Source organism: Felis catus, chromosome X (assembly GCF_018350175.1).
Source record: "Felis catus isolate Fca126 chromosome X, F.catus_Fca126_mat1.0, whole genome shotgun sequence".
NCBI classification, from domain to species: domain Eukaryota; kingdom Metazoa; phylum Chordata; class Mammalia; order Carnivora; family Felidae; genus Felis; species Felis catus.
The window spans coordinates 380-140,736 of record NC_058386.1 but is presented as its reverse complement, the minus strand read 5'-3'; the positions used below and the strand labels follow the sequence as shown (position 1 = coordinate 140,736).

Genomic DNA, 140,357 nt, shown 5'->3' with positions numbered 1-140,357 from the left:
CGCGGGCTGTGTGTGTCGGCAGCCCCCACGCGGCCGGCAAACACGCCCGCAGGGGCGGCACGGCGCGACCCATGGCCCAGGTTGAAGCCCGCACCCCCAGGACCTCAGGACGGGACTGTGTGCCCCTGGGGTCGAATATCAGCGGATCAGGAAAATGAAGTCGCTAGAGGGAGCACTGGTTCCATACGACAGGGTCCTAATGAGAAGCCTGAACCAGCAAACGGACCTGCACAGAGCACGACCACCAGAGGGCAGAGGGAGGAGCGCACGTCCCACACCCAGGCGCGGGGATCAGGAGCACACAGCCTCAGCCCTGCATGGACCTCAAACCCCCAGCCTCCGACGAGGCTCAGGCCCCCAGACTCAGCCCTGCCTGGATCTCAGGCCCCCACCTCAGCCCTGCCTGCACCTCAAACCCCCAGGATCAACCCTACCTGGATCTCAAAACCCCAGCCTTGGCCAAGCCTCAAGCCCCCAGCCTCAGCCCTGCCTGGATGATCTCAGGCCCCCACCTGAGCCCTCCAGGACCTCCGACCCCCAGGATCAGCTCTGCCTGGATCTCAGGCCGCAGCCTCAGCCCTGACTGGACATCAGACCCCCAGCATCAGCCCTACCTGAATCTCAGGCCCGAGCCTCAGCCCTCCCTGGACCTCACAATCCCAGGATCAGCCGTGACTGTATCTCAGGCCCCCAGCCTTGGCCAACCCTGGACCTCAGACCCCCAGTCTCAGCCCCGCCTGGACCTCAGACTCATATCCTCAACCTTGCCTGGATTTCAGAGTCCCAGCCTCAGCACTGCATGGATCTCAGACCCCCAGTCTCAGCCCTGCCTGGACCTCAGACCCCCAGACCTGCATGTATCTCAGACTACCACCCTTAGCCCTGCCTGGATATCAGATTCCTGGCCCCACCCCTGCCTGGATCTCAGACTCCCAGCCTCGGCCCTGCCTGGATTCAGACCCCAAGCCTCAGCCCTGCCTGGACATCAGAATCCCAGCCTCGGCCCTGCCTGGATCTCAGACCCCCTGTTTCGGCCCAGCCTGGATCTCAAACTCCCAAACACGGCCCAACCAGGATCTCAGACTCCTGGCCTTGGCCCTGCCTAGAACTCAGACCCCCAGCCTTGGCCCTGCCGGACCTCAGACTCCCAGCCTCGGCCCTGCCTGGATCTCAGACTCCCAGCCTCGGCCCTGCCTGGATTTCAGACCCCCAGCCTCAGTACTGCGTGGACCTCACACTCCCAGCCTCAACCCGCCTGGGTCTCAACCTCCCAGTCTCCTCCCTCCTGGATCTCAGACCCCCAGCCACAGCACTTCCTGATTCTCAGAATCCCAGCCTCGGCCCTGCCTGAATGTCAAACTTCCAGCCTCACGCACCCCTAGACCTCACACTCCCCAACTAGGCCCTGCCTGGATCTCAGACCCCAGGCTCGGCCCAGCCAGGATCTCAGACTCCTGGCCGCACCCCTGCCTGGATCTCAGACTCCCAGCCCCTGCCCTGCCTGGACCTCAGACTCCCAACCTTAGCCCTGCATGGATCTCAGACCCCCAAGCTCAGCCCCTCCTAGGGGTGTCAGATTCCCAGACTGAGGCCCTCCTGGACCTCAGAGCTCCAGACTCAGCCCTGCCTGGACCTCAGACCCCCATCCTCAGCCCTGCCTGGACCTCAGACTCCCAGACTCAGCCCTGCCAGGATCTCAGACCCCCAGTCTCGGCCCTGCCTGGACCTCAGACTCCCAGCCTTGCCCCTGCCTTGATCTCAGGCCCCCACCTCAACCCTTCCTGGATCTCAGACCCCCAGCCTCAAACCTGCCTGGATCTCAGACTCCCAGCCTCATCCTGCCTGGATCTCAGACCCCCAACCTCAGCCCTGCCTGGATCTCACACCCCCAGCCTCGGCCTTGCCTGGACCTCAGACTCCCAGCCTCCAGACCTGCCTGGATCTCAGGCACCCAGACGCAGCCCTGCCTGAATCTCAGGCCCCCACCTCAGCCCTGCCTGCACCTCAAACCCCCAGCCTCAGCCCTGCCTGGATCTCAGACCCCCAGCCTCGGCTCTGCCTGGACCTCAGAGTCCCAGCCTCAGCCCTGCCTGGACCTCAGACTCCCAGGCTCCGCCGGTCCTGGATCTCAAAACCCCAACCTCCGCCAATCCTCAAGCCCCCAGCCTCAGCCCTGCCTGGATGATCTCAGGCCCCCACCTCAGCCCTGCCAGGACCTCCGACCCCCAGGATCAGCCCTGCCTGGATCTCAGGCCCCCACCTCCACCCTTCTGGATCTCAGACCCCCCGCCTCAAACCTGCCTGGATCTCAGACCCCCAACCTCAGCCCTGCCTGGATCTCACACCCCCAGCCTCAGACCTGCCTGGATCTCACACCCCCAGCCTCGCAGAGCCTCAGGCCCCCAGGCTCAGCCCTGCCTGGATCTCAGGCCCCCACCTCAGGCTTGCCTGGACCTCAGAGGGCTAGGATCAGCCGTGCCTGGATCTCACACCCCCCAGCCTCGTCCCTGCCTGGACCTCAGACCCCCAGGATCAACCCTGCCTGGATCTCAGGCCCCCACCTCAGCCTTGCCTGGACCTCAGAGAGCTAGGAACAGCCCTGCCTGGATCTCACACCCCCCAGCCTTGTCCCTGCCTGGACCTCAGACCCCCAGGATCAACCCTGCCTGGATCTCAGGCCCCCAGACACGGCTGAGCCTCAGGCCCCCAGCTTCAGCCCTGACTGGACATCAGACCCCCAACATCAGCCTGACCTGAATCTCAGGCCCGAGCCTCAGCCCTGCCTGAACCTCACAAGCCCAGGATCAGCCGTGCCTGGATCTCAGGCCCCCAGCCTTGGCCAACCCTAGATCTCAAGCCCCCGGTCTCAGCCCTGCCTGGACCTCAGACTCATGTCCTCAACCTTGCCTGGATTTCAGAGTCCCAGCCTCGGCACCACATGGATCTCAGACTCCCAGTCTCAGCCCTGCCTGGACCTCAGACCCCCAGACCTGCATGTATCTCAGACTCCCACCCTTAGCCCTGCCTGGATATCAGATTCCTGGCCCCACCCCTGCCTGGATCTCAGACTCCCAGCCTCGGTCCTGCCTGGAAGTCAGAACCCAGCCTCAGCCCTGCCTGGACATCAAAATCCCAGCCTCGGCCCTGCCTGGATCTAGACGCCCAGTTTCGGCCCAGCCTGGATCTCAAACTCCCAAACACGGCCCAACCAGGATCTCAGACTCCTGGCCTTGGCCCTGCCTAGAACTCAGACCCCCAGCCTTGGCCCTGCCGGACCTCAGACTCCCAGCCTCGGCCCTGCCTGGATCTCAGACTCCCAGCCTCGGCCCTGCCTGGATTTCAGACCCCCAGCCTCAGTACTGCGTGGACCTCACACTCCCAGCCTCAACCCGCCTGGGTCTCAACCTCCCAGTCTCCTCCCTCCTGGATCTCAGACCCCCAGCCACAGCACTTCCTGATTCTCAGAATCCCAGCCTCGGCCCTGCCTGAATGTCAAACTTCCAGCCTCACGCACCCCTAGACCTCACACTCCCCAACTAGGCCCTGCCTGGATCTCAGACCCCAGGCTCGGCCCAGCCAGGATCTCAGACTCCTGGCCGCACCCCTGCCTGGATCTCAGACTCCCAGCCCCTGCCCTGCCTGGACCTCAGACTCCCAACCTTAGCCCTGCATGGATCTCAGACCCCCAAGCTCAGCCCCTCCTAGGGGTGTCAGATTCCCAGACTGAGGCCCTCCTGGACCTCAGACCTCCAGACTCAGCCCTGCCTGGACTCAGCCCCCCATCCTCAGCCCTGCCTGGACCTCAGACTCCCAGACTCAGCCCTGCCAGGATCTCAGACCCCCAAGCTCAACCCTTCCTGGAACTCAACACCCAGAATCAGCCCTGCCTGGATCTCACACCCCCAGCCTCGGCCCTGCCTGGACCTCAGACTCCCAGCCTTGCCCCTGCCTTGATCTCAGGCCCCCACCTCAACCCTTCCTGGATCTCAGACCTCCAGCCTTAAACCTGCCTGGATCTCAGACTCCCAGCCTCATCCTGCCTGGATCTCAGACCCCCAACCTCAGCCCAGCCTGGAATTCAGACCCCCAGCGACAGCCCTGCCTGGATCTCAGACTTCCAGCATTGGCCCTGCCTGGATCTCAGACACCCATCCTCGGCCCAGTCGGGACCTCAGACTCCCAGCCTCCAAACCTGCCTGGATCTCAGCCTCCCAGCTTCGACTCCTCCTGCATCTCAGACTCCCAGCTTCTGCCCTGCCTGGACCTCAGACTCCCAACCTCAGCCCTGTCTGGATCTGACCCCCAGCCTCGGCCCCACCTAGATCTCAGTGTCCCAGCCTCAGCCCTACCTGGATGTCAGAGGCCTTGACTCAGGCCCTACTGGACCTCACTTTCAGCCTCAGCCCCTCCTGGATTTCAGACCCTAAGCTTCGGCACCTCCTGGAAATCAACCTCCCAGCCTCAGCCCAGCCTGGACTTGAGACCCCCAGCCTCGGCCCCACCTAGATCTCAGACTCCCAGCCTCAGCCCTGCCTGGATGTCAGAGTTCCTGACTCAGGCCCTACTGGGCCTCACACTTTCAGCCGCGGCCCTTCCTGGTTTTCAGACCCCAAGCCTCAGACCTGCCTGGATGTCAGCCTCCCAGCCTCAGCCCTGCCTGCATCTCAGACCCCCAGCTTCGGCCCTGCCTGGATCTCACACCCCCAGCCTCGGCCCTACCTGGACCTCAGACTCCCAGCCTCAGCCCAGCCTGGAATTCAGACCCCCAGCGACAGCCCTGCCTGGATCTCAGACCTCCAGCATTGGCCCTGCCTGGATCTCAGACACCCATCCTCGGCCCAGTCGGGACCTCAGACTCCCAGCCTCCAAACCTGCCTGGATCTCAGCCTCCCAGCTTCGACTCCTCCTGCATCTCAGACTCCCAGCTTCTGCCCTGCCTGGACCTCAGACTCCCAACCTCAGCCCTGTCTGGATCTGACCCCCAGCCTCGGCCCCACCTAGATCTCAGTGTCCCAGCCTCAGCCCTACCTGGATGTCAGAGGCCTTGACTCAGGCCCTACTGGACCTCACTTTCAGCCTCAGCCCCTCCTGGATTTCAGACCCTAAGCTTCGGCACCTCCTGGAAATCAACCTCCCAGCCTCAGCCCAGCCTGGACTTGAGACCCCCAGCCTCGGCCCCACCTAGATCTCAGACTCCCAGCCTCAGCCCTGCCTGGATGTCAGAGTTCCTGACTCAGGCCCTACTGGGCCTCACACTTTCAGCCGCGGCCCTTCCTGGTTTTCAGACCCCAAGCCTCAGACCTGCCTGGATGTCAGCCTCCCAGCCTCAGCCCTGCCTGCATCTCAGACCCCCAGCTTCGGCCCTGCCTGGATCTCAGACTCCCAGCCTTGGCCTCTCCTGGATTTCAGACCCCCAGCCTCAGCACTGCGTGGACCTCACACTCCCAGCCTCCAGACCTGCCTGGATTTCAGGCCCCCACCACAGCCCTGCCTGGACCTCAGACTGCTAGAATCAGCCCCGCCTGGATCTCAGACCCCCAGACTCAGCCCTGCCTGGATTTCAGGCCCCCACCTCAGACCCCCAGGATCAACCCTGCCTCCATCTCAAACCCCCAGGCTCGAGCGAGCTTCAGGCCCCCAGACTCAGTCATACCTGGATCTCATGCCCCACCTCAGCCCTGCCTGGACCTCAGACCCCCAGGCTCAGCCCCTCCTGCATGTCAGAGTCCCAGAGTCAGGCCCTCCTGGACCTCATACTTCCAGTCCGGGCCCTGCCTGGACCTCAGTCTCCCAGCTTCCAGCCCCGCCTGGACCTCAGCCTTCCCGCCTTGGCCCTGCCTGGACCTCAGACACTCAGCCGCGGCCCCTCCTGGATTTCAGACCCCAAGCTTTGACACCTCCTGGATCTCAACCTCCCAGTCTCTGCCCAGCCAGGATCTCAGAACCCCCACTCGGCCCTGCCTGGATGTCAGACCCCCAGCCTCCACCCTTCCTGGATCTCAAACTCCCAGCCTCTGCCCTTCCTGGATCTCACACCTCCAGCCTCTACCCCTCCTGGACCTCAGACCCCCAGCCTTGGCCCTGCCTGGATGTCAGAGTCCCTGAGTCAGGCCCTACTGGTCCTCAAACTTTCAGCCTCAGCCTTGCCTGGATCTCAACCTCCCAGTCTCTGCCCAGCCAGGATCTCAGACTCCCAGCCTGCAGCACTGGGAGAGATTGTTGCCACGTCATGTGGGGTATTTGTCCTGCCTCACATGCGGATTAATTTAGTGTCCACGCTTAACACAGCCTTGTGCATCTTTATTGTGTTTTTCAAAATGAATTTTAAAGCCCCATACCCAACCTGGGGCTGAAACTTAGGACTCCAAAGTCAACAGTTGTAGGCCCCATCAACGGGGCCAGCCAGGTGCCCCCGGAAGACGTGTCTCTTAAGCAGAGAAAATAAACATGCCCTGCACGGGTGGACTTAGCAACACGGCTTATTTCTGAACGACCTCTTCCAGCGTTGACATTACTACCCTCCTCAGTGAGTGACAGCACAACCCCCCTGATGGAGAGAAATGCCTCCCGACCGCCCAATCCCAAGTGCAGGGCATGCGGGCGACCTGTCCGCCCCCCACGTCTCTGTACGAAACCAAGTCCGTCCCTGAGGGATTGTTCCTGGACCTGAGCAGCACTTACAGAGCACACAGCCCGAAGCTGCACACAGGCCCTGGGCCACACACGCGCTACGCGGTGGGGCGAGGCTTCTCGTGACGACCCGGCCCCGGGCTGCGCCGCGTGGTCCCTGTAGGCCAGCAGAGCCCACGTCCGTCGGCCGCATTCAGGGACACCGCTGCTGGGGACGTTCTGGCAGCCCTTCCCTGGTGCACAGAAGAGGCTCCCGACGCCCGCCCTCCTGACGGCCGCTCACCCCACCCCATACAGAACGGGGGGGGGGGGGGCGGGGCAGAGGAGCGAAGCCTCGCTGTGCATCCCGGCTCCCCAGGTGCCAGGAAGCACCCCGGAGGCCACCGCCCGCCCGGAGCTGCGGTCACGGCCGCCCACAGCGCTCCCCCCCCCCCGGAGGACCTGCGCTGCCCACAACGCTGCCCTGCCCTGCCCGCCCTCCTCCCTCCGCACACGGGCTCTGTTGGCGGATGCCAAGCAGCCCCCGAGACCCCAGGAAAGTCACTGTATGGCTGCGTCTGCGCTAAGCCAGCTGCACTCAGGCAGCTGTGGAAAGCAGCCAGCCGCCACTCCAGACCAGCGTCCCTGTGCCCGCCAAGGGCAAACGCGAAGTCCCAGCCCCGCAGAAAAAACGTGCGTGGAGGCGGGGCCTCCGGGAGGCCATGCAGCCTTGAGGGCGGAGCCCCCACCATGGGATCACCGTGCTGGTCAACGACGCCCTAGACAGCTCCCTGACCCTCGCCTCCCCCACGTGGGGAAAACGGCCGGGGGAAGAGGTCCTCTCCAGACCCCGAGTCGGCCGGCCTTGACCTGGGGACATCCAGCCCCAGATGGGAGCCATGAACGCGTGTGGTTTACGAGTCCCGGCCGGTGGCGTTCCGTCGCGGTGGCCTGGGCACCAGCACAAGCTCCGGCGGACGAAGAAACGGTCCGGTGTCCCCGTCCTGCTCAGAGAACATGCCCCGTCTCCACTCTGGAACCCAGGGCCGGCCAGCACACGCGACCAGCCACCACCCTGCGATCCACGGCGTGCACACGCAAACGCGCCGTCTGTCCTCACAGCACGATAAACCATCAAGAGGTAAAACCCAGAGAACGCGGAACCTTACCTAGCGCCTCGCCTACAACCAGCGCGCAAGCAGTGAGCGCACCACGTGGAGATTCCCGTCCCTGCACACCTGCCCCCTTCCGGCAATGCCCGTGAGACAAGAGCCCCAGCTCAGGAGGAGGGAGGAGGAGGAGGAGGAGGGGGAGGAGGGAGGGGGATGGGCAGAGCGGGGGAGGGGGAGGAGACGGAATCAGGAGGAGGAAGGGAGGGAACAGAGAGGGGAGGAGGAGGGGGGAGGGATATGGGGAGGGGACGGGGAGGGAGGGAGAGGGGAGGAAGGGAAGGGGGAGGAGTGGGAGGGTTCAGTGGGAGGAGAAGGAGGTGGGGGAGAAGGAAGGGAGGAAGGAGGTGGGGGAAGAAGAGGGGAGAGGAGAAGGAGGAAGGAGAGGGGGAGAAGTCAGGAGGGGAGAAGGGGGAGGAGCCAGGAAGAGGAGGGGGATGAAGGAGGGGGGGAGGGGGAGGAGACGGAATCAGGAGGAGGAAGGGAGGGAAGAGAGAGGGGAGGAGGAGGGGGGAGGGATATGGGGAGGGGGAGAGGAGGGAGGGAGAGGGGAGGAAGGGAAGGGAGAGGAGTGGGAGGGTTCAGTGGGAGGAGAAGGAGGTGGGGGAGAAGGAAGGGAGGAAGGAGGTGGGGGAGGAAGAGGGGAGAGAAAGAGGTGGGGGAGGAAGAGGGGAGAGGAGAAGGAGGAAGGAGAGGGGGAGAAGTCAGGAGGGGAGAAAGGGGAGGAGCCAGGAAGAGGAGGGGGATGAAGGAGGGGGGAGGAGTCAGGAGGAAAGAGGAGGATGAAAGAGGAGGAGGGAGAGGGGAGGGAGGAGGGAGGGGAGGAGGAGAGAGGATGAGGGAGGGGAGGAATGACAGGGGAGGAGGAGGGGGGTGAAGGAGAGGGGAGGGAGGGGAGGAAGGAGGAGGGAGAGGAGGAAGGAGAGGGGGACAGAGAGAAGGAAGGAGAGGACGAAAGGGAGGAAGGAGAGGAGGAGGAAGGGAAGGAGAGGGGAGGGGGGAAGGAGAGGGGACGGGGGGAAGGAGAGGGGAGGGGAGGAAGGAGAGGGGAGGGGAGGAAGGAGAGGGGAGGGGAGGAAGGAGAGGGGAGGGGAGGAAGGAGAGGGGAGGGGAGGAAGGAGAGGTGAAGGACGGAGAGGAGAAAGTAGAAGAGGAGAAAGGAGAGGGGAAGAAAGGAAGAAGGAGGGGAAGAGGAGAGGGGGAGGAGCCAGGAAGAGGAGGGGGATGAGGAGGCAAGGGAGGAATGAAAGGGGAGGAGGAGGGGGATGAAGGAGGGGGGAGGGGGAAGGGGAGGAGGGAGGGGAGGAAGGAGAGGAGAAGGGACAGGAGGAAGGAGAGGAGGGAGGGGAGGAAGGAGAGGGGGAGGAAGGAGAGGGGGAGGAAGGAGAGGGGGAGGAGTCATGAAGAGGAGGGGGACGAGGAGGAGGGGGGAATCATGAGGAGGAGGGAAGAATGAGGGAAAGGAGGAGGAGGAGGGGGAAGGGGTACGAAAAGTAGGGAGAAGGGGAGAGGGGGAGGAGAGGAAGGAGAGAGAGAGAAGGAAGGGGGAGGAAGGGGAGGGGGAGGGGGAGGGGAGGATTCAGGGGGAGGATTCAGGGGGAGGAGTCAGGGGAAGGAATGGGAGGAAAAGGAGGTGGGGAGGAGGTAGCGGGAAAGGTAGTGGGGGGACGAAGGGGGAAAGGACATGTGGGAGGAGGGAAGGGGAATGAGAAGGGAGGAGGAGAGGGGGAGTAGGAGGGGAGGAGGAGGAGGGGAGAGGTGGAGGAGGAGGAGGGGAGAGGTGGAGGAGGAGGAGGGGAGAGGTGGAGGAGGAGGAGGGGAGAGGTGGAGGAGGAGGAGGGGAGAGGTGGAGGAGGAGGAGGGGAGAGGTGGAGGAGGAGGAGGGGAGAGGAGGAGGAGGAGGGGAGAGGAGGAGGAGGAGGAGGGGAGAGGAGGAGGAGGAGGAGGGGGGAGGAGGAGGAGGAGGGGAGAGGAGGAGGAGGAGGAGGGAAGAGGAGGAGGAGGAGGGGAGAGGAGGAGGAGGAGGAGGGGTGAGGAGGAGGAGGAGGAGGAGGGGAGGAGGGAGGAGCAGTCAAGAAGAGGATGGGGAGGAGTTGGGGGGAGACAAGGCCATCAGGCTCACAACCAGGAAACACAACGACGACGGGGGTCACGAACATTTCTTAGGGCTTCGTCTTGTTTACTTTTCACGAAGAAGGCCTCTATTTGGGAGAACAGACTTGTACTCGTTTCTGTCTGTCCCAGGGACCAGAAACCGCCCAATGTCAGTCGCAGCCGGCGACCGCCAGGCGGGCACGTTTGTTCTGGTGAGATCCGGACGCGCAGGGTCCAGAGCAGGTGTTCCCAAGCAGGCTCGTGTCTGAGGCTCCCTGTGCCCGGCAGGCCGAGGACCGTGCCCGTGGCCCCCACCCAGAGCTGGTGGCAGGGGGTGGGGCCGACCTCGAGCACGGTCCTGTGGGCGCGTGCAGCTGCTGGGCCGGTCCGCAATGTCAGTGAGGGGCCCAGACACACAACCCTGTGTCGCAGGACGGACCGAGGCAGGGCCACGTCCCCACTTCTCCAGGGGACCCGTGAGCCCCTGCGGCCCAGACCCCCTGCTGCAAAATCGCAGCTTGCCGGAAAGACTTCTCTGCACGGCGGGGCTCATGAGACACCGTGCAGGACACGCGTGCTCGCTCCGGGAACCGCCGGACAGGAACGCGGGCCTGGGGGCCTCCTCGGCGGAGGCGGCAGACCGGCGGCGCGCGGTACCTTGTCATACAGCATCCAGCCGATGTACTTCAAGTAGTTGTTGTCCAGGAAACAGGTCCGGGTAGAGCTTGATCCAGCATCCGAGCTCCGCCACGCAGATCACTCGGATGTCCGAGCTGATGTCGCTGCGAAAGCGAAGCCCGAGCGTCACTGGGACGGCCAGGCCGTGTCGCCACGCGGCAGGGTGCGCGTGTCGACGCGGGGCCTGAGCGAGGCCTGGTCACGGGGACAGGCGGGGAAGACGCGCGGCCCGAGGCCAAGCCTTACCGGTAGCGAGGCACGAACGTCCTCTTAAAGACGCGCGCAGATGATGTTGTCGATGGCCACGGGCTTGCTCTGGCGGAGCGGGAGAAGGCACGGGCGCGTCAGGCAGGAGAGGCGGGCTGCGGGCCTCTGCAGAGCTGCGGCCACCAGGCCCAACGCCGCCCGCTGCGGGGGCCGCCCCCACCAGGCATTAGCATCCTCTAAGCTGGTGGTTCTGCCCCGCTGGGACTGCACACCGGCCCGCCGGCCGTCTGCCGCCTGAGCCGCTGGGCGGCTCCGTGCACGCTGGCCTCACGCATGCGCACATATGGGGGCAGGGTGGGGGGTGGTGAAGGGGGGGGGTGAAGGGGTGACTGGGAGGGGTGGGGGGTGAAGGCTGGCGGGGAGTGAAGGGGTGAGTGGGGAGAGGTGTAGGGGTCCGTGGTACGGGTGAAGGGGCACCCATGAGGACAAACAGACGAAGGGGAGGGGTGAAGGGGTGAGGGGCAGTGCTGAGGGCAAGGCTGAGGAGTTGGGGGTGGTAAAGCAGCGTGAAGGAGGACAATGGGGTGAGGGGCTGGGGTAAGGGACAGGGGCCAAGCGGTAGGGGTGATGGGGGGGGGGGGTAGGGCAGGAGCAAAGGGGTGAGGGGCAGGGGCGAAGGGGTGGCAGGGTGAAGGGGATGGGGGCAGGGGCCAAGGGGTGACAGGCAGGGGTGACACAATGAAGGTGGGGGTATCGGGGGGCAGAGGCAAGGGGGTAAGGGGCACAGGGCAGGGGTGGGGGGGGGAGGAAGGGTCGAGGGGGTGAGGGGCACGGGGCACAGGTGGGGGGGCAGGGGCCCGGGTGAAGGACCCAGGGCCCTGGCGGAGGGGACAGCGGCGGAGACCCCACGCATGCCCAGCTATCTTCCTGGAGGGGCTCCTGTGCTCTGTGGGCTGTGGACACTGGGCAGCAAAGTGACCTCCCAGGTGCGCAGACCGAAGACTGCGGGGGCGCAGAGGTCGGAGGGACACACGGGCCTCACACGTGACGCAAGTGAACGCGGTTTGTGCGTAAAAGAATCCATAGGTGTCAAGCCCACAAATGATATCGAGAGACAGACATGTCACTGAGCCGTGACAGGGGATGGGGGTTCACCTGCGTGTCCCCGGGGAGCCAGGGCACACTCCCCCCCACGGGCGGCCAGCTGGAACCCGGAACCGGGACGTGGAAGGGGCTGGGGTCACCGCTATGGTTTCTGCACCCCCGCTCGCTGCCCTATTATAGAGACCCCAACCCAGGACGATGCTCACACGCCTAGGGGACCACATGCGGCCGCACGGACGCCCCAAGGGCGGAGGCGGAAACCACAGAGGTTGGGGATCAACCCGGCCCAGCCCCAGACCCCGGGCACACGCCTGCCTCCCTTCCTCACTGCCCCCTGCACCCGGCGAGGCCCTCACACCTGGGTGCCCTCCCCCCCCCCCCCCCCCCCCCCCCCCGCACACAGGCACATCCTCACACCTGGGTCCCCTCCCTCCCAGCACGGTGACATCCTCACACCTGGGTCCCCTACCTGCACACAGTGACGTCCTCACACCTGTGTGCCCCCCTCCTAGGTGGCCCCGACCCCCGCCGCTGGCGTCTTCTGCTGGCCCCGCCCTCCTTCCGTGGCCCCGCCCCCACTCCTGGCGTCTGCTGCTGGCCCCGCCCCCACATGGCGGCCCCGCCCCCTGCACCTGCTGTCTGCGCTGGTCCAGTACTTCCATGCAGTACTTGTGTTTGCCCTTGAGTTTGGCGATGTTCTCCACCTCGCACAGCCGCTGGGACCTGCGCCTGTTCGTGCAGATGCCCTGGTTCACGCTGGCCAGCGCTGTCAGCAGCTTCATGGCTGCCAAACAGAGCAGGGCTGTGACCCCGGGGCCGTGTCCACGGATCTGTGACCCCGGAGCCCAGCTCACCTCCCACAGGAGTGACCATTCGCAGCAGTACTAAGACAGGGCCTGGGGAGGCGGCGCTGGAGAAGATGTCCCGTACTGCCCTTGCTGGGTCACAAGTGTGCAGAGGGTCACCCCCAAACAGCAGCCGTGCACACTGACCCAAAACATGTCCGGGTCCCCGGGCACGGACACACCCCACGTCCTACCCAGCTGCAAGATCACATCAGTAGCCCACAGCCAGCACGACTCAACCATGACTCAGCATGCCTCGGAGGGCACACAAGGCCAGCAGACACAGGAACACCACATACCCATGTGGGCCAGCCCTGGGGACCCTCGTGGGGCCAGAGGGACAGGACGTGCCTGGGTGAGGCAGCCCTGGGAACTCTCGTGGGGACTGAGGCACAGCACGTGCCCAGGTGGGCCAGTCCTGGGGGACTCTCATGGGGACAGAGAGACAGCACATGCCCAGATGGGCCAGCCCTGGGGACTCTCATGAGGACAGAGGGACAGGACGTGCCTGGGTGGGCCAGTCCTAGGGGGACTCTCATGGGGACAGAGGGACAGCACGTGCCCAGGTAGGCCAGCACTGGGGACTCTCGTGGGGACTGAGGGACAGCACATGCCCAGGTGGGCCAGTCCTGGGGGACTCTCATGGGACAGAGGGACAGCACATGCCCAGATGGGCCAGCGCTGGGGACTCCCATGGGGACAGAGGGAGAGGACGTGCCCAGATGGGCCAGCGCTGGGGACTCTCATGAGGACAGAGGGACAGGACGTGCCTGGGTGGGCCAGTCCTAGGGGACTCTCATGGGGACAGAGGGACAGCACATGCCCAGATGGGCCAGCCCTGGGGACTCTCGTGGAGACAGAGGGACAGCACGTGCCCGGGTGGGCCAGTCCTGGGGGACTCTCATGGGGACAGAGGGAGAGGACATGCCTGGGTGGGCCAGTCCTAGGGGACTCTCATGGGGACAGAGGGATAGGACGTGCCTGGGTGGGCCAGCGCTGGGGACTCTCATGGAGACAGAGGGAGAGGACATACCTGGGTGGGCCAGTCCTGGGGGACTCTCGGGGGGACAGAGGGACAGGACATGCCCAGGTGGGTCAGCCCAGGGGACTCACATGGGGACAGAGGGACAGCACGTGCCCAGATGGGCCAGCGCTGGAGACTCTCGTGGGGACAGAGGGACAGCACATGCCTAGATGGGCCAGCACTGGGGACTCTCATGGGGACAGAGGGACAGCACGTGCCCGGGTGGGCCAGTCCTGGGGACTCTCATGGGGACAGAGGGAGAGGACATGCCTGGGTGGGCCAGTCCTAGGGGACTCTCGTGGGGACAGAGGGATAGGACGTGCCTGGGTGGGCCAGCGCTGGGGACTCTCATGGAGACAGAGGGAGAGGACATACCTGGGTGGGCCAGTCCTGGGGGACTCTCGGGGGGACAGAGGGACAGGACATGCCCAGGTGGGTCAGCCCAGGGGACTCACATGGGGACAGAGGGACAGCACGTGCCCAGATGGGCCAGCGCTGGAGACTCTCGTGGGGACAGAGGGACAGCACGTGCCTAGATGGGCCAGCACTGGGGACTCTCGTGGAGACAGAGGGGACAGGACATGCCCAGGTGGATCAGTCCTGGGGGACTTTCGTGGGGACTGAGGAACAGCACATGCCCAGATGGGCCAGCGCTGGGGACTCTCATGGGGACAGAGGGACAGCACATGCCCAGATGGGCCAGCGCTGGGGACTCTCATGGGGACAGAGGGACAGGACATGCCCGGGTGGGCCAGTCCTAGGGGACTCTCATGGGGACAGAGGGATAGGATGTCCCTGGGTGGGCCAGCGCTGGGGACTCTCATGAGGACAGAGGGACAGGACATGCCCAGATGGGCCAGCCCTGGGCACTCTCGTGGAGACAGAGGGACAGGACATACCTGGGTGGGCCAGTCCTGGGGACTCTCGTGGGGACAGAGGGACAGGACATGCCCAGGTGGGTCAGCCCGGGGGACTCACATGGGGACAGAGGGACAGCACGTGCCCAGATGGGCCAGCGCTGGGGACTCTCATGAGGACAGACGGACAGGACGTGCCTGGGGGGGCCAGCCCTGGGGACTCTCATGGGGACAGAGGGATAACACGTGCCCAGGTGGGCCAGTCCTAGGGGACTCTCATGGGGACAGAGGGACAGCACGTGCCCAGATGGGCCAGCGCTGGGGACTCTCGTGAGGACAGACGGAGGATGTGCCTGGGGGGGGCAACCCTGGGGACTCTCATGGGGACAGAGGGATAACACGTGCCCAGGTGGGCCAGTCCTAGGGGACTCTCATGGGGACAGAGGGACAGCACGTGCCCAGATGGGCCAGCGCTGGGGACTCTCGTGAGGACAGACGGACAGGATGTGCCTGGGTGGGCCAGTGCTGGGGACTCTCATGGGGACAGAGGGACAGGACGTGCCTGGGTGGGCCAGTGCTGGGGACTCTCATGAGGACAGAGGGACAGGACGTGCCTGGGTGGGCCAGTCCTAGGGGACTCTCATGGGGACAGAGGGACAGCACGTGCCCAGATGGGCCAGCGCTGGGGACTCTCATGAGGACAGATGGACAGGACGTGCCTGGGGGGGCCAGCCCTGGGGACTCTCATGGGGACAGAGGGATAACACGTGCCCAGGTGGGCCAGTCCTAGGGGACTCTCATGGGGACAGAGGGATAGGATGTGCCTGGGTGGGCCAGCGCTGGGGACTCTCATGGGGACAGAGGGACAGCACATGCCCAGATGGGCCAGTGCTAGGGACTCTCATGGGGACAGAGGGAGAGGACGTGCCCCGTGGGCCAACCCGGGGGTGTGCTCCTGTGTCCCCTGGCCTCTGCCTCTCTGTCCCCTGCCCCCGTCTCTCAAGTCCCACAGCCCCTGCCCCCATGTCACACGGCCCCGGCCCCCGAGTCAGCGGGAGCCCGGGCGCGCGGCCCTGTGCAGCGGCCCACCTGCCAGGGAGCTGGTGTGCCGCAGGCTGTGCACGGCCGAGTTGGTGAGGCCGCTAAGCATGCAGATGACCGTGTCCATGAGGTGTCCGTCACACAGCACCGAAGAGTGTGTCTGCTGCACCAGCAGCTCCGTGAACTCGCAGAAGTTGACCCTGAACCTTTTCCAGAAGGGCCCCGGGCCCACGATGGGGTAGAAGTCGTTTTGCTGGTTAAGGACACAACAAGGGACAGGGGTGAGGAGCTGTGCCTGTCCTGGCAGTCCCAGAATCACAACACAGACCTCTGCTCGCGGACAAGGGGCTCCAGGTCACATGAGCACACCCCGACTGGGCACTTGGGGGTCACACGCCCACCCTGACACGGGGTGACCCCAAGTCTCCCACACCCTGCCCTGGGGGTCACACACCCACCCTGACACAGGGTGACCACACCCTGCCCCTGGGGGTCACACGCCCACCCTGACACAGGGTGACCCCAAGTATCCCACACCTTGCGCTGGGGGTCACACGCCCACCCTGACACGGGGTGACCCCAAGTCTCCCACACCCTGCCCTGGGGGTCACACACCCACCCTGACACAGGGTGACCACACCCTGCCCCTGGGGGTCACACGCCCACGCTGACACAGGGTGACCCCAAGTCTCCTACGCCCTGCCCCTGGGGGGTCGCACACCCACCCTGACACAGGGTGACCCCAAGTCTCCCACACCCTGCCCCTGGGGGTCACACGCCCACCCTGACACGGGGTGACCCCAGGTCTCCCACACCCTACCCTGGGGGTCACACATCCACCCTGACACAGGGTGACCACACCCTGCCCCTGGGGGTCACACGCCCACCCTGACACAGGGTGACCCCAAGTATCCCACACCCTGCCCTGGGGGTCACACGCCCACCCTGACACGGGGTGACCCCAAGTCTCCCACACCCTGCCCCTGGGGGTCACACGCCCACCCTGACACAGGGTGACCCCAAGTCTCCTACACCCTGCCCCTGGGGGGTCGCACACCCACCCTGACACAGGGTGACCCCAAGTCTCCCACACCCTGCCCCTCGGGGTCACACACCTATCCTGACACAGGGTGACCCCAGGTCTCCCACACTCTGCCCCTGGGAGTCACACATCCACCTTGACACAGGATGACCCCAAGTCTCCCACATCCTGCCCTGGGGGTCACACATCCACACTGAGGGTGAGCACACTTCCCAGTGCTGCACCATGGACTCATATCCACACTCAGTAGAGTGACCCCCATTTTCCAAGACCCTGCGCCTGCGGGGGTTCAGATGTACCCCACCTTCCTGAGACCCAGAACCTGGGGGGGTCACATATCCACGGCCACCAGGGTCTCCCCACCTCTCCCACACCTGCACCTGAGTGGACTGTCCCACGTCCCCGTGGTCAAGTCAAGAGGCTGTGCTGGGGGGACCCCCACGCGTGGCACCTCGGGTGACCCTCGAGGGAAGCGTGCAGGCCCCTCTCCCAACGCGTGTCCCAGAGAAGCCGGCCCTCCCGCTCTCCGCTCTGCTTCCGCTTCCGGCCGATTTCAGGTGTTGCAAACAGGGAGTGCCGACCTGAGAGCTACTCCCTCGGCCCTCACGGGGGACTCAGCCCAACCCTGCTCGCGCTGAGGCCACACGCACCCCCCGAAACGGGGGGCTGAAGGAGGCGGCCGGTCCCCGACCCTGCGGGAGACGCGGCCGGACCAGGGAGACGTCTCCTCAGGAAGACACTGCAGGTGCGCTCCCAGACGTGGGCGGCACACTACCCGGAGCCAATCAGCCTACGGCCATGGTCCTTCCGCCTGCGGGCAATCAGGGCCTCGGGACCGCCTGCCCCCCCCCCCCGCCTCCCTCCACTAGGAAGGGGGGGTCCTCAGGACGCCCCGCCCCTAGCCTCGCCTTTCTCGTGTTGTACGAATTTGTCTAAATTATCTGCACAGGCTCCACGAGACCCCAAGGGAAGGTGGACCCTGAAGGGACGTCAAGGCTGTGGCCAGAACCCAGCAGGCCGGTGCAGAGCGGTGCCCGGCCCCAGAGCTCGAGGGGCTGGGGATGGACCAGGGACTGCCCCGACACTGTGCCCCTCGTGCACACACCCTCCCCACGCGGTCCCCCACGGCAGCCTTCACCCTGGGGCAACGCATCCACACCTCTGCTGGGTGTGGGCGGGGACGTGGTCACAGCTTCCGGCCTTGCTCTCATTCACACCTCCGTGCGCAGGGACCGCCCCTCCGTGCGCAGGGACCGCCCCCTCCGTGCGCAGGGACCGCCCCCTCGGTGCGCAGAGACCGCCCCCTCCGTGCGCAGGGACCGCCCCCTCGGTGCGCAGGGACCGCCCCCTCGGTGCGCAGGGACCGCCCCCTCCGTGCGCAGGGACCGCCCCCTCGGTGCGCAGGGACCGCCCCCTCCGTGCGCAGGGACCGCCCCCTCGGTGCGCAGGGACCGCCCCCTCGGTGCGCAGGGACCGCCCCCTCCGTGCGCAGGGACCGCCCCATGTCGCGTAGGACCCTTTCTTGTCCGCGCGCCGGTCCTATGCGCACAGCGTCCCACATGCTAGGGCCGCCGTGCGCTGCGTCGTCCAGCCTTCCCCAGTGCACTTTGCACTCAACCCTCCTCCTCGTTCTCCATGCTGGGACCCGGCGCCTCGCGCCTCTGCCCAGCGCTCCATGCAAACCGCCTCTCCTCACAGCACTCCCTCCGCCCTGCCCCACAGCCTGGCTTCCTCCACTCCCCCCCAACTGGCTGAGCGCCCCCCACCATTCACTCGGCTGTGAGGGGGAGGGGTGCCCTGCCAGGGATCGGGGGTCACACTGGGGTGCACAGCACAGTCGTTCACTCGAGCCAGCCTCGACCGCAGACCCCAGCGTCAGAACACCTGATGCCAGGGGGGCTCCCGTGCCACTCCCCAGTACGGAGGCTGGGGCACATCTCTAACAGGGTAATAAACGTGTCCACACCGAGGCCAGGCCAGGTCACTAACCGGGTCTGTGAGGTGGGTCCTCAGTCCCCAAACTCGGTGCACTTTGAGAGCGCACGTCCCCACGTGCTCACCGCTGAGCACAGTAACACACGTTACCTGTCTGCACACATGGGATGGTGGGGAATTAACCACATGAGGAACCCCAGGCGCGTCTTCCGCAGGGGCACCTGAAGCCGAGGGGCGACAGGCCGGCCACACGGTGCCCCCTACACCTCCCTGTTCAGCCACCCCGATGCTCGTGTCTACAGGGACACTTACTGGTCGGGTCATTCCAACTGTGACCAACGCAGTGGTGTCCAGACACTAAAGCACAGAGTACACAGAAGGCAGTCAGTTCTAAATATGCCAGTGTAGACGGAACACGGTCAGGTCTCCATGATACAATGTAGACGGAACACGGTCAGGTCTCCATGATACAGTATAGACAGAAGGCAGTCAGGTCTAAATATGCCAGTGTAGACGGAACACGGTCAGGTCTCCATGACACAGTGTAGATGAAACACAGTCAGGCCCCAATGTGCCAGTGTAGACAGACAATGGTCAGGCCTAAATGTCCCATGTAGATGGAACACAGCCACGTCTAAAGGTCCCAGTGTAGAGCACACAGTCAGTTCTCAATGTCCCAGGGTAGACAGAACACAGTCAGGTGTAAATAAATGTCCCAGTGTAAACAGAACACAGTCAAGCCCAAATGTCCCAGTGTAGACAGAACACTATCAGGTCTAAGTGTCACAGTGTAGACAGAACACAGTGAGGTTGTAATGTCCTGTGTAGGGGCACCTGGGTGGCTCAACTGGTCAAGCGTCCAACTCAGTTTTGGCTCAGGTCATGATCTCAGGGTCGTTTGTTGTGAGGTTGAACCCCTGCAGGTGCTTGGGATTCTCTCTCCCTCTGCCCCTCCTCCGCTCACACGCTCTCCCTCTCTCAAAGTAAATAAACTTTAAAAAATCCCCTGTAGACAGAACACCAATCTACATGACAGTGTAGACAGAACAGACTCAGGGCTAGATGTCGCGGTGTAGACGGAACTCGCTAAGTGAGGTCACTTCTGCAGAACATGTCAGGTCTAGGCGTCCATCACACCAGACACAGCCTGGCTTAAACGTTCTCATCTGAAGCAGAACGCGGTCGGGTGTGAGTGTAGACTGAGCACCCTCAGGTAACGCCCCCTCGTGGACAAGACTCAGATGCTCAGGAGGATCCAGTGTGGACAGGACAGGGTCAGGTCAGGCGGAGCCCCCGCTCGCCAGTCAGGACACAGGGTCAGTGTCAGCAGGACTCTGTGCGCTAGGCCCACGGTCCCCCGGGACCCATGCACGTGGACCCTCGCGTGCACCCAGGGAGCCCACCCTGCGTGCGGAAAGAAGTCGGGAGCCACGCGGACGCCCAACCGACTTGGGGCTCGCCGGGGAGCTGCACACAAACCCCCCATCTTCAAGCGCCGCCAAACGTGAGACGAAAGCTTTACCAGTTTCTCCGGCCACATGATGGTCAGGATCCAGGGGTACGCCAGAAACTTCTTGTAGTACAGCCCGGTCTCCTGAATGGACAGAGGACAGGTGGCTGTGAGGTGAAGCGTCCCCAGCTGCCACAAGCCCCGGGCACCCGGGGGAGCCCCGGCAGGGACCAGCCTGCGCAGCACAGGGCACTGGGGGCTGGCGTCCACCTACCCCGGGGGCCGGCCCGCGCGGGTGGGATGCTCGGGCAGCCCAGAGCAGGCACGCCCCGCCTCCGCGAGGGGGCTCCGCACCTAGCTTCGTGTCACTGTCCTCGGGACAGGTGGTGACAGACTGCTTCTGTGGCGCTCAGCCACTGTGTGTCCACGGGTCTGACACGCAGGGCATGCCTTGTGTCTGCTCTGGAGGCCGGGACGGGGAGAGGTCACGGCACACAGGCCGTTCTCAACAGAGAACCTGGGAGTGTTCGAGCTTCTCACGCCCACGTCTCCATGAGGCTCCTCCTGTGGCCGTGCCTGTCACCGTGCCCACGGGGGGCCCTGCACCCCGCGGCATTGCCCTATGGACACTTCCAGGGGCCTGCTGTGGAAAGTGCTGGGCGTCCCATGAGGGTGCCAGGCTGGGGGGCTGGAAAAGCCCCCACTGGCGCTTCTGACATGGGGGAGGGTGAACAGGGCCCGACCTGGCGACGTGGACCCTCTGAGGAAGCAGACCCAATCCGAGTAGCCATCTTGGGAGTGGTTCCGGCAGACACACGCAGCAACACACAAACACACACACGCATTCGCTCACTCACATGCACAGTGCACACGCGTGTGTACCTGCACGCACACGCATGCAGTAACACATGCATACATGTATGTGCATTTGCTCACTTGCGTGTACAGTGCACGCGCGTGCACACGCACATGCAGTGACACACTCATGTGTACATACATGTGCATTCGCTCACGTGCACAGTGCACACACGTGTGTACCCATGCACGCATACGTGCAGTAACACATTCACACATGCACACATACATGTGCATTTGCTCACTTGCGTGCACAGTGCACACACGTGTGTGCCTGCTCACTCACGCATGCAGTAACACATTCACATAAGCACACATACATGTGCATTTTCTCACTTGCGTACAGTGCACACACATGTGTATCTGCACACACATGTGCATTCTCTTGCTCACATGCACAGTGCACATGTGTATCTGTATGCAGACACATGTAGCAACACGCTCACATGCACACACATACATGTACATTCGCTCGCTCACGTGCACAGTGCACATGCATGAACATGTAGCAGCACACGCATGGGGCATAAAGTGAACGTGGCAGGGCGTGAATATGAGAATACAGGCAGTAACACACATGCACACAGACGTGTGCATTCGCTCGCTCACATGTACACTGTGCACACGTGTGTACCTGCACACACATGCATGCAGTAACACACTCACACATGCACACATGCATGTGCACTCGCTGACTCACGTGCACAGCACACATGCATGCACATGTAGCAGCACATGCATGGGGCATAAAGTGAACGTGGCGGGGCGTGAATTGCTAAACGCGGGCGAAATTCATGTATTCTCCCCTTTTTCTTAGGTTTGACTTTTTAAAACAAAACGTTAAAGAAAAAATTTAATGTTCACTGACTTGATGCACAGCACTTCTGAAAACACTTCATGAATATTTTAAGGTGTGACAAATTAATGTAGATATTACATCTGTCCCTAAATGGATGAGTCAATCAGTGAAGTGTAGTCCACGACAGAGTGGAATGTGCCTCGGCCTTGAAAATAAGGAAGGACGTTTTGTACCTGCCAATACGTGGACGGACCTTGGGGACATGATGCTCAGTGACATAAGCCACACAGAAGGGCAAATCGTGTGTGATTGCACATACATGGGGTCCCTAGAGGAGCCACATCCACAGAGACAGAGAGTAAATGGTGGGGCCAGGGGCTGGGGACGGGGACGGGCAGTCAGTGGTTCATGGGGACACAGCTTCAGTTTGAGGAGATGGAAAGTTCTGGAGATGATGGTGCAGATGGTTGCACAGCAACGTGAATGTGCTCAGTGCCACTGAGGTGTGTACCTAAAAGGGATTAAGGTGACGCATTTCATATTTTATGTATTTTACCACAATTTAAAAAACCTTTTTGGGCACCTGGGTGGCTCGGTTGGTTGAGCGCATGACTTCGGCTCAGGTCATGATCTCACAGTTCGTGAGTCGGAGCCCCGCGTCAGGCTCTGTGTGGACACCTCGGAGCCTGGAGCCTGCTTCACATTCTGTGTCTCCCTCTCTCTCTGCCCCTCCCCTGTTCACACTCTGTCTCTGTCTCTCTCAAAAATAAATAAACATCAAAAAATGTCTTAAGAAACCATTTTAAACGAGAATAGTGCTCGAATGCAAGAAGGTGGTCAGCCTCACTGATAATCCAGGAAACCGAAACCAGAAGTACCATGTGCGCACCTACCAGACTAGCAAAACCTAACCACATCGCATCACGCACTGGCTGGCAGGGAACAGGACCAAGGCGACGTCTCACACACAGGCAGAGGCTCCTGCTTGGGAATACACGTTGGTGCCACCGCGCACAGGAAAACGTGTGCATGCACAGGCCTAAGCTACAGAAACACGTGAAGACGCACAGCAGGACACACGGACAACAGACGTTTGCAGCCACGCGGAGACAAAGCGCGAAACCAACCCGAACGCCATCAGAGGCAGAGTGGAGACAGGAAGGACGCATAGGCGTGCGATGGAACATTCCACAGCCGTGCACCAGATGGCTTCACGCGATGACACTGGTCAGAATCATTCTGCCAAGCGTGTCTCCCGTGCAGAGACCTGGGCGCCAGGCAGAGCCAGGTGACATCATCTACAGATGCCCACGTGGGACGGATATGCCATGGCATGTTCTGGGCACCAAGTTCGGGGCATGGTTACGTCCCGGTGGGGAGGAGGTCAGGACGGGGGCAGGGCACGTCTGGGCACGTACTGGCCACGCTCTCTCTTCATCTGGACGATGGCCACGTGGTTACCGTTTTATAACGGTACTTTCCACGTACACAATGGAATCTCCAATAGTAACTAAAGGTCAAGTTTTCCTTTATAGAGAATCGTGGCCTCCCCAGTGGAAGAAGGGCCGCTTCTCCCAGGGACGTGAGGGCGGATGGCGTCCACCTGTGCCATCGTGACACCTGGGCTGCTTCAGCCTGCAAGCCTGATGGCGAACCCACGGGCTTGGGGGACACGGGGCAGCGGGGAAGACCCTGTGACCCCAGGCCCTGGGCTCACAGAGGGCACAGAGCCCGCCTCACCTGGTCAAACTTCTCGGTCATCTTGTGAACCACACTGTTGCCTTGGTTGGTCTGGTACAGCTCGGCCGTCACCATCCCTGGGAGAGAAAGAAGCACACTCAACATGGAAACGCGGTTTGCACCACTCCTCCTCCTTCTCCTGGGAGGGCGTGGGAGGTGGGCGGGGCCACGACACCTCATCCCTCAGAGGCCACGGCAAGGCCACAGGAGTAATCCGGCCTCGCTGCTCCCCAAAAAACCAAGATCTCCTCCCCAAACCAGCCTCTGGAGGAGGCCCCAGCCCGCCCAGTGTCTTAGGACCACAGGTGGCCAGGACGGTGAGGCCCAGCCGGCACGTGAGAGAGAGGCCCAGGACTGCCAGGAGCATGGCTCACCTTCACAGCCACAGCACTGGACGAAGAAGCTGATGAGGTCCAGCAGGGCCAGCTCCCTGTCCTCCTTGTAAGACTGGACCCACTCCTCGACGGCCGTCTGCAGGGGCAGCAGCACAGGTGAGCACATGTGTGATGACGCACATGTGACAGGCCAGCAGTGAGGACACAGGTGTGATGGTGTGTGTGTGATGGGCCAGCAATGACCACGTGTGTGTGATCAGGCGTGACGGGCGGCAGTGAGCACGTGTGTGTGCGATCAGGCCTGTGACGGGCGGTAGTGAGCATGTGTGTGTGATCAGGTGTGTGATGGGCGGTAGTGAGCACGCGTGTGTGTGATCAGGCATGTGACAGTTGGCAGGGCAGCTGTGAGCACATGTGTGTGTGATCAGGCATGTTAAGGGCAGCAGTGAGCACAAGTGTATGATCAGGCATGTGATGGGCAGCAGTGAGCACGTGTGTGTGATCAGGCGTGTGAGGGGCAGCAGTGAGCATGTGTGTGTGATCAGGCATGTGATGGGCAGTGGTGAACACATGAGTGTGTGATCAGGCATGTAACAGGTAGCAGTGAGCACGTGTGTGTGATCAGGCATGTGATGGGCAGTGGTGAGCACGTGTGTGTGATCAGGCGTGTGATGGGCAGTGGTGAGCATGTGTGTATGTGATCAGGCATGTGACAGGTGGTGGTGAGCACGTGTGGGTGATTAAGTGTGTGATGGGCGGTGGTGAGCATGTGAGACAGGCATGTGTGATGGGCAGTGGTGTGCACATGTGTGTGATTAGGCATGCAAAGGGCAGCAGTGAGCATATGTGTGTGTGATCAAGCGTGTGACAGGTGGCAGTGAGCACGTGTGTGTGATCAGGCGTGTGATAGGCGGTAGTGAGCACGTGTGTGTGATTAAGTGTGTGACGGGTAGCAGTGAGCATGTGTGTGTGAGATCAGGCATGTTAAGGGTGGCAGCGAGCACAAGTGTGTGATCAGGCGTGACGGGCGGCAGTGAGCACGTGTATGTGATCAGGTGTGTGATGGGCGGCAGTGAGCACATGTGTTTGTGATCAGGCATGTGATGGGCAGTGGTGAGCACATGAGTGTGCGATCAGGCATGTAACAGGTAGCAGTGAGCACGTGTGTGTGATCAGGCATGTGACGGGCGGTGGTGAGCATGTGTGTGTGATCAGGCATGTGATGGGCAGTGGTGAGCACGCGTGTGTGTGATCAGGCATGTGACAGTTGGCAGGGCAGCTGTGAGCACATGTGTGTGTGATCAGGCATGTTAAGGGCAGCAGTGAGCACAAGTGTATGATCAGGCATGTGATGGGCAGCGGTGAGCACGTGTGTGTGATCAGGCGTGTGAGGGGCAGCAGTGAGCATGTGTGTGTGATCAGGCATGTGATGGGCAATGGTGAGCACATGAGTGTGTGATCAGGCATGTAACAGGTAGCAGTGAGCATGTGTGTGTGATCAGGCATGTGATGGGCAGTGGTGAGCACGTGTGTGTGATCAGGCGTGTGATGGGCAGTGGTGAGCACGCATGTGTGTGATCAGGCATGTGACAGTTGGCAGGGCAGCTGTGAGCACATGTGTGTGTGATCAGGCATGTAACAGGTAGCAGTGAGCACGTGTGTGTGATCAGGCGTGTGACGGGCGGCAGTGAGCACGTGTGTGTGATCAGGTGTGTGATGGGCAGTGATGAGCAGGTGTGTGTGTGATCAGGTGTGTGACAGGCAGCGGCGTGCATGTGTGTGTGTGGTCAGGTGTGACAGGCAGCGGCGCGCATGTGTGTGTGTGGTCAGGCGTGTGATGGGAAGCTGTGAGGACGTGTGTGTGTGATCAAGCATGTTACAGGCGGCAGTGAGAGCATGTGTGTGATCACGTGTGTGACGGGCAGTGGTAAGCACGTGTGTGTGATGAGGCGTGTGATGGGCGGTGGTGAGCACGTGTGTGTGTGATCAGGTATGTGAAGGGTGGTGGTGAGCACGTGTGATGGGTGGCGGTGAGCATGTGTGTGATCAGGTGTGTGACAGGTGACAGTGAGCACATGTGTGTGTGATAAGGTGTGTGACGGGCGGCGTTGAGCATGTGTGTCTGTTCAGGCGTGTTATGGGTGGCGGTGAGCACGTGTGTGGGTGATCAAATGTGTGACAGGTGGCAGTGAGCACGTGTGTGTGATCAGGCGTGTGACGGGCGGCAGTGAGCACATGTGTGTGATGAGGTGTGTGAACAGTGGCGGTGTGTACGTGTGATTAGGCATGTGACAGGTGGTGATGAACACGTGTGACAGGCGGCGGTGAGCACATGTGTGATCAGGTGTGTGACGGGTGACGGTGAGCATGTGTGTCTGATCAGGTATGTGACGGGCAGCAGTGAGCACGTGTGTGTCATCAGGCATGTGACAGGTGGAGGTGAGCATGTGTGTGTGTGATCAGGCATGTGACGGGTGGCGGTGAGCATGTGTGTATGTGATCAGGCATGTGACAGGCAGTGGTGAGCACATGTGTGTGTCATCAGGCGTGTGAAGGATGGCAATGAGCACGTGTGTGTGATCAGGCATATGATGGGCGGTGGTGAGCACGTGTGTGTGTGATCAGGTGTGTGAAGGGTGGCAGTGAGCACGTGTGTGTGCTCAGATGTGTGACAGACGGTGATGAACACATGTGTGTGTCATCAGGCGTGTGACGGGCAGTGGTGAGCATGTGTGTGATCAGGCGTGTGACGGGAGGTGGTGAGCACGTCTGTGTGTGTGATCAGGTGTGTGAAGGGTGGCGGTGAGCACATGTGATAAGCGGCAGTGAGCACATGTGTGTGTCATCAGGTGTGTGACAGGCAACAGTGACCATGTGTATGATCAGGTGTGTGACAAGTGGTGGTGAACACATCTGTGTGTCATCAGGTGTGTGACAAGTGGCGGTGAGCACGTGTGTATGTGATTAGGCGTGTGACAGGTGGCAGTGAGCACATGTGTGTGTCATCAGGTGTGTGACAGGTGGTGGTGAGCATGTGTGTGTGTCATCAGGTGTGTGATAGGCAGCGGTGAGCACGTGTGTATGTGATTAGGTGTGTGATGGGTGGTGAGCACATATGTGTGTCATCAGGTGCGTGACGGGCAGCGGTGAGCACGTGTGTATGTGATTAGGCATGTGATGGGTGGCGGTGAGCACATGTGTGTGTCATCAGGTGTGTGACAGGCAGCGGTGAGCACGTGTGTATGTGATTAGGCGTGTGACGGGTGGTGAGCAGATGTGTGTGTCATCAGGTGTGTGACAGGCAGCGGTGAACACGTGTGTGTGTCATCAGGTGTGTGCTAGGCGGCGGTGAGCACGTGTGTGTGTGATCTGGTGTGTGACAGGCGGCAGTGAACACGTGTGATGGGCATATGTGGCCGGCACACCTGTCAGCTGGGCACACAGGGCAGCACAGAGCTGTGGCCGGTGCTGTCCTGACCCTGTGGGGACACTCAGCCCCTCATGGCCCCAGCAGCGTGTGTCGCACCCGCGTCCAGCCCACGTCCCCTGCGGTGGGTGGTACCTGCACAGAGTTCTTCCCCAGGGCAACCATCTCAAACAGGGTCACCTCTGCGGTGATGGCCACTTTCCTCTTGCGGTACTTCCGCGGGGGCCGCCCTCGCCGGCAGGTGCCCTGCCCACGGGCATCCTGGGCCCCCGAGGTTGCTCCCTGTGCCTGAAACCGAAGAGTGGGATTTGACGGGCTGCACCGCACATCCTGTGTCCCGGGCAGGTGAGGAGGGTGTAGCCCCCCCCCCCCCGGGGACGCAGGGGCGCACCGTGGTGGCCCTGGGCAGGAACGCTGGACCATCGGGAGCACACAGCTGTGAAGGACATTCAGGAGACAACTGGCCACACCCCCTGGGGGTGCCCACCTGTCACCATGTGCTCACACTTTCACACCAAATAGCTCTCAGCTCCTCATGGCCTGTCCTGTACCTGCTGCAAGGGGTCCATGTTCACCTGAGACCCTGGGCGGGGAGGGGGGCTTCAGGCACCTGGAACGGAGGGTGCAGGAGCGACCCCAGACCCCCAGGTGGGGGGATCAATGCCAGGGAGCAGGGAGGGTTTCCTCAGACCCCCAGGCAGGGGCATCGATGCCAGGGAGCAGCGAGGGGACACTGAGCCTGAAGAGGGGAGCAGGAGTCGTGGTGTCTGAGGACGGTCAGGGGGTGGGGACACTGTGTCCAAGGTCAGGGGATAGGATGCCATATCCATGGTTGGGGGAGGGGACACCGTGTCCAAGCATGGGGAGGGGACGCCGTGTCCATGGTCAGGGAGGGGACTCCGTGTGCATGGTCAGGGATGATGCTGTGTCCGAGGATGGGGGAGAGGACACCGTGTCCATGGTTGGGGGAGGGTACTCCATGTCCGTGGTTGGGGGAGGGGTCGCCGTGTCCAAGGACGAGGGAGGGGATGCTATGTCCGAGGATGGGGGAGGGAAGGAACACCCCATCTGTGGACACAGAAGAGGACACCACCTCCAAAGACCAACAGTGGAAGTGCGCTGGCCTGCAGGGCCCTGGTGGGCCTGGGGTTTGGTGGGCAGGCAGTACAGAGAGAAGCCTCCAGGACCCAGTCCTCAAGCTGGCAGCACCTGGCCCGGCACAGGGGAGCACAGCACCACCCAGCCCGCCCAGCCCTCCCCACAGTGGTCAATACCAGTATGGAGCCCCTCCTTCTGGACATCACCTCAAAGAAGGTCACCATGGAGATGAACTGGCCAGCCTCGTTCCTGTACCTCCTGCGTGTGGCCCGCCCACGCCGTCGGAATCCAATCCCACTGACATCCCGGATCCCCGAGGGTCCTTCCTGCACCTACAGCCAGAGAGCAGGATGTGAAGGGCCAGGAAATGGTACTAAGTGGAGGCCAGCTTAATGAGAGGACCCCTTAACTCCAGGACCCAGGGGGCAAGAAGTGTCCACTAGAACTGCCCATCACCGCCAGGGGCCCCCGGGAGAGGAGGGTGGCCACCCCATGTCACCCACCGCTGCTGCAGGACAGAGGTCTCGGCCAGGGTCTCTGACTGTCGTCACGCCCTCAGCTGGGTGCTCAGACACAAGCCTCCGCTGCCACAAACCACCAGTGTCCTGGGGATAGCAAGCCATCTTAAACCCAATCCTGAGGACTGTCTCTCAGGGATATGGGGTTCCCATCACCCCACTGGTCACAGCCCCAGATGGAGATGGGGAGCTCAGGCCAGTGACCAGCAAGGCTGGGGGAGGTAAGACCCATGATATGAGCCAGCTCTCCCTGTCCTTCTGGGAGGGGTGGGCCCAGTGGCCCAGCAGAAGCAGGACTGAGACCACCACAGCCTCAAGGGGCACAGGGAGAGTAACCCGGAACCAAGAGTCACATGTGCAGACAGCAGAACTTGGGCGTCACTCCTGGGCACACCTGCCCAATAGAGCATGGCCTTCCCTAGTGGGATGCTACTACTGCATGGGGACCAGCGTGGATGCAGTGAAAGAACCACGGCCATGCCTGTCCTGACTCGATGCTCCCCTGCCCACTAGTGTCCCACCCACCAGGGGCTCACAGATGCCATGAGCCCATAAGGGCCATCCTGGGGCACAGACGGTCTTCAGGACAAGTGTGCCCACTTGTGGGTGCCCCACACCCCTGCATCCCTACACTGTGGGCCTCTGTGACACCACCACATGACAGTCTTCCACAAACGAGAATATCTGAGGGCTGTAGTACCAGGCTGGCTGGCCCACTGATAACCTCACCACAACACACATCTGGTTCTGCTTGTAGGAACCCCACACTGATATGTGTGCACACTGAAGGCTGTGCCTCAGCAACACACTGGATTTAGATTCGTATGTCCTCAAACTTAAAAGTGAATTTAGCAAGGCCAATTCAAGGTCAGTTTAATAAAATCAATCATATTTCTAAAAACAAGCAATGAAAACCTGGATACTGAAATAAAAAAAAAAAAACAGTAGCTATTACAACAGCTCCCCCAAAATGGAATACTTACATATCAACCTAACAAAATAGGTGTAGGATCTGTGTATTGAAAACTACAAGATTTTGATGAAAAAAATCAAATAAGGCTTTCAGAAATAGTGAGCTATACCATGTTCATGGAATGGAATGGAGAAATGGATCATTCTGCAACAGCTGGAGATTCAATACTGAACTCTTAAGAATGGACAGAACAACCAGACAGAAGACCAGTGAGGACAAACAAGACTTAACAAACCAACTAGATCTAAGACACGTATACTGAACCCTCCACCCAGAAACAGCACACACCTTCTGCTCATGTGTTCTTAGCACATTCCCCAGAATACACTACATGTTAGACCACCAATGAAGTCTTATTCGATTTCAAAAGACAGATAACATACAAAGTATCTTCTCTGACCACAACAGTATGAAGTAGAAATCAATAACAGAAGGAGAACTGGAAAATTCACAAAACTATGAAAGTACAAGTGGTTGAGAGAAGAAATCACAAGGGAAATTAGAAACTATCTAGGGACAGGGACTTCAAGCTGTATCACAAAGCTGTAATCATCAAGACTATGGTACTGGCACAAAAACAGACACTCAATCAATGGAACAGAGTAGAGAACCCAGAAATGGACCCACAAACGTATGGCCAACTAATCTTTGACAAAGCAGGAAAGAACATCCGATGGAATAAAGACAGTCTCTTCAGCAAGTGGTGCTGGGAAAACTGGACAGCAACATGCAGAAAAATGAACCTGGACCACTTTCTTACACCAGACACAAAAATAAACTCAAAATAGATGAAAGACCTAAGTGTGAGACAGGAAGCCATCAAAATCCTCAAGGAGAAAGCAGGCAAAAACCTCTTTGATCTTGGCCGCAGCAACTTCTTACTCAACACATCTCCGGAGGCAAGGGAAACAAAAGCAAAAATGAACTACTGGGACCTCATCAAAATAAAAAGCTTTTGCACAGCAAAGGAAACAATCAGCAAAACTAAAAGGCAACCGACAGAATGGGAGAAGATATTTGCAAATGACATATCAGATAAAGGGCTAGTATCCAAAATCTATAAAGAACTTATCAAACTCAACACCCAAAACACAAATCATCCAATGAAGAAATGGGCAAAAGACATGAATAGACACTTCTCTAAAGAAGACATCCAGATGACCAACCGACACAGGAAAAATGCTCAACCTCACTCATCATCAGGGAAATACAAATCCAAACCACAATGGGATACCACCTTACACCTGTCAGAATGGCTAACACTAACAACTCAGGCAACAACAGATGTTGGCGAGGATGCAGAGAAAGAGGATCTCTTTTGCATTGTTGGTGGGAATGCAAGCTGGTGCAGTCTCTCTGGAAAACATTATGGAGGTTCCTCCAAAAAACTAAAAATAGAACTACCCTAGGACCCAGCAAATGCACTACTAGGCATTTATCCAAGGGATACAGGTGTGCTGTTTCAAAGGGACATGTGCACCCCCATGTTTATAGCAGCACTATCAACAATAGCCAAAGTATGGAAAGAGCCCAAATGTCCATCAATGGATGAATGGATAAAGAAGATGTGGTTTCTATATATACAATGGAGTATTACTCATCAATCAAAAAGAATGAAATCTTGGATGGGACTAGAGGGTATTATGCTAAGTGAAATTAGTCAGAGAAAGACAAATATCATATGACTTCCCTCATATGAGGACTTTAAGATATAAAACAGATGAACACAAGGGAAGGGAAGCAAAAATAATATAAAAAACAGGCAGGGGGACAAAACGTAAGAGACTCTTAAATATGGAAAACAAACAGAGGGTTACTGGAGGTGTTGTGGGAGGGGGGATGGGCTAAATGGGTAAGTGGCATTAAGGAATCTACTCCTGAAATCATTGTTGCACTATATGCTAACTAACTTGGGTGTAAATTTAAAAAATAAAAAATAAATAAATTTTTAAAAAAAGAAAAGGAAAAGAAAATATTTAGGGACAAATGCAAATGAAAATCAACATAACTAAAACTTTTGGAATGGTGGGAAAGTGGTGCTCATGGGAAATTTACAGCTGTAAATGTTGGCACCGAAAACCAAGAAAGATCTTAGATCAACAACGCAACTTTACAACTTGAGGAATGAGAAAAAGAACATCAAGTTAAATCCAAAGGTAGTAGAAGGAAGGACCTAACAAAGAATTAAAACGGAGATAAACACAATAGGTAATGGAAAAACAATAGAGAAGAACCAATGAAACCAAAAGCTGGTTCTTCAAAAAGATAACAGATTTGGGGTGCCTGGCTGGCTCAGTTGGAAGAGCATGCAATTCTTAACCTTGGGGTTGTGAGTTCAAGCCCCACATTCGGTGTAGAGATTACTTAAATAAATAAAACTTAAAAAAGATAACAGTTAACAAACCTTTAGCTTAGATGGGCTAAGGGCAAAAGAGTAAAGATTCAAATTATGAAAATCGGGACTGAAAGTGGGGGCATTATTACAGATTCCACAGAAACAGGTTTATAAGATCACAGCAGCAAACGGGATGACGTATATGAAATAGACAAATTCCTAGAAACACAAAACCTAGTAAGACTAAGTCACACAGAAATAGAAAATCTGCAAAGGAAAGCTTTTAACCTGAAGACTTCACTGAGGAATTCTACCAAAGGATTTTAGGAAAACTAACACCAATCCTTCTTGAACTTTTCCAAACATTGAAGAGGGGGGGAGCACTTGCCAACTCATTCCAGAAAGCCAGCATTCCTCGGATTCCAAAGCCAGACAGACACTACAAGGAAACCACACGGACATCCCTCATGAACACTGATGTAAAAATCCTCAACAAGATACCAGCGAACAGAACTCAGGGGACTATACAGCATGACCAAGCGGGACTTATTCCTAGAATAGAAGGTTGGTCTGACATACAAAAACTGATCATTGTAAGGCAGCACATCAACAGGATTAAGGAAAAATATCACATGATCAACTCAACAGGTTCAGAAAAAGTATCGGACAGAGTTCAACACCCTTTCATAATAAAAACATTTAAAAAATAAAATTAAGAATAGAAGGAAAGTATCGCAATGTAATCAAAGCCATCTAGAGCTTTGTAAATATTTATGCCCCCAACTTGGAACACCTAAGTATATAAATCAATTAATAACAAACATAAAGAAACCCATTGATAACATTTCAATAGTAGTAGGCGACTTTGACAATAGCATCAAAAAGAATAAAATACTTAAGTATTACCCGAGATAGTGAAAGATTTGTACAATGAGAAGTACAAAACATTGCCGGAAGAAATTAAAGATGTACAGAAATGGAAATGCATCCCACCTTCATGGACTGAAAGACTTCAGAGGATCAGAGTGTGAACGTGACCCAAAGTGATCTCGATTCGGTGCACTCCCAATCAACATCTCAGCCTACGTTTCTCTAGACATTAGTAAGCTGATTCTAAAATTTATAGAAAGAAAAAGGAACTAGAACAGCCAAAGTAACTTTCAAAAACAACAACATTGCAAATGTTGAAACTCATTTCAAACGTTAGTATAAAGCCACAATCAAGACTGTGTGGTAGTCGGCAAAAGGATATCCCATAGATCAGTGGAACAGGACAGGGTCCAGAAGCAGAACCACACAAATATGGTCAACTGGCCTTTTCTGAAATTGCTAAGGCAACTCAACCGAAAGAAGATAATCTGCTTAAAAATATGGTACCGAACAGGGGCTCTTGGGGGGCTCAGTCGGTTAAGCTTCCGACTTGGGCTCAGGTCATGATCTCACGGTTCGTGGGTTCGAGCCCCGCGTCGGGCTCTGTGCTGACAGCTCGGAGCCTGGAGCCTGCTTCGGACTCTGTGTCTCCCACTCTCTGCCCCTCCCCTGGTCCACATTCTCTCTCTCTCTGCCCCTCCCCGTGCTCATGCTCTCTCTTTCCCTCTCTCAAAAACAAACATTTAAAAAAAAAACCTCTCAAAACAATTAAGTTCATTAAAAAAGAACTCTCAAAACTCAACAACAAACCACTCAATAGAGGAGAGTCACAAACGATTTTAACAGAGTCCTCGCCTGAAGATACCCACAGATGGGGCCCTTAGTGGACGACGCTCTCGTCATTAGGCACTAGGGAAGGGGAGCTGCAAACCCACCGCCATTAGAACGGCTAAGCTGATACAAGCTGACAGGTGCTGGCGAGGACGTGCAGCCACAGGCGCCCTCCTGCCTGCCGGCGGGAACGTAAGACGATACCAGCACTTTGGAAAACAGTTTGGCGGTTTCGCAAAACGTGAAATGTGTGCCTACCAGTCACCGTGCCGCTGGCATGTACCCGAGAGAAACAGAGGCATCTTTCCGCACGAGGGCTTGTGCCCAAATGTTGCCGGCAGCTTTATCAGGGATAAGGAAACCTCCCAACAACCCAAATGTCCCGTCCACAGTAAACGGATGCACAGACGGTGGTCGGTCCACACGTGCAGCAACCACTCTGTAATAAAAGGAACGAACCGGGGCGCCTGGGGGCCTCGGGCAGTTAAGCCTGTGACTCTTGGTTTCGGTGGGGGTCGTGATCTCCTGGTTCACGACATCGAGGCTTGCATCGGGCTCTGCCCTGATGCTGCCTGGGATTCTCTGTCCCCCCACTCCCACCCCGTCCCTCCCCTGCCCACAGTCTCTCTTTCTCAAAATAAATAAACTTTTAAAAAGTAAATAATAAAGAAAATACAGGAATGAACTACTGACCCATTCCAATATGGTTGAATGCGAACATACTTAATTATGCTGAATGAATGACGCCCGAGCACCAAGAAACAGAAATCGTAGTGTGTGAGTCCCTGTATATAACCCTCTAGGAAGTGCACACAGTGTCAAGGTCAGGGACAGGGCAGACTGGAGTGGGTGTGGAGAGGTGTTGGGTCTGCCACTGCGAAGGCTTACAAGATCTGGAGGGGGGAGGAGGGGTGGAGATAGTCATCATCCTGATTGCCGTGATGCCCAGAAGGTGTCCACGCGTGTTAAACCACGCACTTTCAATACGTGTTTATTTCATACCAAGTGTTTGAAAACAATTTTTTTAATGTTTATTTATTTTTGAGAGAGAAAGAGAGAGACAGAGCGTGAGCAGGGGAGGGGCAGAGAGAGAGGGAGACACGGAATCCGAAGCGGGCTCCGAGCCGTCAGCACAGAGCCCCACTTGGGGCTCAGACTCAACGAGCCGTGAGATCATGACGTGAGCCGAGTCGGATGCTTCACCGACTAAGCCACCCGGGTGCCCCTCACACCAAGCGTCTGAAACAAAAACGAGCTTGACTCTCCAGGACCAGCACGAATAAATTAAAAACGGCATGTATTTTGGTCGTGGGGAGGGGGACACAGCAGGATCAGGGGAGGAGACCACCGAGTGGAGCCCCAGAAGCACAGTGTGTGGCCTGTAAACAGCCAACCGCAGTGCTACTAATGCATCCTGGGGACACAGCCCTGGGGGGCTTTGCACGTGCCCAGCCCTGCACGCACCCAGACACGCATGACCCCTGACGTCGCTCCGGCTCAAAGCCACGGGGACCTCAGTCTAACCCGCCCGTCCGCGTGCTCCTGAACCAACTCTGCAGACTCGCACGCACATTCGAGGCCACGATGACCAACCCTCACCATCTCAGGTCCCGAGCAGCCACATGACAAGCCCGGTTAACGTGAGGGGTTATTAACTAAACTGCTACATGGCCGGCAGACCACCCTGTGGTCTGTCATTGCTGTCTACACAGCAGTGCAAACTCACTCCAAGGATACTCAGGAGACAGGTGAGACTTACAAATCTTGTTTCCTATTTTGTTTGTTTCTGCTTTTTTTTTTTTTTTAGTAGGTTCTACACCCAACATGGGACTCGAACTCACAGCCCTGAGATCGAGTTGCATGCTCGGGGTGGGGCGCCTGGGTGGCTCCATCGGTTGAGCGTCGGACTCTGGCTCGGGTCCTGATCTCACGGTTCGTGGGTTCGAGCCCCAAGTCGAGCTCTGTGCTGACGGCTGGGAGCCTGGAGCCCGCTTCGGATTCTGTGTCTCCCTCTCTCTCTGCCCCTCCCCTGCCTGCACTCTGTGTCTGTCTGTCTGTCTCTCTCTCTCTCAAATCTCTCAACAATAAATAAAATTAAACAAATAACAACAAAAACAGAAGAGTTGCATGGTGTGGCAACTGATCCAGCCAGGCACATCCTTAAGCCTAAAATTTCATAAGATAAAAAAAGAAATTATAAAACAATATATACAATTTGAACTCATTTTTTATTAAATTTTAGGATATATATATGCACATGCGTGCAGACAGATATGCAAATACACACATGCGTGTGTGTGTGTGTGTACGTGCATAAAAAGCCTGGAAGAGGGACACGTGGCTGGTACACAGCGCTTGCTGTCACGTTGTGAGTTCGAGTCCCAGTTTGGACAGAGATGGCTTTAAAAAAAAAAAAGAAAACTAGAAGAATATACAGGGAAATCTTTTTTTTAATTTCTTTAATGTTTAACTTATTTTCGAGAGAGACAGAGAGCGACAGAGCGTGAGCAGGGCAGAGGCAGAGAGAGAGGGAGACACGGAATCTGAAGCAGGATCCAGGCTCCGAGCCGTCAGCACAGAGCCCGACGCGGGGCTCGAACTCACGCGAGATCACGCGAGATCACGCGAGATCATGACCTGAGCCCAAGCCGGGGGGCTCAACCGACCGAGCCACGCAGGTGCCCCTGTAGCAAAACCTTACTAGTGACCGCTGTTGGGACAGATTAGAAGGGATCCGTGTTTCCTCCCGCGTTCCTGTCTACACCTTGCCATCTGCATGAGCGTGTCACTTCCCCCCCCCCTCCCCCGAGGGAAACACGCATCTTAGGCCCACGTAACAAGCGTGTATCAGCGTGGCCACGGATTCCGTCAGCACGGGCACTTACCGACACAGTGTCCTGGCCACCGCCATCGCACACGGGCATCAGGTTCCCCTCCTCTTGGCCAGACCTTTCGCTGAGACACGAGAAAAGTCAGATTGCTGCGTGGAGCCCTTGAGGCTGCAAGCCACGTAATGACACAGCCACCCCCCCACTCGCTCGGTGAGTCTTTCCCGAGCTACAGGCAGTTGCACACGCCGGGGCTTTTCAGCACACGCTCTTAAAATTCGACGTTTTTACATTGTTGTCAGCAGAGGAAAGAAAGCCCCCAAAGTCAGACAATGCCAAGAAATGGGGAGTGGCTCGGCTCACAGAGGGGACAAAACAGTCCGTCTCTGAATGCTTGGGAAGGGGGTTAAATGACCGGCGGCCCCTGATTCTAACTGCGCCCGGTTCGGGGCTCCTGACACATCAGGACACATCTCCCCATCCAACCCACGATGTATCTTAACAACCACGGGTGTCCGAGAATCGGGGAAATGGAATACTTTCAACACGAAGGCAAAACACGAGCGGTTTTTCCACACGGCTGTGCGAGCCCCCTCCCACCGTGTTGTGTTCACAGCGCCACGACCCCAGGCGACTGGCACCTGTCTCCTCTCTCCCCTACTTCTTCCTACAGCCTCCACACCATTTTCACGCCAACATCTACGCCGTTTATCACACACACTAGACGTTTCGAGGGCTGTCTGCTGAATCAAGTCTGCAGACAGCTTTGGGTTTGCACGGAGCTGAGGTTGTAGGATGAACTTACTTAGCAGGAAACCGTCTACCACCCCCCTCAGCAGCCTCAGGGCATAGTGTCAATAGTAAAGGAGTAAAAAAAATGCGTTACCTCATTATCAAGTGTTAATCCTCACCGTCGTCCCTCCCCGAGCCACCCCCAGAAACCGCCGGGCAGGCAGGCTCCAGGGGACAGCGCTGGCGATGCGGCCCGGACGGCGACGGGAACCGAGGAAGCGAGAGGTCTGAGTGCGGCTAAGAACCTGGCGCCCCGCGCAGCCCTGGAAACGCGAGCTCCGGTAGGTCTGCTCCCCCAAGTAAGACTGCACTCCGTCTACAGGAGGCAGGGCTTGGAGGAGGGGACCTGCCCGAATCTTACGCCAGGGGGCGTCACAGGACCACAGCGAGCTCCTGTGCGATCGCCAGCCGGCCTCCCGCTGCAGAGAAGCTTCGCCCCAGGATCTCAGAGCAAGGCCCCGCAGAGACACCCTCCCCGGGACACAAGGCCCCGTGCTTTCTCCGCGGACTCACTGAAGCCCGTGCCCGGTGCTGGCGGTCGGAAGCCGTGTGACAGGGCGGAGGGCTGGGGGACCGGCCCCGGAACGATATACGCCATCAGCACACACACTTGTGCCTTCGTTACTGTAGGTTCTAATCCACACTCTGATTCCATCAGCAAGGAAATGGCACCCGGGACTCACGGCCCGTGGGGGCGTCACTGGCGACACCGGGTCGAGATCCCAAGCTCGCCCATTTTCTTTAAGACAGACGCACGACAGCTCAACTCAATTCCAACCGTGCCCAACGTGGTCACACTGGCTCCGGGGGTGCATAGGACAGTTCCTGCCAGTACAGTAACACCACCTCAAACGTTCCTTTCAATCCCCCACCCCCGTTCCGACACAGCAACCAGGCCTCTCCTGCCTCTTCGGGCTACGTGTCCCTACGTGTCCCCTCCTTCGTTGTGCATGTTAGAATGACGAGCGTCACCATCATCGAAATATCGGAAAGGCCGTGGCTTTCTGCAGACACTTAAAAAGGAACATTTCCATTAAACCTGCTCTTCTGTGAAAACAAGAACCCCCTAGTGACAGCTGGGATCCATGTGACCCTTTCGACACCACGCATTCTGAATTTCTCCTGGAGAATATACAGATAACAGTCTGAACAGGAGGGGCCCTCCCTTCCAACAGCCCACCTCTCACCCTCCCGGGCCCACTGGCCTCTGCATTCATTTCCCACACCACATTCGCCAGCCAGCTTCTGATCCCCAAGCAGGTCCTGGGACCCCCAGGGACACACCCAGGCTAGCAGCACAGACTTCGAATCCCCATCCGCCCCCGGCCGTCACCAGGCCAAATTCAGACCCCCAAGCAGCACTGGGGAAGAAGCCCAAAGTCAGCATCACGTGCCCAAGGCAGAGTATGGGACCCACGCGACTGAACATGAACCCCCGTAGCAGTGTACAACCTGAGATCACGGACTCAGACATGCCAGGCAAAGTTTGAGTCTCCTCCGAACTGGCGATGACTCCCAACGCAGCATCTGAGGCCCCTGAGGCCGAGTTGCAGACCCCCAGAGATGGGATGACACTCTCAAAGCTCCGCTTGGACCCCCAAGGCAGGATGTGGAGCCCCGGAATGGGCTTGAACCCCAAGGCAGGATGTGGGACCCCCAGGATGGGCCCGGACCCCCAGGGCAGGATGTGGGACCCTCGGAATGGGCCCAGACCCCCAGGGCAGGATGCGGGACCCCTGGGATGGGCTTGGACCCCCAAGGCAAGATGTGGGACTTCCAGGGTGGGCTTGGACCCCCAAGGCAGGATGTGGGACCCCCAGGATGAGCTCGGACCCCCAAGGCAGGATGTGGGACTCCCGGGGTGGGCTTGGACCCCCAAGGCAGGATGTGGAACCCCCAGATGGGCTTGGACCCCCAGGGAAGGATGCAGGACCCCCGGAATGGGCCCAGACCCCAAAGGCAGGGTGTGGGACCCCCGAGATGGGCTTGGATCCCCAAGGCAGGATGTGGGACCCCAGGGAAGCTCTCGGATCCCCAAGGCAGGATTGGGACTCCCATGGCCACACTCGAACTCCCAAGGAAGGATGTGGGATGCCTAGGGGAGCACTTCGACCCCCAAGGCAGGATGTGGGAACCCCCCTGGAGGAGGACTCAGACCATCAAGTCATGCTGTGGGACCCCCCGAGGGAACTCCAACCCGCAAGGCAGGATTGCGTTCCCTGCAGCTGCATTTAGACCCCCAAGGCAGGATGTGGGACCCCCTTCCGGGGAGCACTCAGACCCCCAAGACAGGATGTAAGACCCTCTAGGGCAGTACTAGACCTGCAAGGCAGAGTTCAGGCCCCCTGAGACGGGCTCAGACCCTCAAGGCAGGATGTGGGACCCCTGGGATGGGCTCAGACATCCACAGCAGGATGTTAGGACCCCTGAGATGGGCTCGAACTCCCAAGGCAGGATGTGGGACCCCGAGGACACGCCTGGACCCCAAGGCAGGATGTGGGACCCCCGGGATGGGCTCAGACATCCATGGCAGGATGTTAGGACTCCTGAGATGGGCTCGAACCCCCAAGGCAGGATGTGGGACCCTGAGGACACACTTGGACCCCAAGGCAGGATGTAGGACCCCCAGGATGGGGGTCCTACATACCCCCAGGATGTAGGACCCCTGGGGGAACACTTGGACCCCAAGGCAGGATGTGGAAGCCCCAAGGGAGCACTCTGACCCCTAAGTCATGACGTGGGACCCCCAAGGGAGCACTCCGCCCGCAGGCAGGATGGTGAGACCCCCACCACCCCAAGGCAGGATGTGGGACCCTGGGGGAGCGCTCAGACCCCAAGGCAGGATTGGGACCCCCGTGGCCACATTCAAACCCCAAGGCAGGATGTGGGGACACACCCCCCCCCCCCCCCCCGTGGAGGATTCAGAGAGTCAGGTCATGACGTGGGACTCCCAAGGGAGCACTCTGACCCACAAGGCAGGATGGGGACCCATACGGCTGCACTTAGACCCCCAAGACAGGATATGGGACCCTGGGGGAGCACTTTGACCCCCAAGACTGGATGTGGGACCCCCAAGGCAGGATGTGGGGCCCTGGGGGAGCACTTGGACCCCAAAGGCAGGATGTGGGACCCCTGAGGGAGGACTTCGACCCCCAAGGCTGTAAGTGGAACCCCCCCAGGGGCAGCATTCAGACCCCCAAAGCAGGATTGGGACCCCCATGGCTGCACTCGGACCCCCAAGACTGGATGTGGGACCCCCCCCCCGGGCAGCACTCAGACCCCCAAGGCAGAATGTGGGACCCTGTGGGAGCACTTAGACCCCCAAGGCAGGATGTGGGACCCCCTTCTGGGGCAGCACTAAGACCCCCAAGGCACGATGTGGGACCCCCATGGGGAAGCACTCAGACCCCAGGACAGAATGTGGGGCCCCTGAGGGAGCAGTCTGACCCCCAAGTCATAATGTGGGACCCCCGAGGGACCACTCTGACCCGCAAGGCAGGATTGGGACCCACACGGCTGCACTTAGACCCCCATGACAGGATGTGGGAACCTGGGGAGCACTCAGACCCCAAGGCACGATGTGGGACCCTAGGGTCGGGTTTGGACCCACAAGACAGGATGTATGACCCCCTAGGGCAGTACTAGACCTGCAAGGCAGAGTTCAGGCCCCCTGAGACGGGCTCAGACCCACAAGGCAGGATGTGGGACCCCCGAGATGGGCTCAGACCCCCAAGGCGGGATGTAGGACCCCCGGGATGGGCTCAGACTCCCAAGGCAGGATGTGGGACCCCCCTCCAGGGCAGTACTAGACCTGCAAGGCAGAATTCCGGACCCCCGAAAAGGTCTCAGACCCCCAAGGCAAGATGTGGGAAACCTGGAGGAGCACTCGAACCCCCAGGGCAGGATGTGGGACCCCCCCCAGGGGAAGCCCTCACACCCCTAAGGCAGGGTGTGGGAACCCTGGGGGCGCACTCAGAGCCCCAAGTCATGATGTGGGACCCCTGCGGCCTCACTCGGACCCCCAAAGCAGGATGTGGGACCCCCGAGGGAGCACTCCTATCCCCAAGGCTGGATGTGGACCCCCGAGGCGGCATTCGGACCCCCAAGGCAGGATGTGGGACCCCCGCGGCCTCACTCAGACCCCCAAGGCAGGATGTGGAGGCACCCCCACCCCCGGTGCAGCCTCGGGCCCCCTCGCAGGATGTGGGACCTCTGCGGGGGCACTCAGGCCCCCAGGACCAGACCACTCGGATCTGAGGGAAGATCCCACTCGGAAGCCGGAGAGAGACGGGTGTGGGGAAGCGCCCGCCCAGGATCGGATGCCTGCGCCTGCCCCGCTGGCGGCACTACCCGGCGCGGGCATCCGCCCCGGGCAGTCTCCGCCGAAGCGAAGCTAGCCCCCGGCGGCGTAGTCCCAAGCTTTGCCAGCCCGGGACCGCTCGCGCCAATCAAGCGACGGCGAGCACGTGACGTCCGGGGGCCAATGGGGAGTTCGCATGGGAACACGCCCCCCCCCCGAGGCCCCGCCCCATAGCGTGCCGGCCAGCGCAGGATGTGGGCCCTGCGGGCCGCCATCCGCCCGGCGGCCTGGCTGTCTCGCGTAGTTCTCGGCCGCCGGGCTCCGAGACCCGCGCCGCCGCTGCTGGTCTGCCCCGAGCGCGCGTTCGCCGCCTTCCACCCCGGGGACCTCAAGGGGCGAGGGGGCGGAGGACGGGGCCCACCGACTGACGACCCGAGAAGCCGAACGGGAGAGGTGGAGGAACCGGAAGATGCCGAGGACGAGGAAGAAGAGGAGGAGGAGCTGCTGAGGAGGGACCCTTTGCTGCCGGTGGGGACCCAGCGCGTGTGCCTGGTTCACCCTGAGGTCAAGTGGGGACCCGGGAAGCTGCAGCTGACCCGAGGTGCGCAGGAACTGCGCCGCGGGCGGGGCCGGGGACTCTGAGAGGCGGGGCTCCCAGGGGGCGGAGCCTCGGGAGAATCGGGCCGGAGCTCGGTGGGGGGGCGTGGCTGTAGGCACTTGAACTCGGGAGTGGAGACTAGGGGGGCGGGGTTTTCGGGACTGGGGGCGGAGATTGGGATGGGCGGAGCTTCCAAGTCCAGAACTCAGGGCTGGCGCTCTGGGGGCGGAGATTGGGAGGGGCGGGGCGTCGGGGGCGGAGACTCGGAGGACTGGGGCTGAGGGGGCGGGGCGCCAAGCGCAGCACGGAAACGCCCCCACCCATCTCCCTAAACCTGCTGGAGGCAGCCCCAGCCCCCTGCTGCCTGGCCCTGTCCCCTCTCTGCCTGCTCCCTGGTTAAGCCCTCCTCTCCCCTGCAGCGTGTGTTGTGTCCTACCCGTTCTTTCCTGTAAAGAATCTAGCAAAAGTCTAGAGCCAGCGTGCCCCGTCTGTGTGTGTTCGTGTGTGTGTGAGACGGATCCTTAAGTACCTTACTGTGCAGCATTTTCATTTATGTAACCACTGAATACTAAAGATTGCGCAAGAAGATGGTCATCGTGCATGCACTTTATACCCGGAACCGCAAACCCTTGTCTGCCTGCCCTCTCGAGGGCAGCTGCCTGGCACCGCCATCGTTCCCCCCAGTCACTAACAGCTGGTTAGCTGGAGGCTCGGGGCACAGCACGCACTCACGGCAGAAAGCCACCTCCTGGGCCCACGTGCTGCGGGTGGGCGAGATGTGGTTCGAGGGTCTCAGCAGAGTGGTCCTGGATGGCCTGGGAAGACCAGAGCCCACAGCGGGAAGGGGCAGGCACAGAGGTGTGAGGACAGTCTCCAGAGAGGGGTCCTCCAGGGAGCACGGCCTGCGACCCTCGGCAGGCTAGCTGGGTGGCTGTGGGGAGGTGGGGGCCGCAGAAGGAGGCCCTGTCCCCTTAATACCAGCCACTTTGCATCGCATCCCTATCCCGTCCCTCACAGCCACGAATCTGCTCTCTGTTCCTGTGAATTTTCCTGTTCAAGAACATTCCATCTCAGTGCTATGTTCCTTGTTTTCTCTTTTAAAGCCTTTTAGAGTAGTGTTAGTTGCACAGGAAACTTGAGAAGACAGTACAGAGGGTTCCCCGTACCTCCTGTCCCACCTGGTTAGCCTCGTGTGTTACCAGCATCCACACCAGAGCAGGACACGTGTTACGATCCAGGAACCTACGTGAACACGGAATCACCCAGAGTCCGCGGTTTACAGTATGATTCACTCTCGGTGTTTCACGCTCTGTGGGTCTGGACCATGTACAACATCACGGATCCATCATTACAGGATTCTGCAGAGGGTTTCACTGCCCCTCCTGTTCATGCTTCACCCCACCCCCTTCCTGGCAACTGCAGATGTTTTTACTATGTGCCTCGTTCTGCCTTTTCCAGAACATCATAGGGTTAGAACCATCCACTACGCAGCCTTTTCAGACCGGCTCCCGTCACTCAATCACATGCATCTAAGGCTCCTGCGTGAGTTTCTGTGGCCATACAGCTCATTTGTTTCTGGTGGTGCTAAGACCCTATTGTCTGGATGGCCCCCAGTGTATTTATCCGTCCACCTGCGGAGGGACGTCAAGGTTGCTTCCAAGCTGCTGTAAACATCCACGTGCAGCTTTGTGTGGACCCAAGTTTCTGTTCACTTGGGTAAATATCAGGGAGCATTCTGCTGGACCCTCTGGTAAGAGCACATTTGGTTTTATAAGAAAGCACCAAACTGCTTTGCCAGCGGCTGCACCACTTTGGGTTCCCATCAGCGACGAAGGAGGGTTCTTGCTGCACCCGTGTCACCAGTGTCAGGTGTTGTCCGCGTTCTGCGTCTGGGCCAGCCTCACAGGTGTGCGTGGCTCTCGAGGTAACGTGCATTCATTTCCCCGACCACATATGGTGTAGAGCGTCTCTCCCCAGCTTCTGTGGTCAGGTGTGTGTTAGGTCTTCGGCCCAGCTTTTGTTTTTTTTATATTTTTATTATGAAACTTTTTAATGTTTATTTCTCAGAGAGCGTGAGCGGGAGAGGTGAAGAGAGAGGGGGCAGAGGGTCCCAAGCCAGCTCCCACTGACAGCCCCGTGCAGAGCTCGATGTCACAAACCGTAAGATTGTGACCTGAGCCGAAGTCAGACCCTCAACCGACCGAGCCACTGAGGCGTCCCGTTTGGCCCAGTTCTTTTTTTTAAATTTTTTTTTAAACGTTTGTTCATCTTTGAGAGACGGAGAGAGACAGAGCATGAGCGGCAAAGGGGCAGAGAGAGAGAGACACAGAATCCAAAGCAGATTCCGGGCTCTAAGCTGTCGGTGCAGAGCCCGACATGGGGCTCGAACTCACGAACCTCTAGATCATGACCTGAGCCGAAGTCGGACGCTCGACCGACTGAGCTCCCAGGCGCCCCTCAAGTTCTTCTATTACTGCTAAGTTTTAAGAGTTCTTCTGGATAACAGCCCTTTCTCAGATGTTTTTTACAAATATTTTCTTCTAGTCTGTGGCTTGACTTCTCAGCTTCTCTACGTCGTTCACAGTCGGAATGTCTTCATCACGACTCTTGTCCTGTCTTCAAGCTTAGAGATTCATTCCTTGGCCTTGTCCGGCCCACTCATAAGCCTATTAGCGGATTCTTCCTTTCCGTTGGAGTGTTTGTGACAGCCAGCATTTCTGTTTGGCTCTTTCTTCAGATTTCCATCTGTCTGCTTACGTTGCCCATCTGTCCTTGCGTGCCGGCTCCTTTATCTGTCAGAGCCCTTAGCATATGACTCATAGTTGTTGTAAGTTCCTGGTCCGATAATCCCAGCATTCCTGCCATATTCCCTGGCTCTGACGCTGCTCTGTGTCTTTACATCACGTTTGTCACCTGTCAGTATACCCTGTAATTTTCTCCTAATGGCCGGATGTGATAGATGGGGAACAAGGAAGTGGTGCCAACTGGTCTTCAATGGTGTGGTGCCGAGGTGTGAGGCAGGGGAGGGGAGGTGTGGGGTGGGGGCTGAGGAGGTGTGGGGTGGGAGAGGGGAGGTGTGGGGCAGGGGTGGGGAGGTGTGGAGTGAAGAGGTATGCGGCAGGGGTGGGGAGGTATGGGAAGGGGAGGGGGAGGGGAGGGGAAGTGTGGGGAGGGGGTAGCAAGGTATGGGGAGGGGAGGTGTGGGGCGGGGAGGGGAGGTGTGGGGCAGGGGTGGGGAGGTGTGGGGCAGGGGTCGGGAGGTGAGGGGTGGGGGAAGCTTCCGTAGTGCTGCGAGCAGGGTCCAGTTGTGAGTGAGCCCACGCATGTGAACTGTGAATACACAAGTGTCCTCAGGTTTCATTGCCGATGCCCCACGTGTGACGGTTAAGGAGTCGATCGGGGACCCACCCAGAGGGGCGAGGTGAGGAGGACCAGCGAGGTCCCTCAGGGGAACCTGAGGACACTGTGCTCCAAGGCGGCCGCCGGGAGAGGGCAGACCGCACTGGGGCACAGCGGGCGCTTAGTACAAGTGTCACAGGGGTGGGACCCAGCACGCTGGCCTCCGTGTCACAGAGCTCCGAGCCCCCCTCTGCCCTGTCGGCAGCAGTCAGGACTCCAAGCCCCAGGACCCACTGGCACCAGCGCCCCACTCCCTGCCTAAGCGGGGGCTCACAGCCCACCCTGCAGGCAATGAATGTAGCCAGTTCCTGGGCTCCGTCACGAGACCCGCTGTCCTCTGGGTCACGACAGACCGCGGGGGCCTCACCCAGCCCACGTCCCGTTATCTGCCCAGCCCCCGGCATCCAGCGTGAGCGGAGGCTGCAACGGTCTGGGCCTGGAGGCACACAGCTGTGTTTCGGACCAGGTGCCTACCTGGGTGCTGCGTCCGGACCTCTGTGCCGCCGTGCTGCAGCATCCGAGCTGGGGAGCACGGGGCCCCGGGGCCGACCTCGCAAGGGTGTGTCCCTCACCCTGGCCCTGTGTCTCCCCGAAGCTGACCGGCAGGTGGCGGAGGCGGAATCTCTGGTCCACACGCTGGACCGCTGGTCGGTGGTGGAAAGGATGGTGGTGCCCGCCAGAACACCCGACGGGAAGGTCGCGTTCGGCAGAGGGACCCTGCGGCACCTGACAGGTGGGCCCTGCTCCTTGGCTCTCTTCCTCCTGGAGCAGGAACGGTGGGGCTCTCGCCGTCTGGGCCGAGTAGAGGCGTCCTCACGGGAACTTGGATCGGACGTCCAAAACGCCTCCGTGCCCCGATCGCAACCTGAACTGTGCCCAGTGGGGCCGTCGGGGCAATTCAGAGTCCGGTGGAAACCGGCCCCGGGACCCCAGCCCAGCCCTCCCCGCAGACAGGGTGCTGTGTGTGAACCCTGCCTTCCAGGGACCCCCTGGGGTGTCACACTTCAGAGCGGCGAGCCCTGCGGATACGCTGAGGGGGTGCTCACCGCTCGGCTCTGTCACCGCAGGTCATGGAGCCATTCAGACCCCGTGGGGTCGTGTCACCTGCGTGTGCAAGACCCACGACCCCCAAAGGGACCCCGGTCCTCCCCTCCCCTGCCTCACACACCCGACTTCCCAAATACACACTCAGGGAGTCGAGGGGTACCCGGTGACCACAGCCAGCCTGAGCCCAGGGTCGGCCCCACGACAGACCCCATGGAGCCCTGACGTCCGACCGAACCTTCTCTTTTCCGCAGAGAAAATCAGAGCGTTGCCAGAAATCACCGCGGTCTTTCTGAATGTGGAGAGGATGGCCCCGCCCACCAAGGTACGCGGGAGTCTCAGGGGTCGGACGGAGGAGGCCCCGGGATCAATCGCGGACGCCATCTCGGCGGCCCCCTTCACCCGAGACACCGCTGCAGATGCCCTCACTCCCTCCCTCCGTTTCCAGAAAGAACTGGAGGCCGCCTGGGGCGTGCAGGTGTTTGACCGATTCACCGTCGTTCTTTCCATTTTCCGCTGCAACGCCCGGACGAAGGAGGCCCGGCTGCAGGTCGCGCTGGCTGAGCTCCCCCTTCTCAGGTTCGGGGCACGCCCCAGCTCTCGCGGCTCGCCTAGTCGCGTGTCCGACCCGTGGCCTGGGGTGCGGTGAAGACGGAAGGCAGGGCTGGCCGTGCCCTCCCGGACGAGGCCTGTCAGGCTCCTGTCCAAGCAGCGTGCCTCCCCGGACAGGTCACCCCGCTGTGGGGGCCCCCCCCTTCCGTGACGGTGAAGATCCAGGCAGGAGGAAAGACCCCCTGCCTCGCTCTCTCCACCCAGAGTTCTCATCTCACCCTCACGTCTGTGTCCTGTCACCTGGTGCGCTCCCCCTAGATGGGCACGGACGTCTCACCCTGTCTACTGAGACGCCCCCTTTCCACGGCAGGGCCCACCTGAGCAGCACCGCCCGCCTGGATGGACGGGGAGGAGGCTCACGCTACATCATGGGGTCAGGTAACGTGAGGTCTTGTCACCGCGTGCTCAGAAGGGGGTATGTCACGGCAGCCACCCTTAGGGAGGGGACAGCAGCGCTGAAAGATCCCAGTGGGGCTGCATGTGACCTCGTGCATGGTCCCATTCACACAAACTAGGATATCTACGTGGTCTGCTGGGGTGGCTGCAATGAAGGACCACAAGCCAGAGCCTTAAAACCTCAGGAATCTACTCTCTCAGTTCTGGAGACCAGAAGTCTGAGATCTGGGGGGTGGGGTGGGGGCAGGGCCGCTGAGATCGGGTCAGGGGGCTGGGCAGGGCTGTGCTCCCTCCAGAGGCTGCAGGGGAGGGTCCTTCCTGCCTCTTGCAGCTTCTGGGGCTCCAGGCGTCCCTGGGCTCGTGGCTGCGTCCCTCCCACATGGGTCTTCACATCTTCACACGGCTTCTCCTCTGTCTTCTCTTATGTTATGCAGACATTTGTCTTTGGATTTAGGGCCACACTGATCCGGGATGACCCCTCAGATCCCTCACCAGTTATATGCGCCCAGACCATATTCCGAAATGAGTTCCCGTTCACAGGTCCCAGGGGTCAGGATGTAGATGTGTCTTTGGGGCACCGCTCAGGGGCTCTGGATATCATGGGGGCTGTCCTTCTGAGGCTCTCCCTTACTCCCAAATAAAGGGGAGCCCAGGTGACCTCAGAGGGCGGAAGTCCGGAGGCGAGCCCACCCTCCACTGGGTGAAGCCATCTGTCAGACAGGAAGGTGCTGGGGCAGTATAGAAGAGCAGACCGGCGGGGCGGGGGGCGGGTCCCAGGGGCAGAATGCCTGTCCACAGCGCACACAGGGACCCGCGTGGCTCACTCTGCTCTCACGTCTTTGTGAGTGTGCTCACCGACTCGCCGTGTTGGGTGTTTGTAGGAGAATCGCCCGTGCAGGTGCAACGGCGCCTGCTGAAGGACAAGGAGCTGAATATTCGGAAGGCCCTGGACAGACTTCGGGAGAAAAGGCGTCTCCTGGGAAGGCAGCGCAGACGGCGGGAGTTTCCTGTGGTCTCCATGGTGGGATACACAAACTGCGGTGAGAGAAGTTCTGGGGGCTCCTGGGGGGTCCACCGTCCCCCCACCACCCTGCTAGTGCATTTGGGGAGAGACCGCTCGCCAACGCAACAAGGCCCTGGGATTCAGAGGGCCGACGGATGATGAGAACAGGTGGAAAGCGTGGCTCATGTCCCCGGGGCATTTGCAGGGCCCGCGGCGGGTGCCCCGTCAGGTCAGCAGCGTGGTCATCGAGTGCTGGACAGCGGACTGCACTCCCCTCTCTTACAGGTGTGTTGAGACTCAGAGAGAGACAGAAGGGTGACGGTGTTAAGACCGTTCATGGTGGGCAGGCCCCTAGAAGGATAAAAGCGGTTCAGACTGTGCGCAGTAGGACCTCACCACAGGGCTCGTGGTTTAGCTTAACGTGTGCGCTCAGCGCGATCGTCTGCAGGACACGGAACCTCGGGTCCCCTTCGTCCCGAAGCCCTGAGCTCACGGCTGTGCTCGGTAAAGGGAGACAACGGCAGGTGCGACTTCCTCACCGTCGGGGTCCGGTCCGCCAGCGGGTGCCGGGCTGCGCGAGGTCCACTCCCCTGCCAGCGTGAGGTCCCCACCAGCCTCACGCCACCGGCTCCCTGTCCTCAAGGAGGCAGGGAACTTCCCACAAAACCTGGAACAGAAAGTGCGGGGGCACCGCAGCTGCAGAGAATCCCGCTTGGGTAGATACAGGCTCTCACCCTGTGGGAAACGGCGAGTGCGTCCGCACGGCGGCGTCAGCACCGAGCTTCTGGAGCTCCGCCGAGGCTACCGAACTCAGTACTACTAGGTTATGCCCACGGCCCGTGGCTCACCAGCACAGAGGAGTCTGTGCCCCGGGACCTGTGTGGTGAGGGCACCTGTGTGTCCAGGTGGGGCCGCCCTACCGGGTCATCTCCTCATTCACCTGTGGGGCGGGCTGAAGCCAGTGGCCACCAGTAATGTCCACGAGCTGGCGTGGCCCCGAACACGGGGGCCAGGCGCACACACGGGCGCATTCTTGCAGGAAGGCGGAGTGGAGGGGACGTCCTCTGGGGCCATTCCAGACACATACAGCTCCTGCCTGTCTACACCGCCACACTCCATTAACGTTGTCACCCCCGTCCACCCCACACACACACACACCGATTTCACCACCACCCCGTCTACACAGACGCCCAGCCTACGTCACACACACTGTACCCGCCCCACTCCATCATCACTCCGTCTACACCAACATCCGGTCCGCCTTATACACATACCTCAACTCCACCACCAGCACTCTGTCTACACAGGCACCCAGCCCACCTCGCAGACAACACACATGCCCCATAGGCACCACGGCCCCTGTCTACACCATCACCTTTCTGCCACGCAGATACCTACTGCATCTCAGACACGCGGAGAACCTGCCTCGTGTACGTAGATGCCAATCACGTGTCCCCCACACGTGCACAAACGTGACCGCCGGGTCTGTACTATCCTCGTGTGCACGGGTGCCCTCACCCCCTCGGCCGTCACCACCCCGTCCACACCACCGCCGTCCTGCATACAGGCACTCGTACCCTGGGCCCTGGCCCTCTGGGCCGCAAGCGTGACGGAGAACGGCAGGTTCTCTGACCACACAGGGCGGAGACTAGGAGCTCAGAGACCTCACAACGTGTGGCCGCCGCCTCGGCCAGATGCACGTGGGTTCGACTGCTGCCGAGGTGGGACACGTGTGGTGAGGGGGCCTCTCACACAGCGCGTCCCCTGTGACCCACCTTCCAGGAAAAACCACGCTGATCAAGGCCCTGACGGGTGACGACGCCGTCCGGCCCCAGGATCGGCTGTTTGCGACACTGGACGTCACAGCCCACGCGGGGTGGCTGCCCTCCCGCGTGGCCGTCATCTACATGGACACCGTCGGCTTCCTCTCCCAGCTGCCCCACAGCCTGATCGAGTCCTTCTCCGCCACCCTGGAAGACGTGGCTCATTCAGTGAGTGTGGGATGATCCCAGAGGCCAAATTACCTAAAACAGCTGTGTAACCTGGGGCCCGGTCCCTTCACACGACACAGCCTTGGGGACCGGGTCCCCTCACACGTGACACAACATAGGGATCTGGGACCTTCACACACGATGTAACCCTGGGTAGCAGGTCCCCTCATACATGACACAACTTGGGGGCAGGATTCCCTCTTGCACAATACAAAGTGGGGGCGAAGTCCCTCAAACGTGACACAGCTTGGGGGCCAGATCCACTCATGTGTGACACCACCTTGGGACCGGGTCCCCTCACACACAACACAGCCTTGGGGACCGGGTCCCCTCACACACAACACAGCGTGGGGGCCAGATCCACTCACGTGTGACACCACCTTGGGACCAGGTCCCCTCACACACGACACAGCCTTGGGGACCGGGTCTCCTCACAACACAGCCTTGGGGACCGGGTCCCCTCATACATGACACAGCGTGGGGGCCGGGTCCCCTCACACACGACACAGCATGGGGGCCGGGTCGCCTCACACACGACACAGCGTGGGGTCCGGGTCCCCTCACACACGACACAGCATGGGGGCCAGGTCCCCTCACAACAAAACCCAGGGACCGGGTCCCCTCACACGACACAACCCGGGGGCCAGGTCTCCGGAGACACACCCCCTCAGGAAGGTGGCACCTAAGCCACCCTGAGACTGAGCCCTGTCCGGTGACCCCTTTGAAGACTAATTCACAGGAGGTGGAGCCGCTGTCCAGGGCGACCAGGCGCCTGCCCCTCAGCCCTCAGGTCACCTGGGTGCGCAGCTGTGGCCGCGGGGACTCAGGGCACACTCTCTGTGGTCTTGCCCCCAAACCCCGAACCGTGGTGTGAACAGGAGAATGAACCAGGCCGACCTCAGCTACAGGGCGTCCCACAAAATGCCCGCCCGGTGCTCAACGTGGTCGGGGCTCAGAGGGGCCAAGGACAGGTGTCCGGCAATGTGACAAGTGTCCTGTGTGGTGTCCAGGACGGAAAAGGAGAGGCCAGTGACTCGGGACAGAGCCTGGAGGGTCGTCACAAGTGCGCCCCGGGGTCACCCTGGCTTGTGGCACACGCCATGACTAACGTTGGCTGCGGCAGCAAGGTGAGGGCCAAGTGCCCCCTCTGCCATATTTCCAGAAAATCTGGAACGTTTCTGAAGTAAAACATTTTTTTTTGTTGTTTAATTTTAAGCGCATCTAAAACCCGGAAGTGAACATTCTGGAATGTGGGCGGTGCCTGTTCCCAGGGGCAGAATTACAGGCAGCTCTTTCTTCTTGCTGCATTTTCCAAATTCTTTTTCATGTATCTTGGGAGAGAGGGAGAGAGAGGATCCCAAGCGGGCTCCACGCTGTGGGCCCGAGCCCAAGGTGGGGCTTGAACCCACCAACCGTGAGGTCATGACCCCAGCCGAAACGGCTGCACCAGTCAAATGCCCGCGTTTTCCCAATTGTGCATGGGTCACCTACCTGTAAAGATACTTAAGCGTAGGAAGAGGCGTCCTTTAAAATTTGGAGTCATGCGGACTCAGGGTTCGGCGGATGATGAACAAGGCACCCGGTGGGGGTCGGGGGCCTACCTGAGCCCGAAGGTGCGTGCCTGCTGCCTTTGGTGCGGGAGCCGCCCAGGGCCCCCGGCCACGTGGAGGGCGGCGGACCCTGGCCGGGGCTGGACCCCCGAGCAGGGGGCACTGGGTGGGCCCCGGGCCAGCTCTGGTCTCGGGGAGCCTCCCACCGCCGCGACCGGGGCAGGGGACCGCCAGGGGCAAGGGCCGGCTCCCGCTCCCGCTCCCACCCCCACCCCACCGTGCGGTGCCCGTGAGAGCCCCCGGCCGGCGCGGGTCCTCCGGTGTGCCCCCCGGAACCCCGTCCCCAGCACGGGGCCCGTCTGCTCCCCAGGATCTGGTCGTGCACGTGAGAGACGTGAGCCACCCCGAGACGGAGCTGCAGAAAGCCACCGTCCTGGCCGCCCTGCGGGGCCTGCGCCTGCCCGCCCCGCTGCTGGACTCCGTGCTGGAAGTTCATAACAAGGTCGACCTGGTGCCCGGGTGAGTGGACCCCGGCCTGCCCCCCTCCCCCCGGACCTCATTCCCGCACGTACTGGTACTGGTGACGCGGCCCGGTGACCGACCTGTGGCCGCCCCTCGCCGCCTGCCCCACGGTTTTCCGCGGAGCGCCCCCTGCTGGTCCCGGGAGGGAAAGGGGCGGTCCCAGCGCCCTTGTCCCGGATGTGTCACCGCAGCCGTGTTCTGGGGTTGCATGTTCTGAACCCCTTACCCCCACAGGCCCCCCCCCCCCCGTGTCACCGCAGCCTTATGGTTTTCTCCGTCCCTGTGTCCCTGTCCAGCGGGGCCGCGTCCTCTCCTGGGACCGTCTGACACAGTCACAGTTCAGGCCCCGGGGGCGGGATGGGGGGGGTGCTTCTTGGGGACCCTCGCTCGGTGTTCCCCGGGCTGAGTGGGGTCTGCCCGCCGCCCCGACGCAGGTACAGCCCGTCAGGATCCCAGGCCGTGGCCGTGTCCGCCCTCCTGGGACACGGGCTCCCGGAGCTGAGGGCCCGGCTGGAGGACGCCGTCCTGAGAGCCACAGGGAGACAGGTCCTCACGCTCCGAGTCCGGCTGGCGGGGGCACAGCTGAGGTGCGTGGGGCTGGCCAAGCAGGTGTAGGAAGGGCCGGGCAGTGCACCAGCACACGGGGCAGGTGTCTGACGCGTCTACAGCGAATCTGGGTTAATGACTTGGCCTGCGGGGCAAGTGGCCTCCTTGAGCTGACAGGCATGCGGCTGGGCGGGGGAGTTCGTTGCCAGTAGGTCCCCCACCAGTGACAGCAAGGCGGTGTGCGCTTAGGGGACAGGGCTCTGCGGGGACGGGACTCTTCGGGGACTGGGGACGGGGCTCCAGGGGTAGCGTTCTGTGGGACGGCGCTCTGCCTGGGACTAGTTCCTGGGAACATAGCCCTTTGGGGTCCTCGCCCGCCTCAGAGAACGTGTCCCTTGCTCACTTCCTCAGCTGGCTGCACCAGGAGGCGACGGTGCTGGACGTGGACGTGATCCCCGAGGCCGGGGCTGCTGACGTCAGGGTCGTCATCAGCAGCTCTGCCTACAGCAAGTTCCGGAAGCTCTTCCCGGAGTCAGCCAGCCAGTGAGGGAGCGGAGGCTGTGTGGCCTCAGCACCGCCTCGGGGCGTCCTGCCCGCCCCCTCGGGCGCCTTGCTCCCTGCTGGGCCCGAAAGGCTGGTGGCCGCCCCCCTGCGGCCGGAAGTCAAAGGTCAGGTCTCAGGGTGACTCCGCGGGGACGTGCCTGTGACCTGAGCGTGGGTTGCCTTCCACGCTGTTCCAGCTACAGGATATTAAAAGCTCTGCTCTTGTGTCTGTAAACCAGCCTTGCTGAGTCTTCCGAGGGCCGGCCGCCAAGCACACGGTCCTGCCAGTGTGGCAGGGGTGGGAGGAGCCACTTGGGGCTTCCCGGGTGCTGGTCCCCATAAACTCAGGGCTGCCAGACCTCCCTGTTCCCCACCGCAGTGTCCCGGCAATGAGGACTGTCTCCCGACGACCCTGAGGCCTCTGCGGGCACACACAGGTCAAGGAGAAACAAGGGGACGGGGCAGAGGTGTGGACAGAGCAGCCCAGCCCAGCCTGAAGCCAGGAGACTGGCCAACCCCGAAGAGACCGAAGAGACCGCAGTGGGCAGGGGAGTGTGCTGCGCGGGCCGCCCCCAGCCCCCAAGGTCCCGCCCGGTCTGCCCGCCCCCGGTGTGTGCCCACTCTTCCCTGAGGCCCCGCAGCCTGGCTCTCTGCCTGGGACCCACACCAGGGCCGCCCCCTTCCAGCCCCCGACTCTGTTCTCACCACCGCAGCACCTCCCCGTGCAGGAGACACAAGGAGGGGGTGTGGCTGGGTCAGACCTCTGGTCCCTCACTCTCCTCCTCACAGCCACCCACCCCAGGGTCCACACCCCAGTGTCCCAGAGGCCCCACCCCAAGGCCCAGAGCCACAGCGTCCTGACGCCCAACTGAATGCTTACAAGCATGATGAGGAGGTGGCTGGCACTCAGGGGGGGGCCTGTGAGAGAGGCTTGGGGGGGGTGGCTCAGGGGCCTGCATGGGGGGGTTGGGGGAGGGGCTCGGGGGCCCAGGAGGGAAGATCAGGGACATGGGGGGAAGGGACCACGGACAGAGGGCGTCGGTCTTCCCACCGAGGGGACCAGGTACAAGACCGCCCCCCCTGCCCCACGAGCACCCAGGCTTCCCCAGGACCCCTCTGTCCACGGACGGGCCTCTCCCCTCCCAAGGCCCGGTCCACTGTGCCGCGAGCAGCCGGGCCCTGAGAACACGCCCATGTGCTGGGAGGCAGGCGCTCACCCCAAGAAGGGGGCCCGGGCACGGCCGACCCCCGAGGTGCCCACACCCCGATTCTGACAGGGGAAGGGCCAAGTACGGGTTTGAGTGACCCAGAGACACCGTCACCTGATGGTACTTCACTCCGCCAACGTTTATTCAGCAGCCACAGGGCAGTGCACACACCGGAACCACACAGCCTCCTTTCCCGTGGGCTCGTGGTCCACACACACAGCCACCACAGCACCTGCCAGGCACATCCTTCTGACAGAGTGCGTCCCTCAAATACACAAGGCTCAGACACCCATCTTTGGGTATGGGCGGGGGACGGCTCCGTGGCTCAGTCACGTATCCGACTTCGGCTCAGGTCATGATCTCACGACTCGTGGGTTCGAGCCCCAGATCAGCTCTGCTGACAGCTCGGAGCCTGGAGCCTGCTTTGGATAAATAAGCATTTTTATTTTTTATTTTTACTTAAAAAAATTTTTTTTTTAAACGTTTATTTATTTTTGAGACAGAGAGAGATAGAGCATGAATTGGGGAGGGTCAGAGAGAGAGGGAGACACAGAATCTGAAACAGGCTCCAGGCTCTGAGCTGTCAGCACAGAGCCCAATGCAGGGCTCGAACCCACGAACTGCGAGATCGTGACCTGAGCTGAAGTCGGACGCTTAACCGACTGAGCCACCCAGGCGCCCCTTTTGTTTGTTATTTATAGAGACCCACCAGCTTTCTTTGGGTTTTATTTTCTATTTACTTTCAGCCTTCTGTCTTTCTCTCTCTCTTTCTTTTTTTTCTTCTCTCTCTCTTTCTTTTTTCTCTCTCTCTCTCTCTTTCTTCATATCTTTCTGGGAGAGAGAGAGGGAGAGAGAGAGAGGGAGAACACAAGCCAGGGAGGGGGCAGAGAGAGAATCCCAAGCAGGGTCCACTCTCTGTGCAGAGACCAACACAAGGTCAGTCCCACAATCCTGGGATCATGACCTGAGCTAAAATCAAAAGTCTGATGCTTAACTGAGCCACCCAGGAGCCCCAAAATAACATCTTAAAAAATAAATAAAGTATGAGGGGCGCCTGGGTGGCTTAGTCTGTTGAGTGTCCGACTTCGGCTCAGGTCATGATCTCATGGTTCCTGAGTTGGAGCCCCTCATCAGGTTCTGTGCTGACAGCTCTCGGAGCCTGGAGCCTGCTTGGGATTCTGTGTCTCCCTCTCTCTCTGCCTCTCCCCCACTCACGCTCTGTCTCTCTCTCTGTCTGTCTCTCAAAAATAAATAAATGTAAAGAAACAAATTTTTTAAAAGACTATAGAACAAAATAAATAAAATAAAAAATAACAAAATGAAGTAAAATAAAATGAAGTTAAATTAAATTAAAAGTAAATAGGGATGCCTGGGTGGCTCAGTCGGTTAAGCAGCTGACTTTGGCTGGGGTCATGATCTCACGGTTTGTGGGTTCGAGCCCCACGTCGGGCTCTGTGCTGACAGCTCGGAGCCTGGAGCCTGCTTCGGATTCTGTCTCCCTCTCTCTCTGCGTCTCCCCTGCTCACGCTCTCTCTGTCTCTCAAAAATAAATAAATGTAAAGAAACAAATTTTTTAAAAGACTGTAGAACAAAATAAATAAAATAAAAAATAACAAAATGAAGTAAAATAAAATTAAATGAAGTTAAATTAAATTAAATTAAAATTAAATAGGGACGCCTGGGTGGCTCAGTCGGTTAAGCAGCTGACTTTGGCTGGGGTCATGATCTCACGGTTCATGGGTTCAAGCCCCACATCGGGCTCTGTACTGACAGCTCGGAGCCTGGAGTCTGCTTCGGATTCTGTGTCTCCCCCCGCCTCTCTCTGCCCCTCCTCTGCTCACACTCTGTCTTCTCTCTCTCAAAAATAAATAAACATTAAAAAAATGAATAAAGTACAGAACCTTTGCTTCATGTCCACATGAAGAGACTTAAAATACCAGAAAACTGAAAGGTTTGACCCAGGATTTTAAGTTATAAAGCAACAATAAGTGCGGCCCAGCGAGCAGGTGAAGAAACCTCCCCGTGACCCAGGGAACCTGCTCCTTCAACACCGGGCCCTCCACACCGTGTTGCCCAGATGTGTCTGTCACTTGAATGACAGAAACAGAAATCCACGAACGAGGCGGATTTCGTGGAATTGAACAGTTGTGAGGAGCGTTCCGGACACAAACGGAAGGTACTCGTGGGCCGGATGTGGCCAGGATCTACGGCCACGGGGCGTTCCGAGGACGCAGCATCACGTCCAGCGCCGTCCCCTGCGGGCTTCGAGCTTCCAGTTCCTGGGCCTCTGGCCGCTCCTGGAATGATGGCATCCGCATACCGAAAACACAAGCGGATGTTCTGGAAAATGACCCCTTGCACCTGAAGAGACCACACTCCCACACGGAGGAAAGCGTCGTCTTCAAGACTACCCTGAGAAAGCCTAATGTCCTCCTCCATCGGAGGCAGAATGCTCCAGAACACGAGACACACAGGAACCCCAGGGAGCCCTTGGTAGGGGAGAGGAACACCCACACACCATCGGGGTTCACCGTTGGGCTGAGAAGCTGAAAGGGCCAGAACCGTCAAGGTCGTGTGAGCAACGCGGGGCTTGTGACGTTGCGTCCCCGTGGCTGGATCCCCGGGTACCGGGGAAGTGAAGCAATGCTGTCCTGCCCCTCACGGGGAGCACGGCCTCATGTACACCCTCGGGGTTTTCACTCCCGGACAGGAGAATTTACTAAGTATGTTGCCCCAGGGGGTGGGGTGTGCTGCCCCTGGGCCGCAAGGAAAACCCGTTTGGGGCAGAAATTTGCATGTGGCAAGGCAGACGCGACAGCGGGGCACCGGCGCCCCCCCCCCCCCCCGTGGTTCTTCCTAGACATCGCATGTTGCACAAACCTAAAGTGCCCTGCCAGGCTGCCGGCCCCACTTTTCCAACCACATCCCCTCACTTCCTGTGTCTGCGCCCCAGGTTGGTCATTCTCGCCGTGTTTCCCACGTTTTCGTTATGACCGTGTCTGTTAAGGTGATCTCTGCCCGGTAGCGGGGACTCACCGACAGCTCAGGAGATGGTTAGCATTTTTTTTTTTTTTTTTTTTTGAGCAATACGGTATGTTTCAGTGAAGGCACGAGCACTGTTTTTCTGGACACCACGCGATTGGTGCGTGGTTAATAGACTACTTCGTCAACACACAACTTTTGTATGTCCCGGGAAACCAAACAATTCGTCTGACGCACTTTATTGCAGTTTCGCTGGACGAAACCCACAGTATCTCCAGCGCGTGCCCGTGTCGGCTCAGGGGTCAGCTCGAAGCCCATGCATGTGGGCTTGGCGAGCGCGGGCTGGATGATGGCGTTGCTTTGCTCGCATATAGCGTGTGCTCCCGAGCCCGTGGTTGCCGTCTCTGATTAGGAATCCGCTAGCCCTGAGGGGGGGAGCCGCAAGGCCCCCAGACGCCAGAGCACCACGAACAGAGAAAAGAACAAAATAGAGTTCGCATCTTGGGCAAATAGAGACAGACAGACGGACAGACCCTAAGAAACCACAGAACAAGGATGTTGGAAAACTGACCACTGCCCAACGTGGTCCTGGGAGAAGAGTGGCACGTGTGCCAGAGAGGGGAAACCACAGCACCGCTTGGCCTAATTTCCGGGGATGCCTGAAGGTGGCCTCCCGGCGGGCCCCCGGGTGCCACGGCAGCGCCCAGGGTGGGCACCCAGCTGCCCGTCACGCGTGCGGGCCCACACTGGCTCGAAGAGAGCGCCAGGGAGGCGTCTGGAAAGTGAGGGAGTGAGTGCCAAACACCTCCTTCGAGGGCCCTCTGCTCCTCCCATCCCTGTCGGAAAAGCCAGAGTAGAAGCAGCCCCAGGAACCGTGGCCTGGGGACAAGCAAACGTGCGGTGGTTTCATCGGAAACCACAGTATCTCTTTCCCGTTTTAGTGGTTTTCTCCGTGGATCGGACATGCCCGGTCCTACTCCACAGACGCGGTACTTTTGGGCTTTATGCAGCTCTGGGAAAGTGTCATACGTCATCCTGCTGCTGCCACAGCCCCAGGCGAGGGGATGCCCCACGGCAGCCACGGCACCCGCCCACAGCAGCCACGGCACCCATCCACGGAAGCCACGGCTGCAGCGAAACCTGAAGCAGCAGATCCCAGGTTCCGGGTCCTTCTTCCTCTGAGGATTCGACCACACGTCTCGGCTGATCACCAGTGTGTGCTTTCCACTCCCGCCCCCAGGAGCCGTGAGGCTGGGTGTCACCCGCGGGGGGCGCTCCGTGGATGGGGGAAGGTGGACCCTGCCCCGCGTTCCACACCCCCCCTCCCCGCGCTCCGTGTCAGCATCGCAGCAGCTTGTCGTTGAGCCTGATGACGTCGCTGACAAACGTGTCCGCCCCGATGAAGTCCCCCGCGATGATGTTGGTGCACCGCACGCCCGGCCCAGGGCACTGCTCACGCACCCACGCGCGCAGGTACGGCAGGTTGGGGAGCGTCATCTTCTCCAAGGACTCGGACGGGTGCGCCAGGATGTACGTCAGGTTCTCCGTGAGGTTGATGCCCGCCACGAACAGCCCGCCTGGAACAGGAAGGAGAGGAAGCTGGTGCCACGGCCGTCAGGCTCCCCCGCCCTCGTGTCCACACGCTTCTGAGCAGACTCTCAGAGCCGCGTGCAGATCAGGGTTCCGACGGCGGGGACACACGTGTCCACATCAGTGCCAGACTCCTGCCACCCAGCATGGGGACAGATAAGGTCCGCAGGGACGTGCATGTCTTAATTCCCATGAGGTGGACGGAATAATGTCCCCAGAGATGACCATGCCCCGACCCCCCACATGACGGACACACTGATGTCCCCACAGACGTCCACCCCTTGACCCTGAGCGGCGGACACACGAATGTCCCCAGAGATGTCCCATGTGCTGGACGGAATAATGTCCCCAGCGACGTGTATGTCCCACTCCTGTGTGGTGGACACAGTAACCACTATTTGTCACAGCGGCAAATGGACACTCACGCACCGCGTGTCAGCCAGTGGATTTCAGGGAGGGGGGGTGGCCCAGAATCCTCAGACACATCGCAGAATCTCCGGGAGGGGCTCAGCACCTGTGTGGGTGGGAACCCCTGGACAAAGGTCTGAGAGGCCCCCACCCCCACCACAGGCGAGTTGGCAGGCGGCCACGGTCAGACTTTTGGTGTCTCCCCGACGGTTTTCCTTCTAACCCTCAGAGTGCACGCTTGTCAACCGGAGAAACACGAGAGCGCGAGATACCACGTCACAACCTGCTTCTCGGGTGGCCTTGGGGCCGGGCCTTATGTCCGTCTCTCGGGTTACAACATGGCTTCTGAAACAGGTTTGTGAGCACACAGAGGCGTGACAGGGCGAGCAGGAGGCATGCTCGGAGCGCGTGTGGGTGTGTGTGGAGCCTGTGTGTGTGTAGAGCGCGTGTGGGTGCGTGTAGACGTGTGGGTGCGTCTAGAGCGTCTGTGGGTGTGTGTAGAGGACATGTGGGTGTGTGTGAAGCGCGTGTAGGTGCGTGTGGAGAGCGTGTGGGTGCATTTAGACGTGTGGGTACGTGTAGACTGCGTGTGGAGCGCATGGGTGCGTCTAGAGCGTGTGTGGGTGCGTGTAGGCCTCGTGGGGTGCACGTAGAGCGTGTGAGTGCGTGTGGATGCTTGTGGAGCGCATGTGGGTCGGGCACCGCCCGCGTGGGCGCGTGTGCAGCACGCGTGGGAGTCTGTACCGCGCGTGTGGGCGCGAGCACAGCACACTGCCCACGATGCGTGTCGCACAGTTGCAGCGCAGAGCTGGGGCAGGCTGTAGACCCGAGTCTCCGCACCTCGCTAGCGATACCACAGGTCCGTGTCCACGTACGTACACACACGTAGATGTCTCGTGGATGTGCGTACGTGCGTCGTGCGTGTGTACGTGACGCGGGGAATTAAAGCAAAAAGGAAACGCAGACACAATGGAATTTCTTACAAGCTGCAGCCCACTGACGATCACTGGACAGCGCTCGCGAGTCCGCGATTTCTCCGGGAACGTCCTCTGTCCTAACGTTCAGGCTTCGCTAGAGGGAAAAACACCGGCAGCCTGACGCCAGCCAGGCCTCCAGGATCCCTGAGGATCCCTGATCTTCCTTAGCATACGAAGGTCCTTCTGGGCGCTTCCCTTGACCTCACCGCCCCCAGCTCACACGAGTGTGTAACCAGCCTCTCCTCCATCCCAGAGCAGCACTTCCGGCCAACGGCCCGGTCCCTGCGCTTTGATAAAGCCACCTGTTGCACCAAAAACGTCTCGAGAATGCTTGCTGGGCTGCCGGCTCCGAACCCCAACATTTTCCACATCAGCCCGGACCTAAGCGGCTCTGGCAGGATGTGTCTGGCCCAGGCCAGCAAACTCCCTTGCGATAATTATGTAGACAGGCGTCCTCCCGATGGCACCCAGGCCGTCCTAGCAAAGGGGACGCTGACCCTGTCTGCTCCTCGTCAAATAGATGCAGGGGCTTCTCCCGAAGTCATTTCCCGGGCTAACGGCCGCGATCATCGGAGCCAGCTGTGGTTAGTCTGCCTCGGGACGGGGACTTTCTGGAATGTTCCCAAGCAGCTGTGAAAACAGCACGCGTCCACTGTGGTGGAAAACCCCACGGTGTCTGCTCATCTGTCTGAGCCTACGAGGCTTAGAATCCATCGGGAAGCCCTTTCTCTGCCTTCTGGGGCGTCTCTCCTCTTTTGCCTCTCCCCCTTAGTTTGCACCACCTTGGGTGGTCCAGTTCCTGCCCACCACCGGTTCCTGGCCCAGTTCCTGGCCCAGCTCGGAGCCCGGGCTCCCCCTCCCCTCCCGCAAGGAGCAAACACCAGCCCCAGACTCAGAGCGCCCACTTCAGAGATCCCTGCCCGCATCCCCGAAAAACTGACAGTGGGGAACAAGCTGACTGACTTTCAAATGGACACAAACGGAATATAATTCGGTATTTAAGCTAATTTAAATTTGTCGGTTTACTTAAGATGCACCTGTCTTTTTAGACTCACGAGCCTTAAATACCACGCTGCTATTCTATTCGGGCTCACTAAAGGTGAGGTCAGGTCGAGTTCTCTCTGTCGCAACTGGTCAGCAAAAAGACGACCTAAAATGATGCTTGATTTCTGTCTCAGTTTCCACGCGTGCTTGTTAAGATAGCTTTCAAAGTCTGTAGTGACCTGAGACCTTTAAAGCTTTGCTGTGATGACAAATTGGACTGAATTCCTTGGGCATCCAGACCTTTCCCTAATAGGACGTGGCCCTGAAGCATGGATTGATTACTGAACGTAGGTTTGTGGTTTTTCGGCTTCTTACTGCAGAGAAGCTCAGGGCATTTAAATCTCCTGGAAAACATGCTTTGTGCTTAAATGTTTTCATTTAATTTGTGCTTTAAATTTTAGATTCATAAATCTGCCATCTAGAGACTTCTGGCTGAACAGTTTACAATTGGTTACCAGTTAATTTCCACTGGAGACTAAGGTTTCTAACACGAAAAATTCTGCTAAATGGGGCACCCGGGTGGCTCAGTCGGTTAAGCGTCTGGCTTCGGCTCGGGTCATGATCGCGCGGTTCGTGGGTTCAAGCCCCACATCGGGCTCACGGCTCTCAGCACAGAGGCTGGAGCCGGCTTCACATCCTCTGTCTTCCTCTCTCTCTGTCCCTCCCCCCACTCACAGTCCTTCTCAAAAATAAATAAACATTTTTGAAAATGCTGCTAAATGTAATTAACCCTGATGGAAATAAGGGAAACAACACTGGATGAAAAAAAAGGTGTAGAGGGTTTAAGAAGGGAAATCTTTGGAAAGGAATTTTGTGTGTGGTCAGGACTAAAGTTGAAATGCATGGATTTTTTTATGTTTATCTATTTTGAGAGAGAGAGAGAGAGAGAGAGAGAGACGCTCCACACTGTCAGCACAGAGCCCCATGTGGGGCTCAAACTCACAAACTGTGAGATCATGACGTGCATTGAAACCAAGAGTTGGATTCTCAACCAACTGAGCCACCCAGGCGCCCCATAATGAGGGGGTTTTAAAAGTACACTGGTATAAGTTGGAAATTCTGATTTCTCTGTTATAAAAAAGGACTTTTGGGGCGCCTGGGTGGCTCGGTCGGTTAAGCGTCCGACTTCGGCTCAGGTCATGATCTCACGGTCCATGAGTTCGAGCCCCACGTCGGGCTCTGTGCTGACAGCTCAGAGCCTGGAGCCTGTTTCCGATTCTGTGTCTCCCTCTCTCTCTGCCCCTCCCCTGTTCATGCTCTGTCTCTCCCTGTCTCAAAAATAAATAAACGTTAAAAAAAATTTTAAAAATAAAATAAAATAAAAAAATAAAAAAGGACTTTTTTTGGATTGTTAGCCTGCTTTTGATAAGAACATGTAAACAAAGGGTTTTTTTTTGTGTTACCTGCCAAGCAAGCCAGTTTCTACATTTTCTGTTTATCAGGTCTTTGATTACTTAAACCTCAGTGTTAAAAGAGCTAAGTTTTGCTAATAACTGTATAACCCTACACACTTGCCTTTGGAATCTTTTTTTTTTTTTAATTTTTTTTTCAACGTTTATTTATTTTTGGGACAGAGAGAGATAGAGCATGAATTGGGGAGGGTCAGAGAGAGAGGGAGACACAGAATCGGAAACAGGCTCCAGCCTCTGAGCCATCAGCCCAGAGCCCGACGCAGGGCTCGAAATCACGGACCGCAGGCGCTCGAAATCACGGACCGTGAGATCGTGACCTGGCTGAAGTCGGATGCTTAACCGACTGCGCCACCCAGGCGCCCCGCCTTTGGAATCTTTTATTCCCTCCTTGGTTAAATAAATAACTTTGTGATGGTAGGTAATCCTATTAAGGCGTGTGCTTTGTAACTTCTTTAAGGCTTTTTAAACAAACTTCCCCAAGATTTAAATTGTAAATAAAGTCTTTTTGACCAATTAGATTTGCTTCTTTGGTACGTTAGGTGACTCAGGAAGCATCATTAAATAAATAATAGGTCTTAGGGCAAATGCTAGAACTATTCTGGAGACTATGCAATTCCTAAAGTGTTTTTTTTTTAAGTTTATTTTCTTTTTGCACCAGTGAGCTTGAGCAGTGGAGGGTCGAAATCAAGAGTCGACACTCATCCGACCGAAATGACTTAGCCACCCAGGTGCCCCGAAATTCCTGAAGTTTCCAGAATGTCCTATTTGCGAGTGACCTGTGTAGACTCACATATGACCAGACAGCTCTAAGGAACTAAGGCTGACTTTACGAAACACGGAGCCATCGAGCCCCTTGGAAACGTTGGCCAGGTACAGCAGGCAGGTCTGACGGAAGTACTTGGCTTGGCTTCTGGCCTGGAGAGGCTACGCTTGGCTCAGTTGAGAGATTCCTTATGAAATTTGCAAAGCAAATTTTGAAAAATCTGTATGGCTTATCACTATTCCTGCTGAGGTGATGTAAATAATTAGGCCGAGTTTATTAGCACTGGATTCGGTTTACAAACAGATGAGTGTTGACTTGGCTACTTCTCCAAATGAGGGTAATTGCAGGGAAAAATTATGTTTCAACAACACGTCTTTGTAAATACTAATTTTTTTTTTTTTAGTTTTTTGGTTTTGTTTATTTCTATTTTTACCTCTAGATTGAGAGAGAGAGTTGCGAGGAGGGGGCACAGGGAGAGAGACTGAGAATCCCCTCAGCCCGTGAGTTCGAGCCCCGCGTCGGGCTCTGTGCTGTGCCGACAGCTCAGAGCCTGGAGCCTGTTTTGGATTCTGTGTCTCCCTCCCTCTGACCCCCATTCATGCTCTGTCTCTCTCTGTCTCAAAAATAAATAAATGTTTTAAAAAAAGAAAACCCGGGGCACCTGGGTGGCGCAGTCGGTTAAGCGTCCGACTTCAGCCAGGTCACGATCTCGCGGTCCGTGAGTTCGAGCCCCGCGTCAGGCTCTGGGCTGACAGCTCAGAGCCTGGAGCCTGCTTCCGATTCTGTGTCTCCCTCTCCCTCTGACCCTCCCCCATTCATGCTCTGTCTCTCTCGGTCTCAAAAATAAATGAACGTTTTAAAAAAAAAAAAACCCAAAGATCTAAGAGTCAACATTGTTCAGGGGGGAAAGATGTGGGAAACAAAGGCAGAGATGCGGATTAAATGTCCTTATAACCTGCGGCCATTGGCGAACTCTTGACACCCTCAGAGTGAAACATGTCTCCAGCAACTCCCTACCCTCTTAAAGTTCATGCGTTGCTAGAGGGGAAATGACCTTAGCTTGACAATAGCCAGGACTCCAGCCTCCGGAGTCCTCGTTAGCATATGAAATCCTTCTGGAACTTCCGTCCCTTCACCTCCCCCACCTCCCAAGTATCAGTCAACCCTCACAACCCCGTTCCGCCCACAGTCCTGTCCCCCCCCCCCCCCCCCCGCTGTAATAAAAGCACCTGTTTGCACCCAAGACAGCGCAACAATCCTTTCTTTCTTGGCCGTCGGCTCAGAACCCCAACACTTCAAACCGCGTCGTGTGTATGGACTTATCTGTACCTCTGTGCATCCGTGCACACATGTACACGTACCCACGTAAGACACGTGCGCACACAGCCACACACGTGTCCATACATGTTACGCGCGCACACACACACACGCTACACGACTTCTAAAGTTCTTCCCTAAGAGCCGAAAGCAAACCTGTGAGCGATAACGTGTGTGTGAGCCCTGCAGGTGCCACGTGTGACCGACCCACACCGCTCACCTGGGCGGCCACACCTCTTCATGTGCTCCAGGTAGTGGATGAGCTCCTGGGGTTTCACCTGGTCCCCCCACCAGTAGGGGATCCCAGGCCACAGCTCCCTGTGCCGGCTCACGACACTCGCCTCCTCGTAGGACAGAATGACCTGCTGGCCGCGTGTCCACAGCTGGTTCAATGTCGGCACCTCCTGGAGAGGAAGGAGGAGTAGCGGGTACCTGAGAGAGACTGGTCGGGGAGTGTGAGAGACTGATGGTGGAGGATGGGGGTGAGAGACTGACAGTGGAGGATGAGGGTGTCTGAGAGAGAGTGATGGTGGAGAGAGGGTGAGAAAGACTGATGGTGGAAGATGGGGATGAGAGACTGATGGTGGAGGATTGGGGAGTGAAACAGACTGATGGTGGAGGATGAGGGTGTCTGAGAGAGACTGATGGTGGAGAGAGGGTGAGAAAGACTGATGGTGGAAGATGGGGGTGAGAGACTGATGGTGGAGGATCGGGTCTGAGAGAGACTGATGGTGGAGAGAGGGTGAGAAAGACTGATGGTGGAAGATGGGGGTGAGAGACTGATGGTGGAGGATTGGGGAGGGAAACAGACTGATGGTGGAGGATGAGGGTGTCTGAGAGAGACTGATGGTGGAGGATGGGGGAGTGAAACAGACTGGTGGTGGAGAACAGGGTGGGAGAGACTGATGGTGGAGGATCGGGGTGAGAGACTGATGGTGGAGGATGAGGGTGAGAGACTGATGGTGGAGGATGAGGCTGAGACTGATGGTGGAGGATGGGGGTGAGAGACTGATGGTGGAGGATTGGGGAGTGAAACAGACTGGTGGTGGAGGATGAGGGTGTCTGAGAGAGACTGATGGTGGAGAGAGGGTGAGGAGACTGATGGTGGAAGATGGGGTTGAGAGACTGATGGTGGAGGATGGGGGAGTGAAACAGACTGGTGGTGGAGAACAGGGTGGGAGAGACTGATGGTGGAGGATCGGGGTGAGAGACTGATGGTGGAGGATCGGTTGTCTGAGAGAGACTGATGGTGGAGGGTCGGGTGAGAGACTGATGGTGGAGGATCAAGGTGTATAAGAGACTCATGGTGGAGACCGGGGTAAGAGAGATTGATGGTGGAGGATGAAGGTGAGAAACTGATGGTGGAGGATCGGGTGTCTGAGAGAGACTGATGGTGGAGGATCGGGTGTATGAGAGAGACTAATGGTGGAGAACAGGGTGAGAGAGACTGATGGTGGAGGATTGGGGTGAGAGACTGATGGTGGAGTATCGGGGAGTGTGAAGGACTCATGGTGGAGAGCAGGGTGAGAGAGACTGATGGTGGAGGATCGGGGTGTCTGAGAGCAACGGTGGTCGGTTATCAGGGTGTCTGAGAGACGCAGGGATGTGGCATCATTGGGGTGCCTGTAGTAGGGACATGGGGGGTGGCAGGCAGCATCTACAACTGCTCCTTGGCATCTGAAATGTCTGTGACCCAGACAGAAGTGTTACCAACAGCACCCTGAGCTCACGCTGACCCCCCAGAGGCCCTGCTCGTCGAATAGCCAGGTGTGTCAGGAAGGTCAAGCACATGTTACTACAAGGACCAGTGCTCGAAGGACCGGTGATTTTGTACGTGGACCTCCCACCCTCTTCCGTCTCCCCTCTGTGATGTTCCCTCTGGAGACTCAGCCTGGCCGTCTGTCCCCTAACAGCTGCTCCTGCCACCTTCCCCCAGAAGCCCCGAGCACCTGGGTGCCCTGGGTCACAGCAGCCCCACTGTCTTGTTTTGGCCTCAGACCAGGCTCATAGGACGAACTTGGAGAAATGCCCCAACAAAGTGATGTAAAATGGACCCCAAATGATATGGAGTTAACTTTTCAGCTTCCCGGAGACCCAGGGAGGGTCACTCCAGCCGTCGCCAGCAAATGGCACCAATTATCTGGATCACAAAGACCAGGTGTGTTGTGGGCTCAACTGTGTCCCCTCTGAATTCTTAAGTTGAAGTCCTCACCCCGATACCTCAGAACGTGACTGTATTTGGAGGTGGGGTCTTGAAGTAGATAACGGAGGTACAATCAGATCATTAGGATGAGCCCTGATCCAATAGGACTGGAGAAGGGTGGATAAAGACACAGACATGCACAGAGGGATGACCACGTGAGGACACAGGGGGAAGACGGGTCTACACGCCCAGGAGACAGGCCTCGGCCCTGCCTGGACCTCAGACTCCCAGCCTCGTCCCCGCCTGGACCTCGCACTCCCAGGTTGTGTATGTGGCACAGTGGTGCCAGGGCACACTGTGGGCGGGGGTGGGCAGTGGTCTTTCTCCCTGGGCACATCACAGAGAGCACTCCAGCAGCGCCCCCACCCCCAGCACCGGAATTATCTCACCATCATGCACAGCAGAACCAAGCAGGCAGGGGAGTCTATGATCATACTCCTGCCCCCCACCTGCGCCAAAGGGGCCCTTCCTACCCCTCAGGGACACAGCGTGTCCCCAAGGATGCTGTTGATGAATCGTACTCCTGCCCCCCACCTGCGCCAAAGGGGCCCTTCCTACCCCTCGGGGACACAGCATGTCCCCAAAGATGTTGTTGATACAGGCCACTAGGTACTCATGCAGGTTGTCTGTCAGGCCATCGAAGTCCCTGCAGGCCAGGATGACCACCTCCTGGGGGTGGCTCTCCAGCCACTCTGAGATCTCCGTGAGGGTGTCCTGCACAAGAGAGAGAGGGGCTCAGTCGGACCGTCCCGAGGGGGGACAGGAAGCTGAGGACACTCCCACAGGCCCAAGGGCCTTCCGCAAACAGAACCCACTGGGCAAACGGGCCTGGGTCCTGGGCCAACAAATAGCCAGCCAATGCAGCCTCACCAACGACCGCTGGGCCGCCAGCCATTATGCTCGGGGAGAAGCATACGCCTGTGTGTGCGTGTGGCCACGTGTGTGCACTCTCACTGCACAGGGAGGGGTGTGTGTGTGGCCACGTGTGTGCACGCTCACTGCACAGGGCACCGTGTGTGCAAAGGTGTGAAGTCTGCAAGTGCAGGGAACACGCAAAGCCCGGCAAGTGGCATGTGGAGTGAGGTCGCCGGAGTGGTGTCACCCGGCCCCAGGCGTCCTGGATGGCAGGGGGGAGTCAGGCTGAGCGGGACAGTGACTTGTCCTATTCGGACTTCAGAACCACTCAGGTTGTGTCGGAGGAGACAGTGCAAGACGCCCCAGGCCCCAACCAAAGGCAGGAAGACAAGCGGCCCCAGGTTTGCAAAACCCAGGAGGTCAAGAGTCGTAACCTCTGGACGGCTGGACCCCACAAGGGTGCGCATCACCGCGTGCAGGCCTCCCCCCTGCAGCCGTCCAGCACCCCAGCCCCTCCCTGCGCCAGCCGCCCTGCCCCCACTCTGCGACCTCGCACTCCTCCCCTCCCCCCTTCCCCCACACCCCCCCTCCTCAACCCCGTGACCCCCTGCACCCCTCACACCTCCACCAGCGCAGTGGAGTACACCATCCCCCTCCCCCGCCCCCCCCCCCCGCTCTCCCGCCCCCCCTCCCCTCCCACTCTACCCCCCCCCCGCACCTTCCCCTCCCCCTCTGCCCCCCCGCACCTCCCCCAGCGCAGTCGTGTGTACCATCCCCCTCCCCCGCCCCCCCGCGCGCCCCCCTCCCCTTGCCCCTCCCCCCGCCCCCCTCCCCCTGCCCCTCCCCCCGTCCCCCCCCCGCGCCCCCCATCCCCTGCCCCTCCCCCCACACCTCCACCAGCGCAGTGGAGTACACCATCCCCCTCCCCCGCCCCCCCCCCCCCCGCTCTCCCGCCCCCCCTCCCCTCCCACTCTACCCCCCCCCCCCCGCACCTTCCCCTCCCCCTCTGCCTCCCCCGCACCTCCCCCAGCGCAGTCGTGTATACCATCCCCCTCCCCCGCCCCCCCCCGCGCCCCCATCCCCCCTGCCCCTCCCCCCGCGCCCCCCATCCCCTGCCCCTCCCCCCGCACCTCCACCAGCGCAGTCGAGTACACCATGTGCACGAAGTGCAGGTTGTTCTCCGAACCCTCCGGCATGTGCGCGACCCGCAGGTCCAGGTACCGCACCCCGGCGTCCAGCTGCTCCGTGACACCCAGCACCTGTGGACAGAGCTCCGTCGTCGCTGCTGGGGGCCGTGGGGCTCCCGCCTCGGCTCACTGCCCCCCCGGTCCAGGGCTCACGGTCCGGCCGGAGATGCCCCTCTCTGGGCCACGCTGTCTGAGGTCGAATCAAGAGCTGTTCTAGGTGCCGGCTGCGGTCCGGACGCCGCGCACGCTGGCACTCGGGCACATGCTTTCGGGTGACACTGGCCACGGTGAGCCACAGACGGAGCCTGGGGAGGCCCTGTCCTGCCGTCCACGCCCCCTCGGCGCTGCCCTGCAGGGTCCCGCCTCCCCCTCGCCCGGGGCGGGCACCGGGAAGGAACGCTCTCTGGGCCTCAGCAGCCCTGAGCCAGGCCCCCAGGGCCGCACCTGCACCCTTGGCGGTCAGGACGCGCGGAGGAGGGTCAGCGGAGGTGGGCACCGTCCCCGCGCCACAAACAGCAGGAGGACAGGCAGGAAGGAATCCAATCCAGAGAGGGTAAAGGGGGGAAAGGCCGCACCCTCCCACACAAGGTGACAATGGAAAAAGCGAGAGTTAACGTGAAAGTAATTTGTACATCCTTGCGGCCCTGCAGGGAGCCAGGGTCCCTCCTGTGAGCCCCCCTGTGGAAACATGCAGCACTCGGGCTCAGGAGGCTACCTAGAGGCTTTCGTGTCCCCTACTGTGTGTGGGGGGGGCGAGGTCCAGCCACGTGCGCCCCCCTCTCCCCCCACCATGCAGAACCACCTGCGAGGGGCCTTGACGCCCAGGTCGGCCCTCGCTCAGGGACCCCAAGCTCTCTGCAGGAGCGGACTCCGGGGAGAGGAAAGCACCCAGCTGGCTACTCCCCGGGGCACAGGCTTGTGCCTCAGGTGGGCTGAGGTCGTGGACGGACAGGACTGAGAAGTGCACATTTTCTCCCGTAAAACACTCCTTCACACGCGTATGGTGTCTTTTCAGAACGTAAACTAGGTGCTCGCGGTGTCAGTATTAGTAAAGCTGCGGGGTCACAGGACACACGCGCGGTCTGACCGCCCAGGGTGGATCCCTGCCTACACCTGGGGACGCAACAGGGGGGCTGCGGCCGAGAACCTCCCTAGAGCTGGATGGGGCGTTCCTGCCCCTTCCCCTCGGTGTGTGAGCTACAAACTTAACATGATGCCCTCCCCGGTGCTTCTTCCCCCAACGGTGTGCATTAGCGATGGCACCGTGTGGCCTGGGGCGTTCTGCAGAAACTCAGGGTGTGCACACCTTCCCGGCTGTGGACGCACCCCAGATGCTTTCCTGTGGCCGGTGCTTATGAACCAGCGGTTCTGCTTATTTCCTCAGCCGATTCCCTGGAGGCACCCAGACTTTACAACAGCATACCCCCACCCAGACCTCCTCATGGCCCCCAGCACCATGAGACCCCAGCACCACGGGGACCCAGCACCACGAGACCCCAGCACTGTAGGGCCCAGCACAAGGAGACCCCAGCACTGAGAGACCCAGCACTGCGGGGACCCAGCACCGTCCAGGACCCCAGCACTGCGGGGACCCAGCACTGTCCAGGACCCCAGCACCGCTGGGACCAATCACCACTCAGGACCCTAGCACCACGGGACCCCACCACCATGTAGGACCCAGCTCTGTGGGGACCCAGCACCATGAAACCCCAGCACTGTAAGGCCTAGCACAAGGAGACCCCAGCACTGACAGACCCAGCACTGTGGGGACCCAGCACCGTCCAGGACCCCAGCACTGCTGGGACCCATCGCCACTCAGGACCCCAGCATCACAGGCCCCCAGCATCATGGGACCCAGCACCACGAGACCCCAGCACTATAGGGCCCAGCACAAGGAGACCCCAGCACTGAGAGACCCAGCCCTGTGGGGACCCAGCACTGTCCAGGACCCCAGCACTGCTGGGACCCATCACCACTCAGGACCCTAGCACCACGGGACCCCACCACCACGTAGGACCCAACACCATGGGGACCCAGGACCATGAGACTCCAGCACTGAGAGACCCAACACTGTGGGGACCCCAGAACCGTGGGACATGGCACTGTGGGGACCCAGCACCCAGGATGCTAGCACTGTGGGGACCCAGCACCCAGGACCCCAGCACTGCATGCCCCCAGCACCGTGGGACCCCAGCACCGTCCAGGACCCCAGCATGCTGGGACCCATCACCACTCAGGACCCCAGCATCACAGGCCCCCAGCACCATGGGACCCAGAACCACCCAGGACCCCAGCACCGCGGGGACCCAGCTCGGTGGGACCCCAGCATCTTGGGACCCCAGCACCGCGGGACCCCATCTCCAGGACGGCAGCGAACCCGCTGGCCCCTCCCGCAGGGCTCTGTGGTGACATTTCAGGCTGGCCAGTGCAAACACCTCACACAAGTAGGGAATCTGGTTTCTCCACATTCCAGACAGGCAGGTCCCCAGAGGGATTCCTGCTGCCCTCGTGACTTGAATTCCTGCTGCGCAGAGATTACAAAGCACCAGAACCCGGGACTGGGGCCTCCGGGAACCCGGAGTTTCCAATGCACACGTCCAGGGAGCAGAGAATTCGGACCCCTGAGCCCCCCACAAGCGGCGGTGGGGGGCTGGGCTGCTCCCCAGGTGGGTCCTGCGTTGCTGCCAGAACCTGGAACCATCACGTGCCTCTCCTCCCTTACTGACACTGTGCAGTGACGGCCATACGGCCAGCTGCCTGCCCTTCCCCCACCGGGATGCCCCAGGTCACCCTGGGTCTGCTCTCCCCATTCCCCACCAGGACGCCACGGGTCACCCTGGGTCTGCTCTCCCCACCCCACCCCCCGGGACCCTCCGGGTCACCGCACCCCCCACCAGGATGCCCTGGGTCTCCCTGAGTCTGCTCTCCCCGCCCCCCACCAGGACACCCCGGGTCACCCTGGGTCTGGTCTCCCCACCTCCGACCAGGACACCCTGGGTCACCCTGGGTCTGCTCTCCCCACCCCCCACCGGGACCCTCCGGGTCACCCCACCCCCCACCAGGATGCCCTGGGTCTCCCTGAGTCTGCTCTCCCCACCCCCCACCAGGATGCCACGGGTCACCCTGGGTCTGCTCTCCCCACCCTCCACCGGGTCCCTGTGGGTCACCCCACCCCCCACCGGGATGCCCCAGGTCACCCTCAGACTGCACGTCACCCGGACCTTCCTCTCCATGTACACCCTACCCCAGGACGACCCCCCCACCCCAGTGCTCACAATGCCCTCAGACCCCCAGGAGCAGAGGCCTGCAGGGAGTTTGAGCAAACCCCAATCAGACAGGAGACTGACCCCTCCCAGGATGTGGGGACCCAGCCCCTCCCTGTCCCTCCCTGAGCATTCAGGGCAGAAACCTGTCATTGTGGGTTCTTTCTCCTCCTTTTCAAACGTGTGCCCATCTCTAAACAGGCCTCTGGACAACGGCACGGCCCAGAGGAGGTTCCCCAGGACTGGGGGCTCTGAAGTGGGATCCCATGAGGGCCTGCCTCCAGCCAGCAAAACACCTCACAAAGACACGGGGACGTGCGTTGTTTGTGGCTGCTGGGCTGGGTTGGCCGGACGTCTGTTTTCAACAGTGTTTGCCCTGCCAGGGAGGGCACCCACCCAGCAGATGGCACTGATCGGCCAGCCCCAGGGCCCCGCACCCCTCACCTGGGTGGTGGACCACTTGAGCACGATGGGGCGTGTGATGCAGGGAAGGACCTTGCCCAGCAGCTGCAGCAGCCGGGACTGGCTCTGTGCAATGGGCGACTTCTTGTCCAAGCAGTACGTCATGGTGTCGTGACTCCCTGCAAGCAAACCCGAGAGGACTTTGCACCCAGGAGCCCCCTCTGCCAGGCACCCTGTGAGCCCCCTCCACCAGGCGCCCCGTGCCCGGCGGTGGGTACTGCCCCAAACTCATGCCCACCGTGCCGATGGGACAGGGTCGTCCAGGACCAGGGTGGCCCTAAACCTGGGTGTCCTTTTAAGGGACACAAGAGGAGAGACACAGACACAGAGGAGATGCCACATGACACCACGCGGTTCCTCGCGGGGAACACCGCCCCTGGTTTCGGGGACCTTCCCGTGCCAAGTGATCCTCATCCAGCAGAGCCACCAACGTGCCCCCCTGACCTGGAGAAACACCCCCATGTCCGTCCGCACTGACGTCCGTGAAGGTTTTCCAGAAACTCTTGAAGAAGAAAGGGGCACGTTTACTGGGTGCGAACGTTCTCATGTTGTACAGGGACATCCGTGTAAATAAGCACAAATACGTATGAATAAGCGAAGCTGCCGGAATCGCTGAGACCCGGTGCTGCCGATTCCGCAGATCAACGCATCAGAGCACGGACATCAAAGACGGACGCAGTTTTGCGCATCTAAGGTGTTATAACGGGGGCGATCTGCTCGCTGGACACAATCAGTGAGCACCCAGATCGGGAGAGGTTCCTGGGCCCTGTGTCCCATCTGGCGGAACCCACGATGTTTACAGGCTTAGCTGGAAAAACGAAGCCGTCCTGCTCTGTCGCAATGTGCCAGGAAATCTTTCTGAGGACAATCCCGAACGCAAACGTATGAAAGGAGAAGACGGAGGCTGGAGGCAGCAGAGAAAAGAGAAAGGGATTCCCCCTGGGGCTTCCAGAAGGAGCCGGGCCTGTGGGCACTGAAAGGTCACATCCGTGCAGATTTCTGGCCCCAGAGCTGTGAGTTCACACAGCTGTTTGGAACCACACAGATTGTGGCCCTTTGTTACAGCGGCCCCAGGACACTTTCACAGCCACCTGGATACGGCGCCTTGGGGACTAGGGGCCCTTTCCCCTGTGGTGCTGGGGCGCCCCCTACTGCCCACAGCTGCCCCCACTTCCCGGATCTGACCTCTAAGGGAGCTAAACTCCCACACGCTCCCCAGAGGCCACCTGCTTCTGCGGGGCATGGAGGGGAGGGGACGGGCCTGAAGAAGGGCATGCCCTGGGCCCTTGGTGGCTGTTCGTCCCAGAAGAGTTCCCTGCAGATCTCCTGGAACCACCCGGAAACCGCCTCCCACAAGGAAAATGGCCCCAGGGCAAACTGGAAACCCTGTGATGTGATCACCAGGGAGTGAGAGAACGGTGACACCTCTCTCCTCGAGCACGTGGGTGTGGCCAGGGGTTCCTGACACCGATGACGGGGGCGTGGCCATAGGGCATGACATGAAGGCAGAGGGCAGTGGGAGGGCTCCCCTGCCACCACCTGGTCAAGAGTCCAAGACTCAGGATGCGCCTGGAGAAGCTTGCGATGGGGAAGTGGACGGTCCCCACGCCCAGTGACAGTCCTCACTTACATACAGTCCTATACGAATGTCAGCGGAGGGCACACAGCCAGTAAGACGATACTGCGGCTCCATATTTGCTGATACAGAAAATGCAGACAATATTATGCTAAGTGAAAACGTAGATCAAAAGTTGTACAGTTGGGCCTTCTTTTCGTTTATAGTATATATCTTTATATATAAAAATGGATTACCCCTATATGTAAACGGATTCACATATATATTATAATATAGAACTATAAACTGCAGGCAAATCTATATACGTCACAGAGAATGTAATTTTTTTTAACTTACACGTTTGCATTTGTCTGCAATTATTATGTATTGGCTCTATGAGTTTTTTTTGTGGCTCCCTTAACAAAGTGGGAGGCTTCAAAGAACAAAAATGAATTGTATCCCAGCTCTGGCGGCCAGAAGTCTGATATCCAGGCAGGGCAGGACCACTGAGATCCAAGGGGGCGGGACCAAAGTCCCTCCAGAGGCTCCAGCAGACGGTCCTTCCTGCCTCTTCCAGCTTCTGGGGCTCCAGGGGTCCCTGGGCTGGTGGGCCCGTCCTCCTCACCTCTGCCTCTGTCTTCACGTGGCTTCTCCTCTGTGTCTGTGTCTCCCCTTCTGTCTCCTACAAGGACAGCTGCCATTGGAGTCAGGGCCACCCTGACCCAGGATGGGCTCATCTCAGATCCTTCACTTACTCACATCGGCAAACACCCTATTTCCACATAAGGCCCCGTTCTGAGGCTATGCGGGACGTGAATTTGTAGGCACTGGTCAGTGCCTAGAATCGGGTTTGTGTGGTCACCCCTCGGGCCCAGCGGGGACACAGCCTGACCCCCGGGGACTCTCTCTCGTCTGTGAAGTCATTCGGGTGTTGGGACTCGGGCCACTGTGGGAGTCCAGCTGACAAACCAGACTGGGTCCTGCCCCATCAAGAGAAACTGCATTCGAATCAAGGGTTTAAACGTTTTTGAGAAGTCTTCGTAAAATCCCCAAGGAAAGCGCTAGGACAGGGTGAAAACGTGGCTCAATCTGAAAACTACAAAAATGCACCCAGGTGAGAAACCTGCTTATTTTTGAGGGAGGATCTCCAGATACCGCACGTGCACGGACGTGGAGACACGGAGTGGGTCCACTACAGCCCTTCGTTTTTGCAAGAACAAAAGGCTGGTAATGCCCACATGCTCATCAGTGGGGAGCGGCGGCCACTGGTCCTGGGGCCACTGGAGCCGCAAGGGCCCAGACGGAGCCCGTCAGGACTCAGGGCCACCAGGTCGTGCCCCGTGCAGGCCTGGCAGGCATCCCGGAGAGAGGGGTTCTGTCCCCAGGAGGGGGGTTCTGTCCCCAGAGAGGAGGGGTTCTTTTCCCAGAGGGGGGGTTCTGTTCCCAGACGGGGGGGGGCTCTGTCCCCAGAGGGGGGATTCTGTTCTCAGAAGGGAGGGTTCTGTCCCCAGAGGGGGGGTTCTGTCCCCAGAGGGGTGGTTCTGTCCCCAGAGGGAGGGTTCTGTTCCTAAAGGGGAGGGTTCTGTCCCCAGGGAGGGGGTTCTGTCCCCAGAGAGGGGGGGTTCTTTTCCCAGAGGGGGGGTTCTGTTCCCAGACGGGGGGGGGCTCTGTCCCCAGAGGGGGGATTCTGTTCTCAGAAGGGAGGGTTCTGTCCCCAGAGGGGGGGTTCTGTCCCCAGAGGGGGGGCTCTGTCCCCAGAGGGGGGTTCTGTTCCCAGAGGGGTGGTTCTGTCCCCAGAGGGAGGGTTCTGTTCCTAAAGGGGAGGGTTCTGTCCCCAGGGAGGGGGTTCTGTCCCCAGAGAGGAGGGGTTCTTTTCCCAGAGGGGGGGTTCTGTCCCCAGAGGGAGGGTTCTGTTCCTAAAGGGGAGGGTTCTGTCCCCAGGGAGGGGGTTCTGTCCCCAGAGAGGAGGGGTTCTTTTCCCAGAGGGGGGGTTCTGTTCCCAGAGGGGGGGGCTCTGTCCCCAGAGGGGGGGTTCTGTCCCCAGAGGGAGGGTTCTGTTCCTAAAGGGGAGGGTTCTGTCCCCAGGGAGGGGGTTCTGTCCCCAGAGAGGGGATTCTGTTCTCAGAGGGGAGGGTTCTGTCCCCAGAGGGGGGGTTCTGTCTCTGCTGCTCCTCTGCCCTCAGCCCCTCTCTCCCTCCCCTGCACTCCCAGCCCTCCTCGACTGGGCCTGACCTGCCAGCCAGCTGCTCTGGCCGCACCATAACTAGGGTCCCACAGGTCCTGTGATAGGGATGGCTCACGGCCAGCTGGCGGCTCGAGGTGCCCCACAGGAATGCAGTGCTCGGTCCTTACAGCTGAAGGGCTAGCGGGTTCTCTACACAGAGGGACAGACTGGCGGGGGAGCAGTACCCCAAATCCCTATGCCATCACATCTCCCCTCAGCCACACTCCCTGGGACTGTGCACGTGCCTGCTGGGCCACATCAGAATGAAGGAGACGGAGAAGGGAAGACGGTCATTTGGTGCATGTGTGTGCATGTGGTGTGTGTGTGCCGGTGTGTCTGTGTGTACATGTGTGTGCATGCGTATGTGTGCCTGTATCAGGTGTACATGTGTCTGTATCGCATCCATGCGTGTGTGTGCCTGTATTGTGTGCATGTGTGTGTATATGTGTGACTGCATTGTGTGCATGTGTGCACATATGTGTGTCTGTATTGTGTGCGTGTGTGCCTATATTGTGTGCACGTGTGTGCCTGTATTGTGTGCATGCATGTGTGTCCATATTGTGCACATGTGTGTGCCTGTACTGTGTGCATGCATGTGTACACATGCGTGTCTGTCTTATGTGCATGTGTGTGCACGCATGTGTGTCTGTATCGTGTTCCCGCATGCATGTGCCTGTATTGTCTGCGTGTGTGTGCATGCATGTGTGTCCGTATTGTGTGCATGCATGCGTGTCTGTGTACATGTGTGTGCATGTGTGCACACGCGTGCCTGTTTCTGTGTGCTGTATTGTGTGCACGTGTGTGTCTGTATTGTGTGCATGCATGTGTCCATATTGTGTGCATATGTGTGTGCCTGTACTGTGTGCATGCATGTGTACACATGCGTGTCTGTCTTATGTGCATGTGTGTGCACGCATGTGTGTCTGTATCGTGTTCCCGCATGCATGTGCCTGTATTGTCTGCGTGTGTGTGCATGCATGTGTGTCCGTATTGTGTGCATGCGTGCGTGTCTGTGTACATGTGTGTGCATGTGTGCACACGTGTGCCTGTTTCTGTGTGCATGTCTGTCTTGTGTCCATACGTGTGTGCGTGCATGTGTGCATGTGTATGTGTGCTGTATTGTGTGCATGCGTGTGTGCCTGTACTATGTGTATGTGTGTGCACGCATGAGTGTCTGTGTTGTGTGCGTGTGTGTGTGTGCCTACATTGCGTGCATGCGTGCATGGTTCCTGCGGTTTCCGTGCACTCAGGCCCCACCCCATGGCCGGCTGCGCCCCTGGGGGATGCAGAAGCCCTCACCTGGGATGGACAGGTGGTGCAGAGGCACATCCCAGAGCAGGGGGCACAGCGCCGACATCCAGTCTGCATTTGTGCCGCAGCCCTGGAAGTTGCCAGAAGCGCTTACCTGTCCGCCCATCAGGGGCCACTCGGCGTGACCTGAGGAAGGAAACAAAGTTTTGCTGACATAAACCAAAGGGCCCAGAGCCACTCTCCTGGGGGGGCGCTGGCAAAGCGTGCATCCTACCCCCTGCTGGTGCCCCCTGCTCCAGTCTTGCGCTAATCCCTCCACCCCGCCACCCCCGCCGCGCAGAGGGGCTCATACGCCAGTCGGCCAGGTCTGTGGCTGCAGGGCTTCAATCCTGGGGGTGGTGGTGCCTTGGGGGCCCAGGTCAGCACCCTGCCCTCTGCCTCCCTGGGTTGGGGTGCTGGGCTGTGGTTCAGGGAATCTGAGATCTGTTCCCACAGAAGCCAGCGCTCCCTTAGAAGCAATGGGGAGACGCCTGGGGCTAGGGGAGAGGAGGGGGTGTCTCCTGGTCCTTAACCTATGGCCCTGGCCACTGTCTTCCCAGCATCTGCCAGGTGATGAACACGCATGGGGTGTAATTTACTCTCAGGATAAGCCGACGAGGTGGGCACAGGACATCGCCTGCCCAGAAAAGGAACCCCAAAGACAGGAGCCCATCCTGGGTTGAGCTGTGACCCGCCACCAGATTCCCACGTGGCCTCTTCCCCCAGCACGTCCCCAGCCGTGGAAGCTCTGTACACACAGTGAGGGGGTCAGACTTGGCTTCCCTGGAAATAAGCCACTTCCCCTAAGGGTTATTTTGAGCGGAAGAAGACTGAAGAAAAGCAGAAACAAGAAAAACTCTCCTCCCTCCTCGTCTAACCCTAACCCTAACCCTAACCCTAACCCTAACCTTCACCTGCAAGCAGGCATAAATTTTCCTCTGTGTAGCCGTCCCCTTCCATCCCCTGTACCCGGAAGAGGTAGGGCACCCCCCTAGGTCTGCACAGTAACACTGACCCTGCCCTTAGCCTCCCCCAGCCGGCTACCTTCTTGGGATTAGGGTCCCTACAACCCCCAGCCCTTTCACTCTGGCTTGTCAATTCCACACAAATTCATCAACCTTTGGTGAAATGGCAGATAAGGCCTAACGTCCAACTGTCTCCCTGGGTCCACTCCTCTTCTGGGAAGGCCTCTACAAACATCCAGAATAAACCCTGTCCCCCGTCCATCTGTCTTCTGTGATTTCATTTATTTATTTGTTTGTTTGTTTGTTTGTTTATTTATTTATAACATAAGCTGTGCACCCGGCATGGGGCTTGAACCAACGACTCTGGCTCCACTGACTGAGCCAGCCAGATGCTCCCCTCTGTGGTCATCTTATCTAATTCCATTTTTAAGTTTATATAATTTATTTATTTTGAGAGAGAGAGAGACAGAGACAGAGACAGAGAGAGAATCACAAGCAGGATTCACACTGTTAGCGCAGAGCCTGATGCAAGGCTCAAACTCACAAACCAGGAAATTGTGACATTAGCTGATGCTTAATCAACTGAGCCACACAGGGGCCCCTCTTTGTCATTTTAATTTGCAGGTCTTGGTCCCAGAATCTAAGAGGTTAGAAAAAATTTGTTCCTTGTCTACACTGTGTCGAGTGCACCAACAGCCAACAGTACAGTATTGATTCTCATTCTGCCTCAGCAGACAAACGCCTGATCCCTAACCCTAACCCTACCCCCGTCCATAAGAGGGTCCTAGAGCTAGCACCCCTGCCATCCATCTTCCCTCATGGTGGGTCCCAGGGCTCTCCCAGCTCACACCCAGTCCATCAGTGTCCCTGCAGGAGTGAGTGTGGGACCCCGGCCCTCCCGCGGGGGGCGGCAAGCATCCAGGTGGTCTGGGGCTGGCCTATGCACACAGGAGACATTCCTCAAGGCACTGTGCCATCCAGGAGCAGATGGGCCACCGCCTGCCCTCCGGCCATGCAGGTGTCTGGAAAGTGGGCAGACCGGGGACCGTGTAGCCCCAGCCTCAGGCCCCCCTATATGTGTCGGCTGGACCTCATCTGGGAGTGTGGTCAGCCCCAGTTAGGACACACAGAGCAGGGGCTGTGGCTATGCCTCTCCCAGCTGCCGCCCAGGGGGCCTTGTCCCGCCCAACTGAGCCCTCCCCAGTCCCATCCCAGCAGGGCCCACGTCTCAATGGCCCCAGGAAGAGGCGCCTTGGGTGAACCCTGAGATCTGCCAGGGGCTCACCAATTTGCTTCCAAGGAAAACCACTCTGTGAGTTTCAGCTGACAGGTAACGAAACACCCCCCCCCCCCCAGAATGTGCCTTTGGGGCATTAGGGTTCCTACCAGCTGGAGGGAGCAACAGACCCCAGAGAAACTGCCCAACGGGGCACTAGTTTGTTGCATGAAGGTAGTTTCCACGTAGACGTGAAACGTCCACCTGACGAGATGCCTCTGCCCCCCGCACCTGGGAAAACTCCTCGGCGCCCCAGCCCCCCAAGTCCCCTCCTCTGAGCCCAGCCCCTGGGGAAGGTCGTGGGAGCACCAGCACCCCGAGTCCTCTCTGGAGCCCAGCCCCAGGGGAAGGTCCTGGGAGCACCAGCACTCCCAGTCCCCTCCGCCAAGCCTAGCCCCTGCGAGAGGTCCTGGGAGCACCAGCACCCTGAGCCCCCTCCGCTAAGCCCAGCCCCTGAGAGACATCCTGGGAACCCCAGCACCCCGAGTCCCCTCCACCGACCCCAGCCCCTGGGAGAAGTCTGGGAGCATCAGCACCCCAAGTCCCCTCCGCCGAGCCCAGCCCCTGGGGAAGGTCCTGGGAGCACCAGCACCCCGAGTCCCCTCTGTCGACCCCAGCCCCTGGGAGACATCCTGGGCACCCGGCACCCCGAGTCCTCTCCAAAGCCCAGCCCCTGGGAGAGGTCTGGGATCCCCAGCACCCCGAGCCCCTCCGCTGAGCCCAGCCCCTGGGAAGGTCCTGGGAGCACCAGCACCCCGAGTCCCCTCTGCTGAGCCCAGCCCCTGGGAGAGGTCTGGGATCCCCAGCACCCCAAGTCCCCTCAGCTGAGCCCAGCCCCTGGGAAGGTCCTGGGAGCACCAGCACTCTGAGGCCCCTCAGCCGAGCCCAGTCCCTGGGAAGGTCCTGGGCACACCAGCACCCCGAATCCTCTCTGCTGAGCCCAGCCCCTGGGAGAGGTCTGGGATCCCCAGCACCCCAAGTCCCCTCAGCTGAGCCCAGCCCCTGGGAAGGTCCTGGGAGCACCAGCACTCTGAGGCCCCTCAGCCGAGCCCAGTCCCTGGGAAGGTCCTGGGCACACCAGCACCCCGAATCCTCTCTGCTGAGCCCAGCCCCTGGGAGAGTTCTGAGATCCCCAGCACCCCAAGTCCCCTCCGCTGAGCCCAGCCCCTGGGAAGGTCCTGGGAGCACCAGCACCCCGAGTCCCCTCTGCTGAGCCCAGCCCCTGGGAGAGGTCTGGGATCCCCAGCACCCCAAGTCCCCTCAGCTGAGCCCAGCCCCTGGGAAGGTCCTGGGAGCACCAGCACCCCGAGTCCCCTCTGCTGAGCCCAGCCCCTGGGAAAGGTCTGGGATCCCCAGCACCCCAAGTCCCCTCAGCTGAGCCCAGCCCCTGGGAAGGTCCTGGGCACCCCAGCACCCCGAGTCCCCTCAGCTGAGCCCAGCCCCTGGGAGAGGTCTGGGATCCCCCACACCCTGAGTCCCTTCCAGTGAGCCCAGCCCCTGCGAGAGCTCCTGGGCGCCCCAGCACCCCATGTCCTCTCCGGAGCCCAGCCCCTCGACAGCTGGACAGCCTCCACCCTCTCTGATCACATCGAGGCAGGGCTCGGGCGCGCCCTGGGAAGGAGGGGGTTGATTGCACAAAACCGGGTGAGGGCAGGTTTGCAGGCTCCCGGCCCAAGCAGGTGAGACACAGCAGCCTCCCACTCGTGAGCCTTCGGGGAGGTGGCTCCGTGTCCACGCGGCGCATCCGGAGGTGGGGGCTGGCGACAGTCGCACTCAGGAAATAGCTCTTAGGTGAATAAAAGGACGGACGTGCCGCCGGCAAACCCGCGTGACATTATGTCCCGTTCACGGTCCCCAACGCTCCCCGGCCCGCCTGCGCGCACGCAGGCTTTGCTCCAGCCCCAAGGACCCGCGATTACACCTGGGGCGCTAAGTCCTGCGCCAGCGGCATAGCAGGGTCCGCGGACGCACCGGCACCTGCCGCCCTCACCACCCCGGAGCAGGTCAGCGCTGACCACGGCGAGTTCCCGCAGCCGCGGAGCCCGGAGTCGAGCCTGTGGCGGCCCCTCTTGCTAACCCTTCCCATCCGGTCCGGAGGACGTGCCGTGCCCCTCCCCCGCCCCAGGCCGCCCCCCCCCCCCCCCGCTGTCCCCACCTGTCCCCACTGTCTCCGCAGGGACCCGTGACCCGCCCGGAGGCGCTCACCGCGCGCCTCAGACTCGCCAGCGGACTTTCCGGCGAGGCCTGAGTACAAGACGCGCCCCGCCCGAGCCCCAGGCCGGGACCCCCCGTCCCGGTCCCCACCTGTCCCCACTGTCCCCGCAGGGACCCGCCACCCGCCCGGAGGCACTCACCGCGCCGCAGACTCGCCAGCGGACTTTCCGGCGAGGCGCCTTCCCCCAGCAGCCGAGTCAAGCACTTCCTAAAATGCTCTGGCCTCGCCATTGGACGCCGGCAACCCCCGCCCCCGCGAGGAGGAGGGGCCGCCTCCAGACAGTCACGCCCAACCCCACACAGGCCCCAGGCTGCACCCCCCACGTCCTAGCAGGACCCGAGCGGGGAGAGCAGGGCGCGGTGGGAGGGGGGCGTGCCCCATACGTCCCGGGCAGCCCCACCTGCAGGGACCAGACCCTCCCAGAGGACGGGAAGGTGTCCTGAGGGGACCCGCGGGGTCAGCGGTCAGTGGTCAGGGACAGGAGGGTGTCCTGAGTGTGACCACGGGGTCAGGGGCAGGGGACAGGGACAGGAGGGTGTCCTGAGTGTGACCACGGGGTCAGCGTCAGGGGACAGGGACAGGAGGGTGTCCTGAGTGTGACCACGGGGTCAGCGTCAGGGGACAGGGACAGGAGGGTGTCCTGAGTGTGACCACGGGGTCAGGGTCAGGGGACAGGATGGGAGGACATCCTGAGAGCCTGGCCGTGCTTTGGCTGCGGTCCGTTCCGGTCACTCTGGACCCCAGGCCCAGAGCAAACAGGACTTTCATCAGAGCTCAGTTGGCCTCATGTCCTCGGCGCCTGTGATCTCTGAGGACATTGGTCTGCAATCCGACCGCGGCCTTTACTGAAGTGTGTGGCCCTCTGGCCTGAGTGGCTCTTGTCCTGGTCCCAGCCGGGCCAGGGCGTGTGGCCTCCGTCCGCGTGGGCGGAGGCGCATTCCAGGGCACGTGCACACCTGCACACCCACCCACCCTGACGCTGACCCCGGTGACCCGGAGCCTCGTCCCGTCGGCTCCTGGGCGCGGGGCGCTCCGCACATGCGCCTGGTGCGGGCTCTGCCCTGCCTGCCCGAGGCCAGCAGGGACCCAGAGCGCGCACAGGACAGCCCAACGTGTGCGGCGGAACCCCGCGCGACTGCCCCCTGTGCCCTCCGGCCGCAGCGCAGTCCGGCTACTGGGGCCTGGGGGGGGGGGGTGCCGGGCGCTGCCTCAGGGGCTCCCCGCCCAGCAGCCCCGCGGCGCCTCTTCCCGCGCCCGCGGTCCCTGCTCCTCCTCCTGCCCCCCTCCCCCTTCTTTCCCCTCCTCCCTCCGCCCTCTCTTCTCCCCTCCCCTCCCTCCCCCTCCCTCCCTTCGCCTCCCTCATCTTCCCCTCCCCCCTCCTCTCTCTCTTCCCCCCTCCCCCTCCTTCTCGTCCCTCCTCCTTTCTTCCCCCCTTCCCCCTCTCCCTCCTCTCCCCTCCCCCTCCCTTCCCCTCCTCCACTTTCTCCCTTCCTCCCTCCTTGGAGACCCAGCTCCTGGCCAGCAGCTCCCTGACTGGCCCCCTGTGCCCCGCCCTCCACAGCCCGGGGCCCCACGTACCGCCTGTGAAATGGGGCTCTGAGCTCCTGGGGCCTGGGCAGCGCGGCCGCCACTGGGGTCCCCCGCTGCCTGCGGAACAGACCCTCCCTCCCCGTCTGTCTGTCCGGGCTTCCTGAGGCTGGCCTCCACGCGCCTTCCTGCCTCACGTGGGGAGACCCAGGGCCCCGAAGTTGTCCAGATCCCCAGAACCTGTGACTGTCAGGCTCCACTGCGGACGGGACTCCAGGTCGCTGCACAGCTGAGCGCAAAGCAGGGGGCGGGTGTGCCTGCAGTCCCAGGGGCTGTGCTGGGCCCGGGGGCCCAGGACTGGGCGGGACCCTCGACAAGCACTCCAGCCTGGCTGGCTTTGCCGGAGTTGGCGGGGGGGAGTGCGCAAGGGAACCCAACACCGGTGCATTCGCACCCCAGTGTGGACGTGCCTACTATCTGAGCCTGGACCCCACTGTGGACGTCCCTGCGTCCCGGTCCCGAGTCCCCCCCCCCAATCCCCGACCCCACTTGGACGTCCCTGCACCCGGGTCCCCCCCCACCCCACTGTGGACGTCCCTGCACCCTGATGTCCTATAGCCAGACAGGCCAGGGGGACATTCATCACTGGAATAGGCGCCCCCCTCCCCACGTCCCTATGTCCAAAAAAGATCCCTTCCACAGACTCTGGGGGTCAGGACACGGCCACGTCTCTGTGGGGACACTGCCAGCAAGAGGCGTACTAGGGGAGGGTGTGCTCGCAACACAGGAGCAGAGGTGAGTGATGCTGGGCTGGGTCTCAGCCAACACTATGGGTAGATGCACCAAGGCCCCTTGGAGGGGACACAGGCAGGGCCACCCCACGAGTGCTGCCCATTGGGGATGCAGCACCTTGTGCTCTGTCAAGTTGGGGTCACCCCCTCCCCCAGAGGCCACCCCCACCCTCACACCTGTGCTCAGCCAGGTTGGGGTCACCCCCTCCCCCAGAGGCCACTACCCCACACACACCTGTGCTCAGCCAGGTTGGGGTCACCCCTCCCCCAGAGGCCACTACCCCACACACACCTGTGCTCAGCCAGGTTGGGGTCACCCCCTCCCCCAGAGGCCACCCCACACACACACCTGTGCTCAGCCAGGTTGGGGTCACCCCTCCCCCAGAGGCCACCCCCCCCCCACACCGGTGCTCAGCCAGGTTGGGGTCACCCCCTCCCCCAGAGGCCACCCCTCACACACACCTGTGCTCAGCCAGGTTGGGGTCACCCCTCCCCCAGAGGCCACTACCCCACACACACCTGTGCTCAGCCAGGTTGGGGTCACCCCTCCCCGAGAGGCCACCCCCCACACACACCTGTGCTCAGCCAGGTTGGGGTCACCCCCTCCCTCAGAGGCCACCCCTCACACACACCTGTGCTCAGCCAGGTTGGGGTCACCCCCTCCCCCAGAGGCCACCCCCAGCCTCACACCTGTGCTCAGCCAGGACCCGCAGTCCCCGTCCCCTGTGTCTGCACCCTCCCTAAGACCCTCAAACAATGTGTGGGACCCACACCTGCCGTGAGGTGAAGAACAGACTATGTGCTGGGGCAGCTGCTGTGGGCTGGTGGCCACAGGTTCCTTGTGTGCAGCCCCGTCCACCTCCAGACGCAGAGGACGGCAGCGTGGGGCACACCCCGTGTCTACAGTGGCCGTGTGTGCATGGCGGGGGGGGGGGGGGGCTCAGGTGTTCCCTGTGGGGAGCTCCTGCTGTTCAGCCTCCGGGGCACCAGCACCTCTGGGACCACCTGTCCCCACAGGAAACACCAGGACACCTGAAAGGGACAGTATCAGAACCTGTCCGGACTCCCTTCTCCCACTGTTGTGCACACACTCGTGTTCACATGCGCGTGTGCACACACATGCGTTCACGCCCATTTCAGTTTCTACCTCCTTTTGACCAGAACTGGAAGTTCCACACGGTTAGCAAAATACACACAACCTAAAATTGACCACCAGTGACATTTACACATTCACTGTTGTGCAGTGTCCACCTGTGCATTCCAGAACGTTCTCAGTCACCAGAGGACACGCCACGCATCAGTGTCCCTGCCCATCTCCCCAGTTTCGTGATCCCCCAGCCCTGTGACCCCCAGCCCTTTGTGACCCAGCCCTGTGACACCCACCCTGTGACCCCGAGCCCATGACATCACCCCCAGCCCCGTGACACCCACCCTGTGACTCCCAGCCCATGACATCCACCAAGTGACCTCTACCCCCTAACCCCCACTGAATGACCCCCAGCCTCATGACACTCCCAGCCCTGTGCCCTGACCTTGTGACATCCCCCCCAGCCCTGTGCCCCCCACCTTGTAATATCACCTCCATACTGAGACCCTCACCCAGTGACCCCCACCCCATGACATCACCCCCAGCCCCGTGACACCCACTATGTGACCTCTACCCTGTGATCCCCAGCCCTTTGACCCAGTCCTGTGACACCCACCCTGTGACCCCCAGCCCATGACATCACCCCAAACCCCGTGACACCCACCATACAACCTCCACCCTGTGATCCCCAGCCCTTTGTGACCCAACCCTGTGACACCTACTCTGTGACCCCCGCCCATGTCACCATGTGACCTCTACCCCTAACCCCCACTGAATGACCCCCAGCCTCATGACACTCCCAGCCCTGTGCCCTGACCTTGTGACATGCCCCCCAGCCCTGTGCCCCCCACCTTGTAATATCACCTCCATACTGAGACCCTCACCCAGTGACCCCACCCCATGACATCACCCCCAGCCCCATGACATTCACCATGTGACCTCTGCCCCATAACCCCCACTCAATGACCCCCAGCCTCATGATACCCCCGGCCTGATGCGCCCCATCGTGGGACATCTCCCCCTATCCCGAGACCCCAGCCCCCAGCGCTGTAACCCCTCTCCCCCTCCGTCTGCTCTGTGTGTAGGATTTTCATAAAGACCATGTTGTGCACACAGCCGACCCTCCCAGGGGTTAAACCCGTGGATATAAGACGCGTCTCTGGCGCCAGGTCACCGTGATCTTTTTCCTCGGGTACTTTTCCTGACGCGCACACACTTTCTAGCAAGAACATACGGTAGAGACACAAGTTACCACACTTGTAACCGGTGTTTGCTCATTTGACAGATTTCTCGGCATTCTTCCGTACGGATCCTTCAGGTAACAACTTATTCTTGAATCCCTGCAAACGACACTCACGGGCTGGGTTCCAGGACATCCGCCCAATGGCAGGGGCCCCGTTCCCAGTATTCCAGGAATTCCACACTGTCCACCGGGAGGTACAGGAAGTTCCTCATGACCTCCTCACCCTGCCTCCTGTCCCCTGTCCCCCACCCCCACTGCTCTCTGGGGTCTGTCCCCTGTCCTCCCCGCTCTGGGATTTGTCCCTGTGCCCCTCTCTCTGGGGTCTGTCCCCCGACCCCCCTCTCTTTGGGGTCTGTCCCCTGTCCTCCCAGCTCTGGGGTCTGTCCCTGTCCCCCTATCTTTGGGGTCTGTCCCTGTCCCCCTCTCTTTGGGGTCTGTCCCCTGTCCTCCCCGCTCTGGGGTCTGTCCCTGTCCCCCTATCTTTGGGGTCTGTCCCTGTCCCCCTCTCTTTGAGGTCTGTCCCCTGTCCTCCCAGCTCTGGGGTCTGTCCCTGTGCCCCTCTCTCTGGGGTCTGTCCCCCGACCCCCCTCTCTTTGGGGTCTGTCCCCTGTCCTCCCCACTCTGGGGTCTGTCCCTGTCCCCCTATCTTTGGGGTCTGTCCCTGTGCCCCTCTCTCTGGGGTCTGTCCCCTGGTCCCCCTCTCTTTGGGGTCTGTCCCCTGTCTTCCCCCCTATGGGGTCTGTCCCCTGGCCCCCATCTCTTTAGGGTATGTCCCCTGTCCTCCCCATTCTGGGGTCTGTCCCTGTCCCCCTCTCTCCGAGGTCTGTCCCCTGTGCCCCTCTCTCCAGGCTCTGTCCCCTGTCCTCCCCCCTATGGGGTCTGTCCCTGTCCCCCTCTGTCTGGGGTCTGTCCCCGGGCCCTCCTGTGTCTCCTAGTCACTGTCCCATATTGCTACCTTTCCTCCACACCTTTTCAGGGTGTCGTCTGTCATACTAAAGGCTCCTGCTCAGGTCACTTCTTCCGGCCGTCAACGTCCTTCGTCTGCCCGTGCGGTGAGAACTTCAGCCACCCTGTGTTTGTGCTCCTGTCCTGGGTCTGGGTCCTCATCTGTTTGTGTCTTGGGCTCAGCAGAGACACCGAGAGGCCGACAGCTGAGTCCTCTAGGAGCCTGATGAGAGACTGTGAGTATCAGTGTCCATCCTGGGGCTCACTGTGGTTGTTGTTCTCCCATGTGTGGATCTCACACGGCGACCCCCAACCAGCGCTGCTGGGGCCAGGCTGCTGTGGTTCCCACACCTGGACGGGCTCCCCTGTTCTGGACAAAGAACAGTGAGATCAGTTTGCTTGGTTTCGAAATGGCCTCGTGCAAAATATCTGAGATCCAAACATTATTTTATTGTTTTAATATTTATTTTTTACTTTTGAGAGAGACAGAGAGGGAGAGAGAATGAGTGGGGGAGGGGCAGAGAGAGAAGGAGACACAGAATCCAAAGCAGGCTTCAGGCTCCGAGCTGTCAGCACAGAGCCCCACGCGGGGCTCGAACCCATGAACCGCGAGATCATGCCCCGAGCCAAAGTCAGACGTTTGACCGACTGAGCCACCCAGGCGCCCCGTTTATTTGTTTGTTTGTTTGTTTTCATCATTTTTTTTAAGAGAGAGAGAGAGAGGTCGTGAGTGGGGGAGGGACAGAGAGAGAGAATTCCAAACAGGCTCCACAGTGAGCACAAAGCCTGCACTCATGAACCTTGAGATTATGACTTGAGCAGAAATCAAGAGTCAGACACTTAACCCATTGAGCAATGCAGGTGCCCCAGTATTTTTTATTTTTTTTAGAAACCAATTAGTTTATTTATTTTTTTTTAATTTTTTTTTTCAACGTTTATTTATTTTTGGGACAGAGAGAGACAGAGCATGAATGTGGGAGAGGCAGAGGGAGAGGGAGACACAGAATCGGAAACAGGCTCCAGGCTCTGAGCCATCAGCCCAGAGCCTGACGCGGGGCTCGAACTCCCGACCGCGAGATCGTGACCTGGTTGAAGTCAGACGCCTAACTGACTGCGCCACCCAGGCGCCCTTAGTTTATTTTTTAAAAACTTTTTAATGTTTGTTTCTTTTTGAGAGAGACAGAGCGTGAGCGGGGGAGGGGCAGAGAGCGAGGGAGATGCAGAATCCGAAGCAGGCTCCGGGCTCCGAGCTGTCAGCACAGAGCCTGATGCAGGGGTTGACCCCACGAACCTTGAGATCGTGACTGGAACTGAAGTCGGACACTCCAGTGGCTGAGTCCCCAGGCGCCCCGAGACCAGTTACTTTAACCCCTCCTCACAGAGCATGTGGGGGCTCCAGGTATGCATATTTCAGACTCTGCAGCACAACCTTGTCTCCCCTTGTGCTCGAGACCGGTCCAACTCCAGCCACCTGCCCCAGGAATTGCCCTCCCTGAGGGCAGAGCCTGCCTCATCCTGTCTCCTCACTGTCCGGATGGATGGGTGCCCACAGGTCCCTCCCTGTTGGTGTCTGTCTCTGTCTCTCTTCTCTCTGTGTGTCTCTGTCTCATCTGTATCTCTCTGTCTCTGGCACATGCTCCTACAGGTGCACAACCAGGAACAGGACTCACACCCCATCCCCCACTCCTGGGTCATGATCCCCGGTCTTCAGATCCAGACGGACCCCAGTGTGCAGGGATGGCAGTCCTCCCACACCACCTGTGATCCAAACCCAGAACTCTGGGACTGCAAGAGTTGAGCAGAGAGGGAACAGGCTTGGGGCAGAAGCCACGAGCACCCCAGCAGTGTGGGATGTCACCTCAGCCTGTGCTCCTGGGAAACCACAGTGATTAAACAAATCTGCAGATGAAAGACCTGAATGGAGACAGGAAACCATCCAAACCCTAGAGGAGAACGCAGGAAAAAACCTCTTTGACCTCAGCTGCAGCAATTTCTTACTCGACACATCTCCAAAGGCAAGGGAATTAAAAGCAAAAATGAACTATTGGGACCTCATGAAGAGAAAAAGCTTCTGCACTGCAAAGGAAACAATCAACAAAACTAAAAGGCAACCAATGGAATGGGAAAAGATATTTGCAAATGACATCGGACAAAGGGCTAGTATCCAAAATCTATAAAGAGCTCACCAAACGCCACACCCAAAAACGGTGAAGAAATGGGCAGAAAACATAAATAGACACTTCTCTAAAGAAGACATCCAGATGGCCAACAGGCACATGAAAAGATGCTCAGTGTCGCTCCTCATCAGGGAAATACAAATCAAAACCACACTGAGGTACCACCTCATGCCAGTCAGAGTGGCCAAAATGAACAAATCAGGAGACTATAGATGCTGGTGAGAATGTGGAGAAACGGGAACCCTCTTGCACTGTTGGTGGGAATGCAAATTGGTGCAGCCGCTCTGGAAAACAGTGTGGAGGTTCCTCCAAAAATTAAAAATAGATCTACCCTATGACCCAGCAATAGCACTGCTAGGAATTTACCCAAGGGATACAGGAGTGCTGATGCATAGGGGCACTTGTACCCCAACGTTTACAGCAGCACTTTCAACAACAGCCAAATTATGGAAAGAGCCTAAATGTCCATCAACTGACGAATGGATAAAGAAATTGTGGTTTATATACACAATGGGAATACTATGTGGCAATGAGAAAGAATGAAATATGGCCTTTTGTAGCAACGTGGATGGAACTGGAGAGTGTTATGCTAAGTGAAATAAGTCATCCAGAGAAAAGACAGATACCATATGGTTTCACTCTTATGTGGATCCTGAGAAATTTACCAGAAGACCATGGGGGAGGGGAAGAAAAAAAAAGGTAGAGAGGGAGGGAGCCAAACCATAAGAGACTCTTAAAGACTGAGGATAAATTGAGGGTTGATGGGGGGTTAGAGGAGAGGGTAGGTGATGGGCATGGAAGAGGGCACCTGCTGGGATGAGCCCTGGGTGTTGTATGGAAACCAAGTTGACAATAAATTATATTCATAAAATTAAAAAAAAAAAGGAATCTCCAGAAAACATCTTTACTGTGGGTGGAAAGGACGCTGGAGTCTGAAAACCCAGGACTTTGCACTGTGACCTTACGTGGAGACAGGGTCTGAGCAGAGGCAATCACGTGAAGTGAGGTCATTAGGTTGGACATAATTCAACAGCACTGGTGTCCCTGTAGAAAGGGGGAATTCGCACGCACACACACACTCAGACACACGTAGAACGTCGTGTGAAGATTTGACTGAACCCACAGCAGTGAAGTTGTCTCCCCGAAGGGAGGACACCCATGACTGGAGTTGCCACAAGCCAAGGTCCAGAAGCTGGGACAGATGCCTGGAGCCAACCGTTCAAAGGGGACCCAGACTTGCAACCCCAGAACAGGCCACCACTTGGGCATAAGTTCTCCGCCCTCCTACTCTGCCTAAAAGCAGGATACACGTTTCCCTTTGTGAGGTTGGCGTGGACGTCCGCACCCTGTCCTGTGCTGGGACGAGGAGAGAGACCCTTATCACACAGAGGGGCCACTGACACCGAGAGGACACTGCATAAAGGGACCTCACTAGAATAACGTGTACCTGCCATTGAGTTCCCCATTTCCTAGTCACGTGCCCACAGTCTATCTCTCCTTAAAGCCCAAACCCTGTTTTCTTTGTTAAAAGGATACATAAACCCCTGAGTGTAACTACTTCTTTGAGTATCGGTTCTCGTCTGTGGAGACCTCTCTGCATTTCAGTATTCTTTCAAATTACGTTATTTTTTTCCTCTTAATCTATTTTTTTTTACTTTAATTCACAGGCCTCCATGACAGCACATAACAGGGCAGAAGGAAAGTCTTTCCTCTCCAATATGTCCACAAAGCGTTGAGAGGGAGTCAGGCCCTGCCGACGACTTGATGTGGGAATCCTGGTCCCCGGAACTGAGGGACGACAGACACATTTCTGATGTTTCAGCTACCTGTTTGTGTTTATTAATTTTGGCAGCCTCAGTGAAGTCATGCTACTGTCCTCAAAGACTCAGATGAGACCCCTGAAGACACTGTTTCCTCGGACAACGTTGCTGGGCCCTCCGCTTCTCTCCTCCATCCCATCGGTGGCCCGCTGAAGTGTCTGTCCCCAGTGATCCTTCAGGATAAGTGCTAGTTAGCTTGCCTCCTGTCATTGGGCCTGTGGACTTTGCCTGCATCCACCTGAGCCCCCAGACGGCCCTCCTGTGGGCCCATCTGGAGAGCCGGCTATAGGCAAGGGCAGATGTTCCCTGGCCGGCTGTCGGGCACACGGCACACTCTCCCCACCCAGGCGGTCCAGCCCTTTTGCTCCTAACGCTGGAGATGCCTGCAGACCAGTGGCCCCAGCGTGCTGCCTGTCCCTCCGTTCTGCGTGTACTGGATGGACCTTCACACGTCAAACCTCACCTCACTGATCTCATCCCTGTGTCATCCATTCAAACACCCAGGAAATCACAGCGAGGCTCTGTGGCTCGTTCTGAGGCACTACGGGCGCACAGTCAGATGGTCACCCGCTTGGGTCACGTCACCCGCCTGGATCACGTCACCCACCTGGATCATGGTCACTCACCTGGAACTTAATCCCATCTGCAAAGACCCTTTTCCAAATAAGGTCCTGAACCACAGCTTCCAGAATTAGCAGGTGCACACATATTTCGGGGTGTGGGGTCACTGTTCAAGACACTTCAACACCTAAAAAGGTGTGTATTTTACTTTTTGCAACTTGTGAAAGGATTTACGGTTTATGTAATCTTTTGGAACTTACTTTTCCCTTGAAGTTGCCTTCCTAAAATTCATCCTTTTTTTTTTTTAAGTTTATTTATTTATTTTGAGAGAGAGAGCGAGCAAGGAGGGGAGGGGCAGAGAGAGAGGGAGGCAGAGAATCCCAAGCAGACTCCACACTGTCAGCATGGAGCTCGACGAAGGGCTTGATTGCACGAACTGTGAGATCATGACCTGACTCGAAATCAAGAGTCAAATGCTTAACCAGCCGAGCCCCCCAGGTGCCCCCTCAGATTCGTCCTTCTTGTGAGGCATCAGCAGGGCATTTGCTCTGGCTGGGGCACACTTGCCATGCGACCTGTCTGCCAGGTCTCCACATTACAAAAAAAAAAAAAAAAAAAAAAAAATTCCTGGGCTCTCGGGTAGCTAAGTCTGTCAAGTGACTGACTCTTGATTTCAGCTCAGGTCATGATGTCATGGTTCGTGAGGTCAAGCCCCGCATCAAGCTCTGCACTGGCAGCACGGAACCTGCTTGGGATTGTCTCTCTGCCCTTTCCCCGCTTGTGCACGCACCACTCCCAAAATACATAAATAAACTTAAAACACGACTGATTAAAAAAAAATTCTCCACTCAATGTATAAAATATAGAGATCCGTATTTTCTTCATTTTTGTATTATATATATATATTTCTGTATTGTATGTGTGTGTATATACAATATACAATGTACATGTATACTATATATATATTTCTGCATTGTGTGTATTTACAATATACAATGCATGTATACATATATATGTTTCTGTATTGTACGTGTGTGTATATACAATATACAATGCATGTATATATATATTTCTATGTTGTATGTGTGTGTATATACAATATATAATGCATGTATACATATATTTCTGTATTGTACGTGTGTGTATATACAATATACAATGCATGTATATATATATTTCTATGTTGTACGTGTCTGTATATACAATAAACAATGCATGTATACATATATATTTCTGTATTGTACATGTGTATATACAATATACAATGCATGTATATATATATTTCTATGTTGTACATGTCTGTATATACAATATATGATGTATGTATACATACATATATTTCTGAATTATATGTGTGTGTATATACAATATACAATGCACGTATATATATATATTTCTGTATTGCACATGTCTGTATATACAATATACAATGCATGTATACATATATATATTTCTGTATTGTACTTGTGTGTATACACAATATACAATGCATGTATACATATATATATTTCTGTATTGTACTTGTGTGTATACACAATATACAATGCATGTATACATACATACATATATACATATATATACACATATATATTTCTGTATTGTACGTGTCTGTATATACAATATACAATGTATGTATACATACATATATTTCTGAATTATATGTGTGTATATACAATATACAATGCATGCATACATATATATATTTCTGTATTGTACTTGTGTGTATACACAATATACAATGCATGTATACATACACACACATATATATATATATATACACATATATATTTCTGTATTGTACGTGTGTATACCCAATCTCTACATTGTCGGCACTTAATTCCTGTGGAGCTGATTTCTCCCTAGAGGGAGCTGGAGAAGTCCACTTTGATCCTCTTTTTTATGAATAATATGCTGCCTCTCCCTCCTCCTGTTATACAATTAACACCTTTATTGTTTGTAGCAGTTTTAGGTTTGAAGAAAAATTGGACAGGAAGCCCACAGAGTTCCTGTGACATCCCAACCGCCCCCTTCTCAGTCCCGGGATCCCAAACATCACATCGGGCAGAGCCTTTGTTACACCCTATAAGGTGATGTTGCTACAATGTTATTAACTGGACTCCACCCAGTGTAGGCGGGCTCATCCTGGTGGGTTTACACACATTTACACAGACGGGACTCTGCCACCACAGGACAGAGCAGAGCAGGATCTCGGTTCTGCCTCCCCTCTGCCTCCCACCCTGGCCCCACCATGACAGCTCTGTCCCTTCCGTGGTCATTTGTGCATTTGACAGCGGGTCATGTTGCCGGGGCCACACGGGGTGGGGGGGGGCAGCCTTCCAGAGTGGTTTCCTCCTATTCTGTTTCCCCTTGAAATTATATTTTCATTCCTCACCGCTCAGAGATTGTTAGATACTCTTTTTCCTGCAGACTTTTATGCCTAAAAGTCTTTTATTGGTCACGCCAGCATCCCCATGCTTACAAACGGTTAAAAATTTCTTGTATGTATTACAACCATAAAGCTCTAAGGTCTACCTTTTTCCCTGAATTAGCATCATAATTATGAGTAGTTGCAACATGTTAACATAGTAGTAAATATGTTTTGGTACGTCATATACTGTTTATACCAGTAGATAAAATGTATCTGAACTGCATCTTTGTATAGGACGAATGAAACGCCCCCTTTCTTCCCACATGTATATGAAGGACAACCACAATTTATTGCTAGAAATAGAAAAGGCTTGGGGGCACCTGGCTAGCTGAGTCACAGGAGCATGTGACTCCTGATCTCAAGTATGTGAGTTCAAGCCCCACGTGGGGGTATAGATTTCTTCAATGAATAAATAAAATGAAAAAAAACCATGGAGGGCCTAGGTGGCTTAGTCGCTTGAGTATCTGACTCTTGATTTCAGGTCAGGTCACGATCCCGGGGTTGTGGGATCGAGTCCCGCACCGGGTTCCATGCTCAGTGTGCATGCTTGGGATTCTCTCTTTCCCTCTGTCCCTCCCTCGCTCTCTCTTTTCAAAAAAAAAAAAAAAAAAAAAAAACTAGAAAAAACCAGAAAAGATTCAATAATAGATATATTCACACTTTTTATTTATTTAAACTTTATTTATTTTGAGAGAGAGAGACAGACACAGAGCGTGCAAGGGAGGGGCAGAGACGGAAGGAGAGAGAGTCCCAAGCAGACCAATGCGATGCCAGCAGGGACCCCGACGCCGGGCTGGATCTCACGAACGGAACCGTGGGACCATGACCTGAGCTGAAATCAAGTCCGCTGAGCCGCGCAGGTGCCTTCCTAGTTTCTACTTTTGGCCATTAGTATTGAGCAGCTGTGTTTACATGAGAGTAGAAGTTTTGTTATAAAAGTATCAGTTACTCTTTGAAGTCCGCCCTACTGACAAGCCCAAGTGTTACACAAAAGGTTGGGTAATCAGTCCGCTGAGTGATCGGCTTCTCTGCCAGTTGTGTTGAAAGTAAACAATGGCAAACGTTCAAAAGGATGTGGGATTCACTCACGAGAAGGGTCCCCTTTCCGAGGGTCTCGGAAGCCGGCCAGCGGGCTTCCTCGGTGCTTAGCAACTGAGAAGCTGGGTTTCGCCAGCCAGTCTAGGTCCTAGACATTCTTTTGCGTGTGCCATCTTTAAAAATAATCTCTACACCCATGGTGGGGCTCGAGCTCCCAACCCTGAGATCGAGTCACCAGCCGGGAGCCCCTAGAAATGCTTGTGTCCTGATGTGTTCAAAAGACTCGGGAGATTGGGGTACGGCCCATGTTATTCTGCCTTTGCTCCTGTGGTATTTTACTTTCATAAAGGCTCCTACCGGTGAGATCTGAGATCCACGTGTCTGGGTCATTCTGCTTGTGGAAAACCGGTGTATCCGCCCCTCCCTCCCAGCCCCTGCAACCAGCCCGGTCAGGCCCCCTGACAGCCACAGGCCCGGTTCAGTTTTCGCTGCAAGAAAAGTGCGTGCTATTGTGGCAAAGGCAAGCTCACGGCACCAAGAGAGGCGACCTTCAGGGCAGTTTCTAGAAGCCCGCCGGCGAGATCCAAAGGGGAGAAAACGAGTATCAGAATAACTCTCTGCATGTGCAATGCTGCGTCACTATCTGAAACTCTTTGAACAGCAACTTCCGAGCACACTTCAAGCTTGCGGCTTGATACTGTTGAAATGTGCGCACACCGGACAACGGACAACGGTTCCTGCCATCGAGATAAGGACCTACCCCTCATCCGAAGACAAGCCTCGGCCCCTGCCCTCGCTCATCTGCAGACAACTGCTTTCTCCCAGATGCCTGCGCATCTGGTAAATGCATATCACTTACCAGTGTGTCTGGAGCTGGGCTTTTCAGAGTCCAGGATAAGTGATAAGAACACGTAACAATTACAAACGTTTTCACCGGGTTTATCATGGCCTTTAACTCAACAGACACTGTGCCCTGGGGGTGAGGGCGGGGACGGCGCCGAGCAGCAGACAGAATATACTGTATTTACCAGGAAACGTGCTGACACTGTGTTAATAGGAAAAGCACGAACACTTTGCAAGATTCTGTGAGGCTCAGCTACACCCGGATCGGCATTTTAGGGCAGGAGTAGGTCCGAGAAGCTCTGCCCTAACAAAGCCGGTCTGTCGGCCAGGGGCACAGCAAGCTCACTGTCACTCTGTCACCACCTGCAGCCCCGCGGGTGTGACCGTTGACAGCCCGTTTCCGTCCCGACCCTCTCGAGGCTCCTTGCGTCCAGCTCGGGAAGCACACGAAGATGAGCGGTGTGGGAAGCCGAACAGAATCGCTGTGTTTAAGGCTGTGAAATGCTGCACGGCTAAGACACATTTCAGATGTGCTGCTCACGTGGGGTCTCGCCCGGACGCAGGGACTCCTGGCGTTGCCGGAGGGCGGTCGCCGTCTTGGGTCCCACGTACAGCTGAGTTCATGATGAACCGTGAACACCACCTGCTCTTGTTTTTGTTTTAATGTTTATTTATTTTTGAGAGAGAGAGATAGACAGACAGTGTGCCTGAGGGGACAGGGCAAGAGCAAAAAGGGGATGCAGGGTCCCAAGCAGGCTCTGTGCTGACAGCCGTGAGCCTGACGCAGGGCTCAAACCCACAAACCACGAGATCGCTGAGCCCCCCTCGCGTCTCTCTGCTCTAACCCTTAACAGAAACTGGCCCAGGCTGGGTAAGGCAGGAAACCTTTTCTTACGGACTGAATTGTGTCCCCTGAATGTCCGCATGTTCAAGTCCTCAGCCCCAGGACCCCAGAAGTTCCTTGAAAGAGATAACTTAGCTTAAATAGTCAGTAGGGGGTCCCCAACCCAACATGACTTGGGTGCTTCGTTCTGAATAATTCACAATGACCACACTTTCTGCCTCGTGGAGAAAAGATGAATTATTTCTCTTACTAATTATAAGGGAACGGGAACACACGGGAGGAAACAATTACAGTAAACGTAAAGAGAGAGAGTATCGAGAAGAACAGAGAAGGGTTAATCCACCAAATCGGGTGCTCACGACATCCAACCTCTTGGCTGGGGAAGCCCCACAGTGAACAGCCAGCTGGAGTCCCGATTCAGTGTCCTGGCAGACTGTCCCCCCTCGGATGAGGCCTCCCACTACCTCTTCCCGCCAGGGCAACACATACACCCGGCTTGTGTGATCCATGGTTAGTCATTAAGTCGGCCTTGGTGCGGTCCCGAGCTAGCTGGTTTTTCTGTCTCTCGAACGGTACTCACAATCTTAGGGACGGACGCCTGCACAGTCCTCTCCCCTCCCTGATCCATCCCAGGGGGCCAGCCTGGTCTGGCTCAAGGAGGAACGTGAGTCGCTTTAATGCCTCTTGGTGTCAGGAACAGAAGGGCCGTTCTGATCGTGAGGCCAGAGACGGAGCACAAGCCAACTAAGCCCCCGTGAGGGTGTGTGGGCGGCTCTGGGCAGAAATGCATTAACAGGTCACACGAACAAGTTCTACACAGAGCATCCTTATAAGCAGATCAGGACACAGACACACGCAGAGGGCCAGCCACATGAGGACACAGGGAGAAGACGGGGTCTACTTGGCCACTTGGCATGTGGGGTTTGTTATAGTGCAGCCCGAGCAGAGACGTCTTCCATTTATGGCATCTTGAGGACTTCAAGTCTGTAGGGAAGAGGGCTGCGTGGGGGGGTTTGCTCTGCAAATCAGCTGCCAGGCAGGCCACTTTCAGGAGCACCCAAGAATTGGAGGGTCTGTGCAGGGATTCTCTCCAAACCACTACCTTCTCCTGCGCCTTGGACAGAGGACATGTGAGTCCCAGTTTGGAGACCTCTGGTCCCAGCTGCGTTCTCTACATGGAATTGTAGATCCTGGGTCCACACCAAAGTTGGGTGTTCTGCTCGTGAACCATGCTGGTGCCCTGAGCTGCCAGGCATCCTGGGGTACAGCCCTGTGCTCAAGAGCCCTGTCGAGCTCACCTTTCCTGGGGAAGGACCAGCACACAATTCTGGGCAACAATCTAACTTCGATCTACTGATGAACACATGGTTTCTGAATGGCTTTAAGATGCGCTTAATTTTGCAGGTATGTAACCACGGTGTGATTCTAGGAACGGTTGTTCTCATTTTTATTCAGAACCTTATTGAGAACATTTTGGAAAATCCTGTCTCCAGTGATTACGTGGCTCGGAGGTTTTGAATTGCCAGTGAATGCACCAGGATTGCTCTAACCATGGTGATTTGGATTGTATACAGACATGCCCATTTGTCCTTGTTTAAAAGCATCATAAAGGTTGAGGGGGCACCTGGGTGGCTCAGTCGGTTGAGCGTCTGACTTTTGGTTTCGGCTCAGGTCAGGGTCTCTCAGTTCATGGGATCAAGTCCCGACTTGGGCTCTGCACTGACAGCATAGAGCCTGCTTGGGGTTCTCTCTCTCTCTCTGCCCCTTCCCGCCTCGTAGGCTCACTGTCTCTCAGATAAATAAACATAAAAAAAATGTTGAATCGAGTTGAAGCCTATCTCTTTTCTTAAGTTTAAGCATGCGATTGATTACTGGTTACGTCTTTAGTGTAGTGGAGGGCAAGCTCTGACATATTAAATTACAGGTTATTTTATTAAAATGTATTTACCTTTCATTCTCCTTTATAGTATAATTATAGCTACATAATAGACACACATTATAAGTGAGTTACACATGCAGAGACACTATGTTACCTCTACATTTGATTTCAGAAAGGGAGGGGAGGGTTACAAAATATTTGATACAAAGGGGGTGCGAATCTGTTGACAGACCCACAATGAGACACCGCCTCACGCCCACCGAGGAATCGGAAACAGGCAATAACCAGGTGCGAAATGGAACCTCCAAACCAGGCTGGTGGGGATGCAAAATGGTATAGCCATTTTGGAAAACAGTCTGGAAGTCCCTCCAGACGGCAACCAGGGAGCCACCCCGTGGACCAGCGATTCCAGTCTCCCGTACGTGCCCTCTTGTTCACGGCAGCACGGTTCACGAGCACCAGAAAAGTGAAAACCGCCCACATGACCATCAACGGGTGAACGGATAACAAACAGAATGTGGTGTGCGCACACTGGAATATCACTCAGCCACAAACGGGAGTGAAGCGTTGACACCTGGTGCCACGTGGGTGGACCTTGAAAGTGCGCTTGGTGAGACAAGCCGGATGAGGACACCAGATGGAAGCCCTTCCCATGGAGGAAGTCACACGATTCCCTTTACACAAAATGTCCAGATCAGGAAAACCCAGAGCGAGAGTGGAAACCAGTGGGTGCCGAGGGCCGGGGGAAGGAGGGATGGGGAGACGCTGTTTAGTGGGCACAGGTTTCCTTCTGGGGTGAACGCGATGTTCTAAAACGGACCCTGGGGATGGTGGTTGCGACTTTACCGATGTCGTGACCACACTGACAACCACCGTCTTGTACCCTGGGTGGTCTGCATGGTGTGTGAATGCATCTCAATAAAGCTGTTTGCAAGAAGAGAATCTTGTGGGTAGAGAAGCATGGTCTCAGGTGATCCTAGGAATTCCGGCTCCTGTGCCAGAATTGGGTTTGGCCGCCATCTTGGCCAGTAAGTAGGTCGTGGAGACATTCTGCGGGGACCCCCACGGGAAGGGTTTCCACGGAGAAATTAAGGTTCACAGGAGGTTCGGACTTTGCTATGCTACAACATGAGGCTGCTAATGTAGATGATCACACGGATGTATTGTCACATAAATACATATAAATATCAATGTATTAATACGCTGGCCAACACAGACAATGGTTTAGAAATATCATATCGTGTGAAAGAAAAAAAGGTTCACAGGAGGAAACAGACTGAACAAGCATCAGTGTTGTCCACGGTGTGTGATGCCTGGAGCTGCAGCAGCCACTTAGGGACCCTGAGGAGACTAGGCTGGGATAAAGCTCCACTGACCGCAGAAGGAAGACGAAAGACGGAAGGAGCCTGAACCTTCCATACTGTTATCCAGAGGCCAGGCTAACAGCTCGGCCTTCACACCTGCCGCGTGTCTGTACACAGAGCCAGGAAAGTCCCCTCTTTTGTCACTGGCAGCCCCAGAGTAAGGCCCATGTCACCTGAGAGAATGTGTACGCCTGGAAAAGGAGACGCAGAGGTGAGCCCCCTGGACGACTCCAGTGTCCATCACGGAGCAGGTGCCTGGGGAGGGGAACAGGCCACAGAGCGGCCTCAGGAGCTGGTGTTCTCCCACCAGCCCCCGCCCCCTGCCCCTCACCCCACCTGCCCCTGACGCCCACTCAGTCCCCACCCCCACCCGTCCCTGACCCCCGATCAGTCCCCACCCCCACCTGATCCCTGACCCCCCCTCAGTCCCCACCCCCACCTGGTCCCTCACCCCCCCCCCCCCCCGCCCCCCCAGTCCCCATCCCCACCTGCCCCTGACCCCGCCCCCACCTCCCCAACGTTGCCCCCTCCTGTCCCCCCCCCCCCGCCCCCCCCTGCCCCCAGGCCGTCCTGCCCGGGCCTCCAGGTGTGGTCTTTGTCCCCCCAGGAAGCTAACCCAGCCGGGACGGAGTCGTCTAAGCCAGATCGGAGTCAGAAACTCTTGCAACCGTCGGAGGAGCTGTGCTGACACTGTTTGCAACCGAACCCTGTGGTTCGGCCAAGACATCCGCGTTCCTCCTGGGCGCCGGGAGACGGGGGGCGCCAAGCGGCGTGCCCAAGTGACCAGCCCCCAGCCCAGGCTCCGCGTCTCTGAGGGGGGGAAGCCCACCTGTTTTCACCCTTCCTTGCGGAGGGAGGGGTAGGCTCTGCGAGACCCCCGGGGAAGGAGGGAGCATTGGGGCACCAGCACCCGGATTCCTCCCGGTCCCAAAGTCGGATCCGGCCACGCGTCCGCGGCGCGCACGGACTCACGCATGCAGCCCTCTATCGAGTCCTGGGATCCTGCCAGCATGGCTCCGCCGGGGGTGGGGGGCAGGGGGGGTGTTGTGTGACCTCGGGGACCCCCGCACGCCTCCCCTCTCTCTCTGCTAGATGCAGGAACCACTTCCCCTTGCCGTCTGGGGAGCATTTCCAGTGTTTGAAGGCTGAGCCCCTGTCTCGACGCCCCCACCCCCCACCCAGAACATGCAAACCACCCAGAGCTGGTTGGTCCCCAGGCCTGGAATCCTTCCCTTCCCCATGTCCTAAGGAAGGAACTGGAAGTTTGCACAGCAGAGGTCTCAGCACTCTGGCCCCCTCTGCCCCCCGTGTGGACGGCCCTTCCCACCTGCCGGCCGCAGGCTGCTGGAGGGCACTGGTTTGCGGGGCTGGTCCACGCAACGCCCCCGCGGGGTGGCTGAGGCCTCACAAAGGCACACACTGAGCCACGGCTGTGCTGCTAGCTGGAGCCCGAGAGCTAAAACGGGGAGAAGAGACGGGGCTTTGGAAGCAGCACGTTGGCCACAATGGGCCCCCTGGCCCGTGTCTTGGCGTCGCTGTTCACGGACACACGCTTCCTCGTCGTCTCTTCCCACACAGGACGTCCCCCATCCGGTGCTTCGCCCTGGCCACGCCCCAGGCGTCAGGGACGCCATAGGCTGCGAAGGAGGCCTATCAAGGTGGAGGCCGGGCTGGTCGCCCCGCTCCCAGGAGCCCAGACACAGAGCACGAGGGGGGCCGCGCAGTGAGATCCTGAGGGTTCCAGGTCCGGGATGCTCACGCCAGCAAAATCTGCCACTGCTCACTGGAGTCTCACCCAGTGCCAGACCCGGCACCCACACTGCAGCCTGAGGTCTGCAGGGGACGCCCGCTGTGGTTCCTGAAAATTCTGCTAGCACTCGTTTCGGCCCTGTGCTCAGCAAGGGACAGTTGCCAATGCCCGCCGTCACGGCCCCACGCCCAGGCTGGGAGACACTAATAACACATACACAGCACACAGCAGGGCCTTGGTGCGGTTCGCACCTGGGGGCTGGGGGCTGGCGGGAGTGGGCCTGGCCCTCTGCGCCCCTCCCCACCCCCTCTGACTGCCCCTCGGCAAAACCTGACTCTCAGGACTTACTTTGCAAACACCTTCCCTTGGGGCATCTGGGTGGCTCTGTTGGTTACCGACTTTGGTTGAGGTCATGATCTCGACGCTCGTGGGGTCAGGCCCAGCGTCAGGCTCTCTGCTGTCACCACAGGGCCTGCTTTGGATCTTCTGTCCCCTCTCTCTGTCCCTCCCGGGCTTGCGCTCTCTCCCTCTCAAAATAAATAAACATACAAAAAAAAAGAAAAAAAGAAAAAGAGAAAAGCCTTCCTTCAATGGGATTCGGTGTCCAACCCTACCACTGGGGTCGCCCTGCAGCACGTTCTGTATTTCCCATCACCAGGAGCTGCCCTGGGGCACGACTCGGGGAGGCCCCGCTGGGCCCCTGCAAGGCCCCCAGCTGCCCCTGGATGAGCCCGCCACGGCCGTGGTGCAGAGGGCTTTGCACTGTTTGGCTTTCCTCCTCCGGCAGGTGCACAGACCTGCGCTGCGTAGAGAGGGGCCGCTCTGCGCTGCGCTGCCGTGCCTGCTGCCCCCAGGGGCTCCGGGGCGTGTGGCTCTGCCCACCACCCCCCCTCCCCTCTTCCTTACTCCTCGTGAGGACCGGCTCTTCTCGAAGCGCCCTCTGACTCACCAGCTGGCTGAAATGATTCAGAAAACGAACCAGAGAAGCCTCCCCACTCTGTCCTGATGCCCCACACCTGTTCCTGGCTGGGGCAGGAAGGCCCATTTCTCCGCCTGCGACCCCTGATTGGCCTCCCGGGGCGGCGAGAATTGGAGAATTGGCCTACGGGGCAGCCTCCCCCAGCCAAGACAGCCTTCCTGGGAGTGGGGCACAGGTGTCCCTGCAAAAGAGGTTTGTATAAATACCCCCTTCAAAGTAAGGGCACCTGTAGGCACGCCTGATCTGGCCGGTGGCTTCAGGGCTGGGCTGCTGGGAGAGAACGAGGGGTCACGGCCTGGCAGTTTGCCTGGTCTGAGTGGCCTTTGCTGGATGGAATCTTCTCTCAAATTGCTGGGTTGCAGCCTGCCAAGGAAGAGACTGTGTGGCACGACCCACTGTGTGAAATTCACGCCAGGTAGAGGTGAGGAAGCGGAAAATAAGGCCCTGGGGTGAGGAAGGAGGGGCCGACTCGGGTAAATCAAAAGCTTGCGGAAGAGCGTGTGCACGAAACCAGGCCCTGTGGCCTCAAGGTGCCAAACTAGGCTGGTTTGCTTGTGTTTACTGATTTGGTTTTGTGTGACTTTTTGGCTACATGTTTCCCCATATTTAAGGTTGTCGCACGTAATCTGTGTGCTGTGGCCTGTGGAGTGGGGAGCTGTGGCTGGGCAGACGGCACTGGGCTCGGCTACCAGCCAGGCGGCCCCCGGTGGGGCCCAGCAGCTCTCCGGTGGGGACGCTCCCTGCATGGGTGCCTGCTGGCCTCACATGAGGAAGTCCCCTCCCTCACGCCGTTCGTCCACCTCCAATCAGCTTCTGACAGCGTGGCAGGTGTCCCAATGGGGTTTTGTCACTGGGACGACCGGACTCTTGGTTACCACTGAGAACGGGGGCATGGAAGGTGTTGAACCAGGAGATTGTCTGCGATGCTTCTGACCCCACACGTACAGGGCACCAAAACCTCGGGAGGCCAGGAGGCAGTCTGCACACTTAGGGGCTCAGGGCTCCAGACTTGATCCTTCTGCAGTCTGGAGTCCAGCCCCTGCTGTGGGACCTGTGGGGGCCCACTGCTGACTCTGCGGCTTCCATAGTCCATCTGCCTTTTAGGGGACCCATGCCCCCGGAAGCCTACAGAGCAGGGGCCGTGTGTGTGAGTTTCCCTGCAGCTCACTGTAACAAGGTCCACAAGCTGGTGTTGAAAACAACAGAAAGGTAACCTGTCTCAGCTCTGGGGCCGGAAGTCTGAGATCCAGGCGGAGCAGGGCCCTTCTCCCACTGGCGGCTCCGGAGGGTGGGGGTGGGGGTCCTTCCAGCTTCTCCAGCTTCTGGTGGTTGCTGGCAATCCTTGGCTTATAGACCTCACTCCAGTCTCTGCTCTGCCGTCCCATCGGCTTTGTCCCCCCAGGTTCCCTTTTCCCCTTCTTACAAAGCACACCTGTCACCGAATTAGGGCCCACCCTACTCCAGTGGGACCTCAACCTGGTCACATCTGCAAGGACCCTCACCCAGATGAGGACATGTTCACAGGTACTGGGGGTTAGCATGTGAGCTTATCTTTTGGGGGGAATACAATTCAACCCCACACAGGGTCTGTGAAGTCCTTGGCATGCGTTCGCAAAGGTGTGGTGCAGAATTGGCTCTGAGAGTCGCTGTTAGGACACCGTGGTCTCCGACTCTACGTCGTACCTTCTCTCTGCGATCTCCTGGTTACTAAGGAGAGTTCACAGTCACTCCTGAAGCCAGGTGACTTCCCACGAGGCCACTTCACAGCCTCAGCGAAACCCTCCTTGACTTGAGCTCGTGAGCTGCAGAATCCGGGGCGGACTTGCCTTGCGTCCTTGGGGAGGCAGGCTGTGGGCTGACACAACGGTATGTTCAAGGTGTCCCATGCGGCCACAGTCTGAGGGACGACCATGTTTTTAACATTCCAGTCGTAGCGTGCATGTGGGAACGACGCGGGGGACGGGAAGATGTCTTAGGCCATAAACTGTAGAATTGTAGAGCCGGCAGTGGCCTCAGGAAGTGTCCACTTGAACTGTATGCAAGTTCTTTCTGATCAAGGACCTGTATGCTATGCTTGTTTTCCACCAGGGACCCTGTATTTTGAAGTGTTGTGAATTTATTAAAGTTTTTAATTCTAGTTTCCATATTTATTAGTGAAGAACAAAGCTAACCTGCCTTAAAAACTTTTAAAATGTTTATTTTTTAATTTTTTTTTAAATTTTTTTTCAATGTTTTTATTTATTTTTGGGACAGAGAGAGACAGAGCATGAACGGGGGAGGGGCAGAGAGAGAGGGAGACACAGAGTCGGAAACAGGCTCCAGGCTCCGAGCCACCAGCCCAGAGCCCGACGCGGGGCTCGAACTCACGGACCGCGAGATCGTGACCTGGCTGAAGCCGGACGCTCAACCAACTGCGCCACCCAGGCGCCCCTTAAAATGTTTATTTTTGAGGCAGAGAGAGAGAGAGAGAGAGATCCCAAGCGGGGGAGGGGCAGAGGGAGAGGGAGACACAGAATCGGAAGCAGGCTCCAGGTCCCCAGCTGTATGCAGAGAACCCAGTGCTGGGCTCACACCCGTGGACTGTGACATCGTGACCTGAGCCGAGGTCAGATGCTTAACCGATTGCACCACGCAGGCACACCCCCCCAAAAAATTATTTTTAATTGTAGTAAAGAACACAGAATACAAAAATTATCCTCTGAACAATTTTTCAGCCTACGGTTCAGGAGTGAGTAACTGTATTCCGTTTTGTGTAACGGATCTCTAGGACGTTTTCATCTTGCAAAACTGAAACTCGGTGCCTGTTCAACAACTCCCCCCCCCCCCCCCCCCGCCGCCGCGCCTGGCACCCACCCTTCTATCTACTCTCTTTCCCGTGAATTCCATATAAACGGAGTCATGGTGTTTGTCCTTTTGTGACTCCCTTCATTCACTCATCATGTCCTCAAGGGTCATCCATGTTGTAACATGACAGGATTTCTTTTTAATTTTATTTTTTTAAATTTACATCCAAATTAGACTACAGTGCAACAATGATTTCAGGAGTAGATTCCTTACCCATTTAGCCCATCCCCCCCCCCACAACCCCTCCAGTAACCCTCGGTTTGTTCTCTATATTTATGAGCCTCTTCTGTTTTGTCCCCCTCCCCGTTTTTATATTATTTTTGTTTCCCTTCCCTTAAGTTCATCTGTTTTGTCTCTTAAAGTCCTCATATGAGTGAAGTCATAGGATTTTTGTCTTTCTCTAATTTCACTTAGCATAATACCCTCCGGTTCCATCCACGTAGTTGCAAATGGCAAGATTTCTTTTTCTTTTTTTTGATTGCCGGTGATACTCCATTGTACATATGTACCACATCTTTATCCATTCATCTGTCGACGGACATTTGGGCTCTTTCCATACTTTGGCTATTGTGGATAGTGCTGCTATAAACATGGGGGTGCCTGTGTCCCTTCGAAACAGCATACCTGCATCCCGTGGATAATTGCCTAGTAGTGCAATTGCTGGGTCGTAGGGTCGTCCTATTTTTAGTTTTTGGAGGAACCTCCATACTGTTTTCCAGAGAGGCTGCACCAGCTTGCGTTCCCATGCATTTCTTTTTTGCGACTGAATAATACTTCATTGTATGTATGTGCCACATCTTCTGTGCCCATTTTCCCAGAGACCTCTTGTTGCATCCACACGACTCCTGAAACGGAATGCCATGGACACCAGTGACAGTCACAGCAAAGTGTATTGCAATGACACAGCTGGTACAGAGTTTTTATAGCCGACCACATCCCATTATCACCTGGGAGCAGAACAAAGGAATAGTTCCCAGGTGGAAACAGTTCAAACAAGCCCTTGCCCCAATCCAATCAAACACTAAGCCATCCCTTGATTGATAGGATAAGGCTGTTGTCTCTTAACCTACAGTGTTAAAGCTGTTATTTCTTAAGGCTGTGGGTTAGCCCTACACTACAATGTAACCCTTACAATCTGGGCTGTTTCCACCTCTCGGCTGTTGTGAATGATGTTGCCGTGAGCACAGGCATCCAAATATCTAAGATCCTCCTTTCAATTCTTTTGGCTATGTGCACAGAAGGGAGATCGCTGGGTCAAAGGGTAGTTCTATTTTTAGTTTATCAAGGAACCTCCATACTGTTTCCCATGGTGGCTGCATCGATTTCTCCACATCCTCATCAACGCTTCTTGCTTTCTGTGTTGATAGTGGCCTTCCTAATGGGCGTGAGGCGGTATCTCCTTGTGCTTCCCATGTGTGTTTAATGACCAGAGATGCTGAGCATCTTTTCATATGTCTCTTGGCCATCTTTGTGTCGTCTTGGAGAAATGTCTGTTCAGGTCTACCTATTAAGTAGCTCACTCGCTTTTATTGTAGGAGTTCTCTCTATATTCTGACTACCAACCCTTATCAGAAGTAGGGTTTGGGATTAGTTTTTACTCCAGGTCTCCTTTTCACTCTGTGGATTCCTTTGTGCAGAAGCTTTTCAGTTGGTAGTCCCATGTGTGTATTTTTGCTTTTGTTGCCTGTGCTTATGTGGCCTTTGAATAACTTGAGACAAAGAGCAGGTGTTCTTACACCAGTCCATCAAGTTCCTCCCAGAGCAAAGGTACAGACATATTAGTGAGCAGAGGATGTCTCCGTAGCAAGCATAAACATAAGACTTCTGTCGAGAAGTTTCAATGTTGGGACACAATGACAGACTTCCCAAAAGGCAACAATATGGTACAAAGAATTCCTGTATAATGTGCATTCACAGTGCCCAAATGTTAGCGTTTACGTGAGCTGCGTCCAGGATCCGAGCAAAGAGGACGGAACACACTTTTTGTGGGAATTAGTTTCCTATGGTTGCGGTCAGAAACGAAATCAGCTGGTTGGCTTACAACTACCGAAGTCTACCCTCCTCCAGTTCTGGAGACCAGAAGGCTGAGATCCAGGAGGGGCAGGACCACACTCCCTCCAGAGGCTCCAGGAGAGGGTCCTTCCTGCCTCTTGCAGCTTCTGTGGCTCCTGGGCTTGTGGCCGTGTCCCTTCCAACTCTACCTCTGTCTTCACGTGGCTTCTCAGGAGCATGTCCCCTCCTCTGTATCTGTGTCTCCTCCTCTGTCTCTTCTAAGGACACCTGTCACTGGACTTAGAGCCACCCTGACCCAGGATAGTGTCAGCTCAAAATCCTTCACTGCAAAGAACCCTTTCCCAAATAAGGTGCTGTTCACACGTTCTGGGAGAAACCCCTTCTGGAGGTCACCATTCAGTCCACTATCTGTGTTAAGATAATTCTTTCATCCTGGATGAGTCAGGTCTTCTATGGACTGGTGTTGACAGCAGTATTATTGGGGTGTGGGTATAGGGACACTGAAAAATCTCTGATGGAAGGAACCCAAGTCCTGGCTCCATCACAAGGCGGGCTCTTCGACCATGAGAACAGTTACCCCATCCTTTTCATGGGTGCCGCGTGCAGAATTAGTCACCTTGTAACGCTGGTTCTTACGGGATTTTATGATTAATAACCTCACGTAGCCAATAATTGCAGGTCTGGAGTAATTGATCGCTGCAACATGATGACAGCACTGTCACTGTAGGCTCTGCAAGACTAAATAGGAATGCTGTTAATGGGGAAGGCTTGGGCAATTCAGAAAGTTGGTTGCCAAGGGAACCGAGCAGGTTTGTCAGGGTTGTCAAGGAAACTTCTCCTCCACGGGGACGGCGGAGGTGGGCGGGACCTGAACTGAGGGATTAGCCTTTCAAAGGGGCCCCTGCTTTTAAGCCCCATTTACCTGAGTGAGGCTCTCTGAGTACCCTTCTAGTGTGGGCTGTGGCTTGGGGAAGTGAGTTCCATTAAGCCTTATTTTTTTTGTCACAGTCGTGGAGGGGTTTGCAAAGCACCTTTGTGTTTAGGGCAACAGATGTTACCACAGCAGAGCGTCCCAACACATCAGGGACGAAAGATTCAGGCCATGTCTTCGTCATGTGAATCTCAGGCCAGTCAAGCCTCGTCCATGTGGTTTCTCCCTCCTCCTCCTCGATGGAGGGTTCCCGCCAGTAGTGGGTGGGGCTGTTTGGGTGACCCCGCAGGAGCCAGACCCCTTGTCCTAAGACCCTCACGGATCCGACTACATCCCCTTGGGAACACCCAGAGACGTGGAGTCCACACCGCAAGGTGGGGATGGGCTGGGAAGCGCAGTGCAGATATGGGCAGGAAAAAGGTAGGAAGACGGCTTCTGGCAAGGAGCCTCTGCCACAGTAGGGTCGCCAGGCTCCCGGTTCACAGTCTCTGGGTCGTATACGATGTGAATTACACGTTACTATGGACTCTGCTGTTCCCTTGTTTTGGAAGCCCCATAGGAGGTGGCTCACATCACTTGTTAAGCTATGGACGCAGTCACAGCAAAGTTCTGTGGTTCAGTCTGGAGGTGCCGATGTAGGCGCAGAAAATTGGCAAGAACGAAACCACCTTGTGGGAATGTGGATAGGGTGCATTAAACCTGAATGTGGTTGTGTTATGCCTAAAATCTCTTCTATTGCTTTTTTTTTTTTTTTTAAATACCTATTACAAGCTTTTGTGCGTTATTAGAGAATTCAACTAACACAATTACTGTGGGGCCCTTGCTGGGCTTTGCGGATGCTGGAGTAGCAGGTAACTTGGTACGTGTCCCTCGTGTTTGTGCCCCAGAGGAGCACAGTCACCCCTCAGTGTGTATTTAGGGTACTTGTAACATTGCTGCCTCGAAATGTGCGCTCAGGTGAACACATTTAAAAAATATATTTTTTTAAGTTTATTTGAGAGAGAGAGACAGAGGGGAGGAGAAGCAGAGAGAGAGAGAATCCCAAGCATTCTCTGCACTGTCAGCACAGAGCCTGATGCGGGGCTCAAAGCCATGAACCGTGAGACCGTGAACTGAGCCTAAATCAAGAGTTGAGGGGCGCCTGGGTGGCTCAGTCAGTGGAGCGCCCGACTTCAGCTCAGGTAATGATCTCGTGGTCCGGGAGTTCGAGCCCTGCGTCGGGCTCTGTGCTGACAGCTCGGAGCCTGGAGCCTGCTTCAGATCCTGTGTCTCCCTCTCTCTCTGCTCCTCCCCAGCTCATGCTCTGTCTCTCTCTCTGTCAAAAATAAATAAACGTTAAAAAAATTAAAAAAAAAAAAAGAGTTGGATGCTTACTTGACTGAGCCCCCCAGGTGCCCCTCAGGTGAACATATATGTAATGAGAGATTTCTCAGTGACTGGGAGTGAACCTGGTGACGTGTTTGTTGCTCTGGTGATTCTCACCTCTGCCTCTCCAAGATGCTGTGAGTAGAGCAGCCATGTTCACATCCAGACGGTGTCATTTAAAAAATACAAGCAGGGGCACCTGGGTGGCTTACTCGGTTAAGCGTCCGACTTCGGCTCAGGTCATGATCTCACGCTTTGTGAGCTCGAGCTCCGCATAGAGCTTTGTGCTGACAGCTCAGAGCCTGGAGCCTGCTTCAGATTCTGTGTTTGCCTCTCTTCCTGCCCCTCCCCCACTCACGCTCTGTCTCTCTCAAAAATAAACGTTAAAAAATTAAATACTAAGCAAATCCACTGTAATCACAGATGCCTGGTAGGGAATGGCCAATCCTGACCATTTGACATGAGCCGCACACTTACGGTTCCAAAGTGCCGGTGAGTGTTGGTAACAAGGGGACGTGCTCCCACTGTGGTCCGAGTGACGTTAAATGCCCTCAGTGTCACCTAGAGATACTATGGTGTCACCTTTGTGTTCTCCAGCAGCCTTGGAGCCAGGGGACACAAGATGTGACAAATCCTTTACAAACACCCCTTTGTGCAGCATGGGCTTGCCATGACCCAGGTCTAAATGATGCAGCAAAGTCGGCCTCTGCCTTCGCTCTTCCTGGGGACGTTGGTGAGACCAAAAGATGCGGACAACCCCCAGGTGCCACTTCAGGGCCTGGTCCCCAAAGGGAGAGTCCTGGTCAGGGGCCAGGCACCCAGAAAGTGGTCGGGGAGGGGGGACGACAGTGGCCACTCAGGGGCGGGGCGCTCACTTGGACTCAGATGTACAATGTGTCTGGACGTCCCTGGTGGGTACAGGGCAGGAACCGGCTCCTGGTGCCTGGGAGGCCAGAAAGGGTGTTTGAAATGAATGAATGTGGATGATAATCCAGAGCACAAGGGGAGGGCGTCGTGGTGGCCGGGAGGCATGGCCCGACAAGGCAGAGAAGTCCGTGCCGCTTACGAGCCCGTCTGGCAGCCCAGCACCTCGTCCCCACGGACCACTGCCCCTGGGGAAACAAGATTTTCCTTGCTCGAAGGCTGAAACCATTCTGCCTCACGTACAGATGGCACAGGGAGTTTGAGTCAGCGTGCAGACGTGGTTGGGAGTCTGGTTTTGCCATTTACCAGCGTGTGATGCAGGACACCCACTTCCCTCTTGGGGCCTCAGTTGCTACACCATGAGCAAACAGTGTATAAGGATGTCCCAGTCCAAACACTGCTGTGACGCTCCCATGTGACCATTGACGCAAAGGACCCGCTACATGGAAGGTGCTCACAGTGTCAGGCAGATGCTGCATCCAGACCATGAGGGTCTGGAGCCAGGTCCCTGCGTCCCTCAACGATCCTGTCCCTGGGGTCCCTGTGACTTGTGTACCAGGGGAACAAGTGGCAGGTTCTGTCAGTTCTGAGACCGGATATTTTCACGGCATGCTCGCGCTGCCATAGTAAATACCCCAGACTGGGCGGCTTAGACCATAGGTATTCATTTCTCAGGGTTCTGGAGGCTGGGAGTCTGAGATCTAGGCAGGGCTGAGGCTGGTTCCTGCAGAGCCCTCTCTCCTGGGTGTGTAGATATCATCTTTATCCCGGTCCTCTTGTGGTTGTCCCTCTGCGTATGTCTGTCTCCTCATGTTCTAGGACTCTAGTCCTTTGGGTTCAGGGCCGATCCTAATGACCTCATTTTGATTTAATTACCTCTTTCAAGACCCTATATCCAAATACATCCGCATTCTGAGGTGCTGGGGGTGGGGGTAGGACTTGAACATCTGGATTTTGAGGGACCTCATTTAGCCTGTAACATCCTGCCTAGAAACATGTGCTTTGGTCCCTCCTTCCATCAAGTCCCATGGGTGTGATGCAGTGGCCAAGGGAAACACCACACGGGCAGTGGTTTGATCCCAGCTGGGGAACCTGTCTTTGAACTCTTTGCAGCATAGGAGCCAGCCCCCTGCTGGGGCGAGTAGTTTGAGGTGTCAGTCTGTGTCATCTGACCACTGGAATGCCCAGGTGACCCGCCCCAGGAAGTGCTCCCTGTTGGGAAACCTGGGAGTCAACAGCCTCAGTTGAGGGTGTCGGGGGCTCTCAGGAGCAGGTGCCTCTTCCAAAAGACACCCCAGCAAGTATCGAGAAACCTTTGGGTGGAGTTACAGGTGGACAAGTGTCATGGTGTCATTTGTGTTCCAGAAAGATCCCCTCGGGGGTAGATGTGAGCTGCACCGAGGAGTGGGGAACCTCGTCTGGGCCCCATGCAGGAGTCGGGCCCAAGACTGGGGCTTGGGGCAGGCTGTGCTGCATGTGGGAATTAGTGTCGGGACTGGAGACCGACTTGGGGCGTAGAGCTGCAGATGTTACTGGGACACAAGGAGAGTGGGGAGACTAGGATGGCCCCGTGTATTTGGGCTCAGCAACTAGCGTGTAGAGCGCATCCGAGATCAGTCCTGGGAGCTGGCCGTTTGTCTGAAGTCGAGACTGTGATTCTTGGTTGGATAGATGTATCCATCTGGGGGGGGGGGGGGAGGAGAAAGGTCATGTCGGAGGCGCCAGGGCGATGACGTTCTGGTGGGGGCAGGCGGGTCAGGAGCGGACCCTGTGTGGCTGTCTGTAGGCCTGATGGAAGCAGCTGTGAGGCACAGACGCGAACAGCTGTCGGTTGCTGCAGCTTTATGATCTAGCCAGAAAGCCCAGGTCCCCGAGCACAGCCCCCCTGTCGTCTGGTCGGGGTGGGCGAGCAGTCTATTGTCAACGCGTTTGCCATCAGGGACTGATTAGCTGCAGCGGGAGGTCTGCGCAGTGTGCAATCCCCACACCGGCTGCGGGCGCCATGGTTACGGCATCGGACCCCGTGACTGCTTCCGAGAAGGCCCGCTGCTCACTGCGGCTAACAGGAGGGGCTCCGGGGGCCCCAGCTGAGCCCGGCCCCCTGTCCACCCTCCGCCAGGCCAGTTCTTTGCACACGGCCTGCTTCCGTGTCCCCCAAAGTAACCAGCACGTTCGCCCCTCTTTCCCAGGTGCAGCGAGGCCTCTGGCAAGGGTTGGGGAGAATCCTAGACTTCAGACACAGGACTGCTGGGAGTCAGTGTCCTGTCCTACCCCCAACCCACCCCCCCCGCGAAGACCCCTGTGGGACAGACGAGTCAGGGCTGTTTTCGGGGTGCTGCGTGGAGGTCCTTAGGGGGAACACTTAGGGCCCCCTTTCCAGAAAGATGGCAGAAGGGGGGACTGCTGTGAGTGCGTGATGTGAGAGAGAAACGTTGGCGCCACCGACACAAAGGGTGGGCTTTCAAGCACAGACTCCCCCTCCCCGGGGGGTGTGCGGGAGCTGGGAGCCCCGAGCTGGAGCAGGACTGTCCCCGGGCGGCTGTAGCACCGACCCGCGCCGGGGCCTCCCCGTCACGTCCGCTCTGCATGCGGCCTCTCCGGGGTGCACACTGGCTTCCTGTCGCTCGGCGCTCCGCGGTCTTCCATCGCCAGCCCGGGCACCTGCCACTCCATCCCTCTGCGTCACTTCCTGTCCTGTTGCTAGGCGCTCCGCGGTCTTCCATTGCCAGCCTGGGCACCTGTCACTCCATTCCTCTGCGTCACTTCCCGTCCTATCGCTCGGCGCTCCGCGGTCTTCCGTCACCAGCTTCGGCACCAGTCGTCCATCTTCGCTCGCTCTCGTCACTGCGTCACTTCCCGTCCTGTCCCTCGGCGCTCTGCAGCCTTCCGTCACTAGCTTCGGCACCTGTCACTCCATTCCTCTGCGTCACTTCCTGTCCTGTTGCTAGGCGCTCCGCGGTCTTCCATCAGCAGCCTGGGCACCTGTCACTCCATTGCTTGCGTCACTTCCTGTCCTGTCGCTATCGGCACCTGTCGCTTTGTCCCTCTGCGTCACTTCCGTCCTATCGATCGGCGATGTTCCATCACCAGCTTCGGCACCTGTCGTGCATCTCCGTCTGCTCCCGTGTCTCCGTTCGTTGCGCTGCGTCACTTCCTGTCCGTCTCCCTTCAAGTTGCCCGATCTCGTCCGGCGGCCCTTTGGCGCCCTCCGTCCGGGCTTGGACCGCTCGGCGCCATGTATCCCCGCCCACCACCGCTCGGCCCCGCCCGTCACCACTCGGGTCCCTCCGTCCGCGGTTCGTGTGTGTGTGTGTGTGTGTGTGTGTGTGTGTGTGTGTGTGTGTGTCTGTCTCTCTCTCTCTGTCCTTGGTCCCTGGCGCCTCCCTCTGGCCCTTCGTCCAGTCTCGGCTCCCTCCGTGCGCACTTCGGGTGGCCTTGGCCCTTGTTCTCCGTGACTGCGCTGTCCTGCCAGCTCTCCTCCCTGGGCACGCGGGTGTGCACGGACTCCCGCACATGCGTGGCATGCGGCCACCCCGCCTTTCTGCCCCCTGTGCGTGCACGCAGGCAGCGGGGCAGGAGTGGGTCGGGGCTCGCGGCACCGTCCCTGAAGCAGGGCCGGTCAGCCTGCGCAGTCGCACGGAGCACCGTGTCCCGCGTCACTTCTTGACCCAGGGCCCCCTTGGAAAGGCCTTTCCCACTACGACGGTGTAAACCCTGATGCCCTCCACTTCTTGGACAACTGCTACTGTTCTTCCTTGTACACCTGCAGTCCTGCCGCAGAGCGTGTACGCGTGATATACGCGGTTGTACATCCGCGGCTCTGATGGGGGCGTGTGTACACGTGATATACGGGGTTGTACCTCTGCAGTCCCGCACGGGCGTGTGTACATGCGAGATACCCTGCTAACCTGTGGTTGTACACTTGCGGTCCTGCCAGAGCGCGTGTACACGTGACCTATGCGGTTGTCCATCTACGGTCCTGCCGGAGCGCCTGCACATGGGAGATACCCGGTTGTACATCCACAGTCCTGGTGGAACGCGTGTAACGTGAGACCCACCACTAACCTGTGGTTGTAGATCCGTGGTTCGGCCGGAGCTCGTGTATGAGGCTCACCTGTGGTTGTACATCCGCGGTCCTGCTGGAGTGTGAGAGGCCGGCTACGCAGCTCACCTCCCTAATTTTCTCTCTAGCATTCTTAGATCTCTCTTCCTATTTGCAATATTATCTCATTTTTATGCTAAAACCATGCATGTTTTTAGCTCTGCTGTATTTTCCTTCTTCTGTGAATCTGTGGATACCATGCCGAGGCACGTGGTTTCTCACACTTGTGAGCTGTCGGTCCTGATCCATCTGACAAGTCCTAGGTTAACTGGTGGCGATTTCTTAGCGGCACACGAACCCTGCAATGCGTGGTGGTGTCCTGGATGCAGTGAGGTGCTTGCTCTTCACTGTGGTTGTAAATTTGCTTTACTGCCTGCGAGGCCTCGTCACATCTCACTGCCCATTTTTTGTTCCTGCCATTCCTTTGGGTGTTTCCTAGGTATTATTATTCATTTTTCTCTGAAATTACGATCAAATTATTGCATTCTGAAAATAGGTCTGACTGGGGTTTTTATTAACATTGCATTAATCTAATTAAGAAGTGACATTTATATGAAATCTTACCATGCAAAACACTGTCTTCACAAGGATACAATGTGTGTGTGTTCCTTCAGAGGGTGTTAAGGAAACTGTCCTTTCTACTTGTTCTGTACATATTTACTGGACGTCTACTATGGGGCAGGCCCTGTCCTCGCACTGGGGATACAGGATAAACCTAGCAGACAAGATATCTGCACTCAGATCTTTGCCTACCTTCACAGCATAAAGCCACTGTTCTCCTGTTGTCTGCTGGCTGGTTTTACCTTTCACGTTTATTTAAGTTGATTTACTTATTCAGAGAGAGAACGAATGGGGAAGGGGCAGAAAGGGAGACCGAGAATCCCACGCTGTCGGTGCAGACCCCGACGTGGGGCTCGATCCCACAAACCAGATCGTGACTGCAGCCAAAACCAGGAGTTGGTCGCTCAATTGACTGAACCACCCAGGCAGCCCTACCTTTTGCATTTAGATCCACAAATCACATTTTTATTAATCATTTTACTCCATGTAGATGGTCAGTTGATTAAACACCACTTACTAAAAAAGCTACTTTTCTTCAGTGCTCAACAGTGGTTAACACTGTAATAAATCAAGTGCTCATATATGTTTGTTTCTAGACCTATTTCAACAGTAGATCAGCTTTACTTTCCCTCAGACTCGATCAGGAGTTGGCGACAAGGAAGGGAGCCAAGAATGACTCCACAGTTTGATCCTGAGAAACGAGTGGCAGGTGTCCATAGGGAGGAAGGCACTGGCAGGAACAGATTGGAGGCTTAAGCTAGACTTGGGGGACTTGAGGCATCTCTCAGACACCAAGGTGAAGAGGTCGGGTAGGCAGGTGCATATAACACAATCAAATTCTATCTCTGAGAACCATTACCTTTACGAAATCTCTATGTAATGTTTTGCTTTGCGTTCTTTTGTTGAATAACCACATCACTGTTTCTTTTCATGTCACTGATAATAGTTGGCAATTTAATCCATTTTAAGTGTCTAATTTTGTGGCATTAATTACGTTCGTAGTGTTTTACATCCCTCACCATTATTTCCAAAACTTTTTCACTGCCCCAAGCAAAACTGTCCCTATTAAGCAGTTACTCTCAAGTCCTCCCTCCCCAACCTCTGGCCACCTCTGATGTCCTTTCTGTCTCCATGAAGTAGGTTTTCCTAGATATTTCATATAAATTGAATCATATAATCCATTTCGTGTCTGGCTTCTCTCACGGAGTATGTTTTTCAGGTTTATCCATGTATGTATCTCATACCTTCATCATTCTTTAGGGCTGAATAATTGTCCACTGCATGTACATAGCACAACTTGTTTATCCATTCACGTACTGTGAACACTGGGTGAATCACAATGCTCTGAATGTTCACATACAAGTATCTATTTGAGTTCCTGTTTGCAATCCTTGTGGGTACATCCCCAGGAATGTAACTGCAAGGTCATGTGGAAAATCTAACTTTTTGAGGAAAACCCAAACTGTTTTCCACACTGCCTGCATCATTTTACCTTGTTACCAGGAATGTATATGGTTTCAGTTTCTCCATATTCCAATAGTTTATTCTCTCCTAACTCATTATATATTTTTGTTGTTGACATTTTTAAAACTATAGTCCTTTTGTCACTGTTTTCCTTTGATGACCAATGATAAGCATCTTTATGTGCTTATTGGCCCTTTGTATAGATCTTCTTTGAAGAAATGTCTATTGGTGTTTTGCCCAGTTTCATATTGAATTGTCTTTTGGGGCACCTGGGTGCCTCAGTCGGTTAAGCGTCCAACTGAGGTCATGATCTCACGGTTCATGAGTTCAAGCCCCGTGTCAGGCTCTCTGCTGTCAGTGAGGACTCCACTTCAGATCCTGTGTCCCCCTCTCTCTGCCCCTCCCCTGCTTGGGTACGTGTGCTCTCTAAAATATTAATAAAGTAACATAGGGGCGCCTGGGTAGTTCAGTTGGTTAAGCGTCTGACTTCGGCTCAGGTCATGATCTCGTGGTTCGTGACTTTGGGCCCGTGTCAGGCTCTGAGCTGACAGCTCAGAGCCTGGAGCCTGCTTCAGATTCTGTGTCCCGCTCTCTCTCTGCCCCTCCCCTGCTTGTGCTCTCTCTTTCTCTCTGAAAAGTAAATAAGCATTAAAAAAAATTCTTTTTGTTGTTGTATTGTAGACGTTTTTATATATTCTGGACATGTTCCGTATCTGCCTTATCAGATTATGCCCAAATATTTCTCCGTTTTTTCTTTTTGAGATTAAAAAAAAATTAAATTTTTTTATTTTTTCAGTTTATTTTTGAGAGAGAGGGAGGGAGGGAAAGCAGGGGAGGGGCAGAGAGAATCCTGCACTGTCAGCACAGAACCCTGTGTGGGGCTCGAACTTACAAACCGAGAGATCATGACCTGAGCCAAAAATCAAGACTGAGCTTAACCAACTAAGCCACCCTGGGGCCCCAAGATTTTCTTCTTAAGGAATCTCTACACCCAACATGGGGCTCGAACTCACAACCCTGAGATCAAGAGTCCTACGCTCCACCAACTGAGCCAGCCATGTGCTGCTTTGTATTGCTTAAATCTCCTGACCGTGTCCTTTGTAGCAAAGTATTTAATTTTAGTAAGTTGAATCTATTTTTCCTTTCGCTGCCTCTGCGTTTGGTGCCATCTTTAAGAAAGCTGCCCAATTCAAGGTCATGAAGGTCTTTCCTATGCTTTCTTCTCACGGTTTTGTAGTTGTGGCTCCGAAATGTAGGCTTTTGATCCATTTTGAGTAAATATTTGTATGGTGTAAATTGTCAGAATCAACTGGCCATAACTCGAGGTTTTTTTTTTTTTTTTTCTGGGCTGTCAATTCTCTATTTTAAAAAAGAACTTGGGGACACCTGGGGGGGTTCAGTTGGTTGAGCCTCTGACTTCGGCTCAGGTCATGATCTCACGGTTTGTGGGTTCAAGCCCCGCGTCAGGCTCTGTGCTGACAGCTCAGAGCCTGGATCCTGCTTTGGATTCTGTGTGTCCCTCTCTGTCTGCTCCTCCCTCGCTCATACTCTGTCTCTCTCTCAAAAATAACATAAAAAAATAATAAAGAACTTGGTTGAACCATAATCTACATACAATATACATAATTTAAGTGTCCAGTTTTGATATCTGACCAATTTTTTTTAAAGCTTAAGATTTTTCTTTTGAGAGAGACACAGAGCAGGTGGGGAGAGACAGAGAGAGTGGGAGAGAGAGATTCCCAAGCAGGCCCCGTGCTGCCAGCACAGAACCTGTGGGGCTCAAACTCCCGAACCTGTGAGATCATGACCTGAAATGCAACCAAGAGTCAGCTGCTCAGCCGACTGAGCCCCCCGGGCACCCCGATATCTGAAAAATATAACTACAATGAAAATACAGAATACTTCTGTCACCACAGTCTTCTCCCCTCCCCCCCCCTCCCCCCACCGACCCTGACCTTCCCAATTATCCCCAGCATCACCGGGCAAACAGTGATCTGTTTTCTGTCACTGAAGGTTAGATTTATCTTATCCAGAGTTTCATACATGTTGAATTATATATATTCTTTTCTGTCTGGCTTTTGCACAACATATCAATTTTGATATTCGTGGATATTATGTGTGTCAGAAGTCCATTTTTAATAGATGTGTAATATTACACTGTAGAGATATATTAGTTGATGTTTGTGGTTTTTTTCCAAGTTTGGCTATTATGAATAAAACTGCTGTAAACATTGACGTACACATGTGTGTGCACATATATTTCATTTGTTTTGGCAACCCTAAAAGTAGGATTGCGAGTTCATTTCCTTTTTTAACTTTCATTTTTTTATGAGAGAGAGAGGGCACGCGTGCGTCTGTGCATGCACGAGCAGGGGAGGGGCAGAGCCAGAATCCCAAGTAGGCCCTGTGCTGTCAGCGTAGAGCTCGACGTGGGGCTCGATCTCACAAATCACGAATCAGGACCCGAATCGAAACAAAGAGTCAGACACTTAACCAACTGGGCCATCCGGGCGCCCCCTGTATTTTAACTTTTAAAAGAAACTGATGAAAGTAGTTTTGCAAAGTGTGAGCACCGCTCCCGTGAGCAGCGTAGGAGAGTCCCCACTGCTCCAAAGCCTCGCCATGTGGCACGTCTGTCTTTTTCACTGTAGTCATTCACGTGGGTGTTTAGTGGGATCTCGTGGTTTTTTTTTTTTTTAATTTTTTTTCAACGTTTTTATTTATTTTTGGGACAGAGAGAGACAGAGCATGAACGGGGGAGGGGCAGAGAGAGAGGGAGACACAGAATCGGAAACGCTCCAGGCTCCGAGCCATCAGCCCAGAGCCCGACGCGGGGCTCGAACTCACAGACCGCGAGATCGTGACCTGGCTGAAGTCGGACGCTTAACCGACTGCACCACCCAGGCGCCCCAGGATCTCGTGGTTTTAATTTAGATTTCTCCGGCGACTAATACGTTGAGCATTTCTGTGTGCTTACTGGGCAACCGTGTATTTTTTGGGAAGTGTCTTCCCATCATCTTGGGGACTTGTTTGTGTTCTTGTGGAAACAGTTCTGTGTATATTCCATATTAAGTTGTGAAGTATGCGTCTCCACTGCGTGCACATCCGGACACACACAGGGCATGTTTTATCCCATGTTTCTCCTACATGTTTGATTCTATGATTATGTACGTAACCCATTTGGAATTTATGTCGTGCACCGTGTGAAGCAAGGATCAACGTTATTTTTTTGGCCATATGGATGTCCACTTTCCCCATCACTTTCTGTTGAAAGGACCATGTTTTCCCACATCGGACTGTCCTGGAGCCTTCGTCAAACAGGAGTTGATCCTGTAAGTGTGGGTCAGTCCCAGATTCTCTGTCCATCTCCACTGATCTGTGTAGGGCACTCGAGTGGCTCTGCACCATGTCCACAAAGGGCAGGCTGAAGCGGAGTCGGAGACAAGTCTTGGCATAATGCGTGGCGGTCCTTCTAGAAGGTGACCCACCTACTCCAGACAGGTGGCCCAGTGTGGAGCTCTGACATCGTTCCCCCGTCTGCTTCGCAGAAGGCTCGCTGTCCTGGGGAGGCTGATGAGTCCGTGTGTCATCCGCCTCCCTAGGACGGGACCTCCCACGGAGCACCCACCCCTTCGCTGCAGTGCTGTCTCTAGTAAGGGACGGGTTTGAAACCTGCTGTCCAAATGGTGCCTTAGTTGCTGGTCAGAGTCCACTTGGTGAGGCTGAGTGCAAGTGCATTAAAACAGACGGTGAGTTCGGGGCGCCTGGGTGGCTCAGTTGGTTAGGCGACCGACTTCGGCTCAGGTCATGATCTCCCAGTTTGTGAGTTTGAGCTCCGCGTGGGGCTCTGTGCTGACAGTTTGGAGCCTGGAGCCTGCTTCGGATTCTGTGTCTCCCTCTCTCCCTGCCCCTCTCCGGCTCATGCTCTGTGTCTGTCTCTCAATGATAAATAAATGTTAAACCAAAACAAAACAAAAAAACAGTGCAGACCGGCACGTGTGGTGTGGGCTCCCTCTCTGTGCTCCAATGTCTCCGTCTCCCTCAGCCTCGGATGCCCCAGAAGGGGGCGTCCTGCTGCTGTACCTGACCCTGCACACGGAGCTGCCCCTCTGACACTGCCCTGCGCTGGCCGTGTTCCCAGCCGAGCAGGAAAGCTCTAGTAGCCGCCACCGTGATGCCTCAAGTGCATATGGTGAACGTTTTCTTTTTGTAATTTTTTGGGTAAAGAGCATTTGAATCCAGCTTTAACTCATGGTCTAGAACTAGCAATAAGGAGACGAAGTTAATGTGAACTCGTGAGGCCTCTGAGCTGGCCCAGTGCAGTGCTGTGGAGACGCAGACCGGAAACGGTGCGTCCGTGTCTAGGTGGTGAGTGCCCACGTGGTGCCATGGGAGTCTGTCCCGTCCGTGGCCTGAAGCTGTGTCCCCTACAGCGTTCCCAGGTCTTTACTCTGGGCGTGTGGCCTGGGCGCAATCCCTGCTAAACACCCTACAGGCCCAAGCGTCCTGCTGGTCGTACACGAGAGGGACACAGCCTCCAGCGCCGGCACAGCCAGTCCCACCTTGCAGGGTGACCTGCTCACGACTGTTCCAGACTCCTCCAGTGCGAGAGGCACGTGCACCAGCGGAGCTCGGCTCCCCAGGGAGCACATTCAGGATGGGGACTCGGGGCTCTCCCACAACAGTTCCCCATAAGGGGCCTTCCTGTTGGGAGAGAGTGTGTGTGACGCTGGGGAGGGGACAAGGAACTCTGGCCTGGCTTTAGGAATCCAAACTCGGGGCCTGGGGGGCTCAGTCGGCAGGCGTCTGACTCTGGATGTCAACTCAGGTCATGATCTCCTAGTCTGTGGTTTCGAGTCCCATGACGGAGTCTAAGGTGACAGCACAGAGCCTGCTTGGTTCTCCACCACCCTGAACCCATGTGTCTCTCTCTTCCAAAACAAAACAAACATTTAGAAGAAATAACAAACTCTGCAATTAATTAACCTGTGTCCTGCTCTGTGCCACAGCGTCCCCTGAGAAGGTGGGTGTCTGCAGCCCACAGTCAACAGACCACGCAGGGGTGGGAGAGTAAGCAGGCGCTTCCCTTACCTCCTGTGAATCCCTGCTGCGTCTGCGCGGTCCTGGACACTGAGGGCGGCGGTCACGGTATCTGTGCCTCAGCCAGTGGACGGGGTATGTTCTAGGAGGGGATAAGGTGCCCCCCCCCCAGGGTCTCCTGAGCACAGGGGACTCGGGACTCGGGACCCTGGTTAGTGGCAGGATGTGGGAAGAGGGTAAAGTGGTTGGTACGCGGTCATCGTGTGACTGGCAGAAGAAACAGTTGACACGTGGGGGTGAGTGCTGGGGACAGGGCCGTGATCCTCACCTGCCTTTCACCTGTGGGACGCCTGGCCCAACCTATCCTCCCAGGATTTTCTAGCATCCTCGTCAGCTTCCTAGAACCCTTGCTGTACAGATCACAGTACAACAAAGGGGGCCAGACGTCAAGCTGGGTGCACGGTCGCGTACTTTGCTGCTTCAGCCAAGAGTGCAGTATTTTCTGGCCTGCAGCTGCCCCCCCCGGGAGCAGGAAGCCCCGGACGTGACCCGAACGAGACAGGTGGACGGGCGGCCGGTCTCTGCAGGGGAAGCTGAGCACGTGCTTCTGAGCAGCCCCCCCAAGCCTGCCTTTCTTGCTGTGCTGGGACCCTGTGTGCCCTCCCGACCCCCAGGCTCGGGCAGCTGCGATCCAGCCTTGTCTCTGTGGTCTGCAAGGTTCTCCGGGTGCCCGGGTGCCACGAGGGGCTTGGCCGTGGCCTCGGGGACACTTCCCTGCGCAGCACGGGGTCGTGTATCAGGGTACGGTAACACCATACTTTCCATCCTGTGGACGTTGGGCTTCACAACAGCTGCTCCGTCCCCGGTGTCCCGCCGTCCCCGGTGTCCCGCCGTCCCCGGTGTCCCACCGTCCTCGGTGTCCCGCGTGTCTGGGCCTGTGAGTGTGGAGCAGTAGACAGGTCAGCAGGGTTGGCAGTGCAGCCAGAAGACAGGAGGGTCTGGACACTGGCAACCTCCAGTTGAGGGGGAGAGGACGGGGGCCAGGGGCCTGGGAACAATGCTGCACCTTGACGGCATGGCCACCGTGAAAGAGAATGTGCTGTCTCCCTCATCCACGCTTCTGTCCCGTGTCCTGGCCACGGAACTGGACTTTGATCTCACCTGACCTGTTCCTAGCTGCCCCTGCGGGGGGCGGGTGTGTGTGTCACGTGGACCTGGCCCCTCAGCCCCTCCTTGCAATCCCGACCTGTCTTCTGCACCTCCCCCAACACCACCCCTGCACACGACCCCAACCTGTCTCCTCCCCCCCTCACTATACTGCCCCTGGCCGGTCAACTGTCCCCATTCTCAGATATAGGGACGGGGCTCAGACAACAACCAGCTCCAGACACCAGCAGCCGGAGGCAGTGTAGACCCTGTACCCAGGCTCCCGGCCTGTTGCCACAAGCCAGTGCGGAGATGAGCTGGGGTGTGAGCAGCCGGGCCTCCCTGTGACCCTGTGACCCTGTGACCCTGTGACCCTGTGAACGCAGGAGAGCTGAGCATTCCCACCTGAGAACAAATGCACCGTCCTGGTGGCCAGCACGTACCCGGCCCGGTCCTGCCAGGGCACAGGTCCGAGGTCCAGGCGCACCAGGCGGGAGGAGGTGCCCCCCACGTGCACCTGCCTACTGCAGCCCCCTGCACACACTCCTTTTCTGTCCCTTGACCTACCACCTTCCGACTCTTGTCCACTGGGCCCTTGTCACCTGTAGCGTCACTTCTGCTCAGGTGCTCGTCCCTGCGGTCCACCCACCCCGCACAGGCTGCGTACCAGCAGCCCTTATGATGCCTCGCGTCGCAGGTGTCCTAAGAAAGAAACCAACCCTCCCTTGCCCAGGAGCCCTCGAGTGCTGCTGGCCTCTGTACTGGGCACTTGCCTGCTAGGCCAGCTTCCTCTGTGATGCTCCAGGGACACGGTGCCGGCACCTCACGAGCTCCTACGGCCTCCAGTGCCATGTCTGCGTCCAGAACAGCACCCCTACCTCGGTCTGCCTTTCAGTGGAGGGTCCCTGCTCACCGGGGAGCCACCCAGGTGCGCCTGGGTGTCCGATTAGGGTCTCTGAATAAGAGCCCTCTTCTCTCCGGCCCCGTGCGTTTGGTACCCCTGCGGCCCTGGGAAGTCAGCCCGCCGTGCTCGCCGCTCCTTCAGAGTCTCTGCCCGCAGGCCTCCCACAGCCAAAGTGACCGTTTCTGGTCATGGGCAGTCCATGCTGTTCCCTCCAACTTTTGCAGGTACTTCCCTCTTTCTGGAATATTCTCCCGTCTGTGCCTCTCCCACTTCATCAAACTCCCGAACAGCAGTCCGATCTCCGCTTTCCCAGGGGCCTTTGCACGCAGTTGTTACTTTACCGTTGTCACTGTGCGCCACAACCCCAATGTGTCCCCGGTCACCCCCCTGCTACACCCACTGGCTCTTTCTTCCTTCTAAGGGGCAGGCTGCCTTTCCGGTTACTTCCAAGGAGGCGTCTTGCTCCTCAGCTGCTTTGCAGGACAGGCTGCTGGAGCATGTCCTGCGAGTGGGGAGGAGGACTCGGGGCCCCCCGAGCAGGCTGCCGGGGATGTCGACAGTCGGAACTGCGCACTCCTCACAGGGCTGGCCTGGCCCGGGCGACTCCGCTCCTCACAGGGCCCCGTGTGCCACACAGAAAGGGGACGCAGCCCCTGCACGGTGCCTGGGCCAGCTTACTAACGGGGTTCTTGCACACTGGCCCAGAGTGGAAATTCCCATCAACACCGTCAAGAAGAGGGCAGCGGGTCTAAGGGATCCTACTGGCCCAGCACGCTGCCCCGGAAACAGGGACGCCGAGAGTCCCACCCAGACTGTTCCAATCCCTGCTGCCTGTACTGAAGCCGACGGGAGAGGTGGCATCCCCGACCGACCGTTGCTCCTCTGATTAGACCCGGTCGCTGGGTACATGCCTGCCCGACATGCGCTCAGCCTGTGTCACTCGTGGGGAGCGGGAGGGGTCTGGTTGGACCAGGACGGTGGTCAGAGGGCAGGGGAAGGGTGTGCCCCGCGGTGTCACTGCCCGGGGACCTGGAACAGGGCTGTCTTCACCTGCAGAGGCTGAATCCTCACGGTGGGGGGTGAGAGGCTAACATCAGGCCTGGGAGCCCCACCTGATGTCCGCTGGGTATAGGGGGCACCGTCAGAGCTCCCTCATGGCCACGACACAACAGGTCTGTGAATGGGGCCGAGGGGAAGTCTGCCAGCCAGATGAGAAGCTGAACTGGTGCCGCCAGGAGCCCTCAGGGTCCGCAGGGTCAAGAGAACAAGGTCAAAATGGCAGGAGGTATGAGCCGTGGGGCCTGAGTCTTCATCGACATTCAGGCACAACCTGGCTGTGAGTTCTTGGGGCAAGTGACCTAGGAACGGAGGATTCATCCGCGCATTGTGCGATGTGACCCTCAGAACGGTGCTGGGCGGTGGGCAGGAAGCCCCCGGCCCCACATCTGTGCATACGTGCGTGTGCGTGTGTAGACAGGCCTGATGCATCTAGATAACATACTGATTAAACCCTAACCCCCTCCCCACACCTCCCACCTGTCCTGACAGCAGGGACCTCCGCGGCTGTTTCCAACAAGGCAATACACGTCAGCTGCTGTGCACACAGACCATGCGCCCTGCGCCCCTCTGCACACGGGCGGACCGTGCGCCCCCGCGCCCCTCCACAGATGGAGAAGGAGCCCGTGTTAGGAGGGCGGGGATGTGTCCTTTCACACTGGAAGGGACAAGAAATGGGTCGAGCTCAAAGACGTCTGTGTGACACGTGGCTCCCACCTTGAGCCTGGTGTTTCCAGGAGCTGCAGGCCTCGGGGACTTGCTGGGGACAGCCTCCATTCCAAACGGGGAGTCCAGATCCGGTGTCCTGCAGGTTCCCCCATCCTGCAGCCCTGCCGTTTCCAGGCGGCCTGGACACCTGCCTCCCATCCTGGACTGCACGGCTGCTTCTGTGGGCGGGACCCAGTGGTGCGTGGGGACCGCGAGGATGGGAGCCTGCATTGTAGGGTTAGCACCGGGGCAGGATTTAAGTCTAAGGTGGGAGCTTAGGGTTCGGGTTCGGCCCTGCGTAAACTCCAGGTCTGGGTTTGTGGTTAAGGCAGGTCTCAGGTCAGGGGCCAGGGGTTTATAAAGCTCATGAGGCTGACAGTGTTGTATGGGTTGCAACTTCTGTGGATCTTCGGCTGTTCAGGGTGAGGATAGGAGTTATGAGTGAGGGCTAGGGCCATGGGAAAGTAATGGTGGTCAGCGTCAAAGTCAGAACCACGGTCAGAGCTCAGTGTCCCTGAGATGCTAGGGCTGGCATGGCTTGCTCCCCCTGCGACACGTCTCTTCCCAAACGTTGTAAAAGACCCACTAAGGAGGGTCTCACGTGGACATGACCTTGTGTTGCAGGGCTACCCTGAATGGGATCAGATGCCATCTGCAGTCCCATCGAGGACACACTGTGACCTACCTGCGGATCTTCTCCTCTGGATGGAGCACCGACCCACAGGAGAGACCAGGGCCTGGTGGCACTACCCACCCCTCCCAGCACCTCTCCTGGCATCGGACCGTGGACACTGGCCTGCTATACCCACTGTGTGGTCGCCGAGACTAGGTGGGTCACAGTGGGGTCCCTAAAGTCACCCCAAAGGATCCTTTCACTCTGCCCCTCCTGAGTCTCTGGCTAGAACATCTCTGTCCCATGACTCTGCCCTTCTCTCCTCCTCTGACCTCACTCTCCCCACGCTGGAGCCCCTGTTTTAGTGATGGCACCACCGAGTCTGGGGGCAGTGACCTGCCCACGGGATGTCCGAAATGCTCTCCCTGGACTGCTATTTCTAGGAGTCCAGGGCACACGAACCTGTAAACCCCAGGGTGGGAGAGGGCTGGGGGAGGCGAGGCACCACGGTCACCTGCTCTGCTCACTCACAAAAGTGCAGCTTTGTTCCTTCGGTGAAGCTCCACTTTGGGGTTTCTTGGCGGGGGGGTGCTATAATCCTGCCTCAGACACCGAGGACACCACTGCTCTGTATTCTTAGCTTCTCCCGCTTGGTGCCCATTAGTCTGGGGCCCATCGAGCCAGACACGGTTGTCACAGGGGGTGGGCTGCAGGCTGAGGGCAGCTGAGAGGTGAGGCCCCCAAGAAGAAACTAGGCCGACAGTGTCAGCAGGGACTAGGACAACAGGGACCATGTGAGGATGACCCATCACCCACACAAACACACACTTGTACCAGAGAATCGACAAGAATTTTTGCAGCTAGTGCTAGAATGACCAAATATACTCCTTGGGGCCACACTGTGGCAATGTGTCAGAGGACACGTCCAGGCCTTGGGCAGAGGACGGAAACACCTGAGTCTGCCTCCCTGCGGGGTGGGAGTGGGACATGCCTACCTATCAGGACCGCATCTTGGGGGGGGGGGCATGCCTACCGATCAGGACCTCATCTTCGGGGGGAGGGTGGGGGGCCATGCCTACCGATCAGGACCACGTCTTGGGGGGGGCATGCCCACCGATCAGGACCGCATCTTCCGGTGGGGGGGGGCGTGCCTACCGATCAGGACCGCATCTTGGCGGGGGGCATACCTACCGATCAGGACCGCATCTTGGGGGGGGGCATGCCTACCGATCAGCACCGCATCTTCCGGGGGTGGGGGGAGTGGGGGGCGTGCCTACCAATTGGGACCACATCTTCCAAGATGGGAGGGGCAGCGGGGCGTGATCGGGACCGCATCTTCCGGGGGGTGGGGTGGGGTGGGGGGGCATGTCTACATATCAGGACTGCATCTTTGGGGCTGCCTCCAGGGCCACTGGGGTGCCAGCTGTCACAGCCGCTCCTTCCCCTTCCTTGCAGAGCGCAAGTCCCTGGGGCCAGCCCCGCACATGCCACATGGTCACCCGACTGGGTGGGGCAGAAAGGCTGTGTGGGCTTCTGGGGAGGATGAGGGGGCCGGCAGCCCCTTCACGGCCAGGTGGTGCTGCTGCTGGTGTGTAAACCCCGACCTGGGGGTTCTCCCTTTTGCACCGCAAGGGCCTGACTTCAGCACTGATGGCTGTGCACACGGCCAGCCACGAGCCGAGCCAGGACAGATGCAGGCGCCGCTCCACAAGGGGGCTCCTCTGTTTAGAGCGCTCGGGGGATTTTCATGACGGACCGTTTGGGCTGTGTGGTCTCGCTCCTGCCGCACTTCAAATCCCTGTGTGTTTCACACGTTTATTCTTGAAGTACAGTCGAATGCTTTGCTGGGCCAGCCAGGTGCCCCAGTAAGTGTATTTCAAGTAGAGGCGGATGCTCTGTGGACTGAGCCCACCAGGCACCCCAGATTCCTGGATGTAAAGAGCGAAACTCTACGCCTGCGCCCCTGTGGCCGATAAAAGCAGAACCCCAGGCAGGTGAAGCTGCTGTCTCCAGCTGTGTGGCCCCAGGTGTGCCGTGTAACCCACGCTTCCTACAAGTGATAAGCTTTTCTCCCCCCTTCAATGTTTCCTGAGGGCTGTTTCTGAAAGGCGTGTTGGGATCACGAAGCAGTACAAGGGCTGGTCCAGCCACAACACTGGTGGTTACAAATCTCTGAAAGTCTCATCAAAATCCTTACACTCTCGGGGCGCCTGTGTGGCTCAGTCGGTTAAGCGCCCGACTCCGGCTCAGGTCACGGTCTCACCGTTGGTCAGTGTGAATCCCCAGTCGGGCTTCTGCTAACAGCGTGGAGCCCACTTTGGATCCTCTGTCTCCCTGTCTTTCTGCCCCTCCCCTGGCCGCGCACTCTCCCTCAAAAGTAAATGAACATTAAAATAAATACTTCCCCCTTTTAAGACTTCTGAAAACATGGAAAACGCCTGAAAAAGCTTATATTTTATCCCTTTTTTCCTCGCAAATTCTTAAGGCGTCCTCATCATTTAACAAGACCGTGAAATAACCTAGACGTCTTACGTCTATGAAATTGCTTCAAAGAACAGATTCCACTACTTTTAAAAATTTGGCTTGAGAGGCTGGCAAGTAGAACTTCATGCCTAAACCTTCAGGAGCTTGACTTGGACTTACACTTACGTCCGCTTTATTTGGAGACACCTAGAGGAAAACACTGAACGTGTGGAGCGGGTATTTGCCCTGTTTTACCGTGTGCACGCCCTGACTGCCCAGACGGCTGGCACAACCGGGAACAGGACTCAAAGCACCACTGTTGGCTCAGTACCTCACACAGGTCTCCCCTTCCTGCGGGGAAAGTGGGTACCCTCCTCGGTTAGGGAGACGGTGACAGGCCCTCACTAAAGAGGACGGGGGTGGGGGCTGCAAGAGGGAGCCATCACTCTCCGTGCGCATTGCAGCGGGAGCACTCAATTAGGGACCCCAGATGCAAGTCTCAACAGGAAGACTCACCCCTTACAGATCCCAGCAGGGGAAGGGGCACCCTGCACCTACCAGGAGGAACCCCCACCCCTGCAAGTCAACCAGGCAGAAAGTGTCATGTCAAGTCTTGATTCTGTCCAAAGTTTCTTCCAGAACAACCCCTGCCAACTTACTGCTTCTCCACACAGCAGAACCCTTGTGTGTTGGGCTTGTCCAGTTTTGCTTCCTTGTCCCAAGTCACAGTTCTCTTACTCCCAGATAAACCCTTTTTTCGCTGGTAAAATAACTTATTTTAAAGGTTAACGTTAGTGAATTAAAGCAGGGGTTTTTGTTTTGGGTTAAAAACTGTTATAAAAGGATTATAAAACTGTAAGTAAAAGGATTCCTATAGTTCAGATACGTCCTGTCTTACACGAAAATGTTTAACTAGAATATTCGTTTGAATGCGAACTGCCAAGAAGTGAACGCCACCCCTGTCCCATGCAGGCGTACTTTGCACAAGGTTCTGCTTGAAATCAGCTAGACGGCTGGTGACGCCTAAGAATGTATGCAATGGGGTCAAAGTGGGCATCTCTGGTCCTTCCAAAGGGTGCGCAGAGAGTCACAGGTGGTCCCGTTCAGCATCCTGACACCTGTGGGCACCGCTCTGCCAGGCCATCGTCACCTGGTGGGGCCGGGCTTCCTACTTGTCATGCCTGGGGACCCGGTCTGGCTGTTTGGTTAGGCTTGGAACTCTGGGCTTCTGACATGAGAGAGCGCAGGGCATGGGGGGGGGGGTTACTCTCAGACGTTATAGTGAGCGCGGGGGGGGGGGGGGGTTACGCTCAGACATTAGAGTGAGCGCTGGGGAGTTACTCTCAGATGGTAGAGCGAGCACCCGGTTGGGGGGGGCGGTCACTCACAGATGTTACAGCGAGGCTGGACTGGGGGAGGGGGTTAGTCTCAGATGTTAGACCGAGCGCCGGGCTGGGGGTGTTACTCTCAGAATTTAGAGCGAGTGCTGGGTGGGGGGCGGTTACTCTCAGACGTTAGAGCGAGCGCCAGGGGAGTTACTCTCAGATGTTAGAAGGAGTGCAGGGCTTGGGGGGGGGGATTAAAGATGTTACAGTGAGCGCTGGGCTGGGGGGGGGGTTATTCACAGACGTTAGAGCAAGTGCCAGGCTGGGGGGGGTTACTCTCAGATGTTAGAGCGAGCGCCAGGGGAGTTACTCTCAGATGTTAGAAGGAGTGCAGGGCTGGGGGGGGGGATTAAAGATGTTACAGTGAGCGCTGGGCTGGGGGGGGTTATTCACAGACGTTAGAGCAAGTGCCAGGCTGGGGGGGTTACTCTCAGATGTTAGAGCAGGCGCCGGGCTGGGGGGGGGGGTTACTCTCAGATGTTAAGGCGAGAGAGCATCAGGTGGTGGTGGGGGGTTTACTCTCAGATGTTAGAGCGAGCACCAGGTTGGGGGGGGGATTACTCTCAGATGCTAGAGCGAGCGCTGGGTGGGGGGGGTTACTCTCAGACGTTAGAGCGAGCGCCGGTTTGGGGGGGGTTACTCTCAGATGTTAGAGCAAATGCCAGGGTGGGGGGGCGTTACACACATTACAGCGAGCGCCGGGCTGGGGGGGGGGTGTTACTCTCAGACGTTAGAGCGAGTGCCAGGGAGTTACTCTCAGATGTTAGAGCGAGCACCGGGTTGGGGGAGGTTACTCTCAGATGTTAGAGCGAGGGCCCGGTTGGGGGGGGAGGGGTTATTCACAGACATTAGAGGGAGTGCCGGGCTGGTGGGGGGGAGGGTTGCTCTCAGATGTTAGAGCAAGCGCCGGGTTGGGGGTGTTACTCTCAGACATTAGAGTGAGCACCGGGCTGGGGGGGGTTACTCTCAGACGTTAGAGCGAGCGCCGGGTTCGGGGGGGGGGTTACTCTCAGATGTTAGAGCAAATGCCAGGGTGGGGGGGCATTACACACATTACAGCGAGCGCCGGGCTGGGGGGGGGGTGTTACTCTCAGAAGTTAGAGCGAGTGCCAGGGAGTTACTCTCAGATGTTAGAGCGAGCACCGGGTTGGGGGAGGTTACTCTCAGATGTTAGAGCAAGCGCCGGGTTGGGGGTGTTACTCTCAGACATTAGAGTGAGTGCAGGGCTGGGGGGGGGTTACTCTCAGACGTTAGAGTGAGCACCGGGCTGGGGGGGGGGTTATTCTCAGATGTTAGACCGAGCGCTAGGGGAGTTACTCTCAGATGTTAGAGCGAGCACCAGGTTCGAGGGGTTACTCTCAGATGTCAGAGCGAGCGCCGGGCTGGGGGAGCGGTTACTCTCAGGCGTTAGAGCGAGCACCGGGTTGGGGGGGGGGGAGTTACTCTCAGATGTTAGAGCGAGCACCGGGGGAGTTACTTTCAGACATTAGAGCGAGCGCCGGGGAGTTACTCTCAGATGTTAGAGTGAGCGCCGAGTTGGGGGGGGTTACTCTCAGAGGTTAGAGCGAGCGCTGGGGAGTTACTCTCAGATGTTAGAGCGAGCGCCGGGCTGGGGGGGGGTTACTCTCAGATGTTAGAGCGAGCGCCGGGCTGGGGGGGGGTTACTCTCAGATGTTAGAGCGAGCGCCGGGGAGTTACTCTCAGATGTTAGAGCGAGCGCCGGGCTGGGGGGGGTTACTCTCAGATGTTAGAGTGAGCGCCGGGCTGGGGGGGCGGTTACTCTCAGATGTTAGAGCGAGCGCCGGGTTCGGGGGGGGGGGGGGTTATTCTCTGATGTTAGAGCGAGCGCCAGGGGAGTTACTCTCAGACGTTAGAGCGAGCGCCGGGCTGGGGGGGGCGGTTACTCTCAGACATCAGAGCGAGCGCCGGGTTCGGGGGGGGGGGGGTTACTCTCAGATGTTAGAGCGAATACCGGGGGAGTTACTTTCAGACATTAGAGCGAGCGCCGGGGAGTTACTCTCAGATGTTAGAGTGAGCACCGGGCTGGGGGGGGGGGTTACTCTCAGATGTTAGAGCAAGCGCAGGGTTGGGGGAGAGTTATTCTCAGATGTTCCAGCGAGCGCCGGGTTGGGGGAGGTTACTCTCAGAGTGAGCGCTGGGTTGGGGGGGGGGCGGTTACTCTCAGATGTTAGACCGAGCGCTGGGGAGTTACTCTCAGATGTTAGAGCGAGCACCGGGTTGGGGGGGAGTTACTCTCAGATGTTAGAGCGAGCACCGGGCTGGGGGGGGCGGTTACAGACGTTACAGCGAGCGCCGGGCTGGGGGGGGGGTTACTCTCAGATGTTAGAGCGAGCGCCAGGGGAGTTACTCTCAGATGTTAGAGTGAGCGCCGGGTTGGGGGGCGGTTTACTCTCAGACGTTAGAGCGAGCGCCGGGTTTGGGGTGGGGGGGTTACTCTCAGATGTTAGAGCGAGGCGCCGGGTTCGGGGGGGGGTTACTCTCAGATGTTAGAGCGAGCACCGGGGGAGTTACTTTCAGACATTTAGAGTGAGCGCCGGGGAGTTACTCTCAGATGTTAGAGTGAGCACCGGGCTGGGGGGGGGGTTACTCTCAGATGTTAGAGCGAGCACCGGGTTGGGGGGGGGGTTACTCTCAGATGTTAGAGCGAGCACCGGGTTGGGGGGGGTTACTCTCAGATGTTAGAGTGAGCACCGGGCTGGGGGGGGTTACTCTCAGATGTTAGAGCGAGCACCGGGTTGGGGGGGTTACTCTCAGATGTTAGAGCGAGCACCGGGCTGGGGGGGGTTACTCTCAGATGTTAGAGCGAGCACCGGGCTGGGGGGGGTTACTCTCAGATGTTAGAGCGAGCGCCGGGCTGGGGGGCGGTTACTCTCAGATGTTAGAGCGAGGGCCCGGTTGGGGGGGTGGTTACTCTCAGAGCGAGCGCCGGGGGAGTTACTCTCAGATGTTAGAGTGAGCGCCGGGTTGGGGGGGAGCGGTTACTCTCAGATGTTAGAGCGAGCACCGGACTGGGGGGGGTACTCTCAGATGTTAGAGCGAGCACCGGGCTGGGGGGCGGTTACTCTCAGACGTTACAGCAGCGCCGGGCTGGGTGGGGGGTTACTCTCAGATGTTAGAGCGAGCGCTGGGCTGGGGGGGGGTTACCCTCAGATGTTAGAGGGAGCGCTGGGGGAGTTACTCTCAGACATTAGAGCGAGCGCCGGGGAGTTACTCTCAGATGTTAGAGCGAGCGCCGGGTTGGGGGGGGCGGTTACTCTCAGATGTTAGAGCGAGGGCCCGGTTGGGGGGGTGGTTACTCTCAGAGCGAGCGCCGGGGGAGTTACTCTCAAATGTTAGAGCGGGCACCGGGCTGGGGGGGGGGGATTACTCTCAGACGTTAGAGCGAGCGCCGGGTTCGGGGGGGGGGGTTACTCTCAGATGTTAGAGCGAGCGCGGGGAGGGGGAGTTACTTTCAGACATTAGAGCGAGCGCCGGGGAGCTACTCTCAAATGTTAGAGCGAGCACCGGGCTGGGGGGGGGGGCGGTTACAGACGTTACAGCGAGCGCCGGGCTGGGGGGGGGGGTTACTCTCAGATGTTAGAGCGAGCGCCGGGTTGGGGGGGGCGGTTACTCTCAGATGTTAGAGCGAGGGCCCGGTTGGGGGGGTGGTTACTCTCAGAGCGAGCGCCGGGGGAGTTACTCTCAAATGTTAGAGCGGGCACCGGGCTGGGGGGGGGGGGTTACTCTCAGATGTTAGAGCGAGCACTGGGCTGGGGGGGGGGCGGTTACAGACGTCACAGCGAGCGCCGGGCTGGGGGGGGGCGGTTACTCTCAGACGGAAGGATCTGGGGGACAGCCTAAGCCCATGCAGCTTTGACCTGCCTGTTTGGACAATTACGCAGGACAGACTGTTAAGGATCTGCTGAAACCCAAAAAGAGAAAGTGGGGTGCACCCCGCGCAGCAAACCCGCTGTCCTCCCCAGAAAGGAATCAAACACACGGCCAGTGACTGCGGCACAGCCCGCTCCCACTGCCACTCTGTGGAAAGTGCGTTGCGCGACCAGACAAGGCAGCTGAGGAGCATGTCAGTGTCAAAACAAAGGCCGTGCCCCCCAGGGTACCTGCAGCCAGCAAGAAACAAGTAACGAACGAACGGACCTTTGTGCAGTGAGCCGAGACTGCGCCACGCCACGCGCTGCCACGCTGGCAGCTGGCGGTGGGCTCCCGCGCCCGCGGGTGTCAGGCGCCATGAGGCCTGAGCCCCGGCCCCTGCGCCAGGGTCCCGAATGACGGCCCGGCCCACGTCCCGCGTCCCCCCGTCGTGCCCGTGAACCCCGCAACCCTGGCGTGGCCCGCACCTTCCCTGGGTGGGCCGGGCCTGATTCAGGTCGGGAATCGGGCATCTGAGCCTCGAGTCCCTAAAGACACCTCTGGGGGTACGTTCAACGTGCCCTGTGGGGCCCTGGCTCCAGGGACCTGCCACCGCCTGCGTCCTGGGCCCGCGTCCTGCACCCGCATCGTGCTGCCCAGGGTCCCAGTAGAACTCTGGGAAGGAGACCCCAGCCTCCCACACCACCCCAGACCCTCCATTCAGCCCATCCCCGCCTAAGGCCCCACCGCCCTCCCACGGCGCCCCCACAGCCGGTTCGAGCCCCGACCCCAGCTAAAGACCCCGGCTACCCCCCCCCCAAACCTTCACTCCTCCCAACTGAGGATCCTGGGCCTTCCCTCTGTCCCTCCCGCGGCGGCCCCTGGATTGCCCATTCCTGCCCCGCCCCTATTTAAGGACCGCGGACCGCCAGCTCCCACCGCCCCTCCCCCTGCTCACTGGTCCCTCGCTGGCTGGTGCCCCACCCCCCACCACAACCCCGGGCGTCTCCCCAGCCAGCCCAGTTCGTGGCCTGCCCCAGTCGCCTCCTTCCCGATCACCCCTGGAGGTTGCACTAAAGTCCCGGTCCTACCTGCTGCTGCTCTCGGGCGCGGCCCGCTCGCTCCCATTCCGTCACCGCCGCTAGATCCTCAGCCTCGGCTCCCCGACTGGGTCTATGCGCCGAGTGGCCCTCGAGCCCTCCCTTGGGCCTTCGGATTCTTCCGTCAGTTTTCGGCCACCATCGCTCGACATCGGCTCAGCTTCGGCTGTTTCCGCTCAGTCTCCGCCCTTTCCATCCTCCCTCGTCGCTGCCCGCCGCCACTCGGCTGTCCCCGTCGATGATCGGCACCGCGCACGGCCTCGGCCCTATTCCCCATCCCGTGGTCTTTCGGTCGCGCGCCCATTCTTGGTCTTGACCCAGGGACGCCCCTCTCTTTCAGTGCGGGGGATCTGCGCAGGCGCTCTGCGGTTTCTCCCATCTGGGGTGAATTCTCGCATTCTCGGAAGATGCTGTCTCAGGAAACTACACCATCATGGTCTCAAGCAAGGGGTCAGGGCAGAGGGGTAATGGGGAGTGATACCACGAACAGCAAGGGTCAGATAGGGAAGGGGTTGGGTTTAGGCTATAAGCTTTAGGCTTAGGTTTTAGGTGCACGTTTTGGGTTGGGTTAGGATTCAAATCGTTTTTAGGTTGGGGTTTGGAGTTATGGGGTATGGGGTAGAGGTTAGGGTTTGCATGAGGATTAGGGTTCCAGGTTACAGTTTCTGGGTTGAGGGTTAGCGTTAGGATTAGGACTAGGAATAGGGCCTGGGCACCGTCGACCCCGATCCGCCTGAAGTGATAGGTTTTTCCATAGTGCTGATATCAGGGCTCAGTTAGCGTTCTGTTTTTATTATTTTTTTTTTTATTAAAAAAATTTTTTTTAATGTTTATTTATTTTTAAGACAGAGCATGAACCGGGGGGAGGGTCAGAGTGAGAGGGAGACACAGAATCCGAAGCAGGCTCCAGGCTCCGAGGTGTCAGCACAGAGCCTGACGCGGGGCTCGAACTCACGGACCGTGAGATCATGACCTGAGCCGAAGTCAGACGCTCAACCGACTGAGCCACCCAGGCACCCCAGGGTTAGCATTCTGATTCAGGGTCTGACCGAGTTGTGACCCTGCCTTATGTCGGGCTCAGGATCCCACTTTTAGCCCCACCCAGGCACTGAATATGTTTTCCAAAATTTCAAGATCTCTTGTTTAAGAATCCCGCACTGGTTATGGGCCCCAAATCTATTCTTTGCTTTGTACAGACAGGTGGGGCTTCTTGGAGCCAGAGTCCCGCTACGGTATGGTTAGGCCTATGGAGGGTCAGCGTTACAGATAGGCTAGGGTTAGGCGTTAGGGTTAAGTCGTTGGAGGCTCCAGTCCCTAAACCCACAGCAGTGCAGTTGTCTCCCCCAAGCGCTGAGTGGATTGCAGAAGTGAGGGTGCTGGTAACGATTAGTCTTTGGTTTCCAAAACCAGACCACTGTATGGGCCACACTTCGGACAGGCCTCAGCAGTCCCTCTCGTGCAGCTGCAGGCCTGCTTTGGAAGTGACAATGGTGATGTTCCACTTTCCATGCGAAGTATTTCTGTACCGATTCTCGAACCCGTGTGCGTGCTGTTGTCAGATTTTGGGAATTAGGACCCCATGGGGAGAGAGCCTTAGTTAGGGTTAGAGTTCAGTCCAGGGACGACGTCACCAGTGGCTGAAGTGATAAACCAGTATTGTCAATTCCATGGAGGGCTGAAGTGAGAGAACATGTGCGGCTGTGGGACTGGTGTAAACTTAGTGAGACAGAGAGGGTTAGGTTGTAGGGTGAGGGTTATGTCTAGGTTTAGGTCTGAGGAGGCTCGCCAGGGCTGTTGCGACTCCAATGTCGTGATCTCCCCTGAGGGCTGAATTGAGAGCCTGTGAAAGGGTGCAGGCCAAGTGTAGTGTTAGAGTTAGAGATAGGGTTAGGTGTAGGTTGAGAATTCGGGTTAGGGTTATGGGTAGGGTTAGGGTTAGGTCCCAGGAGGCTCCAGGCCCTGACCCCACGGCAGACATGTTGGATCCAAGAAGGGCTGAGTGGAGAGCACCTTGGAGGGTGCCAGTCAGGATAAGTTTTTTGGGTTACAAAGTCAGGCAACTCTATCGATGCTCGTCGCGTAGTCCTCAGATATCCTCTATTGTAGCAGCAGTCAGACTTTGGAAGAGACATGCTGATGTTCCAGATTCTAGGCAGAGTATTTCTGCACCTGTTCTCGAAACTTTGTGTGTGCTGTTTTCAGATGTTGGAATAGGGTCCCCATGGGGAGAGAGCTTTAGCTAGGGTAAAGCTGTGTCCAGGCATATTTCCAGGGCAGAAGACGACACCAGTTCTCTGAGTTAGTTGGAAGCCTTTTGTCAGGGCACAAATGCAACTGTAGTCTTGTGTGGAGTTAAGGAGATGTATAGTGTTATGTGTAGGTTGAGGATTACGATTAGGATGAGAGTTAAGCTTAGGATTAGTCCCCAGGAGGCTCCAGGCACTGAACAAACAGTAGAATAATGACACCCAGAAGGACTGAGTGGAGTATACATGGGAGTGTACCGGGCATGATTAGTCTTTGGGTTCAAAGGCCCGTAAATTCTGTGGGCCAATGGTTGGGTAGGCCTCCGGAATCCTCTCGGGAGCTGCAGACGGGCCTGGGAAACGACATGGTGAGCTTCCAGGTGCCTTGCCGAGTCAGCCTGCACCGCTTCTGGACCCCAGGCGCGTGATGCCGTCAGACGTTGGAATTGGGTCCCCATGAGGGGAGAGCCTTAGCTAGGGTTAGGGTTCGGGCCAGGGACGTCGCCAGGGCCGAAGCGACTCCGGTCTCGTGATCTCCCTCGAGGGCTGAAGTGAGGGCCCCATGCCAGAAGGCGGTTCAAATGCAGGATTAGGGATCGAGGCAGGCTTAGGTTTCGGGGGAGGGTCCCGGTTCGGGGTAGGGTTAGGGTTAGGGTTAGGTCCCAGGAGGTTCCAGGCGCCGAACCCACAGCAGGGCGGTGGTCTCCCCGAAGGGCTGAGTTGAGGCACACAAGGGACGGTGCCGGTCAGGATCCCTCTTTGGCTGCCACAGCCACACATGTTGTTCCTCCCGCGGTCGAGGAGGCCTCCTCAATCCTCTCGGGAGCTGCAGCCGGGCCTGGGAAACGACATGGTGAGCTTCCAGGTGCCTTGCCGAGTCAGCCTGCACCGCTTCTGGACCCCAGGCGCGTGATGCTGTCACACGTTGGAATTGGGTCCCCATGAGGGGAGAGCCTTGTAGCTTAGGGTTAGGGTTCGGGCCAGGGACGTCGCCAGGGCCGAAGCGACTCCGGTCTCGTGATCTCCCTCGAGGGCTGAAGTGAGGGCCCATGCCAGAAAGGCGGCTCAAATGCAGGATTAGGGATCGAGGCAGGCTTAGGTTTCGGGGGAGGTTCCCCGGTTCAGGGTAGGGTTAGGGTTAGGGTTAGGTCCCAGGAGGTTCCAAGCGCCGAACCCACAGCAGGGCAGTG

General features: G+C 57.7%; 3 protein-coding genes and 3 long non-coding RNA genes across 10 annotated transcripts in view; 2 read left to right on the top strand and 4 right to left on the bottom strand.

Annotated features, from left to right (window-relative positions):
* The window catches only part of LOC102901245 (cohesin subunit SA-2-like), a 41,520-nt gene extending 30,665 nt beyond the window's left edge, over positions 1 to 10,855 (bottom strand). The window contains exons 1-2 of one of the 3 annotated variants that reach the window (XM_045051187.1): positions 10,797 to 10,855; positions 10,530 to 10,654 (exon numbers count right to left, since the gene is read on the bottom strand). In XM_045051187.1, coding sequence (XP_044907122.1) covers positions 10,530 to 10,544 — 15 coding nt within the window. In that variant the 5' untranslated portion in view covers positions 10,545 to 10,654; positions 10,797 to 10,855. Of the gene's footprint in view, positions 1 to 7,778; positions 7,814 to 10,529; positions 10,655 to 10,796 lie in introns of those variants that run through there. The other 2 variants (XM_045051189.1, XM_045051188.1) reach the window with 2 other exon arrangements.
* Positions 10,856 to 41,982: 31,127 nt separating this feature from the next.
* Positions 41,983 to 54,195, top strand: LOC105261393 (putative GTP-binding protein 6). Its single transcript, XM_011291581.3, has 10 exons — positions 41,983 to 42,357; positions 46,349 to 46,486; positions 47,052 to 47,122; positions 47,246 to 47,376; positions 47,720 to 47,787; positions 48,687 to 48,845; positions 50,591 to 50,799; positions 52,720 to 52,868; positions 53,306 to 53,458; positions 53,829 to 54,195. The coding sequence occupies exons 1-10, from the start codon at positions 42,009 to 42,011 to the stop codon at positions 53,962 to 53,964; spliced, it is 1,563 nt and encodes a 520-aa protein (XP_011289883.1). The 5' UTR covers positions 41,983 to 42,008; the 3' UTR covers positions 53,965 to 54,195.
* A 4,178-nt stretch (positions 54,196 to 58,373) lies between these two features.
* Positions 58,374 to 83,461, bottom strand: LOC101092754 (PI-PLC X domain-containing protein 1). Of its 2 annotated transcripts, XM_045050917.1 has the most exons (7): positions 83,296 to 83,452; positions 78,710 to 78,847; positions 73,614 to 73,750; positions 69,850 to 69,978; positions 68,423 to 68,578; positions 65,882 to 66,065; positions 58,374 to 59,727 (listed from the first exon to the last, which is right to left on the bottom strand). In XM_045050917.1, the coding sequence occupies exons 1-7, from the start codon at positions 83,384 to 83,386 to the stop codon at positions 59,489 to 59,491; spliced, it is 1,074 nt and encodes a 357-aa protein (XP_044906852.1). In that variant the 5' UTR covers positions 83,387 to 83,452; the 3' UTR covers positions 58,374 to 59,488. The 2 variants fall into 2 exon arrangements, with proteins under 2 accessions (XP_044906852.1, XP_044906853.1); XM_045050918.1 differs by lacking the exon at positions 69,850 to 69,978 and having other exon boundaries at positions 83,296 to 83,461.
* Positions 83,462 to 100,373: 16,912 nt separating this feature from the next.
* On the bottom strand, positions 100,374 to 104,688 carry LOC123383331. The gene is made up of 2 exons (XR_006592922.1): positions 102,320 to 104,688; positions 100,374 to 101,894 (listed from the first exon to the last, which is right to left on the bottom strand). It is a non-coding gene; the product is annotated as an uncharacterized LOC123383331 (long non-coding RNA).
* A 31-nt stretch (positions 104,689 to 104,719) lies between these two features.
* On the top strand, positions 104,720 to 131,814 carry LOC123383330. Of its 2 annotated transcripts, none has more exons than XR_006592921.1 (3): positions 104,720 to 104,853; positions 128,115 to 128,319; positions 130,589 to 131,814. It is a non-coding gene; the product is annotated as an uncharacterized LOC123383330 (long non-coding RNA). The 2 variants fall into 2 exon arrangements; XR_006592920.1 differs by having other exon boundaries at positions 129,559 to 131,814.
* On the bottom strand, positions 120,749 to 137,245 carry LOC109496406. The gene is made up of 2 exons (XR_002152387.3): positions 136,913 to 137,245; positions 120,749 to 124,611 (listed from the first exon to the last, which is right to left on the bottom strand). It is a non-coding gene; the product is annotated as an uncharacterized LOC109496406 (long non-coding RNA).
* Positions 137,246 to 140,357: the final 3,112 nt, after the last annotated feature.

Excerpts from the sequence above, each read along its gene's own strand:
- LOC105261393 (XM_011291581.3), top strand. The coding sequence starts at position 42,009 with ATGTGGGCCCTGCGGGCCGCCATCCGCCCGGCGGCCTGGCTGTCTCGC. Across the intron at positions 46,487-47,051 it reads GACCCTGCGGCACCTGACAG|AGAAAATCAGAGCGTTGCCA; the intron begins GTGGGCCCTGCT and ends TCTTTTCCGCAG. Across the intron at positions 47,377-47,719 it reads GCTGAGCTCCCCCTTCTCAG|GGCCCACCTGAGCAGCACCG; the intron begins GTTCGGGGCACG and ends TTTCCACGGCAG.
- LOC101092754 (XM_045050917.1), bottom strand. The coding sequence starts at position 83,386 with ATGGCGAGGCCAGAGCATTTTAGGAAGTGCTTGACTCGGCTGCTGGGG. Across the intron at positions 73,751-78,709 it reads GCACCACCTGTCCATCCCAG|GGAGTCACGACACCATGACG; the intron begins GTGAGGGCTTCT and ends GTTTGCTTGCAG. Across the intron at positions 68,579-69,849 it reads ACTCGACTGCGCTGGTGGAG|GACACCCTCACGGAGATCTC; the intron begins GTGCGGGGGGAG and ends TCTCTTGTGCAG.